Source organism: Numenius arquata, chromosome 12 (genome assembly GCF_964106895.1).
Source record: "Numenius arquata chromosome 12, bNumArq3.hap1.1, whole genome shotgun sequence".
Classification (NCBI taxonomy): Eukaryota; Metazoa; Chordata; class Aves; order Charadriiformes; family Scolopacidae; genus Numenius; species Numenius arquata.
In genome coordinates, this window is record NC_133587.1 from 36,255,177 (window position 1) to 36,399,355 (window position 144,179).

A 144,179-nucleotide genomic window follows, 5' to 3' on the forward strand; every position below is an offset into this window, starting at 1 on the left:
GGCACTCGGTATAAACAGAGCTGGCCTAAAGCTGTAACAAGGGGGTCTTTGGGGTTCTGTTGTGTTTCCCTGGGGCATTTCTAATAGGGGCACAAGGACCATATTCCTGCAGGAAACATGGTCTCACTGTCCCCACCTGGTGCCAGCCCCAGCCCAAGGGGAGCTGGGCAGCCCGCCCACCCCCCGCACCTCTTGGCACACCAGCCCCTGCCCAGACCCCTCTCCCAGCATCTCTGCACCTGGCAGGAGCAGGCAAAACTCCGGCACGACCAACACCACATTCAGCATCACTCCTCCCTGGTGGCCCAGCACCGCTTCTGCCCACCCCATTGCTCCATGTGGGTCCATGTCACTCCATCATGAAATCTTGTTGTAGAGACAGGAGGAGGAAGGGGAAGGTAATCACTTAACATACAAAATGGATTAGAGATGGGCTCAGGCTCTTCTTGGGATGGAGAGACCCCTTCCTGGGAGGGCTGCGGGTTCCCCCATCCCACTACCCTAACTGGAAGAAGCAGCACGAACAGGGCAGAGGGGAGCAGGGAGGTGCCGTCCTGGGGGCAGAATTTCTCCCTGCGCCTGTGGGAATTGCATCATGAATTGCTGGCCTGGGGATGGGAAAGGTGTGGCTGAAGGACATATACCAGACGTAATTATTTAACTTTATAAGGTTGAGGAAGAAGAAAAGCCCTTGTACCGTCATGCCCAGCATGAGTCCTTGCAACCAGGGCCAAAAATCACCTTTCTTAATACCTTCTAGAGAGTTGGCAGCAGTCATTTGCTCTGTGTCTCACACTGGCACATCCTTCCTTAAGATACACTCACCAACATAACACAACTTAAAAAAACCCTGAGGACTTTTGTGAAGCTTGGCTTTCATGTTTCTTGTCATGGGTAACTTCACACCTTCACTCAGGAAGCAAACCCGAGTATGTTGTAACTAAATATCATCTTCATGGAGAAGGTTCCCATCCCTTCTGTTACCCGCTCTACACTTTTATAAACCCAGGGAATTTGAATAGAGCATGCCGGGATTTTTTAATTTGCTTTCAGGTTTTTGATACTTCAAAATGCTTGCCTTCAAGACCTTGACCCCATGGGCAGGAACCGGTAAGGAGGTGGGTGCTGATGACATGGCTCCTGGAGATGGAGATTTACGGACACTCTGGAGTGTGGTGAGAATGGGACCTGTGTTTCTCCACTGGCTTCTTCTGCTTTGCAAAGAGATTTTCAGAAAGGACAGAAGCAGATAAGTACACAGAAAAAAGCCCAAAGGGGAATAAACCCTGAACCACTCGCTTCTTCCAGGAGAGAGGAAAACCCATTTCTTTCTGGCTGTCTCCACACCAGAGCTTTTGGTCACGTGGACCATGCTTTGGCATTGAAGATTTCTCCTCACCTTCCCTCAGGTCTCCTCCTGATTGCTGAGGTGAGGATCACCTTCATCTGACTCCTTGCCCTGCTGCCAAGCCCCCTTGGCTGGTGATCCTGGGTCTGATTCATCTCCTCAACATTTACTTTTTAGCAGACACAGGAAGCTGGGAGAGTTGCAAGGCATCCACTGGTGACCACTGGTGGTGGTTGGAATGTCAGAGTCCTTTCCTGGTAGAGTGTTATCATTTGAGGGTGGGGTTTTGGGGTTCTTTTGGGGTATTTTTAGCCTTTGGGGCATATTTGTTTATACTCTTTTGATAAGTATTTCTGTGCTCGGTAAACTGCCCTGCCTCATTTTTAACTGTTCCCACAGGAGGAGAGGGAAAAGTGAGGATGCAGCAGCTCCCAGATACATTTCTTCGTCCTTCCCTTTCCCAGCAAAGGAAAATGAGCGGCTCCTTTCCTACAAAATTGGAGAGACACCATCAGCATGGCACCACCATCAGGGAGAGGGTGCTCGGAGGATGCTGTGGCTGCTCTCCCATACACAGCACGACCCTGGATGGGCTCTTGTGCAATAATAATTGATTTAGTCATCTGTTTCGCTGTATCTGAAGTGTTTGCATCCTCATCAATGCAGTAACATAACTAATAAAGCCCGAGTAACATAGTGGCATTCAAGCCACCACAATCGTGCTTATTTCTGTGTTACATTTCATGGGTTTTGCATGCTCAAAATACTTAAGGTTTGATTGTGTTTTAAAAAAAAGGAGGATTTGCCTTCAGTACTGTCTGTGAGGACGCAGGTTACACACTGGAGCACGGCAAGACCTTTTCTTCCCAGATCTAAGCCAAGGTATTCACCCTCTCCAGCCTGCAAACAAATACACTCATCATATTTGTTCCCTGCAATTGATTAGAAAAGAAGAAAAAAAAAAAAGGTGCTTTTAAATCCTAATGTGCATCTTTGCAATAAGAGGCGCAAGGTCTCCTGCTTTGAAATAAAAAGGGCTGAGACACGCACCAGTTTTAATCAATAATGCAGGGAATATTTTGGCCCTGGGCTCATCCCTGCAAGACGAGGGATGCGTCAAGGTTCTGAACCTCCCTGGGACCAGAAAGGCAGGAGAGAGTCGCTGAGTCACTGAAGGACATCACCATATACAAGAAAAACCTTAGCGCAAGATGCTCGCGAGGGGTTTAAGCAACCAAGATGTAGGCATAGAAACTATCGGAAAGGATCCTGCCTTCTCCCGAGACGGCCCCTTCATCAGCAGCATTCACTGTGTGAGGACCCATTTCACCTCTCTGAGAGGGGGTAATTATTTCTTGTCAGTTAGACTCAATCACTGAACTCTAAACAGCTGGTGGTAGAGAACCATTTAGCCTCATTTACCACCGTGATAGCCTTTTAGCTCTTCCACATTTCACACGGTCTCTGCCATTTCGCCCATAAATTCCCCTTTAAAAAAAAAAAAATCATAAAAATTTATGAGGGGAAAAAAAAGGCATAAAATGGAGGCGGCTAAGAGAAAAGGTACTAAAATTTTCAAATGAAGATGAGGTTACGTACCCCCAGCTGTTTGAAGTGCAGTGATTGAGGGTCTCGCTGATGAGGGATGATTACATTCCTCCTGCTCCTCACCCCCATTAAAGGCGACGTGCATCCTCCCTTTGGATACGGCTGATTAACAGTAACGCAGGGAAGACCTGGATGCAACCGCATCTTCCCTGTTTTGATGTGATCCACGAATTTGCCTGACCTTAGTGAATGAAAACAAGCCCTTTCCAATAAGCCGGCATCTTTAAACAGCCTGAAAGGTTTATAGCAAAAGGAACTGTAGGTATCACTTTGAAGAGAGGCTGGTTTGTGGCAGTCTTTAAGATGGAGAACATACAAAGACATTATCTCCTCATTCAGTTAAACTGGGCTGGACTTCCCGGACTGGTTTTGTCACCCAAAAATTCAGGCTGGAAATGGAAAAGGACATATTTACAGTGCAGGGGTTCTCAAACAGTACCCTGGGCTCCATTGACCAAATCCCAGTTATTTCCCCGGGACCCAGATTTTGCATCCAGCCATTGTTTGCAGAAGCCCCATTTTCAATAATAAGGTTAATAATGCTAATAATAATAAAAGAACAGGAAATGACAGGAAGTGACAAAGAACAGACAGGTATCAGGGCCACAGAATATCTGCAGAGAAATCTTAAATCCATCCCATAGCAAATTCACAGCAGAACTCTGTTTTACTAAAGACCTATCTAAGCACAAAGCAGTAAGGATTCAGATGATGAGTGTTCAGAGCATTATTTGTAATTTTATTTCCTATCTACTTCTCCTAAAGTGTTAGATTTCTGAAAGATATTATGCCTTTTTAACAATTAGACCATGCTAGCGAACCAGTTTTTGCCTGTGTGCCGAATACTCGATGCCAGGCACCGCTACTAACATAAATATTGCCCAGAGAGCATCCTACGCCCAGGAGTACCTGACCCAGGACCATTTTGCTCTGTGCAGCACTACACAGACACTTTGGGTGCTTGAGAAGGCACCCAAACTCCCCATATCTTGTCTTGGAAAATACAGCTTGAAGACTCCAGCCTGCTCTTCGATGAGGGCTGTAGGAGCAGCCAGGTATCCCAACCCCTTGGATACCTTTTGACTGCTATCAAAAGAAATGGAACACCTTCCTTTTACCTTTTCTTTTTGAGGCTTTTAGCTATTTCCACAGCCCTCAAGCCCTGCAGAGCGGGATCCATGTTAACTAAGGCTGTGGAAGGCACGTAGCACATCATGCACCTGACTCGCTGCATAGATGCACGAAGGAAAAAAAGCTGCAAAAATCCACTCTCCCTCCATTCTTAGTAGCTTTGCTACAAGGAAAGATTGTGAGATGCTGTTCAGGAATATCTAAGTTACAGAAGACACAGCCTAATTTGTTAGTGACCCAAGAAAACAGGATTGGAAAAGGCCGCTGGGCTATTTAGTCTGCTGTTGTCTTAAAACCCTTCTCACGGAAGTAGAATCCTTTCATCAGTAATTTAACAAGAAGTGGTTGTTAACTAGCTAAACATCAGCGGAATACGGGACTAGAATCAGAAGAAATGGAAACGCTCAGCTCCCAAGTCCTCTCCAACGTATCCCCAACACCGACCGCATCCCCACAGAATGATTTTTCCTGAGTCAACACCTTTAATTTTTTGCCAGTTGAAGGCATACCTTCCCCTGGGATCTTTTCAAAACAGCACGGATGGATGAAAATATTTAATGTATATTCAGCAGTTACCAGAATTGACATTTGAAACCAAGGAGCAGTGGCACCGTGTGACCAGTCAATTCTCATTGAACCCATCTAAAGACGATTTCTGTAGCTTAAGCCCTGGTCTTTGAAAGGCTGAACGTGTAGAGCAAAAGCAGAGAAAAATCTTTGATAGCTGCACCATTCAAAAAAGCTTCCTAAAATAAATACTCACAAGGGGGCTTCTACTTAGGGCAGCCGGGAGGTGGTTGGTTGGGTTGCTATTTTGAAGTCCAGCACTAAATCTTTATACTACACATACACATGCGAATAGTTCAATTCTGGAAGTGCCTACCCCATCCATCCTAAAAAGGCGGTCGTCTTTTTTCTCATAGTTCACCACATCCGTAGATCAGCTAATCTGCAATTAATTCATTGCTCTTTCTATTTTCTCACTGACTTTTACAGCAAAAATCCTTATTTATTAATACCAGCGTGCATGCTCTTGCACTCGCCAAGATTAAATTTAATCTCACTTCTATTTTAATTCTCTAGCTCATCCAATTCCTCTAAGACGCTCCGATCCTCCTCCTCATCCGAGCACTCCCTCACGTGACTCTAACGAACACGCTTGGTGAGCACACTCCAACTCTTCCTGCTCAAATCATTACAAATTAATTAAGGTCAATCAAGACCAATTTTTGATGCACTCCACCAGGCGTCTTAAAATTTTATTTTAAAGGTTTATTTGTATCTCCCTTGGTCACTCCCCTTCCATAACTAGTTTTTAGCCCCATTGATTCCCTCCATCATTCCGCAGTTGTCAGCCTTCTAACTGTCTCATCACACAGGCATGAATCCTGCACGCAGCACCTTACAAAATTACAAGTTCATCAGCAGGACATTTTAACTCCTAAAGACCACATGGACTCATATGCCCGATCCTAACCCATCTCTCAAAACCAGACCTTGTTTTTCCCGTGTGCCGCGCGATGGTTAACCCATTCTGTTTACTGCACGAGCGGACCAAGGAGCTGATGTTCAGTAGTGCATCAGCTTCACTAAAACACAACTCCTGTCCCAAGGCTGCAGATCAACAGAGGCAGGGAAAGAAGGTACAAAGCAGGAAGATGTAACTCATCAGGTTTGGGTTTGGAAGGTTTTTGGTGGTTTGCTTGGAGCTTTCGAGAGAGGAAGAGATGTGGGAGAGGTGATGCTGCAGTTGGATGGATATTTACAGTGTGCTCCTACTGGTAATTGAAAACAAAACCCCAAGCTGATAACTAAGTCGGAATACTTTGTAAGCAAAGAAAGAAGGTTATTCTTACATTGCCCACTATAAAAATCACTGCATCAGAGGCATTTTTTTAACCTCAATGAGCTTTCTAAGGTCACTGCATTGCCGGTCGCTATGGGTAACGTCCTCTACCGGGGTACAAGCAGAAACAAACAACTTAGAGTATCATCAGTCTGCTCACAGGTAACGAACGATGTTCTCTGGGGATCTACCCCCAGCATGATGTGACACGCCAGCAATGCTTCTCTTCAAGCATACATGCTGGATCACAGGTAGCAAATTTGAGTGGTATCAGGGCTATAGTGGGATTTTTTACATTTAACTTTGTGAATAATTTTAACAAACTATTAAAGAACCCTACAAAGTGCAAGATGGCTGATTCTGACCTCTTTTCTTGATACTAAATATGCCAGCAGAATCAGCCTTCATTTATGTTGATATAATTGTGTTCGTAATGTAATTGATGGTGACCATGCTGAGCTTGCCGAGAGCTCTTCTTTACTGAATTTCACTGAATTTCACTGACTTTTTTTAGAGTTGGAAGGGACCATATAGATCATCTAGTCCAACTCCCCTGCTGAAGCAGGATTGCTTAGAGAATGCTACTCAGGACTACATCATAAATGTATGTACATTTATATGTACTTCTTTACATCATAAATTAAGAGTGGCAATGCTTGAAAGCAGAGATCTTTTATCAGACACATATCAATATGGCTGAAAAGAAGCAGAAAAGCTTCTCCACTCACGAGCTTTCCTCCTCTACCCCGTCACGAGATGCCCGTTAGCCTCCGGACCCTCTGAACACCCACACAAGCACAAGCCCCGTTACCACCACCGGTCCTCACTCACATGTTCTTTCACCCGGGGCACCTTTGCACAGCTCTGAAAGAAACCCCCGCTACGATGCTGAGGTAAAAGTAGGAGCCCAGAGATGTTACCACAATAAAAATAGTAAAATAACACAGCATGTGAAGGTTTTTTTTGACAAGTTTGAAGTTCAAGTCGAAAATCAAGCGACAACAGACGAAACGTGAAAAAGATCATGTTTTATTGACATATTTTAGGTACAATAAATATATTTACATGTTGACATTTTAAACATGGAATTACACGTAAAAAAATCTTGTACATGAGATCATCTTTGTGTTTCCATTTTTACATTCACTTAAATAGGTACGACAGAAAGATCTCTTATGCAAGTGGAGGATTTGGTTCAGTATTACATTTAAGAAATTAGTAGTAAACACCTTGTGCAGATGATGCTGTAGAAAACATGAGGCAGACGAACCCCCAGTGGAGTCAGTATGATACAGTCGGCTGCTGAATTTATATCCTGAACTGCTAATAAACAAACTCTGCAATCCAGATTAGAGCAATACATTTGAAGTGATTCTCAAAACACCCAAATATATACAGTGTTTCAGACTTTACAGGTTAGGAAGGATCACATTCAGTAATAGTAATAGGAGGTAGAACTGTCGGCAGTGTTCGTATTTCTACGTGGCAATAAAAAACAAAGTGCTATTACTATCACTGAATTCAAGAACAGAACTCCTGAAAAAGTGAAAAGGATAAGAGAGCTGTTAATCCTGTTTCGCCTGGCTTGCCACAAACGCTAGAACATGTACACAAAATGTTTTAATTCTCCAATATGGGTAAAACTGCAAAGCAAAACCGTTAAGCGATGCTTCTCCAGTGCTCTGGGATGGGCAGCATCTCCTGAGGTGTGACACCTGTAAAAGCAACCTCAGCTTCATATACCAAAGTCTGCAAAGAGAAGTACGGCACGATGTGCTTTCAGGGTGGGAGATCTAGGCTTCGGGTATCCTCAAAAAGCTGTAAGAACAGAAAATGGAGCAAAAGATGTAATGCACTCAGGAAAAGGTCTGCAGAAGTGAATAGCGAGTGAAAAGAGCAGGAACGTAACAGGGATACAACAAATATCTTTGTGGGAATGGAAAACTGGGGGCAAGTGACATGGAAATGAGTTAAAGCATATGGTTGATGAAAAGGGTACCACAGGGAAAAAAGAAAGTTGAGTTATTCTAAGGGCACTTTGTATCAATAAAAATTGCATGCAATGGTAGGGAAGATCAGCTGTGAATAAATGAGTGTTAGCGTCTCGTCTTTGCTGTATCTGTAAGTGAAAATGTGCATTAATTAGAAGTTAAACCACTGAAAGTCGTTTCGCCGCCTGCAAAAGAAATCCTGCAAAAAAATAGCTTTGTTAACATATAAATAGAAATAAAGTTAAAAGGTTCCAAAATCAGCCTGACAGACACTACGAAAAAATGCAATGCACATTAAAAAACCATTAGATGCACACAAAGAAAATCCTGAATCACTGAACGAACGTAACATTAATACAGCGGTGTTTGGTTTAAATTGCGATCTTCCAAGTGACTACACACAACATTGCAATACAGCCACATTGAACTGTACACAGGTTCTTTTACAAAAATATTCTTAATCTGTAATACTGTTTAAAATTATTTAAGTGGTAAAAGTCGCTTAACCCGAGTCCTGTTACATCAAATAAATGCAGTGTAACCTGTTAAAAAACAGTATATATGTATATATAAAGCCCATTTCCAGTTAGTTAGGAAAATCAGTGCATCCAACCAAGAAGTGAGAAAGCAACACAGGCACCTAAAGGACCCAGTGAGGTTAAACTTTCCCCTTGAGGTTTTCTTTAGTGCAATAAATACCATACTTTCCACCAAAATAAGCACAGAAGTAGGAAACGGAGGTGTTTTTTTCAATAAAAAAACCCCAACCCTGCAAAAAGCAGCGTTATAAAGAACAAAATGATCCTTCCCAACCATATTACACCAGAAGATGGTATACGTAAGGATCCAATATGAATCAGTGGTTTTGTACACAAGACTCTGTGCTCATGTGAATAACAAGTCATCTATAGCATTAAAAATCAGGTTACAAAAAAACCTTACATAAAATCCTTAGGATTTGATACTAATTAAAGATAAAATACTTCCAAGTATTATGTGTATGAATTAATTAGAGATTAAGGCACGATTTAAGGTAACATTGAAACAAAAGACCTATGTTACCCTAAATGACCTTTATAATATAGCTAACTGTCTGCTATCTGTGCAGTATTGGTTTCCTTCATATTTAATTTCTCATCCAACATGCTGCTAAAAAAAGATAAAAAGCACAAAAAATAATTTTAAAAAAAGGTTCGTGTCTGAACAAAAATGCCTTTTTCACAGTGAACAGGTGAAGCCAGATTTCTGCCTTCGAGTATCACGACCCACATAACAAACACAATACTACGCGAAGGACAAGAACACCACAATACTACGCCAGAGAACAAATCCAGGATATCTCCCGAGTTAAGACAAAAAACAGGCAAAAAAAACCACCCCAAAAATGAAAGCCCGCGCCCTCCCGCCCACCCTCTCACCCCAGCTCTAAAGGCAACGCACCCACACACACATACAGACACGCAGTTACTGCGGGCAACGATGGGGAGCGCCTACAGCAGCTTCTGGGAGAGCTGCACAATTTCAAGCTACACAGATAAAAGATAACTATGTTTAAAAAAAAATATTAAAAATTCAGCACCAAGTTTTTTTTCTTATTCCAAATAGCTAGATTACGTTAAGGAAAAATGATGAAGACCTTCAAGGTTACTCTGAAATAACCTACAGTTTTGTAAAAAAATCTCTCATCTTGCAGCGGAAACCTACCATCAAAGAACTAAAATGCACGGTCTGCTTGGCATTTTAATGGCTAGAAAGAATTTTATTTTTTTTTTTACAGAAATTTGGATATCTGAAGTAAATCATCAGAATTAAACTAAGGAATAAACTAGGTATCTGAAGGTACTTCACAGATGCGGTGCCAGAATTTACTCTTCTTTCACGAAGTCATATTGGAGATGTGTGTGGGCCCAGAACAATATCCCTGTCTGAAGTTTTTCTCTACCACTACTTAGAGTTAAGCATTTGCATGGCAGCTCCTCCTCCAGCTATGAAGATGCTACGGACCTGTCCTCCTCCTGCCTTGCACCAATGACACCGAGCTTTGCAAACACTGCACATGGTTCCATCATACAGTTTATGTGCCACACCAGTTGCTAACATTGCGATGAATCAACGTGTTACATGACCAACTTGAATTACGTGTAAAACCAAAATATCCCCAACTTTTGAGAACAATATTACACGACAGACCTAATTTGTACTTGGTACAGCACAACGGAACAAACTTAGAAACCCCATGCCTTGGTCTGACAGTGCACTGTATTTCCCCTCAAAAGTTAAAGGACAGAGATATATTTTTTTAAATAAAAAAAAAAAAAAGTAGAACATTCTAATAAAACACCACAGATCATAACGGGCAAACCAATCTTTTAGTCAAGGCAAAATACGATTAGTTATGAAGTGAATTCTCCAGTGCTACAAGAAGAAAACAAAATAATTTGAAAAAAAAAGTTGGCTCCATATAATCACCTATTGGAGTTGCCTATAGAATCATTATAAAATTATGCTAATAAAAATTGAACAAATAATACACAGATCAGGATATATGTATTGACTTACTAGCATCTTTATAAAAATTTGAAGATATACACAAAAACACATCAACATTTATGGAACTGTATCCATTAAACTTAGATAAGACAACACAAAAAACTAACAAATAGCTAAGATGTGGTTGACTGTAAGCACTTCGAGTAACATTTTAATTTTAAAAGGTCAATTATTTACATACTACATTAAATGCCTTTTTTTTTTTTTTTGCATTTTGCATTTTGCGTTGTATTTTGAATGCATGATAAAGAAAGAACAAGATAATGGTTGCAACAGATCTTCCAGGAAAGTTAACTTAAGATGCTCAGATTTAACTATATGCTGAAAGAGAACATGGCAAGAACACGTCCGTCTAGCTTTACCTCTACTTCCTTTGTGGTTTTTTGGGAGGAGACAACAAATGGATCTAGAAGAGCTGTATCGTCCAAACTGATCATTGCCAAGAGTTCCACTTTTAAGTTGGGATTTGAGAACTAACAAAACACAAAACATCTGAACAAATGACTCACCTAATCGCTATGTTTGCTACTGAGTTATTAAAGATATTAGAGAGATATGGTGACAATACAGGGTGTGAGTATGTATGTATGTGTATAATAAAATGCATATAGACATACATACATATATATATAGTATGTTTACATATAGTCAGATACCCAGGCACTGCAATGAGCAGCTAAAATCACCAGCAATCCGCCCGTCCTCTCTCTATGCACAAGCAATAATCTACTGCAACCGCCTTTAAAGAGGATGGGTCTAGTCATTAAACAGGCATTGCTTACTTTGCCTCCTATATTTAAATAGATATGAGGCGATTTCGTATCTGTATTCCAAAGCCACACATTTGTCTCAAAATAAGGTTTTTTTAAATAAAAAACACCAACTGAATAAAAATTCTTAAAACTTAGGTTGGCTGAACCTCAGCCTCTTTGGGATGGATTCAAAACCCAAAGCAGGAGCGTTTCTACAAACTTCTTTGACTTTTGAATCAAACCCATATTCTCAGGCTCCAAGAAACCCTCTAACCCCAATAACATTTGCTTCTGACAGGACAGCTGATCAACTGCAGATGTTCCTACTGCTGAACTCAGCTGCTGGCCTGTCTGCTCTCTGCATCTAACCCAGATCCCCAGACACGCACTACTGTCGCTCCTCTCCGAGATGTCTTCCCATCCTTCTCACCACAGAGGAGCTGCTCCCTAACAGTCGGATGAGTAACTGTTTAATGACTCGTTTTAAAAGATAAGCATTTATTTCTTAAAACTGAAAATGGCATAACCTGGGGAGGCAGCATAGAGGTCCTAGCGCTCGCAGTGCGAGGAGTTCACCAGCACGGGGCACATCACCTCGCACGAGCCTTCAGGGTCGGCTCCCACCAGGCACTTCCTACCTGCGGCTCATTCTCTGTCCCGGGCTTGGGCCCACCCTGAAGCACTAATAGCACTTTACATGGAGCAATTGTGCTGGATGTTATTTAAGGATTATGCATAAATAGTGAAACTACAGATGGGTGTAAAGCTCACTTCCATCCAAAAATTCTCATGTTGTTACTGCGTCTCATCACTATGTTGTAAATGGGCTTAGACTATTTCAATTTTTTCCCCAGTGCAGTATTTCTGAAGCACCACATTATTCTGCATTATTTCAGTGAACAAAGAACAGTTTTACCTATAAGACTTTTGACAGTATTTATTATTGAATCATTATTTTTAGTAACTTTTACTTAATTGAAATTCTGGACCAAAAGTGTAAGAAAGCCAATTAGGTCTTTGTGACTTGGTTACCATTAACCTTTAAAAAAATAAAAATAAAAATAAATCTATGTTACTATAAACTTGCTTAGTTCATCCTTCCACACTTGACATGCCTATTTTGGACCCCATTCACAGCTGTTTCGTTACATACCAACAGTGTTCTTCTGCGGTCAGTCAGGTAACAAACCTATAAGGTTTCTGTAAGTGTGTCCCCCCCCCTTCAAATAGTGGATGGAGTGCTTAAGAGTATTTCTAAAATAAAGGACAAAGCAAGAACTCACAGTCTAAAAACTAAGGAAATGTTCATAAAAACTGGAATCAATATAAAGATGACATTTTAATAAGTTTATTCAGAAGTAACTGAAAAAACCTGTTCCTTTGGCAACACCATCTAGATGGTTCTAACCAAAAGGAATTATTATGGATTTTACTTTGAATAAAATATAGGCTCCTTAATGTTTGCATGTAATTTTTGGGAACTGCCACGTTCACCAGCAGATTCACAATGTCTTTATAGTCCTGTATTTATTGGGAACAACAGATCAAACCAAGTCCTTTCAGTTATGGGTTTCTTATGATTCAGCATTAGTCACAAAATAAACCTCAAAGAAAAAAAACCTAATCAAAAGAAAGCATTCGGCAATCATGAAACACTAGCCCAAATGAACTATTAGGAATGCACCGCTCTTCCTGTGTAACATTTTTGAAGTGAGCCACTAAATATTTCTTTTTCCTTGTATCTGGCAACGTCATTTAAAACAACCTAGTTACAACTTGGGAGTTCACTACCCCACGATGCTACTGAAGGGCAAAGATTCTTGCTTTTAAAAACCAAGGGAAAATACAGCAATGTCATTCCTACGCAGAGTTTTATGGAATAAGTGGAGCTGGAAGGAGAAGATGGAAGTCTGTGTTGGAATAGAAAAATGCAAAGACAGACTTAACATATTTACAAAGATCGAAACTACAATTTTCCAGTGTCACCTCCAAAGCTTCCCAGCGTACTGCTATTCGGTGAAGTAGACCACGTTTAAATCTAGGCAAGAAAACCTTCTGTGCTCTCCGATATACAACGGAACTAACGTGTTTTGTTTAGAAAAGTGAGTTTCCATTCAAATACCTCGCACTGAAGATAAGAGCAACCATTATCAAATATTCTTTGCTATGAAGAAAGTTTTTAAATCTTTCGATGTATACGTTCTCTCTCAAGTCACTGTGGTCACACAGTAGGATCTTGAAGAACAGTGTCTACATGCATCGAGAGCATTTTGAAAAGAATTCTGTAGTTCCACGTGGTTACAACAGAACGTGAACAAACCGAACAGAAATTCCACCTTTGCAGATCCTCTCAAGTTCAGCTCTTCTGGAGGACATCTTGCTGCTCTCTGTAGTTCAACACAGCAATTAAAGACTAAGCTGAAAGTTCAGAACCCGATGGTTTTGCCACTGCGTCTTGTGCAGCTCCACAGTGCGCTTCTGTTAGTGTCAGGGTTTCTCTCAGCAGACATCACTCAACTATCAGTGCCACGTTTATGTGGGACAGATCTATCATGTGCCTGTTAAAAGTTAAAAGAAATATAAACCTGGTACTCAAACCGATTCTAGGGGTGGGGAACAGACAAGGAGGTTCTGTGAAGGTCACTAATAAACAGATGCTTGATTGGCTTAAGAGAAACACTGAGCAGAGGAGACTGATTTAATCTTTGCAGGGAGGCAAGGAACCGAGGCGGCAGCAGAGCTTAATTATTTACCTGTGGAATTTCTGTTGAAATGCTAAAGCATGTGCTGGCTCCTTAAATTTTGCTATGGCTTTCCGTTGCTGAGGAAGCATCTGTAAACTCTGCAGAGACAAAAAGCCAAAGTATATGTTTAGTATTCACTTAGAAGTTCCCTTTAAATTAATTTTGCATCAAACTCATTGAAATTTTGTCATATTTCTTTTCTCAGAAACACTTATTGGTGTCCAGGGAATGGAAAGACACTTCTGAGACTGCAGTCGGGGACGCAGCTGAAGGTGTTTGAGCATTAAGCAACTGTACTAACTGGAAAACCCAGACCATCACTCATTAAGCAAAGGTGACAGCTCTTCAATTCGATCCATACAGATGAACCAAACCCTGCAGCCAAACTCTCACCAACTGAAACATTCAACTGGGCAGAGCTCAACTTCACACACAAGCACCTGGAGTCATTCATCTCATGTACATTAAAGGATTTGGGACTTCCACAGGTTCAACAGGACAGAAACAGGAAAAAAGTGATAGGTTTTGGTCCCTAGACTGTATATCCTCACACTATTTTAACAAAAACAAGTGGGTAGCTTTTAACAGACACTAACAACCACATGACCCTGGATGAGATGACTTAAGTCACCACTTCCAAGTCCTCCTAGTAATGGGAAACCATGGAACACACATCTGCCCAGACAAGTCCATGGGATATGTGCTTCACATACCCCGAGAGCGGCATTTCACAATGCTATAGCTATCAAAAAAGCCCTGTGTGGTATTGTCTCCAAAACAACAGCATGTCTCAGTCAGGGCTTTGGAGAACTCATGTCCTTGCTCCCCGTTGCATCAGGAAAAGTCCAGGCAATGCCAAGATGATCCAGGAGAGCGGTCCTGTGATTCCAGTATCTCACAGCAGGTTTTGGATGTTTAATGGCCTACACTGCAGCATGGTCAAGACAGAATTCTGATTCAGACACTGTTCTGACTCAGCATCCTGTTCCCAGTTGTTCTTTTGGCTTTGAGTGCAAAATTAAAGAAATCCTAACATTTCTTCTGTGCATAAGTTCCAACATAAAGCCAATCCAGTTTTGAACTGAGCTTTACATATATATATATATATATGTACACACACACACATACACATATAGGAACCTTAAAACTTTTCTAGATTTCATTATAACCTCCTGGTGGTTACATATAAGCATAATTCTCTGCTCCTGCATCTCTCCTGGAATGCAGCAGCATCCCCTCACGTTTGGATGATTCCAGCACTCTGATGACCTAAGTTTCACCTGAAAAAACTCTGTATCATCATCTAGACTATTAAAACACATACTACATATCTTTACACTAACAACTATTCCTTGGGAAGCTATGTACAACCCCACTTATTGATACATTTTAAGGGTGACATACTTTGAGATCTCTCAGTGAATGAATTCTTAATACAACTGATGTCTTCCCTGTTCACTCAATCTAACGCAGCACTTTAAGCAAGACATCAAATGCCTAGATGAAATTTGCTATTAGAATTGCCTACTTATATCTTCTTTGAACAGGTAAGACTCTTGTTGATAAGATGCTTATTTAATAAGAGCCATGGTGCCTGATAGTCATATTGCTTTGCATTCAAGCCTGACAATTCAGCTCTAGGCTCTTTCTGTAACCTACCTATCTGGGATTTTGAAGTTATTAACTTTGGCAGTAGCTACCTTGGACCTTTCTTGTAATTGACAGGAAACTTCCCACTCGCCAGGAAAGTCACAGAAGTGACTAATACTTCCATCGCTCTTGTGATTTCTAAGTGAAAGCTGAGGAAAAGTTAAACGATTCAGCAAATCTGATGGGCTTCAGTGGGTTACCTGCACTGTATAGTTTTTGGAAAGCTGCCAGGAGGGAAAGGTTTAGCTAAGTCACTGCAACTTCTTAGTTTCTGAGCTGGTAGGAATGAGATTGATCTTTAAAAAAACAAAACGCTTGGCAGATGATTTTGGGTTGTTTTGGTTTGGTTTTTGGTGGTTTTTTTTAGTTGTGGGGTTTTTTTTGTTTGTTTGTTGTTTTTTTTTTTTAAATGAGAAAGCTCTTGACAAGGTTAATCACATTTTATCAATGAGAATACAGCCATGCTGCACAAACCACCAGTCAGTGAAAGACCTTGGACAAAGCTCAGTTCTCCTGGAGGTTATCCGCTGGAGTGGGTGAAGGAGGTGCTCAAGTATGTGTTCTCCTCTCTGCTTGATGTCACTTTATTATCATTTACAGAACTGTATCTAGTACACATTCTCTTGACACCACTTTTCTGGCTGAAAGGACTAAGTAAGTCCTACCACTAAGGACTAAGTTTTGAAGGCTAAGAATTAATCACAGCCATTAAATAAGTTTTAGAAACAAGAGATTTTTAAGAGCTGGCGGGGGGGGGGGGGAATATCTCCGAATTCCAATTTAACAAAAAAAAAAAAAAAGAGAAGCAAATCTGTTCCTTTCAAAGAGAGAAAAAACTATTTCAATCACTGAAAGGACAAATACTTCAGAGAACAGCGGGACAAAAGGTGGTGAAAAAGAACCCGGGGCTGCATCCCTTCAGCTGTACCCTGCATGTCCTGCTGTCACCTGCTGCTCTCCCCTCTCCTGAACCATCTCCAGCCCAACAACAACATCAGGTCTCACTCAACAACCACAGGAGATTCTCCCAATGCTTTATGCTTTGTGACCCCTGTTGTGATCAGCTGAAGAAGACAAGCTGCATTTAGTGACCTTTTCCACAATAATTGAGCTATTACTGTATTCATATTCTTGAGGTGCACAAAAGCAAAATGTGATTTTACAGTTTATACAGTAATAATGATGAATTATTAAGAAGCTGCTCGGTAATTAGTATATAAAAAAATTAACTAAAGGAAGACATTCTGGTATAGTGCAGACTTATTAGCAAAATTAGACAAAGTATCTAAATCTTATTATAGACAACTTGCACTTTCATGTGAATTAATAATGTTTACTGACTGACTAGTTTGGATATTATGTCACAGCCTGTTCTTACTGCCTTATTTTCCAAAGCAAAAATACGCAATCAGAACACTAAATATACTTTAATTCTAACACTCAATTGCTTTGGCAACAAGGCATTGATTCTTGACTAAGTCTATTGAAAAGCATCTTTATAAGATTTAATTTCACTTGTCAATACAGACGACTGTGGAAACAAAAAGCCAACCCATCTGATCCTTCACTGAACTGCCCAAACACCACCCCTGGCTGCCTCGCTGCTGGGCCACGTAATTTCCAGCATCAGGGTCTTCTCAACTACTGCAGTTACATGTTACAAGCTCTTCTTGCATGATTCTCTGTATAACTAAATCAACTAATCTAGTATTTGTACATTTTTAGCTACTGACCCTGTTTACTTCTGAAGTTAATAACAATTATTTGCAATTACTACATGTTCAGAGTTGAGGGTTTTTTTTTTCAGTTAATATCTAATATCATGACCAGAAACTACATGGTTTTAAAGGAAGCAATTAAGTCTAATTTTTGGCCTAGCAACCTCACTGGCTGTTAAACCTTCTGCTTGAACCATGAAATTATGGATGTTTTTCCTACACATCACCACACAAGAAGCCTTGAAGCACGAGCTAGCTATAATAGCAAGAGGCCGGTAAGATCACTGCCAAAGGAAAGTGGGAAAAAATACAGATCTGAGAGGAAAAAAAAATAAAATAAATCCTCAGTGTGTGAAAATTAGGAAGAAGCACAACAATTTTTAATCCTGAAGAAAATATTTTTGCTTGACAACGTTTAATATGGGCAAGATTTACAAAATTCTAATTTGCTCAGAAAAGGTTTTGTCCATCATTTGAACCAACAAATCCAAATGGACCAACAGAGAGTCTATGCAAAAATATCAGTCCTTTGTGAGAAGTGCTAGCCCTCCTGCAACACCACATTCCCCAAAATACCACCAGGATTGCCACAGGGTGACCTGTTCCAGGTTCAAGTCCTTAACAGCTCGTGCTACGGCTGAGACTCGAGTGCTGTAACACAATTGTTTTGCATACTATTGGTGGTAAGTTGTTTGGGGTTTTTTTTCCTTACAAAAACTAGAAGACTTCTGGTTTATACTTTAAGGCTTGAGTAATACCCTACTGTATGTTAAAGGCAGACACAACTGAATCTATATTAAATCCTTTTTTCAATAATGCTTAGGTACAGTCAGTACCACAGATTAATGACATTTTAAAAAGTAACTCAGTGTGTTGGCTTTAGACCTGAAGTAATATCACAAAGAAGCTAAGAGCATCAGACAGGTCTTCATATAGTACTAATGACAGCTGTTCTCCCCTTTTCAAAGAACACACAATACTAAAGTAATCCTTAGTCTTATGATCTCCATTATAATGATAAAAATATGAATCTCTTTCCCAAAGCATCATGCCTCATTAGGAATTTGATCTGAATTTAGTACTACTCTGTTACCAACTGATTTGCAGGATGCCAAAGGCCAGTCAGGGGATGCAGGAAACAGCCAACCACGCAGCGCTGCCTCTGGAGACGGGCTGGTTCTACTGAGCATCACTTCCGATTTAACAAGAGGACACTCACGTTTCCTCCACAGGAGATTTCCCTGTTGTCACTCTGTGCTCCACTAGAATCTCCTTCTATCATGAATTCCTAAACTGAAATATCACAATCCTTCCAAACGTCACAGCTCTCAGCAAACAACTTCATTCACATCTTCTCTTTAAGTTGACCTAGTCAGACGTTCACCAGAGGATGAAAACCCCTTCCCGGATCCACTCAGGTGTAAAGGATTGACAATACACACAATAACTTCCAAGGGATTTCAAATGACTGGTTACTTTACAGATTCAGGCATACGGATATACTGTACAGCACTTCCTGAGACAAGCCTGAGATTAGGGGTATTCTGGGCATGTTCCCATTTGACTCTGGAGAACAGAGATTACATTCTGACATATTCCCAGCATTAAAAATAAAATAAAATAAAAAACAACCCCGTTTTAGACTGAGGAGTATTTTGTATGGAAAGGATTTAGGCAGCATAGAGTTCATACTGATTTTTATTATATTTTTTTTTCTGCTTCCTTAGGCACTGCCGTGGGAAGATGCAGATCTTGTGTGCAATGGAAAATGAAACAAAACCAATAAATATTTCATGATCGCTCATGCTTTAGATTGAGAGTCTGCCTACAACTGTTTTAAAACATGCTATATAATTCAACAATCAAAAAAACCCAAACATCAGAAGCTCTAGTTTTTTCTGCAACTGAGCTATTACCAGCGACTAAAGCATGAATATCATAAAAGGACCGTCCCCTCTGCAGACATTTATTTAGGCTTGCAGACCTGCACTGCGCTCAAATTTCTCCTTTACACATGCTCTGTCATGAAATCTATACTTTTACAATATCAATGAAAATAATACTGAAATAGCCTGTATGATAACAGCAGCACAATAACGTCTAGTTAACTTTCACTGCAAAACAAAGCCTTGAGACGAGCAGTGGGACATCCATGAGCAGAAAGCAAGAGATCTCTTGCAGAAAGCATATATCTTTGACACCAAAAACTTTTTGAGGTTACACAGAGAGGAAGACATTAAAAGGGAGGTAACAGAGCACTGGGAGGTAGAAACCAAGCAGGTAGGAATGAGACTGGAGCAAGCACTCATTTCAATTACAGAAGACACACGAGAAATAAAAGTTTCCTTCTTTACTTCATTTCTTTCACTGAAGTAAATGGATTACCTAATAGACCATACATTCAGTTCATCAGTGAGTTTGGGACCAGGAGTGACAGTCCACACAAAGCTCCTAATAAAGGGTCTGTGCAAAAAGAAAGTGTAAACTTTGCCAACCAACATCATCTCCAGTGCGTGATCCAATCTGCTCTGCAACAAGTCACATACCAGCACGGCAGGTGCTTTCTAAAAAGAAAGATTGGATTCTATTATTCTTCCCTCCCATCAGTAAATGCAGACAGATTTTTATTACTGTCACAGTCTCCTGACACCTGAAGCATCTTCCCTGGGAGCAACACTTCCTAGCCATTACCAACAGGCACAGAGGCTGGAACAGAATATATTTATTTCATCCTCAGCTGTTGCAACTGATCTCTTCCACCTTCTGTCCCTCCTTCCTGCTTTTCTGCCACTTTTGACTTCCTACTCTCCGCCTTTAAAAGTGCTCAGCTTTCCATCTCCATATGCAAGATGAGACGAGAAGGAAGGATCTTCTCCTATCACGGAGATGGGCACCTCTAGCTCACATACTGCTCTACAGCAGGGCTCAACTGGACAGGCTTAATACGGAGCTGCTCTTCTTCCAAGGATGGAGCAGGACTGCCCATGTCTTCTCCCACAGTCGGTGGAGCTGGCAAAAACTCTTGGTTGAAACTGTTTATACAGGTAGGAAGACCACACAGGTCACCACGCCAGCCTTGCGCGCCTCGTGTGCTGTGTCACACAGGGAACTGCCCTGCTGATCCTGGCGGAGCACTCATGTTCTGGGCACGCTCATCATTTCCACTGACAAGCCTTTAAACTAAAAATAAAGTAATTGATTTTGAACAGTGTCAGTGCAGACAGCTGCCTTTACCCTAACTGAGCACTAGGTAGCACTGTCACTCTAAGAAAGCAAAGAAAAGCACATCAACATGGCTATTGTTTTTCCCTTCTGAGACCAGAAAAGAAAGGACTGCGTTATCAGAGTAAAACGTGTATTTGTAAAACTACTCAAAATACACCTATAATCGCAGCATTCTCGTCACCTCTAATATGCAATTGTGGAGTTTTTTGAGATTTTAATTTTCTTTTTTTTTTTTCACATCAGAATTTATGATCTTAAGCCTTCACAAAGCAATACCGCGATTTTGCGCTGATGTTATATATTTGCAACTATTTGATGTATGAAAACATGATTAAAGATGATGATGGAACAACCTCCACGGAACGATCACTCAGTATTCAAATTATCTGGAGATAACTCCCCTCTCCCTGCCATCATCCTAAAAAAAAAATAATAATCTGAAGGTGACAATAACTAGTTGAACACAAGTCTCTTTAGACAGTATAAACATTAAACCCAGACTCAAGAGCACCAAAAAAAATGCACTGGGTTTTTCATGACCTTTGCAACTTATTAGTAATCTACTTTGGCAAGTGGTTCTGGATGGATGTGTACTGAATGTCACTGCTCCAGCGCGGTGCCCAGGAGGCTCTAGTTTGGTGGTGTGCTCAGGAATCTTCTGTACTTTCCAACACTTTGGAATGCGTAATTTTATTTATAGTAGGCAATTATTTTAGATTCAGCAGATTTTACTGCGGGTACATTTTTTATATCTGGAAGCTTATCTTCTCCAGAAAGAGTTTGAAAGCAAACCATATGTTGAAAGGAAGTACTTTTCCTGCTACTTTAATAATGCCTGAGTCGTAAACTATGACAGCTATGCAGCTATGACTAAGGGGCTGTTCCTGGAGCCCCAAAGATTTTCTTGTACTCACTATCTTGAGAATCTTAATGGTATTTTTTCTCCTATGTTAATAAGAGAGCAGCTTTAATGAAGCAAGGATGAGAATTAACGAGTCTTTAGTGATTAGGCAGTAGAGGATATTTCAAAGTTCATATACAGGAAAAGATAATTTTCTCCGTTTCTAAAGTAGTGAAGGGAAAAAATGCTGAATTTACAACTTCAACTGTAAAAGTCTCCTTCATCTTCTCTTATGCATGCCCAGCTGTCCCCAAACCCTGGCTCACAGAACAATCACCTGAATGAAAGCTGATGGCAAAGCTAGAGAGTGCTGAACATCATACATTGAGGGAAGTTTTCAACTTCCCAAGATTTGTGCAAGGTATTTGTATCTTGATAATGATAGTGACATGAAAAAGCTAAAAATGAAAATCCAACCCTTTTGCGCCCAGAAAAACAAAGTAATCTCTTCCTCCCCATTCACTCAACTGGCATAGACTTTTCCCATAAATACATTAAAACTTTCTGTTATGCCAGGAAAGATCCTCTTCCTGAGACAACACATGCAGGATAAACTGCAACAAAATCAGGAGCCAGACTATGTATTTGAAAACAGGAGCTGGTGTGGAATCAATTGCTCTACAGGTACACCAGTACAGAAGGTGCAGATTAAGCAGAGGTCCTGTACCAGATGGGACAAGTGCTCGCAATCTACTCTTGTTGTCGAAGAGCTGAGAGATCACTGGGAGCATTTCTTCTCCTTCTCTGGGTGCTACTGTTCAGTGCAGCCATTCCCACGTTCATGTCCGGACTGCAGCAGAAACTGATACACAAGAGGCAATATTCAGGCGTAGGAACTGCGTTTGCATGTTGCTTTGAAGCAAGATGCTTGCGTACCATTAGAGGCGTACGTCCTATAGTTTGGGAATCTTTACCTTAAACCAGGGCTTTGGTATTGGATAACCAGCATGTGTCATTTCAAGACACCAACCAGGCAAGAAAAAAATTAAGTTCTGATTTTGATTTGAAATATCTTTTACAATTGCAAAAAACAAGCATGAGTTTGACATGTGCCCTCTACCCTCCATGAAAAATAAAATTCAAGAAACTGATGTCTCAGAGTTCAGCTCATTAAGGAAAGTTTTGCTGAATATAGTCAACAGCTATAGACAGGATATACTACATCTTAAAGACTCACCTTCCCCTCCTCTCTGTCTCTTGTACTCCCATCTGAATCAGCTAAAAACATAGGCACCTTGCTTAATTTCCAAAAAAGCAGCTAGAATTTCTCACCTGCTGTTTGCTCACAACAGCCATCTCCCCAGATCCCTTCTATTTCAGTTCATCAAGCTGCAACGCTTCATCTTAGAAGATCAGAGCTCTGCACTGTCCGAGATCTCTTTGCTCTGGTCACGGCCATGACCTGTCGTTGCCTCTCAGTTTTTGTCCTCACGCATGAAACCCCCAAAGCCCACCTGGCAAGGAACCCTTCCATTCACTACTCGGCTCTCCTTCAAGTGGCTCACTTCTGCTCTCCTCATTGGAAGTCACTGATATGAAATGTATTTTCAAGGAAGAATGAGGAAAGTACCAAGCAGAGCATTCCTCCTCTGTCACAGAATCCTCACCATTTCCAGTTGCAGGGGAATTTGTACAGCAATGAGCACAAACACTAGAAAAAACCCCATTAATTTATAGCCACAAGAAAATCCACTTTTGCATTCTGGGATTTTGACCCCTTTCAAAATGTAGCACCGTCTGTACAGAAGTGTTTACTGTGAACAGCAACACAAACGTTTTTTCAAACATTTTGTTTTCAGTTATTGTCTTACAAGGCACTTGAAATTGCTGCTGCCTCTTCCTCGTTTGCCGTCTTAACTCTTCTGTGGTACATCACAGTACGATGAAAAAAGAAAACCCCAAAAGACTTAAATATTGCATATGGTGGTCCCAGTCTCATACTCTTCATACAAAAGGGTCACTTCACCCCCACATATCTCACTATCCACACTTGTGAAACATTGTCCAGTCTAAAACAAGCCAGGAAATTTCTAGCTTTCTACAAGTCAGACTTGAAATTCAAGGGCAGAGTTCGCACAAAAGCCTTCTGCATCATTAACTAAATTCATGCATCTCTTTCAAGTACTATTTCTAGATCTCTGATGAGGTGAAAACAGATGAATATTTAGAAACCATAATTTCCAAAGATACAGCTGATGCTGCTGCAAGAATACAAGTTCTGTAGGGCACAGGGATGTATCAAATCCCACTGGAAAATTAGTTGTCGGTTTTTTTCCTGTAAGTACATCCTTCTAAATTGGTCTGTGACATTGAGTTGAGAGACCAGAGTTTGGAGTCTGCTATGAAACAGCAAGTACCGAATAAATTTTTTAGCACATTCTCAATAACTTCTCTCAATTGTGAGTATTTCCTAGCAGGTTTTCTATTAATCTCCTTCTAATATTCTCATGCAAGATTTAGCAAGTAAACACTGAATAAATGTGCTTTGGAACTGTATGAATAATTTCCTAGAGTACTACAGAACATGAAGGGACAAAGTATTTTGTGAGAATATTTTTGCTTTCACAAACAAATTAAACCTCTCTGAATTGACGACTTAAATAATTCAGCATTATTCCATTTACTGAATTGGGAAGAAGTGAGGCAGAGTGTACATCTTTAGGAGAGCAGTATATTTTGCAACAGAGAGATGATCCCACTAATAAAGAAGTCTCACAGCATAGCTCCAACCCATGCATTGCAACTATCTGAAAATGCTGATCCTGTCAAAAGGAGCACCCAAAAGTGAAAAAAAAAAAAAAAACCCAAGGAAAAAAAATTCTCATCTGTATGTTTCAATATTCATTGACTGATACTTTCAAATGTATTAACAATAAATCAGATAGGGTCTCCTAAGCTCTTCAGTGCTTTGAAAACCTCCTGTTTTCCTAAAGTGACTTGAAGCGATACATCAGTTCTGTGAGGCAGTTTACAAACAGAAGCTTCGGAGAGAGTGTGTGTGTGTGTGTGTGTGTGTGTGTTACAACGTCGCTCACAGGCCCCTCCTAAAGGGAACTTTCTTAAAAAAAAAAAAATTATAAAGAAAATCCTTCAAAGGAGACTGCATTTTCATCTGAAAAAGTAGATGGTGCTACATGGTACAAGATGACCAGTACCTAGTGGAGATTAAGTGCTCCTACCCCAGGACTGCAATGACAGGAACAGGTAAATGTTAAACAAAGAGGGCAGATGCAAGTCAACAATAAAAAAAAGGAGAGCAGCCAAAACATATTTGCTTTGATACAATCATTTGGCTTAAACAACATCATAGAACCCACATGCTTATATCGTCTAAGAAAACAACACAGATAGTACAAGAACTCCAAAATGAAGGAGACTTTTGCAGCAGGAACGTGATGGTTAGCACAATCCTACCGTACCTCCCATGCCGCAATATCATCACGTGCTTGTCTTTGCTACCAGGTGTAGCGTGGGTGGGTGGGGGTGCCTTCAAACATAAATTACCAATAAACACACATTGTATTTAGTGTCAGGGAATTAATTGAGCTTTCCGGAATGAAAGCCTTTTGGCACAAAAATGATAAAGCGAGGTTGACCTACCTGAATGGGTCCCACTGACATCAGCAGGTTTTTCAGTTGGACATCAGTAGTTGATGAAGAAAGCCCTTCAACTGACACAATACAAGGCTGAGGTTTGCACTCCACCACTCGCAGGTTCTGTTTATTTGGCATCAAGCGTCCTCGGCCCATCTGGCCTGCTACTCCTCTGCCTCTCCCGTGCATAATGACCTGCCAACAACAAAAGTAACGGTATTTTGATTTACTTACCTAGTGCTTCTGCTCGCCACATTTGACAGACGATACAAAAGTTGGCGATTTACTTAAAGACCTGATTAAAGTAAGCCTTGATTTAAAACAGCTTGTTGCTGTTTGCTAATTTGAAAGGCTACGTATTAACATATTCATCCACTGCTTATGCAAACCTTTTTTTAGAAGGTAGTGAGCTATACACTGGGGTTTTTTTTATATATATATATATATTTATTTATTTATTTTTTTTGCATTGAGGCTAAAAGTTTCAGCATTAGCACAGATCAACCAAGCACCGGAGGGTCTCAGACCAAAATATATAACCTAGTTTTCAACACTGCTCACATTAGCAGCACGCGTTCAGCTCCCATATTCTGAGTCTGGCCAAAATAAAAACCAAACACTGATTCCACTCCCTTTTCTCAACCCATGGGTAAATTTAATGTACCCACAAGACCAGCAAACTGGTCTCCAGTCTCTATTGCTACCAACTCTTGGGCTGGTATCAGGATGCAGTACTTGTATATGGCAAATAACTTTAAAACAATTTTTATCCAAGTTCCTTTCCCCCAAATCCTGTAGGATCTGGCACCACAGTATCCTCTGGAGCAGGAAACGTGGATTTAATTCTTGTAAATTAAAGATTGACCAGTCAGAGAGAGGAAAAATAACAATGAAACAGAGTAACAAACATTAAGCAGAATTAACATAATTAACGCTTAACATTAACACTCAACACGGTTTCTCGATTCCTGCTTGGAAAGCCTATGGAGGGTAAGGACACACCACACCCCTCTGCATCAGCAAGGAAACTTAATCCTTGCATGAAGCAGGAAGATTACGGCCAACAGTTCAAAACCAAGATATAACTTAAGAGCCAAAATACCAGCTATTTTCAGGGAGCGTGCCAGTTTGCAAATGCAGAGAAGGCACATGCCAGTGCCACCAGAATCCTCTCCTGCCTCCTCCTAGTGCACAACTCCAGTTACGAGGTCACCAACCATTTTGAGCCACACCAACTTTGAGGATCGACCAAAGAGCATCCTGAAACAGTTGCTGTGTGCTCCTACGTATGCAGGAAACAGCAGCAATAAAAGCTTAAGCACATCTTCAGAAAAACTCTTGGTTTTAAAACCAGAAAGTATGTTGGACACCATCTCCCACAGCAGCTATCTTGGGACGCAGGCATTTCCCCCAGGGAGAGCTGTGCTGGCCGGAAAGTCAGCAGATGAGACAACCTGCAGGCGTCTCCAGTCTGTGCTGGGTAAAAACAGACCTCTCTAAATTAAAAGCTTTATACGCAATTATGCATCTCCCGGGTCATGCAGCCCTGCGCTAACAATTGGCAAACAGAACGCTCGTTATTAATAGAGCAACACAGCTAGACAGTAAAACTTCTAGCAGCAATATGCATCTAACAAAAAAAAAATAATCACCTTTTTAGGTTGATGGATTCCCTGGATGTTTTTGACTCCTTGAGGAGCTGGTGAATGGATCTGTGCCTGCTGCTGCTGTTGGTGCTGCTGCTGCTGCATTCCCTTTGTCAATGTGACCTTCCGCACTGGCTGCTGTTTCGGCTCCGGGGGTTGTTGAGGCCGCTGGGGCTGGCCCTCTGGGTGAAAAAAGCCAGCATCCTCTCCCCCCTGCTGAAATCAACAACACAACAAGCGGCTCAGTGTCCAGGCACTGCAAACCCTCGCCCTCAGCAGCCTCCTGCCACATCCAGCTCACTCGGCACCCACAGAATGCCCAGCGGGTTTCCCTGCTGAAGCAAACCGGCGGCCGTGGATCAGCCTGGAAATCCTGCTTCAGCCTAAAATAAATCCACAGTATCTGAAGTATAGTTTACCTCATTCAGACTTTGCTATAATTACAACGTTCAATAATGCCTTTTCATATACAGAGAAGCAAGGCGTTTTCACTTCTCCTTGCAAATCGTTCTTTCTTCCAGGTTTACATGTGAACTATGATGTGCATTAATTTTTTAATTTTTTATTTTTATTTTTTAAGAGAGACATACATATTGCAGGAGCAAAGAACTGTTAAGGTTGGAAGAACTAGGCAAATACTCTGCTCATCTTTAAAACTTCAACCTCTCTCTACTTAAAAAGTGGTATTTATTTTGAAGCGCATACTTATTCCACCAACTTCTACATCAGCAGCCTTTTAAGCAATCTCCTTCCTCAAACACTGTCCATACTTGGAACTGCTCTTCCCCAAGGATTTTTTGTTTGTTTTATAAAGCTCTTATTATAGATATTTATAGTCACAAGCACAACAGAACACCACCTCAGTGCCTGTCTCATCCAATATAGCTCTTTCCAGTACACCTCTCAGTGCAATCAAACACAGTAAAAACATAAGCTGAAAGCACCTGGAGAGAAATTAATCCCTTCCAAATAGCTCAGGTTTTTTTCTACAAACAGACAGGTGATTCCTGAATTTGTGTCCCACTGTCCAGATCAGATCAATCACTGAAAAACATCCCCCGGAGCAAGAGACAGCAGAGCCTGACAAAGATCAGGTACTTTTACATCTATAAACCGCATTATACTATTGCATGGTTTCAACAGCGGTATCCATACCTTGACTGGACTCCAACTTTAGAACTCAAATACTAGTGAACGCTATATCTGCAGGGGGAAGGCTTCGTCTAAGTCCCTAATCAATCTTGAGTAACCCTGCAAAAGCTCTCAAATAGAAGGTATGTCTAAAGGAAAAAAAAAATATGATGAAAGCGTCTTTATTTACACAGGGTTTTTTCCCTTTCCTTAAATATTCACAAGACAAAACTCCTTTGGCATCTGTAACATATGTCACGAACCAGAGGGCTCCATATTAACTGGCACATTTCTTGCAGATAAGGAGAAAAAATACAAAGCTGCTGAAGGAATAGGTTTATGTCTTAAGAGTGAGATTATCTTGGTTGAGAATATAAATCGTTATCTCTCTACTGGGTTTAAACAAAAGCCAAGCAAACACCTACTAAGGACTGGTTACTAAGTCTCTTCACTATCATTTGAAGAGAAATAGTCCAGTACAGGTGACATGTAGGATAGTCTCACGTTTGTGAGTTCCTTAGTTCACAATTCACACCCCTAAAAATCAAGTCCTCTGGATTATCAAGCACATGTAGGCAACAACTTCTGAAGAACTATTTAAATCCCAGAGAAATCAGCTTCCTCACCCCCCTGCATTGTCTACACTTCAAAAGCACAATCTGTCATAGGGAAAATCTTGAAGCTCTTCCCACTTAAGGGCTTTCGTCCACAGTGTCCGAAGTGACAAAGCAAGAAAACAGCATCTAGTTTTTCGACTTCTAATCACTTATGTTTTTTCTCTGCTAAACTGGCTACAGAAAATTGTGTATATAAACCTTTGAGAGCAGTAACTAGTGAGAAATTATAAAGCTTTCCCTTCAGAGTCTCTCTCTTCAATTACTGCTCAAAAATATAACAGCAACAGCTCTCCTCCCCTCCTGAAAAACCTGAATGCATGCACATAAACAAAACCTTACCATGAAACCAGCATGAAATCCTCCTCATTTTAGCCTCAGTTCCAATACCAGCATCACCATAAACCGTATGCCCTGACCAGATAATTTCTTTTATTCAGCCATACAACCGCTGAAAGATGATGAAACTAAAAGGAAGAAAAAAATTCTAGGAGGAATTTAAACACAATAATTAGGAGTTAAAATCTACTCTCTGCTAACTGCCTGCTGTGAAAAACAACCATAAATATTTGCAACCATTTCTTTTCTAACCAAAAAGTGATCCCAGCACACAGGAAGAGCATCTGAGAGCTAAGCCCTCGGGTACAAAACACATTGAACATGCTCATTACTGAAACTTCAAAAGGAAACAATCATTTCCCATAAAAGGCTAGGATGGCCAACAACCACCCAATATTTAACTACCAAGCCCAATTATCACCAAATAAAACCGTATAAACTAAACACACAACTCTGACAGATTCAGAGGCACAAGCACACAACATTGGTTCACACTGATGAAATATATGACAGGGTATGTTCCCTGCTGGGGTCTCAAATGCCACTTTTGGGCTTCACTGCTAGAACAATGCTCCTGGAAAGGCACAAATATCTCCGGATTTTTTTAATGAATTAATACATTTCAGAAACAAGAAATCCTATATAAAACAATAAAGAAAGTCCATAGGGTAAGAAAAGGGGATGGAGCACGGTCTGCTTGTTCCTGCAACAAGAAGGAAGAAATGGCAGCTGGATCAAAGCCTTTCTTTATACATCTCTGAACATCTACTGCTTTATGAGATGACTTGAAGAGGGGAAGCAGAGATGAACCTGCAGCACCGCTTCCCAGGAGAGGTCTGTAAACAGGTGGCTAACAGTGCTCCCTGCAAGTTAGCAACACGTTGTCTCCTGTTACAGGCAGCCCTGGCTTCAACCGAATATAAAATTTGGTGGTTTTCTTAAGAAAACGAAACCCAAAGGTGACTCCTAGGTCACTATGTGCCTAGGAAGCAAAACATCACTGCCCCAGATAACAAATTTTAGCACCAATTCCTTTTTCACTGGGTAAAGATATGACAGCACAAGGACAAGCGCTGTCCGAGGCAAAACGAGCAACCTCTGCAGTAGTACTGGCGACTGCCACCAACATCCTCCTTTTAACTTCTTCTACGCAAGACAATTAGTGGCTTCTTCAGGCACACCAACGAAGAACTAAGTCAAGCAAAACACCCGTCAAGAGCTTTTAACATCTGGACTTAAAGCTGTAAAACCTCAGAACATCACTTTCAGGTCACACGCTCATTTGAGAACATTAACATTTTGGAGGAAAAGAGACTGCAAAGATGACTGCACATACATTGACTCCTGTTTTCACTCACGAGGTACACGAGCCGGCACCCAGAAGGTACATCAAAATACACAGCAAAGCAGGCAAGTGAACTGAAGTTGTACTGCAGAAGCTGCCCAAAACGACGGCTAAATCATAGAAGGTAAAACGCTAGCATCTCTCCTACTTAAAATGTCTCAGTTCTAGCTCCTTTGAAATCAACTTCTGCTTTTCCAAAAGACAATTTCTCTATTGCTAATTTTTCATTAGCTTCCATCACCTCCCTCCCCAAATTTAAACATGTAGCAAGAGAAAGAGGTATTAAAATTTTAAGTCTTCTCTTGTCAAAATACATTTTTAACTGATTTTTTTCTAAAGCATTTTGGGATGTGCAGGGCAACACTACATCTTTCAGGGATGCCTCATACAATTTGATGCACAAAGTGCTGACACCAGGTAGAATACTTCTCAGTCCACCACAGAGACCTCAGATTGATTGATACAAGCTCTGAATTTATACTGCAGATTTCCTCTAAAGTCCTCTGCAGAAAAGTGAATTTCCATTCTTTGTCTGCAAACCAATAAAGGAAGAATGTTTTTCTGTTATTGTCTACTGCTTAATTTCTATATTACAAATCATTCTGACCTTCAAGCTCTGAATTTTCAAGGTTTATAAAAGGTCTATCTTCCTAACATATAGCCAGGAAAAGAGTTCTCTTAAATGAAACTTCACCAATATTATTAGGTTAATTCTGGAGTAATGAAAATGCCTTTTTTTAAGCAGGAGTTCTGTTCAGGGGAAAGTATAAAAACTAGTTTTTAAATTTCAAGTACTGCAAGATTGTTAGTGGTGCCACAAGAAGTAAATTTCAAATACTGAGTGTAATTAAGCAAAACTCAAAAGATGAAGGCAAATGGATTTGATCTACACGGTGAATGGTTTTCAGACTTCTACTGTAAAAGAGTCTGCACAGTTTGATCTGAAACCGGACTAACAAAAATGAGAAATTACACCATTCAATGGCCATGACTTTTAGAACCGATTCCCTGATACTTATCAAGGCTGTTTTTCAATAGTGAGACTCTCACTATACATATATATATATAGGCAGTGTTGTGTTTTGAGAAACATAAAGACCATTCTGTCACAAATTCTGAAAGCAGTACTTTATGAGGGATTGCTTGAATTTAGCAAGCTGAAGCTTTCTACTCTATCATAATCATTATGACAGTTTTACAAGGAAGATGAAGTTTATTTGCCACCAACATTAGCAGGACAAATTTATTTATAACAAATGCTTTAAAATGTACTGATAAAAATGCCTATTGATACTGTCAGAGCTGCTTGCAATTTGACAGATCAAATCTTATTTTCATTCTTAAACCCCATGAAGGAATGGTATCACCAACTTGCATTCTGTAGTGAGCAAATTGATTAATCCCCCTCTATAGAAATCTCAACTCTTGATTACACCTATCAGACGCTAAGCAGCATTATTCTAGAGTGACAACACTTGACAAATTCCCAAACCATTTTTCTCAGCCTTTGTGGCCCTGCTAGCTTGTATTAACCCTGATGAAAAATTAATTTTCCTTATCTTCTGCTAAACCCCAAAATCCAAATCCGCCAAACTGGCAACTCTTTCTGTAAAGGTATTATGAAAACCTCTAAAAGATTAATTGCATGTCTTCAGGTGACATTAAATTAATTTCTGTACTCGTGACAGACACTTGATACTCCGTACTGAGAGGACAGATAACATTGTCAGGATACACAGAAGGACAGTGGTGCAGTGTCCCAGGGCAGCCTCTTATGAATTCTCCTTTCGATAAGGCCATACTTCACTGTCATTGGCGCTGTTAGTGATCTTGCAGCCCATAGACCTCACTGCACAGGTTTCTATTAACCACGACAATGCTGTGTCTATCCATGTAATCTTTATAAAGCTAATTCAAAATCACCCAAAAGTAAAGGGATGCGCATGCTGGATAAAGCACTTAAAGGAAATAAACTCTGCTTGATTTGTGTGAAAATAACAGAAAAGTAGAACGTTTTCATCTTTTCTCAGATGCACTATAACTCAAATTCTCTGTAACATGATGAAGGCTTAAGTCTTGCAGGGAAATCTCCATCAAAAATGTCTTGTAATTGATTTCCTTTAAGAGAGAAGAAACCGCCTCATCTGTTACCAGTTTAAGTCAGTATTTTTAAAAATGAGTATCTCTACAGTATCACAGTAAGAGGGGAAAGCCCCCATCCTTTAGGTTACTAAATTTGTCTTCAAGGACAAGAAAAATTACTATTCATCAGCCAGATAGGTTTTCAAACGTAAACTTGTAGTTTACTGATACTGCGACTGACTATAGTAATAAAGATTGTTACATGGGGATCACAGTTGTCTAAGAGAAAAAAGCAGTAAAGCAAAAACCATGCAGAACAAGAAAGACTATCATCTAATACTACACGAGTATTTCCTCCCCACAATGATCAGAAACGTGTATTAAAGGCAAACCCCTAATAATTAGGTATTTCTCTTTGACTGGAGCTCCAAATGCTTTACCACTTTGATACGGCCAGCTGAGAGACTGGGGACATGGGAATAGGAAGCCTAATCACTTGCCAAATATCCCACAACCAAGTGACATGACCAAGCACTGTTTCCGAACAGCTGAAGATCTGTTTTCAATCTGTCAAATGCCAATGAGAAACACCTGGAGACTTTTTTTTAAAGGCCTTCACAGACCTTTAAAAGCTTTTTTTAAAATTCAGGAAGAGCAGTACTTAAAAAACCTCTTGCTGTCCAGCCAGCCTACAATACACTACTCTATCAACAGACAACTCGTTGTTAACAACTGGTTTAAGACATAATAATGGCCTAGTTTTGACTCAGAGTAGACACAGAAATAAGCTACATCAGATTACAGAAGTGGTAGAACAACCAAAGCATTCCCCGTTCACACCAGAAAAGAGACACTTCTGGTGCTGGGCAGTGAATGATCTTTCCCAGCCTAAAACTTTTGCACGGGGTGAATTTACTCAAACAAGAGCACCGAGACTAAGCAATAAACAAATAAAATGCAGAAACAGTTCCCTTCCTGTGATAAAAAGACACTGCTAAGCTGCTTCAGCAAGCCATGAAGTGATGACTATCTTGTCTTCTGTGCTTAATGGTCTATGAAAAGTCAGAACAGCAAGAAGAAAACATCTTGTAAAAAAACCCCAGCTAATTCCATTTAATCCCATGTACTAACAGAATTCTTACCTTAAGTATCTCCTCAGCTGTCTGAGAGGAGAACTAAGGCATGGAGAAGGACTGGCCAAAGAGATGTCAGAGGATCCTAGCCATACCCGTGCTACACTGAAGTTTCACCAGGAGTGATAGAAACACAGGTGATCAGATGTCAAATCATGACATGTTTTTCTAGGACAACCACCCACCAGTTCATTATGAAAAAAAATACAAATTCTGTGTCAAAGCTACAGCAAAAATCAAGGTTCTGGACTAGATTTGTATACTACTCTCAGAAGGACCTCCATTTTTATGCTGCTGTCTGCAAAATACATACTGTAGATGTCAATAAACACATTTTTGAACAAAATCTCCTGGTTCCCTTTTCAGTTGCCAGATTCCAGGATAATTTTTTAAACAGAGAGTTTTAGTGAAGACTGGACACGCAGAGGAAATCACCAAGAGAAAAGGCTCCTGTTGGACAATATCAGCGATTCAGAACTTCTGATGGTCCAGGGCTCCTGAAGGAGCACTTCTCAGCCAGACATCAGCTATGGCACAAAGAGCCAGTACTGGGTAACAGAAACCAGTACAACTAGAGCTTCCCCTCTTGTGTCATGCCTAGTTTTCTAGTTCATGTTCCTTGAATCATAGAATGGTTTGGGTTGGAAGGGACCTTAAAGATCACCTAGTTCCAACCCTCCTGCCATGGGCAGGACACCTTCCATTAGACCAGGTTGCTCAAAGCCCCATCCAGTGTGGTCTTGAACATTTCCAGGGATGGGGCATCCATAACTTCTCTGGGCAACCTGGGCCAGTGTCTCATCACCCCCACAGGGAAATATTCTTCCTGATATCTAATCTAAATCTGCCCTCTTTCAGTTTCAAGCTTATAACTAATGGCAAGTCAAATCCCTCTGGTGTGTTGCTTAAAGCTCTTTGTAGAATCTTGGCATGGACAACCCACAGGACCTCCCCTCCCCAACCCCTCACAGTGTCAGGACTCTCCCAACGCAGAGCACACCTCTGTACTATTCCAAGTGGTCAAACCTGAAATACCACTTAACAAAGGGATTTGTGACTTCTTGAAATATTAAATTTAAATCAGATAAATCTGTATGTATCCCCCCCAAGTTAAGAGATTGTATTCTATTAGTTTTCATCCGAAAACCAGCTCTTTCTCTTTGTACTGCACTTTAGCAGTGTCACAGTTGCCTTTAGTCATTTCCTATCAGGAAACTGGGCTACTAGATACTCCATAACACCAACATCGTGTCAATATGAATTTTGCACTACAACACTTATGATGGCAGAAAAACTCTCCTTTGAGACTTAACAAGAGCGACAAGCAATATCAAACGCCTCGCTTTCAGGGTGTTCGGGAGGAAGCAGCACTCTTCAACATGCAATTTAAAAGTCTCCTGAGGAAAAGGAGAAACCTGTTTTGCAGCCTACAATAGGAAATACTTTATTGCACTTTAGTTCCAAGTTATCCACAGCAAAGTTAAATTCAATTTAGGTAGATATCTCTTCCCCCTTTCGAGGATTTTATTACAAACCCATAAAAAGTACTATCTGCATCTAGTTTGGTTGCCACCTTAAGACCTGCTAGTTCCTAAGTGTGTCCACACATGCCCTTGTATTTTATTTTTCCACTAACCAAATATGCCCCAAACAGTACAGCACAGCCTGGCGCTCTGCCCATAGCCATGAAATACTCTGTCTCACTGGAGGTCTCAGAGAAGAGGGTTCTTGCTCATTTCCAAATGTTTCATGAAAATACTATGCCTTTTTCATACCCAGAATATTACAGGGCTCCCTGACTTCCTTTTTTTGTTGTGGAATTAAGAAATTAATGTGTATTTGTGAAATATTTCCAGAGTGAAATTGAGTGCGATCTTGCAGGTTGTGGCAGGCAGAGCACTCTTCAACAGCATTTACATCAGTTCTGCTCCAAAGGTCCTGCCCATTTTGACACTCTTAAGTGACAAACATGGTATCCGGCATTCAGATATCATGGTTTCTGAAGCTCCCTCAGTCTGTTGCTGATGGAATATGGGCATTATCCATGTCTCCTTTGAATAGTGGGATACGAATAAATCTCAATGCCGCTCTCCTGCTTCTTAAAAAGTAATAGGATCGTACACGGCCAGAGTTCTGGAGTTGTTTTGCGCAGCTGGTAGTGCTGCGGAGCTGGGTGAAGGGCTCCCTCAACAAGTGGTCATGCAAATGCCAAAAATCTTAGTGTTTGCAATTCCTGACATATTTAGATGAAAGGCGCTATAGAGCTTTCAAGTCAAATATTTTTAATTAAACTTGAACATACACATGCAAGTAGAAACAAGTACAAACATTAAGCAAAGTTTGTTGATAAGGTTACATTATCAAACAAGAATCATCTCAATCAGTATGTTTTTCCATATTTAGAATTCCATATTCATATCTCACACTTCCCAGTTACTCTAAATACGAATGAAGTTGTTTATATTCCATTCCAAGTCTCTTTTTCTTTTTACAATCCAAGGACATTTTTTGTGACAGGCCTTTAAAACAAAAGAACTTGTCGACTCTTCAAGCTTTTCAGACAGAGCATTTCAGGTTTTCAGGAATTAAGATTGCGAGTAAGATATGGCTTCTAATCCAACAGGGAACACTGAGATTTGAATGTATTTTTATATATATATATGTATTTAAGAAAAAAGCTTATTGTGCAGTTCTCCACAGAGACAAAGAATGGTGTGTTCTTGGTGCAGCATAAGAACCAGCATTTTCAGGCGTTTGGGACAGACACACATCTCTTTGAGCATGGCAGGACATTTTCTGGCTAGAGAGAAATCACCCAACAACAATATAAGATGACTGAATGATACAGAGATTTTAAGATATTACCGTTTCCCCACAGAACCTCCAACTAAATGAAAAACATGTTCAGCACAGATTTCATACCATCTTAAGATATTTAAGGCTGTAGCTGGTACAAACCTGTTCTTCCAGGACTAAAGACAATTCTGATATATTAGTTGAAGTAATTCAATTGCACTTGGTACTGGAACTATTTACTGACAGACTGATCCCAGAGAGCCCAAAGGAGACCAGCACAAGCAGCCAAGGTGTTAGAAACATGCCCCATCAAGAGGGATTGAAGAACATGAGCGCTCAGGAACAGTTAAGAAATCTTTAAGGAGAGAGACAGCCAAAGAGGAATATAAATTCTTTCCCATGTCTCTTGAAATATAATACAATTAGTCATGGATTCAAAATTGCAGCAAGAAAATGTGGGTTTGTTACAAAGAAAATTCTCCTAGATGTACAGACACTGGAATAGATGGCCAAAGCAATCTCCAGTAATGAGATCTCAGAAAAAGGTTGGTTCATTCCCCCTTCAAGACAGAATAAATTATTTCCACGGTCCTTTCACTCATATTTTCCATAATTTTATTATCACATTCTTAAGCGATTTATTAGGGTGTTTCTTCCCAACAAACAACATTCTACAACCTCATTGAGTTTATTCTTATGCGTATCCTTAGGATTGACTTCAGGCTCCTCACTAAGCCAGGTAAATATCAGACGTTTTCTTAGGAAAACATACTAGTATGAATACTCAGCAGATATGCTGAACTTCTGTATCTGGAAAGGATGGCTCTGAAGACATGCCACACAATCCATAAAGCAGACCAGATCCATCAAAAGATGTTTAGGCCTCCATAGGAAAAAAAAAAAACACACAACACAAACCTCAAAATTCATCTGCTAAACACTGCCTCATTTTCCAGGCACATAAACTTTAAAGGAGTAATTAAAAGGAGCAATTAAAATTGAAAACTATTAACTGTAGTGTCATTCCTGCATAAATTACAGGAATTTTAGAAAGGGATGGGCACAGCAGCATTAGAGGGGTGGGGGTGAGGGGAGGAAGGAATTTGTTTTAAAAAGCATCAGACAAAATCATTAATGATGGTTCTTAACACTTGTCGCCTTGATACAGAATCATAGAATGGTTTAGGTTGGAAGGGACCTTAAAGGTCATCTAGTTCCAACCCCCCTGCCATGGGCAGGGACACCTCCCACTAGACCAGGTTGCTCAAAGCCCCATCCAACCTGACCTTGAACCTGGCCCCAAGGATGGGGCATCCACACCTTCTCTGGACAACCTCTTCCAATGCCTCACCACCCTCATAATGAAAAATTTCTTCCTAATATGTAAATCCACCCTCTTCCAGTTTGAAGCCATAATCCCTCATCCTATCGCTACACGCTCTTGTAAAAAAGTCCCTCCCCAGCTTTCTTGTAGGCCCCCTTCAGATACTGGAAGGACATGATAAGGTCTCCCCAGAGCCACCTCTTCTCCAGGCTGAACAATCCCAACTCTCTCAGACTGTCATATACAGACTTAGTCTGACATACAGGAAATGCTGAATCATTTTCTACTTCCCTTTTCTTTAAATATAAGAAGCCATAAATTAAGGTGTCTTATGCATCAGATGAAGTAGACAAAATATTTCTTGGAATGTAGTTAGTAATTCCTACAATTCCATAAAAATACTTAAAAAGCAAGATCCTCTCAAGACAGAATATTGTGGAAACAGATGAAAAGCCATTTTACCTTAAATAACAAGTGATACTTCTATATGGAGGTCGGAGATCCTCAGTAGTACTGCTATGCCCAGCAATACAAATAAACATAGTTAGAAGCTTAGATTGGGAAAAACATTGCCCTCAAGAGAAGAAAACCATTATCTTCTGATAGTATTTGTACACCATAAATCTCACCAATACACCAAGTACATCTCCTTAACTGTTCAACATTTACTCCTGTTCTACAGATAGGCCTACTAAATCTAAAATGGTCCTTTCTACCAGTTCCTGGTTAGGTCAATTTGCTCTGGATAGAGTTAGCGTGGGTCTGGCCTCAATCAGCTCCTTCAACTGACAGTTCTGCTACTGTGCTGGACCATGGCTGCCAGGCTGAAAGAGAAGGGACTCTCCAAGACTTTACCAATAACAATCAAGAGAGCTTAGAAAAGGAACATGCATTGTGTCTAATCGCAAGCCATCTCACTCATACATGGGTATTCAAAACACCTCTGCACAAAAAAAGCTCTAGAAAGGAAGAAGTGTAGAAGTGATTAGACAGAGAAATGGCTGGGCTGCTTAACTGCAGGATCAAGTCAGTGCCTATCGATAAGAGAATAAGAGATACCAGCCAACCCTTTGGCCAAACGCAGGGAATTAGAGGAAGCACTACTACACGGCTAGGAAAAATGAGATTTAGCTTTTGCTTTATATTTAGGGTTGAGGCAAAAGCTGTGAAAATAAATAAAGCATGTGGCAGGACTAAATATTAGAAATGGAAACTGAAACGGGATCTGTGATCTTTATAGTATTCAGAGTCCAAGCAGCTTTTAATTCTCCTTTAAAATCCTGTCAAAAAGGACAAGATCCATGTGTCCCCCCGTTCAATTTTTTCTTTTTCCTTGTGTGGTCAAAGAAACAGTCATAGATTCAGCTTGTCACTAACTGATTAAAAATTAATCAACTATCTTGATCAGTGCTAAACAGCTAATTGCAGTGCTTGCTTTTATTCTTCCACAGCTGGAAAACTTAAAATGTCTACAGCAATATGAAAAAAACGAACAAAGGCTACATGTAAAGAACCTGCGTTACCTTGCTAAAACCCTGGTATCTGAAAGTTAAGGAGGACAGAGCAAATCTCTTCCTGTATACCATGAAAGAGGGGTTACGCACACATTTAATAAAGCTAATTGCTCTTGCTTACCATGAGACTCATCTGAAACAAATAATTTACGGTTTTCTGAAACAGAGCATTATGATAAAAATTGCGAATGCTACTGTGGGCACTGATAACCATTTGTTATAAAGAGCTGTATACAGTGGTGACTGGCATTGTTTTGTTTCACCACATAATAAAAGAAGTTGTGCATGATTGCTTTATTCAATTATTCATGAATAACAAACCTGTTAACTCGTGCAGGCCACTGGGATTCCTGCAGACATATTTATATAAAAATATTTTTAGCCCAACAAAATCAATTTCTTTCAACTTCTTGTACTTTATTCTTCTCTACTTAAGTTATCACATCTGAGGAATTAGACATCCTCCAGGTTGGGCTGTTGCCAGCTCTATGTAGTCAGTAAGGCCCTTTATGTTACTATTTTGAAAGACCATGTGGTCATTATGCAGTTGACAATTTTAAGTGTATTTAAGTTTTATGCACTGTAGAAAAACATTTATAAAAATAGTTAAGACTGGCATTTTGACTTCCTCCCCATTTCTACAGAGTAAAGCCTAGCCTCCAAGGCCTTGTTCAGTTGCTGTTAACACACTGTTCACTTCATTCCAGATTACAGCAGTTCTGCAAGTTTCCCTAATTAATGCTCCAAATAATTTAAGAAGCATTCTTCCAAAATAAAAATCACCTCCAATGTATGACAGCATTAAACATTAAACCACATTTCCTTCCCTCCTCTTCAGCATAAACCTGAGGACAGATTTCACCCTGACAACATGATCTTGCTATGTCCCTTCGTGTTGGTTTCTTTACAGCCCCAACAAATTAACTTGTCTTTCATTAAGACAGAAGAAATTTGATCGAGATACTTTCTAACCAAAGCCCCAGATCTTAAATATGCACACTGCCATCTGAAGACCAGCATTGTGAGTCCTCCACAACATGGGTGGCTCAAGGGACACTTTGCAGATAATAGACCCCTCATCAAAAGATAAGGAAATCTCATTTAGATGCAGAAGTGAAATGGGTAACGTTTTAAACCCAGCCTCTAACAGAAAACATCCCCCTCCAACACACTGCTTAAATTAGTTTCACAACAGGCTTCCCAAGAAAATGAAAACAACCTTCCCTTGAGTACAGGAGCCACACTAACACCAGCATCTGCATGCAACTAAATCAGGTGGCTTCAACTACCAAGCAAGCAGAGCACAGCGTTTTAACTGGACCTTAAACAGCCAGCCAAATCCTTTTTTCTGACCAATTATCAGACCTATCAACCTTAAGCAAAAGGAGCTCAGCTGAGGAGTCTTTCAGAGTCAAGTTACAATTCAAAACTTTGAAATCATATTGAAATAATACTTCTGAGATAACTGCCTGGCAGTAAAGTGTTACAGCAAACATTAATTTCTGAATAACTGCTAATAACTCACAGTTCTGAAAATATGAAATACAGCCTGTTAGGTCTGCTAAATCTGCTACTTCCCTCGTCAGCTTTGGCCCAGTTTTTATTTTGGGATTACACAGAATGAAACACACAGAAACAAACCATGAGGACACACAGACACGAGATGAGCCTTGGAAACTTACCCCTCCTGACAACTTAATCACCCTGACTTTGCTGCCGACATGGGGCCCTTCTCCACTACCACTGTTTGTCCGCTGCATGACAGTCCTTTTCACGCCGGGTTTCAGTTCCTGGGGCCTTGCCGGTACTGAAGCCACTCGAGCAGTCTGTGTGGTGGGCACCGGTGCTGCAGCAGGTTTGGTCTGTAAGACTTTCTGCGGTGCCGGAGGCTGACTGGGAGGTACCGTCCTCGTCTGCCTCAGCTGCTTCACTGGCTTCAGCTGCTGTCCTTGATACTGCACGTTCCCCCCGACCTGTGGGAAGTCTGTGGGTTTGGGCTGGATATTTGGAACTACCATATCTTGCTTTTTAACAAGGAGTCTGTTTTTCACATTTTGCCTGGTCTGTAAGCCAGAGTGGGGGATGTAAGGGCTGCCATTGGTGGGGAACTCGGAGTCGTCGTCCTCCTGCTGCATGTAGGACTGTTGCGTAGAAGGTTGCTGCTGCTGCTGCGCCAGTCTTTCGAGCAACTCTCTCTTCCTAGCACCAGCCTGCTGCTGCCGTCTCAGCTCCTTCTGCTTCAGAATCTCTTCTCTTAGACGCTTCTGCTCTTCTATCTTCAAACGATACAGTCTAGTTTCTTCATCTTCATCTGGATACTGCAAAGGAAAATACAAATGAATTTATAAAGTTCTCAACAAATGCCCAGCTCGGTCAAAACAACATTAAATTGTTTCAGATGTTGTAAAGCTGTAACTCTCTGAAGAGGTTTTTATATTACCCGTGACACTGAACTGAGGCTATTAGTGAAGTGTATCTGCTGGTAAGGTTTATTTGCTATTCATTACAGACAAACAGTTCAAATCTGGTTTAGAACTTAGATATACTACTTCCTAGACAGGAGGGAAAAAAAAAAAGAAAAAAAGAAAAAAAGAGCTATAATACCAGTTGAGAAATCTTATCAGAATACTAAAAAAAAATACGAAGTTTTACAAATTGGAATTAATTTAGAAGTTTCTAAAACCAATTAAACTATTAATATAATTCAAGATATCAAAATATGTTTCAAATGGAAAGCAACAATACGGAGGCAACCTACTGTCACACAGGTTTTATCTTGCTCTTTTCTGACAAAGTAACAAAAGGTAGAGTGGTAAATGACCTGAAAGGCCCTGATTAGAACTATTGATTTTTCTCACAGAATTTTCAGCCTGATCTCAAACTCATTTGTCACACAATAATTGGTTATAATGAACAGCACAAGTCAATCTCTCTGACCTTGAACTCCTGCACTCTCTTCAGAATCAAAATGTTGCCAAATGCAGTGTTGGAATATTAATGGTATATAGAGAATGCCTTTAATATTCCAGCCCTGGGTCCTCCAGAAAGTATTAAACACCATCAAATAACCTTTCTAAAGATTCTTCAACTTTGGCACAAAAGCTGTATAAAAATGGACAAGAATCAAGGAAATGCAGATTCTCATCACCCTAGAAAAGAAATCAAATTGCTTTTGTGATCAGATGCATTTTTTAAAATTACAGAGCATACTTTTTCATTATATTATTTTTTATTTTCAACTGTTTGAAATATTAAGTTAGAGACTTGTAGAGACTGCTTACAGATGGTAACAAGCATAACATTCTACTGGAGATATCCTAATCACCCCTAATAAAAACAGACTCTCAAAGTAACAATACTTTGCATTTTGGTATATTATAGCAGAAAGAATGCTAAAATGTGAATCCATGATGGAATTATTCATCTCACAGTAACTGTGTGCAAGCTCTTGTCAACATAAATGTCTTTTTTTGCACATACAGGACACAAACGTACAACATTTTTTTATTATTATTTTTTTAATTCAAATGCTTTTATCCCTGGTACAACCCAGAATCCGCCCCAACCCAAGAAAAAAAAAGATCAAAATAGATACAATCATAAAGTTGGTTCACAGATATAAAAGCCCAGTGGAGTAGTATTTACACTCATAGAATCCAGATGCACAAATCCTCAACGTTTGTTTCCTTTAGATGTAACTGCTTTGTCCCTGAGCACCTACTGATAGGGACTCACAGTGGTTAAGAAATAGCTGCATATCTCACACTAAAAGTCCAGCCTAAACAACGGCTAAAATAAGACTTCAACAAAACTGGACTTTATTTTTACTTTTTTTTTTTTTTTTTTTTTTTTTTTTAATACGGGCTATAGTTCTGAGATGAGGCATAACACTGTCCTTTTCAGGGGAATGCTTCACATACTAAAGGATTCTGATCTTCCTCTATACTTTTCAGACTACAATGGCGGTGATTAATGGCTAATCACTGTAAGGACTAGATTACAGGTCTCCACTGACAGATGGTAACAGGAACATACTTCTACAAAGTAAAATGGGTAGTAGTAGTAAACTCAAATATTTCATCTTAAATTGCAAACTGGAGATGATGGATTGTAGTAAAAAAAAAAAAGATAAGGCCCTTACAAAATACAGTAAAAGGGTAAGACCCTTAAATAAAGTTTGCATAGGATGACAAAATACAGGTAAGCTCCAGACAGGAGGATGTGCTGTTACGCAGATCTTGATTCAATGAATAAAATTTTCAGTCGCTTTCAGAGACAGTAAATATCTCAGTGACTGAAACTGTCCAAACACAAAACCTTTTCCACTTAATTCACTAATGAATCAGTTTATTCACTTGCTTTGCCTTAGATTAGAATATTCTACATTTTATCTAAACAGGTTTGATGGGTGCCAGTGACCCAATGCCAAATTTACCTTTGGAGGTAGTGCTGTACTATTTTTTTTCTTTATGTTCAATTGAGGGTGTCAAAACCAGCAAGAATCTGCACAAGACCAGCTCTTCTACCAGCTGTCCTTTATTATCAGAGACCTGTCTGCTCATATCATCATCTACCAGTTCCGAAGGCCTTGGAAGATGTAGATCACGATCTAGTAAGTACAAAACACTAACTCAAAGGCTACAAATAGCAGCACAGAGATGTGTACTTTGTGGCACACTTAAATGAGTCTTGCCAGCAGACAAGGAACGAACATCCTGAGGGACTCTGACCAATACATCTGTGCAGCAGGGACAGACATACTGATTTCAACCACAATAGCATTAAACACAGAAGACAACTGATAAACTGTATTACATATGAAGTCAGATGAATGCTTAGTAGTATCTTCAGGGAACTTGATCTCAAATATAATCTGAAATTTTCCTTTCAGGAACTCACTCACTACTTAGGAAATCAGTATGGATCCTTTTAATTCTTCCAAAAGGATAAGCTTTGAAATCAAGATCCAAGAGCTCTGAGGTTGTATGACAATGGTGGATCAGCCCATTAATGGTCTGTAGAGACACCTAAATCCTTCACCTTCATGCAAGTTGCCACTACTGTTAAGTTCTCAGTAAAACAGCCTTGCAGCTAGAGTAAGACCAAACAATATAAAAAAATATTAGGAGTGAAGTTTAATTGGAATTAGTTGTGCAGTGACCCAACAGTACAGACTCAGAATGGGCAACAAACTCCACACTAGGCTGAAAAGAAGAGCAGTGAAATCCTCTCCTGCTCAGCTTGAGGAGCACCTCATATATACCCCACTATACAATAGTGTGTGTGTGTATACATGAGACCTACGCTGTACATATAAATGATCTATAGTACGTAATAAGGAGCTTCATCACACAGAACAGGCAAGACAGTACATGGGGTCAAGGTGGAAACAGTATGCAATGCCTATTTACTAACGATTTTCATCCCATTAGTTTAATAAGTCGAAACAGTATGGAATGCCTATTTACTTATGATTTTCATCCCATTAGTTTAATAAGTCCGGTACAGATTTCTCCAACAAGCAGTAGCACTACCAAAATAAAATCAAAAAAGCAACAACAACAACAAAAAAAAGAAAATAACTGGGAGAAAGTAGACATCCTTCAAAGACGTCCTGAAGTTTACAGATTGTGTTCGGAAGTTTCCTGCCAAAAGCAACATTGTCTGCAGGTGAACAAGCAGAAGAACTTGCTAGATAAGCTCTTGACACTTCACTTTTTTCTGTAGAAAATTCCACAATGTGAAGAATGTGGAGGTGGTTTTTTTTTTTTGTTGGGTTTGGGGTAGGGAGTTGTTTGTGTTTGTTTATTGTTGTTGTTGTTTAAGTTTGTTGGGTTTTTTTTTTGTGGTTTTTTGTTGTTCTTTGGTTGCTGCTGTTTTTTTAAAGCAGAGATTCTCATTCATCTTTTAACATTTCTTGAACACAACGTATTTCATTGTAGTTTGAAGGCAAGACAAAGCTGTAGCTATAGATTTTCTTCTGCCTTAAGGCCCAAAGAGGCTTTGATGGCACGTGCTAAAAGAAAATGTTACACACTGCTTTTTTGAGTCTAACTGATGAGCAACAGTAAGAGGAGCAGTAGCCCATCATCATTCTCCAGGAGAACTTAGAATGATACTAGCTTAGAATAGCTGTAGCTTGCTTCTCATACAGTTAATAGAAAAAAACCACAAACCCACCCACACCTTTTTAGAGGTCTGCAGGCTTTATTACTAGTTAATAGAATTAAATGAAGAGTCGTTAAGAACCAGATTCTGGTTTGCTATTGAGGAACAAGAAAGGAATCACGTAACCAGGCTCACTGGTGTCCCTCAGTAGAATGGGTGGGTACAAGGCAGAGCAGTCAAAACTGTTTGATCTATGACATATATACAAATCTATTCAGCAGGTTTATCTTTACTTTTTCAGTTGTAACATTAGAAGGAAGAGAGGCTAGGATAATTTGTCCAAAAATTCACAAGTCTTCATAAAAGGTAAGGTCAGATCCAAATCACATCCTTTGTCTGCTTGTGTTCAAAACCACAAGGTATCTTAAATAAAGGCACCTACATCAACATCACACATTTCACATCACTGATGACATCAAGTCCTGAACCTTAGGAAGGTATGAGCCATCCTACAACACACAGGTGCTATGGTTCTTGGACAAACAGGAAGAGAATTAAGAACAAGGTTTCTTTGAGAAACACACTGCCCTCTTGTGATCTTCCAACTGGAAAAAGACTGCGATAAGAAGAATCTTCTAAGCACAAGACAGGGAGCACCATTATAAAAATTTGGAAATCAAACCTATTTATACTGGAGAAAACTCAAATTCAGATGTACAAATTTTCAGGTAGTTAAATTCCAAACATATGAAAAGTTCATGATTTAGATAAATTAGCTCCAATAACAATGCAGCAACTATTTGCCATATTGCAAGTCTTTTTTTTAAAAGACAGCAACATAAAACCCAACAACACAACTTCAAAATTTACTGGTTTTGGAAGAATGGAATGTGAAGGTTTTCTTTCAGTACATCAGGGTCATTAACTGCAATATAAGTACAATATCAGTATAACTATGATTATGCAGTGCTCTAATTTGTCTCCTGTTCCGTGCTCCAATATCTATTTCTTCTAAAGAGATTCACATCACCTTTCTACATTCTCCCCCTTCTTTTAACTCAAAAAAGCTTAATATTGCCTTAATTCCTCTTATCCTAAATTGACCCCAATATGAGCAGAATTAGGCCCATAGTCATTACCCATACTTTCCAATTTCATTGACAAAATGATTTTTCTGACTGAGGATGTGAGAGTTACAGCTATTGTAAAAACAGACAAAGGCATTTGAAGTCAGTATTTTGCAGCCTCGCAGGAACACAAGCATGTCATTAGAGTAAAGTAGAAATACAATATTTAATCTTCTAGTTACTCAGGTTGCAAACCTTTCAAATATCTATTTTGAAAGTGAGCAAAACCTTTAAAAGCCAATCTTGCTATTTTTTTTTGGTGCTTCCTGAAAGAAGGGCATTCATAAATGCGGCCACTGACTCTTCAGGAAAAAAGATGCAAAGAAAAGTCTTAATAATTTTCCAGTTGAAGACACTTGCAAAATAACCTGCCCAATTCAGTTATGAGCAATACAGCTAGAAAAGCTGACAGAACTAAACTCTTTCTCATCTTCACAGAAAGCAAAAGAACAGGACAAAGTTAGCCAATTAGAAGAAAAACAAAAAGAAGACTGGAAAACGTTACACCTAAAGAGAGAAATGTAATAACCTACACTACAGCAATAGTGAAGAATACGATTAAATGCTCGGAAATGAACATTATTAGTACAGCAACGCTGTTTGCAGGAGTGACAATAAGTGGCATCTGCGAACAAGAGCAGCAGTGGTGCAGACAACTGCTGTTTGCAGCACAAGACTATTTCAAGTCCGCGCTGAAAGCAGGAGGGTTCTGTGCTCACACACATTTACACACTTTCCTTGTACTTGCCAGGTATATCTACAAAGGCTTTTACTCTATGGTTAATAATAGGGAACACCAGGAGACATCATTTTTTCCAAGGCAACAATTTTTTTATCCTGTTTTGCAAAAATGTACATGAAACAGGTATCAAACTGTTTTCAAAGATAGCTTTGACATTGCCAGAGATATTTCAGAACTAATGCCTTAAATTTCATGACTAAACTATGGAAGAATTATAAGGTATTTTAGATGGGGAGGCCTTTGAATAGCTCTTCAAAACTTACCTTTACTAATGGCCTGAAAGACAGAGACTTCTGTAAGAGGTACTGCATTTTCTGTGACTTGGATTATTTCAAGAGACTGAATTGAGAGAATGGGGATTACTTAAATCTTTCTTTTCCAAAAAGATCAACATTAAAAGCTGGAAAGCTGAAATAAGGATTTTTTTTTTTTAATATTCCCGTTGAAAAGCAAGTGCACAGGAGGTCAAACACTGCCAACTATGGGTTTCTTTTGTGCCTCATTTGTGAAAATTAGTTACGACCATCCCTAATTCAAGAACAAGATGAAAAGCTAATCACAAGCAGCTTAAAGGGAAGGCAATATTATCACAATTAAAGCCTTCCAACAGTTGTTGAGTTGAAGAAAACCTGGTCCTTGAGACAAGATTCATGGTCAACTAAACTACCAAGATTTACAGTTCTCAGAGTAGACTGACAGAAATTGTACAGGGTGCATTTAGCCATCATGTTCTTCTGGCACCTCCTGATGTTTAGGATTAACAGCACCATCAGCACAATCCTACCCACTCTCTCACACTAACAGTGCTCATGGAGAGCCTTCTCCAGCTTCCAGGAGGATCTGTGCAGAGAAATGCTCACCTGCTCACACTCTATGACCTAGTGGAGCCCGAAACACTGGCATCTCACTCTGATTATGCCAAGTACTAGCAGAGCAAACGCCATCTTTTTCTCTAAAATCAAAAACTTGAGAGCATCTCCTATTTTCCCTTATGCCATAAGGTTTCATAAGACAGACATTTCCTTCTTCAAGAGCAAGAAGCTCCATTGACAGTGCAGCTGCAACTTCCTACACGAGTGCTCAAGACCCTAAAGGAGACTGGGCAGCCTAAAGGAAAACAGCATGAGGAAGGTAACGCTCCAAACAGTTTTTTTTGGGGGGCGAGGAGGGGTTTGAGCCATACAGCATCATAGGAAATGGAAGAGAAGAGCCTTCCTGACTTAGAAGGATGAGATTACCTGAAAAATAAAAAAGATAATATAATCCTGGAAGATAAAAACAGGCACAATGGGAATTTCAGAGGCTTGTATCATTAATGACCTTTGCTCAACCTCTGCATTTTTACAGTAGAAATGACCCCTCCTCCTACAAAGCAGACTCACTGCAGCACTGCCAACCTTCCAGACTTCTTTTTTTGTCAATGGAGACTGGTTTTGTTATCACATTAAAGAGGAAAGTGCAACTCAGAAGGGAGGCCTCTAGTGGCACCAAAAAATATTGGGTGAATAATACATTAACCGTGCTTACAGTTTGCAAGCCAGACTAGAAAAGTTTTTAAAAGGAAGTATTTTGTTTAGGTTTTTTCCTGTTTGTTTGTTTACCAAAAAAAGAAAAAAGAAAAGCATTACCTCTGGTTCAGATTTTACTTCTGATTTTGCTTGGCCCACTGGTGTGATTGCTTTAGCTTTCATCTCTGGCCTTCCCTGTGAGTTTCCAACACCAGCTACAGACTTGGTGGCAGACATGGTGCTGGTAATGGGTTTGACCTGAGCAGCTGGGGTAGAGGGTCGCCTGTTGTTGCTCATTTCCATAGCATGTGATGGTGCTATCGGCAACTCACGCAAGTTACTATTTCTTGGAGCAGTTGACTGTAGCTGCTGATTTGGACGCTTGACAATATTTTGTGATGGTGTATTCTGAAAAGCAGAAAATTAAAAAAATGCAGACTTTCATCACAATCCAGACTAAAGTGTTTCCTGTTTCACATTTTCATGAATAAGTTGGAGAAAAAAACGCTTTTCAAAGAGTTTCAATATTTTCAACGTGCAATGAAAAACTGCAGAAATGAGAACACTGTAACAATGGTTTTATTTTTCTTTAATTAGAAGCAAAACTGAATCTCACTTAACATTGTTCTCAGAAATTGGCTTCACTGTGTGATTTATTTTCCTAATCAAAGCAGTTACTCTAAACTCCAGTCATGTTGTCAGACTGTTGTGCTACCCCAACGCACCGAGCAACAGAATCTGCTGCACTGGAGCAAACTTGCAAGACATGAGTGGCACTATCTGAACCAGAAAGCTTATTAGCATCGGTACAGAGAGGCCTTCAAATTGAAAATGAGTGTCAGAAAACTGGGCTCCCGTACAATCACAGGTTACCAGTGGTTTTAAAATCTTACTAAGCAAACTTATCCTCCAAAACCTCTCTATTGCCAGTTCTTGGGCAACTGCATAATCTCTTACTGGACCCAGATCAAGAACAACACTGAAGACTGGAGGAGAAAAGAAAAAGGGAGGGATACACATGCTATTTTTGGATGTAGGTTATAAGATGATCAAGGCAGAAAAGGAGCAAGAAAAGGTGAAAGCAGCTGACAGAGCAGGACGGAATAAACAGGACTCAAAAACCATGCTGGTGGGTTTTGAAACCTGTGCTTACATGCCTGTTACCCACACAGAACTATGTAAGGCACCACTGATGTATGTGGTACTTACATGTCTTGGCTTCATTGGACCCTGTCGCGGCTGACACTGCATCCTGTTGTTATTTGGCTGCTGCTGCGTGGCCTGCATATGAGGCCTGAACTGTGGTTGGTTCATAGGCATTAAGGGTTGTGGTGGCCCTTGGAGATGATGATGGTGTTGCTGCTGCTGCTGGTGATGATGTTGCTGCTGCTGCTGGTGATGATGCTGCTGAGGCTGAGGTTGTGGCTGAGGCTGTAATGGGGGATGCAAAGGACCCTTCACATGAAGGGAAAGATTATTCGGTTTTAGTTTCAAGGTAATAAATTCCTGAAAAGTAGCTCAAGCCTCCTAAGTCCTCAAAACTTCTATAAGCAGCTATACAGAATCATAGAATAGGTTGGAAGGGACCTTATGATATCATCGAGTCTAACCATCAACCTAACACTGACAAAACCACCACTAAACCATGTCCCTAAGCACTATGTCTGCCCGTCTTTTTAATACCTCCAGGGATGGTGCCTCAACCACTTCCCTGGGCAGCCCATTTCAATGTTTAATAACCCTCTCAGTGTAAAAACTTTTCCTAATATCCAATCTGAACCTCCCCTGCCATAACTTGAGGCCATTTCCTCTTGTCCTATTGCCTGTTACCTGGGAGAAGAGACCAACCGCCACCTCTCTACAACCTCCTTTCATGTAGTTGTAGAGAGTGATAAGGTCTCCCCTCAGCCTCCTTTTCTCTAGGCTTAACAACCCCAGTTCCCTAAGCCACTCCTTATAAGACTTGTGCTCCAAACCCTTCACCAGCTTCACTGCCCTTCTCTGGACTCGCTCCAGAATATCAATGTCTTCCTTATAGTGAGGGGCCCAAAACTGGACTGCTGAGCACAGGGGGATGATCACTCCCCTAATCCTACTCACCACACTATTTCTGATACAGGAATACAGCTACAGACCAGGCTAAACGAAAAACAGACTATCAGAAGCTGTGCATGGTAGTTCTACACGTAAACCTGTGCAAGTCAGCAGCTGATGTGGAAAAAGAAAAACGCACGGCTTCCTGCCTTCTGTCCCCTTTTCTAATGGCTTTTAAACTGTTTGGGTTTTGGTGTTGGTTTGGGTTTTTTTTTTTCCCCCTTTTGTTCTGCCCTCCCTCCCCCCCCGACTTCAGGACTTCTCCCCGTGCAAAACACCAACACCATGTAAAGATGCTGCACAAAGCCCACCGACCACGCAGTGGTCCCCACATCCCTAAAACGTTCACCCGCTTCAAGCTGCGATTCAGCTTCCTCCCCGGTTTTGCGGGAGGCCCCCGGCTCCCTGCCGGTCCCCGCAGCCGAGCGGCAGAGGGCGCTCCCGCCCCGCCGCTCACCCCTCCGGGGCCGGGGGTCAGCAGAGCCGTACCTGCATGGCGGGCTGGGTGTGGGCGGCGAGGAAGGGCTGTCCCGGAGCCTGCAGGAACTGCTGGCGGGGAGGGATGAAGGGCCGCGGACTGGCCGAACCCGGCTGGTTGAAGTGGAGAATCCCCACGGGACCTTGAGGCTGCATGTTGGGCCGCACCGGCCGCTCCCGGGGAAACACGGGTTGCTGTCCCTGCTGGTTAAACGCCGGCCCGGGCTGGCTGAACGGCATCGGGTTTTGGGTCGGTACGGGATGGGCGCTGTTAAGAAGAGGGGGAGGTGGCGGTGGGGGGGGGCTCCGCTGCTCAAACAAGTGATGGCTTGGAAACCTTGGATCTGTGGAAATCAGGGAAGCGATTAAATGACAACCTGCCTGAGACACAAAACACTTGCGAAACATAAAGCTCTATCCTGATTTGGAAAAGCAAGCTGAAATCTGTAGAGAGCAAAATTGTAAGGGGTATTTTAAGAGCTACCTACGCCTCAAGGTTACGTCCCTCTTGCTTCTGCCACTTGTGTATAAAAGGAATTGATGCTTGAAAGACCAGCACAGCTGGTAATTCACTGGAATTAGCAATACCTTTTAGAAATTCTACTTTAATGAAATCAATGAAGGATTCCAGGGATTATAGTTTATACCTCACAAGAACTCAAAAAAAGCTGGTAACATTTGCTGTCCAGATACTTAGCCAATTTTTACATATTTTGTGTAAAACGTCTGTAACATACATTATATATACACATATTAAGTATATATGATATATACATGTATCTATATATACAGACTATATATTTTGTTTGCTATGCTGTATCATTTTAGCTGATTTCTTACAGTACACAAAAAGTCCAGATGGTTTAAAGAGTTACTAGTGGAGACCAAAGCATATGGAGAGTACTCGTCATCTAGAACATAACTAATCACAACAACTTTATTGCAACAATCACTTAGATACTAATTTTATTCTGTATCTGTATAAATCAATTGTATTATTGATAGTATTCACAGTCGGAGACACAAGATTACATCAAGGAAGGAAAAAGATAACAGACTACTGTGGTTTTTGGCATATACCGGTCTGGCTACATCAAACAGATCTTGGGGGTCTTCAGGTTCTTCTGAACACTTCCATGTTATTATATGATCCGCACTTACACTGCGGAGCCGGTTTACAAAAAGTGGATTTTGTATGTTAATGGCAATGCAAACGCTTACCTGCTATGAAGAAAGGATCTCTTTCCTGAGGAGGTGGAGGAGGGAGTGGTGGTGGAGGTGGTGGTGGCCCTCTCCACTGGTCCTGGATTGGCAGCCTTGGGGCTTGGGAGAAGCTGGTAGGAACTGGTCCAGGCGTATGCTGCTGAAAGTCTGGAGGGCCCTATTTAATAAGGCAGAACTAAGATTAAGACTACCATCCAGGAATTCATCTATTGCCTGCTATAACTTTTTCCTCTTAAAAATACAATTGCTTTATGAGTTCTCTTCTATCATCAGTACAAATTGGCAGCCCTTACCGAGTCATTCTTTCACAATGGAAGAGATATTAAACCCGAGTACAGTATCTTGAAATGAATTCACGATGTTTTAATAATCACTAGCACCGCAGGAATGCCATTTCTTCTCAAGCTTATTGAAATCCGTGCAATTATTGACCTTCTTTCCCATTAATCCAAAAAAATCTGAATGTCTACTTTAGAAGACATTCCTGACATTTATCTTCTTAAACCAAGCTATTCTTCGCCATCAATTTAGTACAATGTAAGCTACAAAAGCAAAGCAGCTTTACTTAAAAAAAAAAAAAAAAAAAAAAAAAAGGGAGGGGGAGACAATTTACGGCATCCCAAAAATTAAAGAAATCATCTTTCAAAAAGAAGTAACAGGAGAGTAACACTGTCTATTCACAGCTTAGCATCTGAAAGCGTAAGGAAGAGTGCAAAATTATCTTTCCTCCAGTATTTTTTTTTTTTAAATGTAAAGTGAGCCTTTACATATTGCAGAAAGCATGATGTTAATCCAAATGCAGAACTTAATAGAAGCCACACTTAATTGAGTAATTCACACTATTACCATTTTTTCTTTTACATCAGAAGTTGGCAAAATATGTTGGCAACCTCTGGTAACTGGAAGAAGCTATGCCTCACACAAATCATTACATTAACAAACATTTCCTTAGTATGTGCAAATAAATCAAATATGTAATGCAAAATAATCTAAGAACATCCTTATTTTCCTCTTTACATGTATCCTGAAATCAGTGGTGGCATCTATTCTGCCTATGTTTGATGCTCATCTTAAAGCTTAAAACTTGCCACTGCTGAAGACAAGCTTCCCAAAACGGATTTCAGACCAAACGCTCTCTCCTAGACTGAAACATCGTCTTCAGCAAAGGACCAAACCACTGAGTTGCAGTGGCTTATCATTTACCTATTAAACTGCACGCACAGTCTCACTCTCTCCTATTTGTACCGCAAAAATACTAGCATCTTCGGAAAAGATGCAAAAAGCAAAAATGGGTATTTGCCCTGGAAGCTGAAGTCTACTCACTACTAAAGTACCACAAGACAAAGCTGCTTCACCCCCTTTTACCAGCGCAATACAACTGTGATTGGCAAGGCCCAAGCAAGTAGATGAGAGGCACTGAGGATCACAGTCATTATTAAATCTGCAGCCTTCTTGAAAACACCTCAGTGGGGGTATGTGAGATACTAAGACCTCTTACTTGGAAGCAATACTGTGACTACTTATTTTATGTCATTATACAGCCATCAGCTGTAAATACTTTATCATTCCTAGAGATTAAAGGGTCTATATCCCATTGCCAGCGCTCTGAGTCAGCCAGTCTCCTGTGAGTATTTCATTTAGTGGAAAGACATTATATTACACTCAAGCATGACAGTCATCAGAACATACACACTGTTTGTAGGAGCTGCTACACTTCTGCAAGCGAACAGTTACCAACAGAAAATATTCTTCCCACCTTGGAAGAGAGTAATGCCTTCGAATTTCACAGGCCACCTGCAAACAGCAGCAGCTGGAAGAAGAGGGAGCTACTTGGAAGGGAGAAAGCGACATTTATTTGTCCCATCAAAATCCGTTCAGGTTGAGCTGAACAAGGCTGTTCAACTACATTGCCCTTCCCTGGTGTGGAGCAGGACAGCGCTGGCCGGCTGCCAAAAGAGCAACTGAACACAAACCTTGAGGACCCTGACCCTTCACTCCCAAAACGCACCTCTACCGTCACTGCACGTAGGAGCTGCCAGAGGTGCTTTTAACTAAGGTTAAATGCATTCCCTCACCTTGGAAGCCTTGGTGATAAAAGCCTATTTCTCAAAGCCACCCTAAGGAATACACAGCGCTGCTGCAAACCACACGGCCTCAAGGGAGGCACCCAGCAAACCGACTGACATTCAGCTATTAAGTTATTAGTTTATCACTGGATAATGCACAAGGTCATTGCAACAGAGGCAGGGGAGAAACCAGTTCATCAGGACGGTTTCACACAAGATGGTTTTTATCTTGCATCTTATTTACAGCACTCAGTCGCATGAGCGTATCGTGCCTGGAGAGAGAAAGCGGTCTCAACAGACAACCTGCTTTTTCCTATTTTTGGAGAGCTTGACTTGGAAGCTCTAAAATTCTCCCCGTATTTTTCTGTAGACACAATGTATGCCTATGTATATTTTTGTTATTTCTAAAATAGCCAGCGAAAAACAAATCATGTGGAAACTTACCAAAACCTGGGCTAATAAAGCATAAGTATCACTTATTCGCACCCGAGCTGAAGAACTGGCAGCAGTAATGATCTGGCTGGGATCCCTCACAGTTAAGAATTCTGGTGGGTTTTTCCACTTACTTTTTAAGTAAGGTTCCAGTTTTACTTTAAAGCTGACAAGTTTTTGAAGGTTAACAAATATTTTCTAATCCTAAAGCCAATGCTCCCTCTACATTTTTTATTTAAAGTAACATGAAGATCCTTTTTATAACCTGACAGGAACGCGAGTTGTCCCCCACCATCCCTGCCAGAGCACCTACTCCACGCACAACGGAGCAGAGGGATGGGTTTTTAAAACCTGAAAGTTTCCAAAACGGCAAAAACTACAGAAGTACAGCTGATATAAATCATGCCACAGTAAACCTGCATGCTATGCCGATAACCGAGGAAGAAATACCTACTTATTTGATCACTGACCAGGTTTTAGCATTATGCATATGACATTTTGAAGAACTACTAAAATATGACTGATCACATTTCTTGGCTGATAACCAAAGGCCAATCATGCAAAATTAATTGCAAAGACATTTGTTATTTGCTGAAAAATGAATTACCAATATTTGCTTCTAAAAAAAAAAAAAAAAAGATAAATTAGTTTGATTCTAACATCCGTAAAAAAGACCGACCTTCACTTTTTCTCTAAACCAACTTTGTTCTGCTATCCCTAAAGAGTGAAAAAAACCTCTGGCCTAAACTCTAGTTACATGGGTAAGGAGAAGCTTGCGTTTTCAGATTTTACATTGCTGAGATTTTTCTTCTGGAAAAGCTTTCAGGACAATTCCAACAGGAATTTGATTGTGTGGTGGATTAATTTCATACACTACATGTGAAACTAAAACTCTAAGGTTCAGGGTTCAGCCAGACACAAGTGAACTTTTCTTTTAGTAAGAAAGTATGTAAACTACAGTGGGTATTTTTCTAAGTTATTAGGTACTTGTCTATCATTCTGAAATACCATTACATTTTTATTAACTTTTTTCAGTTTAACAGGAATACACTAATACTACAATTTCACTTCTACTTGTGCCAAATTCTAATTATCCTAAAAATAGTACAAATTAATATAACAGTTCTCCATCACTTAAAGTTTTTGAAGATTTTGTTTTGGGGTTTGTTGGTTGGTATTTTTTGCTTAACAGTAGTCAAACTATAATTCTAGGAGTGGATTATTTTACCATTAGTGTTAAACTCTACATGCAGCAAGTATGTGCTGCTAATAACCCTCAAGTGCCTTCTGGTATTTTGTAGAAAAGACCACGCAGAGCTATTTAACTTCAAAAATTAATGAAGAGCAGGTGCAAAAGCCAGTTTTCATAATGGTCTATTTTTGATAAAAATAAGCATACTGTAACATAGATGCATAATAAATCTTTATATGCACAGTAGTTACTCCCATTTTTCATGGTTTTGCTATCTGGACAGTTTCAAATTACAACCAACTATTCAGTACATGTATCAACTAAAACTCCCTACAAAAAAAATAATTTTAGCTATTGCTTCGCCATTATTAAATCTTTTAGGAAACTTCCCTACTTAATAAATGTCAACAGTCTTCAAAATATCTATTTTCAAGTTAACAGGTTTCAACCTAACAGAAGAGAGAATTGCAAATTCATATGATAAGCCAAGGCTGCAGGATTCTACATTTCCGTCCAACATTAGGGCCAACTCTGACATTGGGGGAAAGGACAAAATATTTGTGTGCCTTTCCAGCGAGATCCCACAAGGCTGGTCCACGTTCATACAGAAATGGTTACAAAGATTAAGCTACCAAATGTCCATATGAGAAAGACCCAGCAGAGCACATACAGTAAATTTTTGGAGGAGTCTTCTCCCCTTCTCATTGTTATTGGATTATATACTAAATTAATGATAATGATGCTATCATTAATATTGAACATTTAGTATCATTATCATATTGTTTACTCACTATAAGTGCACCAAATTGCAAAAAAAGACTACTAAAATGGAATTTTTAGCTCGATTTAAAGCTAGTTGCACAAAGAGCACAGGATCAGTAAACAGTACAAGACCTGAAGCAGACACGTACCTGGCATGTCACAGCCTGGCCTCGAAGTCCTTAACCAACCAACACATACCCCTTCATAAAACTGCAACCGCTTCAGACCTGTGGTTCCTTCTGAACCACTACCTGCAGCCCTGGTGTCAATGACTATTTCAAAGACCCAAAAGAGAAACTGTAATTTTGGAAGGCTGGAGAGCTCGAGCGGCCTCTCAGCAAGGCTCTGGGTGCTGCAAGGGGACACAGCTGTGCCAATTCTCTTTTCTTCTGTGAAAACACGTCAATGCCTCAACACCAAAAGCAACATACCGAACATCAAGATATTTCTTAAACTACCAAAGAGAGTATTTTTTGCTCTGTACTTTTTCCTGTTTTTAAGGAGTATGTTTGACTATCATTTCATTTATCCTTGTGTAATTTTACTTTGAAAATTCTTACGTATCAGCTTTTTTGGAATACAAGAACTGAGGTCTAGAAGAAGGAAATTACATTGGAAATAGGGTTCTGTGTGGATTTTTAAAGAAACCATAATCACAGACATTGAAGAAATACTTCAAAGGATGAGATAAGGGCACACTGAAGTGCTACTGACAGGTATTTTATTGTCTTAGATCTTTGATTTTGTGAAGTTTACTCTGACAAAGAAAAAAAAAATGTGCCCGCTCTTCCTCCCCCACACACTGTAATTTACAGCACCTCAGATTGACATTTTTATACAATACCACATGCCTGCAGGTTGTACAATTTCCCCTTTTGCTAACTTCCATTATTCAATATAGCTAAAGCATAACTCACACCTTATCAATCACTTTTGGAAAAAAAATGCAATGCAAACTTGTGTCTACTATTCATTATAGTTGTGAATAGCTCATTGAACATGACTTTCACACACACAGGCAATCCCACCTTCTGAAAGAACATGAGATAAGGTTACTTTAATCCTTTCAAAGAACTGCACTATTTTGCCTTCCTTTTATCCCTTTAAATATCCTTCCTCGTTAAGAAATTAACATTCTCTCTCATACAATTCTTACACAAATTGTACTTTTACTTTTCTGCATCTCTTGTTAATTACATGATGTTATCTCCAATAATCTATTCATGAAGCATAGATAACTTTGGTTACCAATAAAAGAGAAAACTTAGCATAAATTGCTTAGCACAAAGTTAATCTTATAAAGCAAGGAATAAAGAGGATCTAACAGCTATTATATGACTTATCAGCTTCTCTAAAAGGGTCACTCTACTTTTTTTCATGAGACTAATTAAATACCTTAACAATGTCATTGAAACTTCATGAATCTTTCAATAAAATACACCCTGCCTCTACAACATGTTTTCATTTATTAATCTCACTTAAAATGCAAAGAGCCAGGAGAACCCCATTGACAGTTAAGCAGGGCCACTCAGTTAATTCTTCTTATATGGTTTAAATGCAAAGAATAATGACCACTATAACCTATGACAATTAAAACTATAGCCATCTGTCACAAGATGTTAATCCTCTTATTTCAGCAGCTACTAGACTTTTTGAAAAGCTTTCCTAAAATGCCTACCTTCTGGTGCAAGGAATTGACTTTTCATCCTCTTGTGTAGGAAGCCCTGCATCATAAATCTTGGATATGGTTCAAAAATTTTCAAGTAGAAATGTGTATATCCCACAAAACATTTGTTTCATAGTATTCTCATTTACTGTGTACAGCACACAGAAAGGGAAAGATTCATTGAAATTTTTATTATAAAACTTATTTTGATATTTCCTTAAATACTGAGTCTAAATGACTCAGTAGTGTCCCTGTGATGCCTAAGATAACCATGTAATTCCATCAAGATGAACTAAAACCTAGCAAGCACCATGATTTTTCCCAGTGGATTTAGTATTATAAGATGGCCTTACATAAAACTCATGCCTTAAATACATTTCCATCAAGGACAAAAACTGAAGTTCAGAGTGATCATAAAACTAAGACAATGATTGTGTGCTACCCATACATGAGTCTTTCCACAGCTTCTGCAATATATTTTCTGAGGGGAAAATGCAAGGAGAGCGCAAGTGCTGGTTCAAATATGGACTGCACAGATCCTAGTAATACAGGAACATTGAGTCTGAGAGAATGGGTTGATATTTTCCTCAATTAAGCAGAAAGCAATTTTTAATATTAAAATGTTCCACATAACTTGGACAAGCTTTTCTTTGACATTACGCAACTCCAAGAGATAAGAAAGTATGTTGGGGGGTTCACACAAGTCTAGGTCATCTGTAAAAGAAATCACCGATGTCCGATTTCCCTGTTCCCTGCCTATAAGGTCCCAAAATAGAGTTCAGCTATCATGGAAAACCAGTAAAAGCAAGGAGAGAAAGGCATGCAATCTCTTCCTATTTAATCCAACTCGTGATCAAATAGCTAAAATAAGGACACAGGCAATACAGAAAAAGAAGGATACTCCCAGCACACTAAGACAATCCTAAACAGTTCAGGAGATTAAAGCTAAAAACTAAAAGCTAAAAGATTCATTGTCTATTAAAACTATTCCTTTTCAGCAAGTTTCAGGGCATCCCCCCTAATATATCAAGCAGGGACATACTCATATTGCAAATGGAGGCAAAAATACTCCCAATTTCAGCGTGTTCTGTAAGAGAAGCCAACAAGGGAGAATGGCCCACAAGCAACCAGTTCTGCACAGGACTTGCTTTGCAGACAGGTTTCTTGAACCTCCACCTGCGCTACCACTGAGGTACGTATGTTAGAATAGGAAAATCTGCAGGATAAGCGGTCCCATTCAAGAACAATTGTCAGAAAACACCTGAAATGCAGGTGCAGGAAATGTACTGTTAACTAAATCCCAACTCCAGCTTTAAATTCCTAACAGTGCTGATGGGCAGAAAAAACATGCTCCCATCCACCCATTTTGTACGGATGAAGGAGTGTTTCCAGCAAGCAGAGATGGGCCAGAATAAGAAAGCGTGACAGGCAAGTTGTAGCAGCCTGAATGGCCTGAAGGAAGAGTAAATCCAACACTTTCAGATCAGAGCACAAAGCTAAGTAATTTCTTAGACAAAACCTAAGTAACTTCTTAAACAAAACCTAAGTAATTTCTTAAACAGGTGTTTTAAACTAATTCATCTGGAAGATTCAGTTTCACTTTACTTTGTAATTGCTTCAGGGGTGTCGAGTAGAAGAGCATGTCATCATTTTTGTTTAGTGCCCCCTAATTTTTTAAGTACAATAGAAATAGAAATTGGAGAAAAGAGTATAAAGGGACATTAGTACCATTTAGAATGATGAACTCTCCCTTGAAAGAAGATAATTTCATAATAATTTTATTTAAAGACAATAAAATCCTTCTGCATATTTTTTGTGCTGAAAGCTAACAGCTTTAGGGAAGTGTAAAAACCTAGGGACTCAAAAGTTCTGGACCGCCTCTGCTTTCAGAACTAATGAGATAAAACATCTAACAAAATTCATACCTTATCCTTGGACTTACCAGAGACTACTCCATGGAAATGTCGTTACAGCGTTTATTGACCTAGTATATCTTGGTGACCTGCAAGTCACTAACGATTAGAAACAACTCTGAGGTCAGAACTCAACTGGATCATGAATATCAAGTTCAGGATTTCTACATTACACTCCAAGCTTGAAGGTGCAGTTACAGTTAATTTAAAAACAATCTTAGAACCTCTAAGATAAATACATGCGACTTGGGGAAGATGCTTCCCTCTTTATCAAAAAAATGCTCAGATTCCTACAGAAAAAGTCAAGAAGCAGCCAGCTTTATCAAAAACAAATATCAGAATTGCTGCTAACCTAGACTTCCATCTGTATTAGAAAATGACATTTCAGACCTAGCTATTTAGTAGTTGAATTACTTGATTCCTGTTCTTTACTTCTGTAAGGAAATCTCATTTTTGAGACATTTTACACACCTCTAACCTTGCAAACACATTGATGAGAGAACTTTACATACCCAGAGCTCCAAATGTGCCTGCAGATACTACTCATGTTATGTATGAAGGCCTCAACATATTTTCCTTTTGAGTATCCGACAGTTATCCCATAATATTCCTTTAAATTACCTCATTTTATTGTAGACAGTAGTATGATACTTTTATAATGAAGCACTTTCTCCTTTCACATTCTAAAGAATTAGCAAGAACTGAAGGTGCAGAAGGTAAATATATTTATGTATTTTTTTTTTTTAATTTTGATGACACAAATGCACTGAATTATCTTTTAAAAGGACATTTTCTCAGCTCAGTGAAAATAGCTAAAACGAACTATACTATTATCTAGGACTCTGTAATATTATAATAAATATTTTAGTTCTCCATTCAGTGTTTAAACACCAGATTACTCTTACTGCATTGTAGTAGGAAGTCAATTGTATATTTTAATTGTATTTCTTAAGTCTTGACTTCTGCAAAGTATGTCTTCAACAGTGCCTAATTAATGGCTACATAGCAATATGCATAATACTTTTTCCTCTTTGCCTTGATAAAAATTTGTGCTTCACTTACACAACTTTAAAAAACTTCAAATTTCATTCATACAATTCTATCAAAAACAATATCCATACCTATATGTATGAAAATATATCTAAATAAAAAACTTTTTTACTATGAGGGTGACTGAGCAGTGGCACAGGTTCCCAGAGTGTTTGTGGAGTCTCCATACTTGGAGATATTAAAAAGCCATCTGGACACAGTCCTGGGCAACTGGCTCTAGGTGGCCCTGTTTGAGCAGAGGCGCAGACAAGATGACCTCCAGAGGTCCCTGCCCACCTCAGCTATTCTGTAGTTCAGTATTTAGCAGGTACTAAAACTGAGGTTGAAGAAAATCTGGCATCATTAACACAGAAAAAAATAAAAATTTTACAACTCTGGTTTCCTTGGCAGTGCTAAATAGCAATCACTTAAAAATGTAAATGACAATAACTACGAAATATAAACGCACAAGTTTGATTTTACTATCTACAGAGCATGTGCACACTGGAACTAGCATGACAAGTTAAAGGGTTACTGCATTTAGAAATCATCTATTTCTCTCTTATTTAATAGCTGTTACCATCATGTTTAGCTGCTGCTGCTCCTCCTGCAGATGGGAATTCATTGATATGATTAAATTTGATGGTATGATAATGTATGGTAATCGTGATTAATCAGAAGCCCACTAGCAAATGGAGGATGTTGGGTATTATGTCACCTGCATTTTAAACTGCATTCCCTCTATGCCAGGCTGACAATATTTGACAGCTGGAGGGATCTCATGCTGCATCTGCTTGCTACTACTTATAGATCTGATAAGAGAAAGTGCCCATCATTCCGTCACTATCTTAAGTGCTGTAATTATAGGGCTTTGCAGTCAAGTTGTGAAAACAGTAAGCGTTAAAAGCAAAAGCTTTTTGCTAGCTGCTGAACAAGCTCTGTCTCACATCTGTGAAGGCTATAATCTGAAAGAAATGTAATTTGATGCAGCAGTCTCATTCAAACATGATTTGCATGAAATGCTGTATAAAGCACTATCCAAGAAATGTCAATCAACACCACCTGATACCATGTATCATGTTAAATGAAAACAAAATGCTTTCTACACTACCTGTGATCCGCCACTGCTACACAGTAATAGAGTGAAAATTTCATTTACTGTTACTCATTATAGTAAAGCCATAGCTAAAGCAGAGTAATTGTGAGGAAGTAGGAGAACCATTTTCACAAGTGGCTTTTTATTCCCATTAACAGTTTGCCTCCTACATACATACATACTGTTGCAAATGTCTATGAGGTACTAAACATCATTTCTTTCTAAATATAGTTTAAAACAACTGCCTTACTCAGACGGAGAACCGTTTAAGTTGTCCTTACTGTGAGTATGGCAGAATATGAGCCACGACCTTAGTAACAGCTGCTAAAACCCTTATTCACATGTAGCAACTCACAACTGAATTTGAAATGATGGAAAAAAATTTTACTGCCTGTTTTTTCACCTGTTTGCATTTCCTACAACACACACACACTATTGCAAGCAGTTTTGTTTTCAAAAGCACCGCAAATTTCTGCTTCTACGTACTGCAAGAAGTGTTTATATAAAGGCACACCCACAGACCGAAGTACACTGGAATATATACTGGAGAAGTAAACAGTATTCTAATGTACCCTTATAATTTGTATAGCACTAATATATTGCCTGTCTGAAAGACATGGTTTCAAGCAAGCAGCAATGAAGGACAGCAACCTCTATTTTGAGCACCTGTTTGAAATCCTCTCACAGACTGATAAAGAAGTGATTAAAAACAGTGCCTGAATTACAAACAACACTTGAAAGCTCAGAATTCATCAAACTGAAGTTTTCAGAAATGGTGAAAAAAATGAATCAAAACTAATTAATTGCCTTTCACAGCATCCATTTAAGACAACACCTGATGTCCAGTAGATCAAATGGGAGTATGTTGAGATAAGAAGTAGAACATTCACAAGGGCCTGAAGACAAGTCACTCTATTAAAGACTTATTTTTATGCTGAATAAAACATAATTTATGTTATACAATTCAACTCTTTCAGACTTGGAATTTGACAGCTATAGCAACACCCTCCTGGCATAAATGAGTTAGGCAGACACTATTGCCACTTCATTCTGTGCTTCACACCACTTCAGAATATTCCAATCTTCAGCTCTGAAACTCAAGTTGACCAGAAGTAATAAAATGTGTCCATGGGACAGACACCTGCCCAGCTCACACCACACCCAGGGTGTCAGGTTAAGGACAGGAGCTAAATGGGAATTTATCCCAATTTCCTGAAAATTCTCCTGGCAAAAGGCATACAGCTGCATTAACAGGCTCTGCTCCCTCTGCAGCGGTTTCAGAGAAGGACCGAGGGCAGAGACAGAGGGGAAATGGCTTCACATCTGAGGAATTCCTCTCTTCTGCCTCAAGCAGTGTGACACAGGTTCTCCCCAACTTCGTCTTCACTCCAAATGCCTCACTCCAGCCCTAAATTTGAATGCTAGGGGTACCTCACAATTTCGGGCTGAAGAATGGCATTTCAACATTTGTTCCACCTCTCTATCTCCTTTAAAAATGCACACAAGCCACATATGAGTATTACTTCAGTGTTCATTATGTTGAATAAATGATATTTGAAGCAAAAAGTCTTTATACGTTTTTCTTCAGGCAATAATTGAAAAATTTCAAACACAGAACATGCTGGTGGATGCACAGAAGGGATAAAAGATCTGGACCACCAACTTAGCTCATATTAAGTAATGATCTAGCCTCTATAATAGTCAGCAGCAGCCTACATGTAAAGTGTTTAGAAACACCCCTTTCATTTTCTATTTAATTTCTTTTCCCCTTGTTTTACCCCATCCTTCTTCACAGAAGGCAAGAGCTGAAAGAGAAATTAGCCCAGCTAACAAACATCAGATAGGACAGGACCCACAACGGTCCCCTTTGTGTAACAAGAAAAAACACAGGCTCCACACCTGCACTGGGGCATCTGCAAGAATTAATAATTTGGTCAGAAAACATGTAAAAAGTTCAGAAGATCCATACAACTAGTCTCTGAATGAAGGCTTCTGCCACCTTTCCTAAAATGGATCAGTCCCCAAAGTAGATTGTTATTTGTGAAATACCAACTGTGACCCTGAGACAGGAACTCGGAAAAAGACATCTTAACCACTTTAAAGCGAAGGCAGACTTCAGAAGGACTCTGCCAAAGAGGTTAGCTTAATCTGTTCTTTAAACAGTTTAAAGACAACATGCAGTTAGCACTTTCACAGCTCCAGGTCAATTCAAATATCTGGAAAAATATTAGCATCAACTATGCTTGAAGATTGGATTACTACCAACTACAGCCCCCTGCAAAGCACTGTGCAATTCAGACAGGCAGAGAAGCCTTTGCAGAACTCAGGCCTTTAACTCCCAGTTACCACAAGTTTACCACGTTTCTCAGCTGTAACATGCCTCAGATCCACCATTTATTCAGTCCTGATCAGTTGAATATAGCTCTCAAACATCATTCACACTATGTCACCTTGAATGTTTACAGAGTAAGAGATAGACAACTTCCTTGCTTGATTCAATATTATGGTTAATGTCAAAATAATACTAAGTAGGGAACACAGATTCACACCATAATGTCCCTTCTAGTACTGCCTCTCTAAATATTTCAGGAGATAAGCTTTAAGTAAGAAATAATTGAACAATGAGCCCTACCCTGAAATATTAAAACTTACATTCAAGGTTAAGTGAATTTAATCAGTCCCAACTCCAAGAAGGTTCAATCCTGATCAGCACTACCCTGATTAAGTACTACATTATTTCTTATAATTTAGAACTCGCACCAATATGCTAACATGCTCATTACAACTTTGTTCAACTCTCCAATTACATCCTTCTGTAGAAGGTTGTAAGAATTAACCATTACATGGTTACAAGTCACTTCATTAGCCCTAAATTAATAACACCTGGTTTCCAATGGATTTATGACTTGCAATTGATTAGCTCTGATTGAAGCTCTTCCCATGTTCGGAGCACACACAGGGTCTCTGTGCCGAGAGGTTTCTCTCCTAGATAAGACAGGGACTTGGAGGCAATTTTTCCTTCATTTGGGGCACCAGCCCCCTTTATTTTAGGTCTCTCCCTTGCAAGCATTTCATTACCTTTAATGTTTCCATCTCTGCCACATTCAATCAAAATAAACCATCCAGTTCAAAGTTAAAGGGGAAAGCAGGCTACAAATACTTAATTCTAACCTCACAATTTTTTGAGAAACAAGGCAATCAGAAAAAGACAGTTGACTACTGTACTTTGATCGGGCAATCCTAAAAACAAGAGCAAATTCACGTTATTACATATCCAGAGATTCTTTCTACAATGAGGAAAAAGGATGAATGAAATATGATCTGGAATACTTCTTTGATCTTTTTCAAATGGCTTGTCAAAGTTGTCTAACCATTGCTATATTGCTATAAGTCAACATTTATACATAAACAAGTGAATTATAATGGCACAAAGGCATTTGACGTGTAACAGAGCAAAAAAGGTAGTTCTGCAAGATAAAATGTTCAAGTCAAAAAGTAAATTTGTCTTCAGCTCAAGAGCTAACATACTACATTTAATAAAACAAACATGAGATATGTACACAGTGACACTTAATTCCTAATCCTAATAGGAGTGATAACCTATGCAAAATTTATAAGGGAAGTCCATATTATAATCATTTTATAACTCAGTGAGCCATGAAAATATTAAGTAACTTTCTCAGGGTCACACAGCAGGTTGCTAGCCAAAGGAAGGGAAAAAAACACCCAAACCACACAGGGCAACCAAATCACAGTACTGGATCGTCTGTTAAGCTTTCCCTCCTCCTCTTTATGAAAGAGGAATTACACTGACTCTTTGCTAGTGTATTGCTTACATAAAAAGGCAGCAGGCAGTCATTGTTCCTTCAGGCAAAAGGAGCAAGAGTCCTCCCAAAAACGTTCAAGCTATTTTATTTCCTTTTAAAAACTGTTGCATACAAGATTAGCTGGTTTGCAGTACTTCTCAACTTGCAAAACCAAAAGTGAACAGAATTAACATCTAATTTCACAGTCAATTTAAAAAAAATTAATTTCCAATTTTTCTACACTGATGTAAACACACTTCAAAGATGTCAATTACAATGCCTTTACAGATACTCCTTGTCCTCCAATTTGTTTTTCATCCCAAATTGTGTTTATTGGCAAAGCAACTTACTGTCAAAAGAAAACATATAAAAGATACTTGTTTTCATAAAAAACCAATTACAATTACTTTAAAAATGTTAATAAGGCCTCCACATAGTACTAAATGCTGCTGAAGAAAACTATTTCCTCTGAAAACTGCAGTATTTTTTAAGAGTATCTCTTGTTAAAGTGTTGATGATAAAATTATACAATGTGAATTTACTTAATGAAACTCTGGTTTTACTGCTCAACCTCTTTATACTTCACAGAAGAAACACAGCAATTTAAAAACTCAGTTACGTACAAGATATGGACGTCACAATTCCTCAACTACATGTCCTTTAAGAAAAACATTCTGCATCAAAAACAACCAGGTATGCACATGGCAATGAAAAGTCACAGCAGGTTCCTGAAATCTGCTTCTTTCAAATACATCTGATCTCTATGCAAGTAATTTACTGTGTGATACTACACAGACGTTCACAAACACGTACTTTCCTCCTTCAACAGTGCACACATTAACAGAGGGTATTTTTTGTGTTTTATACATTTGGGAAACACAATATATGGGTCTTTATTTGAAAGTATTTAAGACAATATTGCGTGAACTAATTTTTCTTTTGCTTATTTTGATACTCTGAAAACCATTTGAACTAAAAATTTAGGACAACAAAACTGTGAAACGGTGAAAAAAGGTCTAGAAGCATGCACTTTCTCCGTTCACAGAACTAAAAAAAAAATTATCAAGTGAAATTAGCCTAGTGAAGCAGCTAAGTGCCTTGTTTGTTTTAGAAGTCAGAAACATAAGAGAAAGCAAGGTCATGCAATGCCATTCCCGTTTTTTATATAAAAAACATGAAGGTATTTAAATGCCTGAAGTAATGATAAAAATCATTGCTGATTTTTACAATAAATACATATTACTGCTTTTTAAGCTTAGAGATTATTTCAAACAGCCTTTTATTATATCAAATAAAATAAGGATTCTATTTATACAGGAAGAGTCAAGTAATAAAATGAAGCCCATATTCCTTAAGACAAGATGCATTCATGCCTCTCCCACTGGAGAGACTGGTTCAACAATTTTACAGTTAAACAGAATTAATTCTACTCTCAAAAATCCATTGACCTTAAGCTTTTAACAAACATTTTCAACTGCAGAGTGTATTGTCAATATTTACAAATCCTTAAAATTATATTTCACTAGAACAGCTTTTATTTGCTATATTAATATTTCCTTGCAAATGTATGCTTATCCATATCAGAGAAGAAGAAACAGCTGCTACTCACAGGAAATCTCTGGGGTCCTACAGCAGGTCTTGGCTGGGCTGGAACTGGCAGCAAGGGCACTGAAACAAGAAGCACCTTTTAACACCATTTGTTTTACCTAACAGTTGTTGCTGTTATTTCCAAAAGCAGTTGCAGTAAGAACCCATGATTAAAATCTGCTACGTTCACCCTCAAATGTCACAGTTCCTACAATTAACTTTAAGCAACCATTCCCTCCCCTGCAACATGCAACAGGGCAATTAGGATTCTCCTAGTTAATTTACATAATTTAATTCTGCATTTTCCAGGATTAAATTGCTCCTTGTTGCAGGAAGGAAAACTAGAATACTTATTCAGCCAAAGACATCCCTTAGACAAAGCTGACAGCGACTCTAAAGATAATTTAATGTTTCAAATAGAAGGATACACGATTAATTTGCCTTTTCAACTTCACACCTCTCAAAATTTCCTAGGTATCTCCCAGTCTCACCACCAAACTCCCACAACAGGCATAAGCATGAGGCTCTACTGGTATAAATCACTGTTCATAGAAGAGTAAAACAAGATAGGCAGTGGCAATTAACAGCAAGCAAAAGATACTTAATCTGGCCTCGCCACCATAATGATATTTGCAACTGTGATCACAGTTTGTGCAATCACAGAACTGCTGAACTCAGATGAAAGACTGCTATTTCACAGAGACACCAAGAAGAATTAGGAGACCCTTTTCCTGAAAAGTAACCTCCAAAATTAGTACTTCAGGGGGATTAACTTGGATGTCTCGTCCAAACAACTGCATTTCAAAAGACAAAAAAATATTTCCCAAAACATTCACTTAGTATCATGGCGTAATGCGCAAAGCATCTACTGCTGGATCAGCTCGGGGACTGAATCTTTATCGGAGTGCCCAGTACAAAGTATAATGACAGATTTCCCATCTTCCAGTGCAGGTTTTTTCCTGAGTTGTCCAAGTGGTTAAAATTATAAATGTTTCCATGTTCAACAGAAGGCCTAGGGAAGTTAAATAAAGCATTTCAAAGAGCACTGAATTTACTAAATTTACTAAAAACTTTTAGTAAGGTTATTTTTCTTCAATTTGTTTTCAGCGTTTCTGAACGTGACAGAAAAACACTTCCCACACAGATTTAAATATTGACTTAGTAGACAACTACTGTATTACACTTCAGAGCAGGAAAGATGTTAAGAAATGTAGCTAGTTTAAGGGAGAAGTTGGGTACACCTCCCAACAAAGGAATTTGCTAAGATGCCTCAAAAATCCTTTTTTTCCCTTGGTAACCGAGACACAAGAACTGATGCATTAGTCCTTATTTTTAGTTCATGTCTATGTCTGGTTTCTATGCGCTTTTGTTAAGTACTTGTGGTTTACTAGTTCAGGGACTAACGGGGTAAACTAATCGCACCAGTCTTTCAGCACTGACGGACTGTGCGCAAACTCTGTATCAGGTTACACGAGAAAATTAGTTGAATAGTCTCATCTCAGCTTCTAATGAACATCTGTCGATATCAAACAGCTACGGCCACCTGGAAAAAACTGACAGGGTGCTCTTGACAGACCTAGAGCTAAAATAGCTCAGGTATTACAGGTCAGAGAGGCACTGAAAAAAATCGTGTTAGGTGGGAAATGTAGAGAAATGTGAACTGAACAGGGCACTTGTGTCTATTTCAGTATCCTGCCTCTGGCAGTAGTATATAGAGATATATATATATTTTAAGCAAATTAATTTAATACTCATGAAAGATAGTAGTTCAAACTCTGTGCCCTTTCAATCCTTGGACATTTGCTGAAACAGCAAAGTTTCAAATAAGCCTTCATTTTCCTGATGTCAAATCTTCCAAAGGTTTGAAAGTAAGTTTCAAAAATAATATACAGCATGTTTTTAGACACTATTTTAAGATTTAATTGCTTTTGGCTGTAAATTCCAATGCTATCCCTGAGAAGATCAAGAAGCAATTCCCATATTGATTATTTAGGAGAATTATAATGTAATTTTTCCCAGGACACCAAAACAGTTTTTAAAAGGTAAATGGCATACTAATCTAGTGAGCTGCCATGAACTGCTCACTAGTTCATATAAATTTTGGCAGGAACTCAGCATCCTTGAAATAATTATTTGTGGTATAAACATTAAGGGGGAAAAAAACCTCAATACCTGTATCACAGGCTGAATTTCATAGTATTTCATAGTGCATTTCATAGTACAACTACGTACAGTCCTCCAGTATTTGTAAATTGGTTAGACTCAAATTTGGACATGCATTCAGCCAAAATTTACTACTTACAACTCAAAACTAATTTTCAGAATAGGACATAGAGAGAGAAAACAATATGACAAGCAAGCAACTAAAAGAAATGTGATTTAGATGGCACAAGAGGCACAGCTGAACACCAAGTGAACAGTATTTGCAGCACATTTGCGCCGAGGCTCATGTAACCGTTTTAGGGGTTTTGGTAAGACCGAGTCCTTCTTAATCATTATGAAGCTTCAAAGACTAAAAATAGGAGAAATTTGTTTGAAACAACACTGACTTGAAAGTATCTATTTTTTTTGAACGAAGATTCAAGGGAGATAGTAACCACTGTAAGAGATCTGCCTTTGAGACATCAAAGGAATAAGCCAAATGATAGGATTCTTCAAGAGTGGTTCAACTCCCTTTCAGAATGAAGTATCTGGCTACTAGAGCTCTTACATGTGCTACTTTATACACATGAAAATTTCGTAACAATTTATGGGAGTTTTGAGTCTGTCTTACAAAGTACTGATATATTTGATGCATTTCAAGACTAACTCAAACCAAAAAGATCTTAAGAAAGTATATTTCTATGATTTGCAGCTAGAAAAAGTGTCCCTGGTGCTGACAATTAGAAGTACGTCAGCTTAATCCTGCCATCAAATTAGACAGGGAAAAAAAATACCAGTCTACATTAAAACATAACAGCGCACCATTAAAATTACCAGAACCTGAGTGTGAATATCATGCACTTCCAGATGTGGCATTTTTAGCTTCCTGACATTCCCGACATCACATTTTCAACAACAGAATCCCAATAAACTCTGCACATATCTGGCTGTATTCTTAAATGTGTAAAACCCTTCATGGATCTGGAAATATATTCACCCAAGAAGGAGCAGGACATCATCAAGAACATGAAGTCAGTCTGATCTTTCATACAGAAAGTTACCCCGAAATACACGATGCTGTATGTGAAATGTCCTGATATTGTCAGCTACCAGTCTCTTCCAACTGGGGCCTCACGTAGGTGTATTAAACTGAAAAGGACCTTAAGAGGAAGTTTAGCTCAGCTCTCCCTACACTGAAATTTCTGTCTACCATTTGCCTGCAGTGATTGCTTAAAAACTCACCTTAATATGCAAATGCCATTGAAGATTTTAAAATTACGCTCATCTTCCCTGAAGAAGACAACTGGTTTCCTATAGGTGTGCAAATATATACTTTCTTGTAATGTAGTTGTACTGCTGCAGACTGTGAGACTGAGATGCCCACTACTCTCAACCACACCAGAAGACTCAGCTTCCCATACATGCTCTCTAATCAGGAAGACTAAAATTCTACAGTGATTTAAGACGGCATTTAATAGTATGCTGCACATCCATTAGCAGAAATATCCAGTAGTCTTGCTGAGGATTCCTTCAGTAAAATAGATGGCACAAAGGCCATCATGTTAACATTTCTGCTGAGAGCTGCCCTAAAAAGTGTAGCCCAAAGACTGCTTGTGTTAAGTTATGGGAAGAAATTGCAGGTCGCAAGTCAAGCTATCGCGAACCTGGCACTGAAGGAGAACTGAGGGCATGCATCTTGTCAAGTAAGGAGAGCAGCTGGTACCTTTCACAGAGCAACTGCAATGCAAGGGGTGCCTCAGCCTACGCTCACCAAAATAGCTGGGTGGTCATTCTGTGAATGATTTGCTGAAGCTGGTATGATGTGGGAAATTATAAACTGCAGTACTTAACCTAGTTTCGAAAACTGACATTTGCTACTTTTTAAAAGCACATTGTCTTCTCCGTTTCCTTTTTTACTGCTCTTTACAGGCTTTACAGTAGAGTAACAAAGATGATGAAGAAGTTGAAAAGGCTTTACTATTTCAGCTGGCTGCAGTCCAACAACATTATGTCTTACTTCAGGGAAAACACTTGTCTCAAGCTTAAGGAAAAAAAAAATACCAGCCCAAAGCACATTTCCATGAAGTGATAAACAAACAAATTGTTGCTTCTCTGGCAAAGAATCAGATGTCACACTTTTATGACTAGGAAGGTGTTCGGAAAGCTCACCTTGTACGGGTGTCACTACTGTCCCCTTGAAATGTGGATTTATGTGTATGTTCTTCGGTTGCTGAGGTGTCACTGGAGGTGGAGTCATCATTATTCTAGGCGTTTCTATCTGAGGGGGCATATGTAGCCCTGGAGGAGGAGAAGAATGATGCTGATGCTGTAAAGGAAGCAGAGATTGTAACTGTTGCTGCTGCTGCTGTTGTTGTTGCTGTTGTTGCTGCTGCTGCTGTTGTTGTTGTTGTTGCTGTTGCTGCTGCTGGAACAGACTCCTAACAGGTTGCTGGTGTGTTGGAATTAACCTCTGTGAATGAGTCTAAAGTCAGACAAAAGAATAAAATCAATAGGCTTAAAGTTAAAATATCCTGACATAAACCAGCACAAACCCAAGACACCTTTGGCCAAATTAAGGCCAAATATGAACAGAAAAACTTCTTTCCCATATCATCAACTGGAACTGTTAAGAACCATCAGCACAGGAAAGCAAAGGAACAATCGAAGACATTCATGTGAAAGAGGACGGCAAAGAGCAAGGAAGCACAAAGGGAATGCAGACATTCATTTGCTTATTTTGGCAGGGAAACTGCCTAGTTTCACATGTAGGGTTCTGCACGTGTCACTGGAAACTGTCATCAACTGCAATAAGGTACATGTGATCATCACTAGAAATCCGGGTCAAAACAAACCCACTAACTTTTGTCTCACGTACAGAAGAGCCTCTCTGAGAAAACAGACCTAACAGCAGCAACAAAAGTCAACGTACAAATTAAGGTAGATTCTTAAGATAGCAGTGCAGCCCACCTATCTATATTGCTCAAAGAAAAAAAAACTACTTTAAAGATACCTTTCAAAGGTACCTTGTGTAACAAAGAAGAAAGTCTCTTGCTGCTCAACACTCTCAAACACAAATGGCCAAAATCAGTTGTAATAAGAAAAAATATTATCTTTCTCTTCAGAGACATTCTTCTGCTTCTGAACTCCCTGATACTAGATATCAGCCCTAGTCCAGTAACTTCCAGATGGTAGTGCAAGAAGAGTCCCAAACAGGCAACCTTTTGGTAACAAAGATGTGACACACCATTTTTTTTTCAGCAGCCATACACATAAAGCAAAGTGGCTACAAAATATGCACAAGAAGATATTGTGATGACCACAATGTTTACAACATTTAAGATCAAAATAACTGGCAAAGACTGCAGCGATACAGAAAAAAAATTATTCCACCTTCGCTGTTTTTTAAAGCATGAAATATGCTAACTGCAGAGCTCTCAAGCGCTGAGATATCCACCGACTCCTGCTAGTGATCAGCACCTACAGTTACTGCTGTTGGAAAAAATCCCCTTTGTTTAATACAGATGACCTTGTCCTGCAAAGACACACACAGGCTTTGTTCTACAATCTCAGCTTCCAGTACATTTTAAGACAGTTAACAAAATAAGTGCGGGCTACCTCTTGATCACACACTTCCTGGGTTTTTTTTTTTTAAGTGAAAAAAGTAACATCTTTTAGTTTGTGATAGAGGTGGCGGGCAGAGAATAACAAAGCTAAATTTCATCTGAAATCCCAAGATACTAATTTATCTAGTGGTGATAACCTTCCTAGGGTTCTATTTGCCTCCACAATGGCATGGCAGGTATACAAATAGATTTTTTTAGAAGTATCAGCAAAAATACTGGTTTGACAAAAATCAAGAAGTATTTTACAGAATCATATTTTTTAAATGGAATTACTATTAATAATGTGGGACTGAGCATGTTTCCATAATGCATGTAGAGAACTTCTCAGAGGAATTAACTTTTTCCTCCATCCTTATGCAAACCAGTAGGTAAGCCTGATTGCACTGTATGAGTCAAAATCCACTTTTCATTTGGAGGCCTCAAGACTCCTCAAGTTGAGGCTGATAACAGGACTAAGGACATACTTTCACAATGACCACGTTACGCAAAGCCTATCTCAACTAACAGTACCCTGAAAGAGCAAAAAGTGTATGTTGGAATATATATTCCATCTTCATAAAGATTTATTATTTAGAATGTGCTTTGCCACAATTTCCTGAAAGCACATTCAAAGAATACGAAGGATTAAAAGGTACCATTGTCGATGGCTGGTTTGGAAGCAGCGCAGGCCTGTGATCCTTCATTCTTCCCCTATCATTGTTGTCTCTCCTTTGTTCTCCCATTCCATGGCACATGACGGAGCCTCCTCTTCGCCCTCCTCTCCTTGAGCCGTACCGCCCCTGTTTAAGTTGCCTTTCCCTCTCTTCAAATTCTAGTAATGCTGCTTTGGCTTCTGCAGAAAGTTCTGTTGAAAGAGAGAGATAAGGGAAAATATTTTAGTTTCACGCTGAAAGATGGAAAATACAACGAAAAAAACATTGCTAGAACTACAGAAGCATCCCTGCAACTAACATAAAATTTGCAGGCACTTTGATCTCCTTTAGGTGGCATGTTAACATTTCATTAAAGACGTCTTTAGAAAGAAAAAGCACACAGATACTTTTATCTGTTGTACAGGCAAAAAGCAGCAGGTAAATGAAACAAACATGAACAAAAAGGTTTGGCTGCTTGGTGTTTTTTTTTAAAGTGCTACTGAAGTTTGCCTTATGCTCTAGGAGGACACTGTGGATTATCTTAAACAACGTAACACTTATCTGCAGAGATGCCAGGGAATGAATCCCCCAGCAAACTTTACAGTAAAGGGTATGTTGTCTTCCATGTGAACAGATTTTATCCACCAGACTCTTTTGTGCATTGGCTTGTTCCAAAGCAAAACCTTCTGGTAACTGAAGTGGTTTTCCAGTATATAACTACTTAATATTTATTCTACTGTACGTGATTTAAGAACCAGCTGTACAAGTGATAATCCCACTTAAGAGAACTTCAAAAATCAGTGCTCAGCTCAAGTCAAATACGTGGCCACTGATAACACCCACCCAACTCACACTGCAGGTAAACACCAGAGAACAGATGGTACTCAATGAAGACTGCCAAATTTTCTTGAAACCTGGGACAATGCTGATAACGCTAAGAGAAAACTACGCTGCAGCAGGCCCAGGTAATCTAATTACTTGGAAACACAGAAAGTCTACAACAAACTTCAGGAAACATATCATGACAGTATGGGCAGTGCCACCCACCAGGTTTCAGTTACTTAAAGGGGATAAACTAACCCAACCACGCAGCTGAGGATTTTGCCATGTGCCAGTCAGATCCCGTGTTACCGCTAAAATTGACTTCTGCCTCTAACAGGGCAAAATTAAACTACTCTACAAGAAACACACTCCTGGCAAATAAAAACGTATTTTGAGTTCATATAAATGGCAATTAGTACAAGAATTCCCATTTTCCATTTAAACAGTCTCCTCTTAATTTTAAAGGAGACTGAATACAGGGACCGCTTTTCAGGAGAAAGTGTTTTTACTTGCTAATACTACACATAGTGGCTATAGTATCTGAAGATCAGAATAAAAATGGTTTGCATCCAGCAGCTGAGACACTACATCTCCACAACACTACATATCCTCCATCAAGAATACATAACTAAAGCAATTAAAAAACTATTACAATTTCTTGTGAGTCTAAGAGCCAAATCTACTTAAACCACCATCTTAAACATCTTCATAAGTAATCTCAATTAGTCTTTGAAGTTGAGGATTGACAGAAGGGCAGAAGGGGGTGAGCGCCGTGCATTCCCACTGCGGCAATTGTTCTTACTTGGCTATAAAAACTACCTGCACAACTGAACTGCAAAGACTGTAAATTTGCGTGTCCCAGTTTTCAAAGTTATTCAGCATATCCAGAAAGCAGGAGCTTTTTGAATTAAAAAAAAGTTTAGAACTTGCTGACTGTTTAAGGACCCAGCAAACATAACAGATTCCTAGAAGCCCAGGATTTGCCATGTGGTTTCCCATTTCAATTCTGCACTTTGGTGATGAGACAAGTTTCTCTACCTCCTTTTCTCTCCCCTCTCTGACACCACAATTAAGTGGCATAAAGCCTTAATTTACAACCACACCAGATACTCTTATGAAATGCTACCTTTGCCCTAGACACCTGCCTCAAGAGATCAGCAGAGCCCAAGACAATCAGGCTTTATCACGAAAATCACACAGCATTCTTACAAATGGGCAAGGAATCACATTCCCTAAAGTCAATGTGCACACTATGGATTTCTGAGGAAAATTAAGACAAAATGTACTCCAGTCCAAAGCAATCAAATGCATTAGAATGCAACTAAAACAACCACCTTATCTATCCGGGATGAAAAAAGCTGGTTTAATGGGAAAAATAGAGCTCTTCTTTCAAGCCTCCTTCCTATCCACACCTGCAGCAAGTTCGGTTTCTTCACAGGCTTGCAAGTGTGAGAGGGCCACCATGGGCTTTTAATTGGTCTGCAGGAAAGAGAGATCACCAGCTCCCATATACTTCTGAAGAGAAATGGTGCCGTTACACTGCAAAGCAACAGCTCTCCTCTCTTTCACCAGAAACAAGCCAAATCCTGCAAGGCATACTGCTAGCTGGAAAGCTGTTTTTTTTTTTTTTTTTTCCAAGAGTAGGACAGGCAGGGCAATTTTTCTGCCATCTTGCACACTACAAGCCTGAACTCAGCAAGGCAGTTTGGAAAGCAAAGTTCAGTCACTGCAACGAGCACCTACCACTGATACTCATTCAAGACGGTAAGCAGCTATTTCCTATTAAACAGATTAGAAGTCACATGTGAGGAAAGCAATTCTTAATGAACCTGGGAATAGAGCTAGGCTTCCTACAAGGCCAGATTATGCCCGAGTCTCTCAGCCTCTTGAGCATACATTGAAGGACACTGAATAGAAACAACTTTAGAAGAAAAAACAGGCTGCTCCAAACCAAATGACTTTAGAGGGCTGTATGGATTAAGCTTGGGGAAGGGATGACAGCATCCAGGGCCAAGTCAGTCCTGATGATCTTTGATGTGCAGGTACTTCTCATTCGCATTAAAACAAAAACTAATAAATTGTTTTCCTACTCACTTAACACTAAAGTTCTCAAACTTTGAAGGCTGTGTCTTTAAAGGCACAGCCCACGTATTCAGTTTTTCAGCCAGAAAAGTAAAAACGTGTAACTGATCTTGAGAAAAATATCCCAACCAAAACACCCCCCATGAATTCACTGCAACAAGTATCATTACATTCACACCACATCTATGACCACAGAAGCACAATATAATGATTTATTTTTTTTTTAAAAAAGGAATATAAGATTGCATTAACATCAAGCATGCTTACCCCACAACATGGCACTGAAGGCAACAGTGTCCTACCTGTGAAGAATTTTGTTTACATACAAAACCATGGGTTCAGAGCCTTCGAGTCAGACTGCAAAAGTGAAAACTCATGCAGTGACTTAAAGTCATGAATACCCCAAGTGCTTTATATTGCTATCAATCACCATGCATCAAAATATACAGTCAGCTCAATTATTAGGTGGCCTGTTTATCAAATTTGAGAGCATTGTGCCACACACAGAGATCGAGGAGAGGAGGTTTTGCAGGGAGGGGAGCAAGGAAAATAGTCCCTATCTTCCCTGAAAGCAAGATCAGACTGCTAACTAGAAGAGGTGACAAGCAGAGGAAGAAAACATTGCCTTTCTCTCACTAAACTCTTCCATAGCACAGCCAGGTATTCCCAGGAAAAGGTCCACTGCTGCTCCTTGACTAAGAGCCTGTGTATGTTGTGACCAAAAGACACCGAGCCAGGCTGGATGCTGCCATGCTCCCTGGACAGTGCACGCAGGCTGCTGCAGCGCATGGCCACCAGCTCCTGTCTAGACCAACCCCGAACACAGGGCTCTGCAGCTACACCTGCTTTGGGTGGCTCCCTGAGAGCAACAGCACTTCAAATCCCAGGTTTGAGAACCCCAGAATTCCTATTATCCTGAATAATGCCAGGATTTTCAACATAAATCACATTCCAGAACAGCTATACATATACATTTATATACATATAAATCTAAACTGAGAGCGAGAGAAAATGTTCTCCTTGAACTTTTTTCTCCCCATCATCCAGACCTGCAACCTGATTACACCAGGTGCTTCTGCACACACTGCAACATCACAACAGTGAAACCATTCATTTTAATTTTCTCATCTTGCCCAAAGTCTCAGCCACTAGTTATCGGAGTGAACACAAGCCAACTAAGCAGGACATAACAAAAAGTACTACCACATCAAATGATCTTTGTTATCACTTTGCAAATGGCTCTGTGTAACTGTAGGGTTTTGTTTTGTTTTTGAAATTAGGTACAGAGAGAATACTTCAGTTTGGCAATGCTAAACAAAGCCACTTCTCCACACTCCTTAATGCGTAACTAAATCTGGAGCATAATGACAATTCCAACTCTGGGAAGACTTGAACTACATGCACTGAAAGAAATTACGTATTTCTCAAAGATGACAAACCCAGTACCTCTAGAAATCGACTGAATATTTGTCCTACAGTACACCCTCTTTAAACTTTTCAAAACCACTACTTACATTATCTTGGATAAAGAAATGTTTAGGAAAGCTCTCAGCTACATTCATGAGAATACATTTTTACATTATTTTTTTTTCAGCACACACTTATTCTCATCTTGACTGTACAGTTCTCACACACAGTTAATGCAGTGAATCAGCAATTATTTTTCTAGTGTCTCTAAGTGTCAAGATTAATTTCACTATCGCTGGTAATAAAATGGTTTCAAATGACATCTTTAATCAGCAAGTAAGAATGCACTCCTCCAATAGAGACAAGCTGTCACAAAAGGTCACCAAAATGTGACAGGATGGAAATTACGTTTGTAACTTCAACTGAAATGTTAATTCCTCTTTAAGTGTTTTCTCAACTAGGTTCAGATTTTAAAAGTAAGGAGATGTAGCTCTGCAATAAAGTTTCATTTTTAAACCAGTAGCATCTGTAAAAATTTGCTCTATAATCTCAAAAGCGAGCAGATACTTATATGCGAACAAGTATTTTTTGCTGTTTAACTTTCCACCACTTGGTCAATCATTTGGTCTCTTTATCAACAAATTAACAGGAAAAACTAGTATGACTAGAAAGCAATTCACAACAGTAAGATTGTATTTTTGCCAAAGATTAATTTCAAAAAAGGCTCTTTAGATTATAGAATCATCCACATTTGTATCACCTTTTCCTTCTACCTCAGAGCTACATCCCAAAACACTTAAAATTAAACTTAAGTCTAATTTGAATCACTGTTCCTTTACAGTCAAGCTCCACTACAAGTTTTCTCCTCATTGGCTGATCTTGTCTTTATATTAAACTAGAGAGTAAATCCAAAGATATAAAAAAAGCATCCAGTTGTCATTCACCTTGCAAGTATGTGCAAAGATTTAGCTATTTCAGTGCACTCTTGTTTTTAAAATATTCTGGTTCGTAAAGTTACCAGCACCTTTTGTATAAATAATATATGTTCTGTATGTGGTATGTAGAAATATGGTCTTACACTTGAAGACACATTTGGAATGCACCTCAGCTAAAATATCCCTTGCCCGTGTACACTACTCTGTGCCTCTAGAGGGTTCCCTTCAGTCTTATTCTAATCAGAATCAATTCCTGATTATTAAAACAATAATGGCCTGAATATGAATAGAGGTCCTTAATATACACTTTGCCTGAAACTGCAAGTAAGAAGAGCTATTTCCTAAATACAAACAACAGATGAGGAAAATCGTGATTCAAAATCATGCACTGATGTCTGTCTCACAGCACGAGTGGCCTACACGAATACCACTGTGAAGGTCTAGTTCAGCCTCTGCGAGTTCTTTTGGCCGTAACACCTTTGTTACAGAATTAAGGCTTCTCAATTTTTGCAGGAGTAGTGAAAGTCCAAACTCCTTGCAACTGAATTATAGAATAATTAGTAGGCTATGGAACTCAAGAGAAAAATTCTTAGCACTAACATCCTTTGCAAAGCAAGACTTTTAAGGCAAGAGGAAAATTTCATCAGGATGAGTTCTGGCAATCTAGGTATGTGCTGCTCTGGGAACATAATTCCAAAATGCCCTGTTGTCCCAAAGACACTGACTTATCTGGAAAGAAAGAAGCAGCACCCAGCTACTAAGCTCACACTGCGCGGCACCCACCTTAAAGCAATCCTGTGTAAAGAATTCATCCCGAGTCTGGCAAAAAGTTGAAGCATCATCAAAAAATACATCTTCCCCAAGTGGTATGTGACAATTAGCCAACAGTATCAGATAATTTGCCTTCATTACCAGCTCCCCTCTCTTGCACATCTTGATTCTCTTCAAAAGATCAGAGCTTTTTCTTCGTAGTTTGAATTGATAATTTGGTTCAGTAACAAAACTGTAGGAATGGCACACCTTTCTGAAAGAAAAGCTGAATTTCTGCCCTAACACCACCTTTTTAATTTGACTTATTATTTATTATCACCACCACCAACATGAAGAGGCAATCCAGGTATCCCCAGTGGGGCTGGTTCAACACCAGTGTCAGATACCCGAGTACCCAGGGCACATGAGGGGCCTGGAAGTTAACTCTCAAAACCATAAACCAATGTGATTTTATTTGTAGACTAAAACAGAATGCTGCAAGAAAGCTGCAAATCTCCTGCTTCTTCTGAACTAGCAGTGGCAAATTCCTTAGCTACATAGAGCAGTGTTACTAGAAACAAACACATTTGTGTTATGCTACTCAAATACAAAGAAAATATACCCTTTTAGACGCTGCCTAAAGAATCAAGGTAGTGTAAGAGATCCAGATTGTTCCATGTTAGAAAAGCTGAACCCCCAAAACAGGGGTTTCCATATCTTTCTAACACACTCCCCAGCAAGTTACAATTTCTCTAGGCCAATCCAAGAGTAGGAACAAAACAGGTTGACAGCACGCTTATGTTCCTGGGGGAAAACAGCAAACATGCAGGTATTTCACAGCAGAATACAAGTAACAAGAGTTTTGTTATCAAGTGAAAATCTTCCAAGGATGTAAGTCCAAAGGAATTCCTTAAGATATATTCCACCACAATAGGTAGTGAAGCACAGATCAAATAACTGCTGCTTGAAAACAGGAAAGCTTTTAAAGACACCACCAAAAGTCTCAAGGAACAAACATTGCACTGGTTTTCAAAACACGGTATGCTTAAACATTCTTCCCATGGAGAAAGACACCACACATACTACAACAAACTACAAATGGATTTGGACAACTAGATATAGGCCAGTCAAGCTGGAGGGCAACTGTTCTATTTTTTGCCATTGAAGTCTTCTAGAAAAGTTCTGGCAAGCCTGTCTTTCACTATCTTTTATTATAGCTCTTCAAAATAATCTATTGCTACAAAACCTCACCCAAAGTTTCTGGAATGTTTCTCCTTTCTCTTGTCACATCTGAGAGCCTAATTATAGTTCCTTCTTTCCGTTCAGTTTTGAAACGTAATCGTCCAGACTCTTCATCGTCATCCTCCTCTTCATCAGATTCTTCTTTTGTTTCTTCTTGAAGTTCCAGAGATTCAATAGCTGCCTGAATTGCAAAACACAAAAGACACACAAACTGAAAAAAATCTACTTTCTTGAGGTCTTTGAGTGTTAAGAGACAAAGCTTTCTTTAAAGGTCCCTTTGAGTAAGTTTTGCTGGCATTATACATTATTAACACACATAACTCAGTGAACATTTAAGAGCTTGATCAACTTTTTACAAATACAAAGATCTGAAGTATGTAATAAATTATACAGTAAAATCTACTGAGAAAACCCATTTTACTACAAAATTTAAGGGAATACGGAAACTCCAGATAGAACCACTATCTGATTAGTAGCTACTTTTGCACACAGAATGACATTTTATCACTGAATTGACTAAGATGCAAACCTGGGATATGATCAGATTCAAGTAATACAAACATTAAAAGGTTTTTTTCATTTGTTAACAACTGTCAGTAGCATACTTTAAAAAAAAAAAAAAAACAAAACCAGATAACCTTACATCCCGATTTTATTCCTCTAGGTATGTATAACTATTGTCTTTACTTTTTCTACTCCTTGAGTATTTCCCGTTTTTAATTCAGCAAATGATAAAGAGAATGGAGAACAGAACTGGATAAAATTTCAATATGCTAAATTTGTATATTGGAATGCTACTCTCTTGTCCTCATTTGCCTTCCAGTTCTCTCTATAACAGAGAACATTTATTTAGATGAAACAATGTCCCAAATGAAAATGGATCTCTCACCTTCGAATTTAAAAAAAAAAGGGAAAAAAATCAATTTCATTTTCCTGTGCTGGTATGATAAAATTAATGTTCAGAATGTTACACAAGTTATATTTGATTTCTAGAGTTGAAAATTAGAAGTATTCTAATTAGTATGATTTTCCATGAACTATTTGGTTACTGTGTATTTGCTTACTTCTTGTGCAAGCCTTGCTCATTTCTGCACATGCATGTTAATTTTCTGCAAAGCTACTAAATGCATCATAACTTTTTGTTGCTTGAGGACAGTTAAAAAAGTGAGTGAAATATAACATGCAAAAAATGGTTTAATCTCCTAATTAACCAGATTGGTGCAATAATTTACATATGAAAATGGCACAGCAAGTGTGTCAGTCAGGTGGACAGATACCAAGTCACAAATGAAGAATTAATAGCAGAATGGTCCAAGAAATTGTAAATTTCCTTATCCAGGAGCTCAACTTCATCCAAAACCAAAAAGAAACATGGAAAGGAAGATTAGAGACAGGATCTGGAAAGACAGCTTCTACTTTAAAATAGAGCACATGATAAGAACTCAAGCTCAAAGGTACCCCAACTTTGGTCTGGTGAATAAAAGATCTGTATAATTAGTTACTGGGCTTTAATGAGCTACGGATCCCAAGTTATTTTCATTTTGTCATCTCCTTATCTCAGAACATGTTTTATCCCTTCCAGGCAAACATTAAAGCGCTGTATTCCTGATCTCACAAAAATGCTCTAAGATTTAGCTAAGAGAATAGCTGAAGTTTATAAAAAGCTTTAAGGCTTATATTTTAAAAAGACATTTACTTTTCTGTAACAACTGTATCATGTCAAAAAAATGCAGCTAAAAACAGCAGTCAGGATAGCAGTCAAAAAAAAACAACCAACACCAAACCTCAAGATTGAAAAAAATCCAAACCTCAAAAGCAAACCCAAATTGAGCACAACTGGTCTGATTAACATATCCATGTACAATCAAAGCACCTCTGAAGACAGCCAGTTGAGACTCACGGAACAGAGGAAGGATGTTAGCAAGGAAAGAGATGCTAACGTGTTTTAATAAAAACAACCAAAAACAAGGGAGAAAAACAGAGTTAGCATTTTACTTTAAAAAGAGGGACTCCCAAAAGAGAAAGGAGTAGCAACATATCTATCAAATCTATCTTTTAAAATATTGTAAACCCCATAATTTTACTGTGTTAATGCTTGTCTTTAAAAATCTTCCATCAGGATTTGGAAGTCAGAACTGGGGCGGCTGTTTTGCAAAATGTGCTCTCTCACTACACCGAGCCTCTCGCTTCACTTCAGAGCATAAACCCCAGACACATCCACTCTCTATGTCCGTGCCCCTTAAAAGCTACACTGGAATTCCAGATTTTATTCATCAAATACTGGTCTCAGTCATGTAATCTTATCTGTGAGTGCAAAACTTAATGATTCAAGGCTCTGTGTGTGGCTCAGACTGCAGAATTAGGAGTGGAATGGTTAATGCAGTGTGTATTGTCCTGAAAAATTTTGCAATGCTTTAATTAAATGCTACAGAAAAAACCTGTGGAAACTCTATTGGCTTTTGATAATTATTCAGGAAAAAAAAATTGCATTAAAAAAATGGAACTTGTAACATACTACAACACAAATACTTTCCTATGCAACAATGAAAAATATTTCTCAAACTTTTCTAGACCAGCACTATTTTATTCTTAGCCACTTATACCAATTCTGTAGTCTTCTGCGTCTAACTCACTTTATTCATCAGTATCATGCTCATGCCACCTATTAACAAACAACAGCCTTAGAAGCGTTAAATATCAAAGACACACACAAAAAAAATAATCAAAGGAGCTAATGAAAAAGCAGGCACCAAGGAAAGGCAGTGCTTAAGAACGCTAACTGACCCATGTCCAAGTCTGATTACACGTATTATTGAGGGATTTATATTAGTTGCGATGGAGACACAAATGTGTTTGACAGCCAACCATATGTTCCCTACATATAGCTCCAGGAAAGGTTGCCTGAGCTCTGTAGGAGCATACACCCTTCCCCCGCAATTTGTTCAACAGTTGTAGCATGCAAGACTACTTTAGATCATCTTTTCCAACTTTCAGCCTAACAGGATGAGTTGTTTTGCCAAAATTACAGTCTATTAATGGATTCTATGTTTCAAAAAGAAATTTGTACAGGAAAAGACAAGTGCAGACAGAATTAATACATACTGGGACTTACAGGATTCTATTTAATACTTGCTAATCGTGAATATCTCTGCATATACATGAACAGCCCTTGAACAGCCACTTGAGGTCACTTGACTGGACTATCCAGCCAAGGCTTCTTAGCAGCTCTCCTCAAAGGGAGCTTAACATTTCCCATTATGGCACCTTGCACAAAGCTACCAAAGAGCTTTGCTGACTCTTCCTTATGAAGAAAAATAACAACCTTTCTTCTGTCACAAGGTCAGAGTTTTCTGCCATCCTCATCAAATTATTATGCCATAAATCCCAGTCACTAACCGGAACTCCCCGTGCTGGGTTATGATCTGCTATGCAGCAAGAGTGAGAGCTCTGGCTGCAAAGAGCTTGCCATGCAGTTGCAGGACTGGTAACAGACATAGCCCAAGGAAAGCATGAGAAAACACAAGTCAGCCCAATAAATCTTGATCTTAGCACTGGATCCTCTAAAGATGGGACTGTCAAGAGTCCTTCAGAGCTTTGTGCCAGAGAGTGCTAAGATGTACAGAAGAGGTAAGCATTGTAAAAGCTAAACCGGATCCCTTCCGGGTGAAACATTATGAAGGTGAAAGAAAGAACTTTTATTAACTGGCTAGAAAATAAGCAGTGGAGGCTTCTACCAGAGACTAAATTCCAAGGGCACCTCCACAGATGAAAAATGGGAATAAAAACAAACCCAATAGCTTCTAAATATGTTTAAAACTCGGTTGATTTGGACTCTTTTCATCATTTTCCTCCAGGCTGACAGGCAGCATCTTCAAACTTGAACAAAAGGACTAAAATGCAGAAGTTCTGACTAAAAACAGATGAACAATCTCTCAGACACATTGGCCTTTCTTTCCAAGTCCGCATTCTATCAAAATAAAACCAGTATGCAGCACTTCTTCATGCAATGTTCTCTGGATTAAAGTCCTCGTCATTTCTTATCAGCATAACCCAAAACATGGTTTAAATTTATGCAATGAAAAACCCCCTATCACGTATTTCACAGGAGACTAGTTTCAATATAGAACAAAGAAATTATGAATTCTAATTTCAGGAGGTTACATGTTTATGAACATTTCACAGAAATAATGAGTGATGTTATTCTTCTAAAAATATTTAGGACATAACTCATGTATTTGACAGTTTTACCACACCTACTTGCTGCTGAAACTGTTGGATATTGGGTTTTGCTTTGAAACTTCGGAAGGCAAAAATATTTTCTCAAGCATTGCTAAATTTTTCAAGGAAGCTCCACAGAGAATGTTATTTATTCAAAAACCAGGTTCTAGAGCAACGTTTCAAATTAAATATCAAGTGAAAAAGCATGCCTTGAACCTGATCTGGCCAAGGACACAAGCTTTTCCTGCCTCTTCCTCACACCTCCCACCTGAGCACTACTCTTAACACGTCTGTCACACTCCTTATTCACCAGTTTCCCTTCATCATGCTCCACTTCCCCAGCCAGTGAGCTTTTCTCTTGCCTTACAAAATTTCTCCATGCAATATAATAAGAGGCTTTATTTGGTTTTAATGTGGAAACTGCTTAAAATACAACACTACCAAACACTTTTCTCTACCAGCTCGCTCTCAGTTACTCAGGTGCCAAATTTCAATCAAGAAATAATAATGCTATTTATTTGTACTGCATCTATTACATTACATAATTGTACACACGCCTATTAACATCTACTACATACTCAGCTCCATTCTTGTATTTTCTACAGAAGAATGCCAACAATAACCCTTCTTTACAAGCAGCAAATGTTACGGGATTTAAGGAGGAGTGCTGTTATATAGCACTGGAATAAAGAACAAAACTATCCAGAGCTGGAGGCACCATCTAACCATGGAAGAAAGAGAAGCGCATACTATACAAAGGTTCTCTCTCTTGATGGCATTCTCATTTGGAAAGTGCAAAGCCTACAGACAAACATAAATGAACTACATATGAAATAATAAAGGAATAAAAATGGTACTGTTCTGGAAACAAGAAACCTGTGGCAATCTGCAAGTCGTGACAATAAAGCCAGGATGTAGGTTATCTGAATAAAGATGTGGCCAAAATGTTCACATTACATTACGAGCAAATTCTCTAAAAGATTTATCAACAAAATCAATTAAAAACTTACACTGATGTTATCTTTTGAATGAAATAAATTTAATCACAATTTAGACAAATGTAGACATGATTATTACAGAATTCTCACTAGTCTGTACTCTAAAAATTAGGCTGTGATTTTTTAAAGCAGTAAGTTTGCCAGTGAATCCCAGCTATGTACTTAATTTTACACGATGTGTAATCATCATCTCATACAGACTGTGACTGCAGATAGCACAGGTGCATCAGGTTGCTTTTAAAACACAACAAGGAAAGTGAATGAACAAAAAGTGTTGAAGTGTTTCACTGTTCTTTGGAAGGGTAGATTTAATACTTCAGAAGTAGGAACTTAACTATGTTTAACGTATATTTCGTGTAAGATGTCATGCTTGCAACAGCAAAGACTGAACAATGCAGGTGGCCCCTTTCAACGCATCTCTCTTCTACCAAAGAAAGTTGTTTTATTATAATGTTTGATATAACTAGAGGGTATCACAGCACACCCCTTTGTTAGAACTTCATAGAATGCTGCTGTGTCTTTGAGGAATTAATTTCCTGATGAGTTAAAGCTCCAAAGAGGGAACACACTCTGACTACATTTCTCAGCAGGTAATCCACTCAATCCTATTTAATTAAGAACTGGAATAAAAGTAATATTAAAGCAGATTCCTGGTGGGGAAAGGAAAAAAAAAAAATCCCACATCAAAAACTTGCTATAAATTAATAACAACATTCATACCACTGTTCCAGGCTATAACCAGTGAACATACACTTGACAGTTTTTGCCATAAGCTTTCTTACACAAATGAAGGAACTCATCCTTTTTTCTAATCAAAGAACTAAGATAAACTTCACAGAAACTTCAGTCCCAACACAACTTCTTTCAAAACAATAAACAATCTGAACTTTTCCTTTCTGACATACAGACCCTTCCATGCTCGTGCTCCTCCTCCAAGTGGAATACCCGAGAACTGTATCTACACTCCCGACAGCAGTGAATAATGCATACGGAAAGCGAGGTACCACAGCTATTAGAGACTTAACATATAGCTTGCAGTATCACTACCATTCTCATACCCAAAAGAGTCCCTGAAGTTTCTAATGCTGAAGCTAAGTTTAAACATGAACATTTTGAGCTCTCCCTTATGATTCTCATCCCAAGGGAGAGAGGGGATCTGATGGATCTGACAACATAGGTGCTATCACAACTCCTCTTATACAGAGAATAGTAACACCATTAATTGAACATCAGCAAAGTTGCATCAGTTCTTACCCAGCAATGTGGACAATTCTACAAATTCAAATTCTGAAACAAATTAGTTATTTTAAGGTTTTTTCATTTACTAATTCACAACATACCTCTTCTGATTCATTTGTTATTGTCTGAGATTCCTCCAGCTCTTCATCAGCTGTATATTCTTCTTGTTCTTCCATTCCTTGCTCATTATATGATTGCATGTAATCTTCATCCTAAGGCAATAACACAAGAAGGTGAAGAGACATGGGCTAACTTTACAGAATGACAAACTCATTAAGAGATGGGGTCTGTATGGACTGTTACTGTTTCCAGTACTAGAAGAGAACTGTATCTATCAGAACTGTCAATTATAAGTGACATATTATATAAGATATAATTAGCAGGGCTTTTAACTAGACAGGAATTTCAGTATTATCAGAAATGTAACCAAAACAGTTTTCATTCAGATCCCAGCAATGTCATCATAAAGATCCAACTTACTACTGTTTGGCCCATCTACTTCTGTTACTTCTACATCCTTTGATTACAAATCATGAAGGAAACACTGCAGTACTTTCTTACCAAAGGAAACATGCATCTATAATCTACATGCATATACATTAACATCAGATTTTACCCCATCAAAAAAATGAAACATTCTTAAAACATTCTGCAAGTGCTTACATATGAATGGGTTGAAATCTGAACATAAAATGAGAGCAAAACCTTTCTTAAGTAAGTTGCTTGTATTTTAGAACACCTCACTGATCACATACAGTTTTAATTAAGATTAAATCATTTCACTAACAATTAAAGCCAGTGCATGTTCTCTAATACACTGCTTAAATTATATTGAATTATGCAGGTGACATTTTCTGAACTAACCTCCAATCTCTTTATTCAGGTTTAGACAGTTCTCAGTTACAAAAAGGATGAACAAGCAGGACATCAATCACTTTGGGATATTAGCACCTTAAAGATGTCTTTAGCAGGTCAATAATCTTTTCACCTTCGAAGGACTTTATCAGATCTTGTCTAAAGCCTGGATAAAAGCTTTTGCATTAAGTACTTCTAACAATTGGCAGTGTATCTCCACCACACAAAGCTGTTTTCTTCCTTAAGGATACAATCCTCAAGGTCATGATTCTCAACTGCCTTCCAGCATGACAAAGGAGCATTACCTACCGCCAAACAAGCTGTCAACACAAACTTTGTCACAGCCTAGATAAAGAAACTGGCAGACAGTGATAATAGGTCTAATTTCCCCTCCTCCCTTGGGAGGTAAACAGATTTCAAATCAGTCTAAAACCCTATGCACATGAAGCAATGTTATCTTCGAAGATACAATAGAAAGAAACTCACTGGAAATTCATCTAGGGGTTCATTGATTTCAAGGTCTAGCACTTCATCTTCTTCTCCAGGCTCTTCCCCATATTCTATCTGGTCTTCTGTCAGTTCAGGATCATTGCCTTCATAATGTCCTTCCTCTGCATATTCTGAAGCATATACTTCAGGTGCTTCAGATTTGTCATAAACAATTTCATCTTCCCCTTGGTCATATTCAGACTCATGTTCTATTGATCGATCGTTGATGGTCTCAGAGAGTTCGTATGACGCATGAAGCATGCTAGATGTAGCATTGAGGCTAACTGTAACACCTTGAGAACTATGGTATAAGGGGAAAAAAATAAAAATCAAGAGCTTGAAGTGTAACAGTCAACTACTCACAAAGATTTAGCAAAGCAAAGCCAACAAATACAAATTCTCTAAGTTGGTGGACAAAATTATACCTCACACACTATTTGACTCTATGCCATATTCTCATAATGCATACTGTACTGCGGCTTATCACCAGCTGCAGGCTATTTGACCAGGGGAATCAAACCAACCAGATGGTTTAGCAGGTCAAACTGGCAGAAGTCCTGCTTGGTAACCAAAGCAGACTGGATTCAATTTTAATTCCAAGACTAACAAAAAATACACAAAATTACTATAACTGCATCTGTTTTTCCATCTTTCAAAATAAGCCAGTAAATTATTTTTATTAAATGCATTAACATTGTTCTTTCTTGAGTATCTTGAATTCAAACTTACACTTTTATGACAGATTTAATATTCTACTCAAAATAACATAAAATACATGGTCAAGAACTGCCATTTAAATGCCTAAGACATTCTAAACTGGCAACGTTATTGACACAGACACTGAAAAAAAGCAATCAATATAAAAACTGGAAAGATTATAATCTGGAGGAAAAGCAAAACTCAGAATGTACTGTTTACAACAATTCATGCCATTGACACAAGAGTGACCAACCAACTGCAGACCAGTTATAAAAGCGGGGGTGTGTGTGTGCATGTCATTGATTTGAAGGGTCTGGGTACAAGGAAAACAAAGGCTGGGGTTTTAAGTTACATTCTTAATATTCACTATTTTCATAAGTTTGGGGGAACAAGATACAGGCAGCTTTGAGCTATTTGCATCTATCAGACAGGGGAGATTTAACACGAAACCCAAGACATTATGCAGGATTATCATTATCCTCCCAACTATAGAAGCATAAATGAGTTTCAATGGAAATAGAGAGAGAGGGGAAAGGATTGGAGCAAGGCTCTCACTATCCAGCAATAAAACTACTAAAAATGCAAGACCTGTCTACAGAAACCTGCTTCCACTGAGCACTATTATCACACTTCAGATACTTTCTCATCACTTGTGCAGTCACACAGCCATCCTTGCTGCCCAGAGCTCAAAAGGAGGAAATCCAGAGCAGAAACAAGCAAGGCCTGTAACAGGGATTTCCTATTTCGAAGGGAACACTCCAACCCTCATTCCCACAGGGAGTAAAACATCAGCAGTAAAACTCTCAAAAAAAATGGAGAGACTAATGGTCTGAGGTATCTCACCACACCCTCATCAATCCAACACAGGCACAGGACGACTCATCCTAATTCCAGCCAAAGATACAAAGGAGATCTCAGAGCAACATATATATATACACATATACTTTATACATACATAAATGTGTATCTATTCATACTCCTTCAGACGACATGCATACAGAGCATGCAACAAGTAAAGGAAAAGCTGGCAAAACACAGAGGCCATTACAAGCAGCAGTGGTGCTGCATCACTCCTGCATCACAAGCATCTTTCCCTCTTCAGTCCAGCTTGAAAAGTGGAAGTGTCAGGACACTCATTTTGACTTGTAACGCCCATAATTCAGTTGTGGAGCTGTATCACCACAGAGTATTCACAGGACAGAATCCTCAGTAAACTCCCAGAGAAATACCTGCTCAAGCCTATAAACTCTGTACTAAATTTTCTGCTGTGTAATTGTTCACAAATATTTAAGCCACAAATCAAGCCTTACAAACTACGAAGCTCCCCTCCTCACAGTCTCTGGAGGTAAGATCTATTTTTAAAAGAAAGATGGGGAAAAAAGGACTTCACAGGACAAGGAAGCCTACAACAATACCAAGAAGGCACAGAACAAGAGTAAATATTTATAAATAATTCTATATGCACAGGAGATGACACAGTTTCTTCTTTATAAGCTTTTTTTTTTTTTAATAGATTTGAGTTAAACTTATTAGATTCAAATAAACAAAAAAATCATTTTACGGAAATGCTAACAATGCTACTGAACACATTATATATACATCATTAAGTAGCTGGCTAGGTAAAAAGCGAAACTATTTTAAGTATATACCAGTAACTTCAGTTTAGTAGTTATTAGTTATCAGTAGGAGTAGTCATTAATAGCTTTGAGTTATCCAAAACGCAAGATTTAGTAAAGAGATACCGAAATTCTTGTTCCTCTTCATTGTCACTTTGCAGAAGATCATCATTCAGCTCTTCATCTGACAAGTCTGACTGATTCTAGGTTTCAGAAAAAGTCAATCATGAACATAAGAAAGGATATAAACTTTTAACTAAGCACTGAAACTACTGAAATTTCTGAACACTATGTATTTTTTATTAAGAACACATCCCAGACTAAGACCATACCTTCAATGGAATTACCTAATTCAATGAGAAAAAATACGCTACAAAAGAAAACATTGACGGTCTTAGGAAAATTTACAAAGCTCTAATTTGCCTGGCTATCAATACTTTTCACTGATACAATCCTAAATATAGCCAAATCTGACAACCCACTTGAGAAGTACCAGAAAGAAAGAAGAGGTAGCTTTAGCGCTCTTATTTAACTGTCTCGTGACCTTGACGCATCAGGCAAGTCAAGAAAAACCACTAAGTTACTGCAAATTCTAGACAGCAGAGATGTTTAGGAGACTGGAGGAAAAGATATGATGATATGAAAAAAAAAATTAAAAACCATAATTAGTTTGTAAGTGAAGAAAAAAATTAGAAGAAAATATTGTTCCTTTTCTGAACTCCTAATTTGTCTATCATACTTTTAGTTGTTTTTTTTTTTTTTTTTTTTTTAAGTAATTACCCACTAGGATAGAGATAACCGAAGTTTTGCTCAGCAACATCATTTCCATCCCCTAAAGTAATAGGGGCAGAAAGGTTATACAAGGGTAGATTTATCTAGAAGTACTGGGATGAGATTAAGGAGAAGCAAGTTCAGCCTAAATAGCTCAGGGAAAAAGTCCTGAGAAATCTATTATTACTCTTCCATATGAGTCCATATCCACAGATACTGCTCAGAGCCCTGTAACATGGAAAACTGAAAACAAGAATAAAAAAAGCACAAGAACACAAAATACATTGGAGAAATTTAGTATTGGTTAGTACTCATATGGATTTTTTTTTTTTTTTAAGATAAGTAAGTAGCTTTATCAACTCATGTTTCAACTACAGAGATGTATGCAGTATTAACTGCTTATATTTTTGATAATCGCCTACCACACATCTGCAATACCTATCCTCCTGGAATCTTATTTTTTAAATCAGTACATGAGACAAATGAACTTCCCACCTTGTTAAAGGTGGATATAGATGGGATACTTGGTGGGATTAATTACAGAATAATTTACAGATGCTAACTTTCAACATTTTGAGTGTGATTATAAAAAGCTACATCAATTATAACTCAACTTTTTTAGATCCAGGTTTCTTAACAAAACTATTCATCTCCAACTAAAACTTCAAAAGCTATTTTCTAAATTAATTCATCTAGCAGATAAAGAGGTAACTAGTCAGTTTTGATTTCCCAAACAGAAGCCCTGTTTTCTCCTGCAGATATCTGGCAAATTCAAAGATACAGTTATTCTTTTCATAGAGTTCAATTTTGGAAATAGGTATCAGAGTGACAAGTCTACGGCAGACATGGGGGTACTCGTATCTGTTCTCCAATGCTGCTTTCATATTCTTCCCTCACTGTAGAAGGGCAAATCCTCTGCCTACTCGTTAGACAAAGAAGTGGATCTTCAACAGACACCACTGATGGCTTTTTTATTTACTGACTGGTAAATACTGCTGGTATTTTGATGAGTAACTTTTAATAGCCAGGAAACTGGCAGCTGAAGTGAATTCTCCAGAATGCTAATCAGCACTTAGGAGGCAGAACTGGGTTTTTGGTTGTTTTTTTTAATTGTTAAGTGAATACAAGCTACAGAGAAACTGATTTTGAGAATCATCTCCTTTTTGAACTGTATGTTATGAGAAGAAATACTATCTCAGAAAAAAATATTTTTTCTGGAAATTTTCTTTTAAAAAGCCACACCTGGAGGGACTTCACAAAAGGAAACAGAGCTCTGGGTGCAGAATGTTCTGGCAACAGGGCAAACCTCGTGTACCTGTAGCTGTCAGGCTTTGGGGAGGTGACCATAAAAACGCGTAAAATGCCATACTAAACAACAGAAGTGAGTAAATTGAGCAACATTCACATTTTAATATCTGTAATAATTCACTTCAATGTCTATCTCTTACCTTTTTGCCAGTTAGCAAATCCTCTCCAAGCAAGTCATCATCAAGTTCACTGGAAAATATTAACAAATTTAAGAAGTGGAATATTAGAAAACAGAAACAAACACCATACAGGGTAAATGCCTTCAAAAAACTAACTTGAGGAGAACTGTTGTCGAGGATGCACAAAGTTTTCCTATTAGTAAAGCATTCAGCAAGTTGAAAGAGGAGATGATATAGATATATCTAAAATGCAACAATAGACTATACATATTAAATAAGACCATTGTTTCATTTCCATATGCTTTCCTTTCCCTGTCCCTTCAACTATAAAACAGTATACAGATCTCAACAAAGCGTAGGCATTTAAAACACAGTCCCCCACTCTAGGCTGGGGGAGTTTGGGTTTTCAAGGCTGTTTGGACATATTGTCCAAACTGATGTTTCCCACTTCTCAAGAGAAGAAGTGAGACATACAGCTACTGATCTCAAACAGTTTCAGGAATGAACACTAACAAATAGAAATTGTTCTTTCACCACTGCAATATTAAACACAAATTGGGACATAAGACATATCATACATCCCAAAGAGCAAACTGACTAGAATTTAAGCACTTTCTTTCAGACAGAAAACTCTACGAACAGAAATGGTTTCAGAAGAATTTAGACCCAAAATTGAAGTAGGAAAAAGTCACTAATCTCTTCAGCTGTCAGTAATCTGACAAATGTACTAAAAGGTTTGAAAATATTTCCCAGCACTATGGTCCACCACTGACAGCTTTCAATAAAACTGCAGTAGAGAATTCCAAAAAACAGCAAGGGCATGTTTTATAGCAGCATTCAAAGACAAAAAGCAAGTTCAGGAAGTAAGAAATTCAGATCAAAAAGGAATAGAGGAGGAAGCAAAAGATTAAATTAATTATCTAACATAGTTAGGACTATTCAACACATTAAAAATTCACACCAAGGAGGTTTTTTAGTAAAAAAAAAAGATTAAACATTTGGTCTATGGAAATAATTCCATATGTACTCTAGATTTTTAAAAGCGTTGGCTTATTACTTGATAGTCAAAAAAGTTACCACTAACACATAAGTGAAGCTCGTAGCAGAAACAAAAGCATTTCACAGAATTCCTCTCAAAGCCTATTAAAATATTCAATATCATTCAATATTTTCATTGATAAATTAAAAGAAGAAAAATCATCATTGGTAAGTTTTTGAATAAACACAGTAACAGTGATAAACCTGTACAATAAAGCAGGCCTATCTCAAGGTTCTTTTAAAATAGCCAAATCTGAAGACTCCCCCAGAAAGAGGGAACAGAATTACCAGATTTGACTACTAAAAACAACAACAAAAAAAACTCCACCCATAACAACAACAAAAAAATCCCGAACCAAACCAAACCGAAATAAAGAAAAAAAGATACTAAAATATTCTAGGTTAGTTGAGAAACAGACAAAACCAAATGGTTGCAATGTGATACCACATAAAAGCACACAAAATAAATTAAACTGGAATAAAAGTAGTCCCAAAGGCGACTCACTATCATCAAGCCACAAAGGTCTTCCAAAACCACAATTCTAGGAAATTAAGGTTAAGAGTTCACTGCTCTCAGAAAGACCATTTTCCTCCCCTTCCTCAACTCCCAATACTTAACATTCCTCTCACTGAAATTCAGCTCAACAAACGGAGAAAGAGAAAATAATAATAAAAAAGACAGACAACAAAAAGTGGAAAGTTTTCTGCCAGTGTAGAGAAATGAATAATCTCAGAGAAGGGTCAGAACAAGCAAATTTCAGCAGAAGTCAACTACTAAATCAGCCCTGTCATTTCACAGGATAGCACCAGAACTGCATATTTTTCCCAAACCCAAGGTTTGGGCTCCTTATAGAGATAAATGTATACATTAACAGCCCGTGATAAAGATGTCCGACTGGCCGTTTCTGGCCTCCAATTTCATGAGCATACCTCATTAAACATGAGCAGTAGCAAGGACAAGTGTTTCAGAAAAAGAATTTGTAAAAAAATGTAATGGGAAAAATTCTCCAAGAACAATGTTACATTTGTATTCCCAAATAACAGGGGCCTTCCAACTCTCAGTTATCACCCTCCAGTGTTTGAGAACGGAAAGTGATCTAGAAATTCAAAATTATTTGAATGACTGGGGGATGAGACTCAGTTAAGTAGAAACACAGTAAGAGTTGATGCTTGATCAAAGATGTATGACTAACAGCATAACCGGTTCACGCTCCTCCACAAAAAAAGTGATTTAGGTTGCAAGACAAAGCATGAAGGATTTAAAAAAAAAAAAAAAGCCAAAACAAGTCTACTGTGTCCATCCAGCCTTTTTCCATCTTCAAAAAACTGTCCTATACTGAATTAGGCCAGTAGTTAAAAAAATTCAATTACATCACACAACAACATATCCACATACAGCATTTGAAATTGCCCAGGCAACCATAGAACTTAACACTTCTGAAGATAGCTTGGTGATCTAAAAAGAATTAATAATAATAAAAATTCCAAAGCATGCAAATTTAATAATATTCTGATACAGTAGTAAAAAAAAATTCTGAAGTGATCAGCAAGATGAAACTCTAGAATATTCAGTGCTGCACCTGAAACCACTTCCCTTACAATTTCACTACAAAAATGTGATTTTTTTTATCACCTATCTTAAATTAAATGCAGCTAATAGTGCTTCAAAGTCTCAGCTTAGTGAAAATACTCTATAAACTTTCTCAAGTCCTATAAAAATAACTTTGTCACAGGGAGTTTACAACTTCCGATACAACAGCTGTTTGACTCTTCCAAATTTTCTAAAGCATTATGAGTGGGACAGCTAAAACCAAATGTGACCAGCCAGCATCTGAAAGCCTGCTTATTCACACCATGAAGTCAGCAAAAGCAAAAAGTTCAGAAAATATTCTAATACAAAGTATTTTGCCTGTCATATTGGCTTCAGTATTTCTGAATACCCAGAGCTGGGGCTGGGAGGCAGCACGGTACAGTGACCCAGCCTGAACACATTATTTTAATTACACTCTCAAACCAGCTCAGTTCCTTGATGCAGTTCACCATCCAACCCTCAAACAGCTGTGCTGGTATGACAGAGAGCAGACACCCTCACCAGCACACAGCAGAACACCCTGTATACTGAACCTATTGTCCAAATTCCTTAATTCGCTCTTACCTCCCAGAGCAATGAAAACCACCCACTTAACCTAGCAGAAAAGCACGGAAGAGGAAACTAATCCCTCTGGAATGACGATAAAGGTAGAGCGGTGATTCACTCCAAGGGCTCAGCTCAGTGGAAAACTACTTAGGGTAAAATTTGTTTACAACAGTCACTTGAATGATTATTAGAAAAGACAAAAATCTACTTGGAATGGGGTTTTCCCCTTTTTACAGTGAAAACCAAGTCTGAACAAGTCTCTCTGTTATTAAAAGCAATAATAAAAAAAAGCAACTCCACAAAACAAAATGAAAAGTTTCTTCCCAGGAAGGATAGACAAGTCTAGCCAGCAGCTTGATTCAAGTCTTCCCCAGCTACAGGGCTTTCATATAAAAGAACATGCTCTTACTCTCCCCCAAAATAACCAAGTTCATACATACTTCTAAATCTTTACAATTCATATTTTTCAAGAGAAACATATCTACGCTCCATTACTCTCCTGAAATGTAAAACTGAAGTAGGACTTTGAGGATAAGAACTTAAACATCGATTTAAAAAAAAAAAAAAAAAAAAGTTAAGTTGGGCAAATTCAAGTACTAGCAAAAATCTATTTAAGCCACTGAGATCTACTAAATATTTAAAAGGAAAACAAGGATGTTAATTACACACCACAAATACCATTTCAAATTGGATAAATACAAAGTATCTCTTCATAGTGCTCTCTATATTCCTTAAGGCAAGTATATGTTTGGCACAATCTAGCATCAGCTGACACATGCATAACAGCCAACATCTTCATTAGTATCTAAATGTGCACTACTCCAAATGTTAGAATACAAAGTGCCAGAATGAGAAAACAGAACAATGTAAGTCAGCATAGAGAAATTGAAGATGAAAATATTCTACCTACCTGTCCCAGTCGTCATCTCCAGCTCTTCTTCTCCAAGATCTTTCTGCACCGGGCTTATCAAACTGATCAAAGTCATCATCTGTAAAGAAAGTGACTACATTAAGTAATTCTTACTGAAATGAAAGGTTTCTGAAGCAACCACTTAGGTGGGGTGTTGTTTTTTAGATTATGCAAAAATACCTTTTTCTACTTCCCATTTTAACATGAGAAAAACAGATAAATACCATCACGCTTCAATAATAGAAAAACATAATGTACTATGTAGCTTCTTCCCCCCTTCTCACTACCGAGGTGAGGATGACCCAAGGAAAGCAGGTAGACCATGAGATACATCACTGGAAAAATACTGCAACCAAAGGTCATCCCTGAGACAGGAGCCCCCCAGAAACGCATGAAACTGAGGTGCAGGGAAGGTGGTGAAGGGAACCCCATCTACCACATCTCTGCTTGCCTTGGGGGGCCACAAGCTCATCTACCCACACCAAGGCTGCAAAGGTACTTTGAAAATAGGAGTAAACCTCAGGTCAGCAGAAGGCAGGATGATACCAGCAACCCAGAACAGAAGAGAGAAGTCACATTCCCTCTGCCAGTTACCTCAACTGAGGCATTAAAAACACTGGAAGTCACTGAAACAGGTTCCACTGGGTACCAAAGCCCACATGTGCCTTCCAAGATAAAACTGGTGCTCCATGTATTTCTCTCAACAAGTACCCTCACATTGGCCTATCAAATCACAAATTACTCTTGCATAGCTTAGTTCGTAAATGACAATTTTGGTACTTAAAAATATTACATCTTCTATTTATCTGCAAAAGAAATGCAAAGCTCATCTGCTCTGTTCAGACATCCAGATGTCAGCTGTAAACAGGAAGCACATACCTTCAGAAACATTCAGCACTCACTCTCCCATCCCGTGGCTACAGCCTAACAGAGAATGCACACCTGGGATTAAGAGTCTTATCACAGATTTTAAAAACTCCTATAAGAGTCAAACAAGTGGGAGAATAAGTTATGCTCAACAGACGGGGAAACTGGCTGCAGTTAAATGGTCTTCAAACTACAGGCGGATGAGCAATCCAGTCCTTGCAGCCTGGCAGTCTGAACTGGTGAACACTGAGATGCCATGTATCCAGTCATTCTCCTATTTGCACTCAACTCTTTGACCAACTACAATGTGAAGGATCAGCTAGGGGTTTTTTTGTGTGCTTTTTTTTTCAGTGACACTTCAAAACCAAGTCTGGTTAAACTCAACCCAGTATCCTTTAGTGAATATTCCCCACATGCAGTGACAAACCTATTTACTTCTTACTTCATAAAATCAAAATACAGCTGTTAGTGGCCAGTAGAAGTTTAAAAGGAGGTAAAAACATTAAAAAGAGAACATTCAGTTCTTGCGATGTCACTACATTGAATTTTTTGGTTTGAAAGCTCTTAATCATAAATAGCTATGAAAGTAAGGCTGCTCAGTGTGAATTATGATGCAACACAAGTCAAGTGTGGCAACTCTTTTGTTCTGAAACAGTAGGTAAAAACAATTCCCTTTGATCAGGTTCCCCCTTTTACTCCCTACAGACACTTTTATATTTGAACTAATCTTCTATATTTAAACTAATTTACATGGGCTAACACCATTGAAACAAGCAGGTTTTTTGCATTTCTCTGCTCAAACATCTATATATCACAACCTCCTTCAATTCCAGTCCCTGTTTCACCCACGGGGGAAAGCCAGACAGATATCCAAGCATTTACTATCTTCCTCTAAAGCACCCAATTTTGTGGTCTCTGAAGAAAACTGCCACCTTGCTCTCCTTCTGGTCATTCAAAACCACACTGCAATGATTATCTTAGTGCACTGCCATTTTAAGAGCACAAATATCCTGCAAGATCATTGTTCTTACAGCTGGATTGCAGTAATCCACTGACTTGATGTAACCACCTCCAAAGATTCATTTAAGGTAATGCGACTGGTTTTGCAGCAACCCAAATTACAAGTGTCCACGTATTGACTAACACAGCTCAAGACAACCACCACCATCAGGAAGACAATAATTTCTTTTCAAGCTATGCCTCCTTGCTTGCAAGGTATTGTATTTTTTCATTCCAGGCACCACCTTTAGAACTCGAGACCTGTATTACAAACAAACACTATTTGAAGACAAGATCTTAGCTCTTCAGCACACAACTCTTGAGACTTTAAGACAGATGGACCTTCATGTCAGCCAGGTTCAAATCTAGAAAACGAAGTTACATGCCAAACCCTTTTTCTCTGTTTCTCTACAGCAAAAAGGAACAGTCCTCGGTATATTTCATAGTACTTTTCCAGGCCAGATAGTTAAGCTTCATGGCCATAAAAGCGCTTCAACCCAGTATTACTGCTAGTGAAGAAACAATACCGAAAGACTTCCCGTCAAGTTTCTAGTATAGACCTGGAGCCCACCCAGTCAATGTCACAAACTTCCACCCTCCAGCTCTTCCAACCCCCCCAAATTTCCCACATCCTATTCCTTATTTATGAGCAACTCCTACCAAAATCTAAAGCTGAATTACATCCATGCAAAGGCCTTTTCACAAGTCCCTTCTAGCAGGACGCATACAAAAGCCTCAAAAAGGACTGGCCAATCTGTGTGTGGTGACCACAGCTTTTGAGAACTGCTCCACATATGTCCCCACCACCTCCCTGTTCTCATTTTTTCTCTCCCTGTCTCATAACACACTTATGATATAAAGATCTTTGGGACAGAGGGAAACAGCTTTTCTTTTTTATGCTTATATGTTTTTTGACAGCTGACATTGATAATGAGCGTTACAAATTATGTCATTTTGACATTAAGTGTTGTCAGAGCCCAAAGCAGGTTGTAGCTCTCCTTTAGAAAAGGAGGTCACAAAAGTCACGCATCTACAAATTGCATTCATTGCCAGCTTCCTCATTTGTGAGATCGCAAGCACTGGAATGCACACAAGCCTTACACCTGCAGTGCGATGTGACACCTAGCAAACATCAGGGAGGCATCTTTTTTTTCCATTTCATTCTAGTAGTAACGAAAAGCCACCCGTATTTTCATTTTTCTTTTACCTGTCTAGGCAATAACACTGGGAAATACCAGTAAACAACAATCAGTATAACATGTAGGGATGTTTCTCCTTGAGAAAATCTTACAAATCAATGTTTGTGTCAAGTATGGTCAAGCACCTGTAAAACATTGACTTGTACAGAAAGAGGAACATTCAGCACCAGCAGAGCACAAAACCTCTGAAAGCAACAGCCAAGGAATTTTTTTTTATAATTCTCAGTACTACTGTGTGGGAGGTGAGGAGAGAAAGGAAAAAAAGAAACGGAAAGGAGGGAAATCCATGAACATAAACTCTTTAAGCAGGAAAATGTCCATTGTAGGAGTTGGAAGAGGTTTTGTGTTTCTTCCAGCAGTACCAGTGCAGCCTAGAAAGGTAGCTGTACATAGCGACTGTTGCTAAGACATGCAATGCAATGGCCACGGCTCCTTGTTTCAATTCAAGGCTCTCATAGCAAAGCTCACCAAGATACATGTGCGTTAGCTGGGTATCAACTGGAAGATCCTGACAGGCAATCACTAAACACACTAAGCCCCCTCTCTAACTTCCAGGCAGCACTAGAAGGGAAAAAAAAAAGAAACAAACAAGACCTACCAAACACCAAAAAAGCACTAACTGAATAAATAAGAAGGACAGACCAGTTACACAGGAAAACAAAAGAAATAACCCACCACTTGGCCCTTCCTACAGCAGCTCTAAGAAAATCACCATTATCAAAGTGACAGAGAAGTTGCAGGATGCTGCAGAGACTAACACTGGCTACTTTATTAGACCAGCCTGTCTCCCAAGGACCTGGGCAGCTGTAAACCAGAATAAGCACAAAGGCAGCAAAACACACTTGGTTCCCCACACTAGAAGGTTCCTATTTGCTTTATTCTTACCCTGGTGTAGCACCAGCAGTGCCATACGCTGTTCTATACAGCTTCTTTTTTTGGTTTTAGGATATATGCCCACAACTGTTATCTTTTTTCCTGCTTAATAAGAACAGAGCATCCACACTAGGAATCCACAAAAATAAAAGCTTCATTTCCTCTTTGGCCATGCTGATGGTAGTTTCTAAGTCTGTGGGCACCCTTTCAATAAAATCTTCACTGATCATTTTTCTATGTAAAATGGAAGTTCTAAGCTACACAGTCAAGTCTCACAAGCGTAGGAGGTGAATCAGCAGGAACACTGCAGAGCTCTTAGCATCTTAAAATGGTACCAATATAGCCTAAAAAGGTAGTCCTACATAGCAACTGTTGCTAAGATGGAGTATTTTACTGCAATGAGATGGCCAAGGCTTCTAGATTAAGAAAAACAACTGATGACTCTATTGTTTGTCTTCCTAGAAATACACCTGCATGCTTTCTGGAACACTAACCACATTCTACCTCATAAACCTTAACAGTTCAAAATTTTGTATTTTGCTTAGCTTCAATATTACACTGTCACAAGCATAAAACATACTATTTGGTTTAGGCATTGAAAAAGCATCAAAGATTTCTCCCTACCCAAAACAAGATGGAGATGCCACAATGATCCAATAGTTCAATGGATAAAAAAGTATTATGCACTGTCTATCCAACAAGTATTTATTAAAAGACAAGTGACTAAGTAACTAAGCTGCACTGCTTTTGGACAGAGCAGGTAAGGGAGCTATTAAAAAAAAAAAAAGGAAAAAACAGAGGAAAAAAGTCATTTACCACATAAAACCCCACTTCTCTATGCTTAGATTTCATGTTGAACATAACAAGTCCATCTTGATCTTTCCCATTCCCTCGTATCATATTTAAAACACTCAACATGACAACTTGACAGCATTTCAAGCACAGGTCTCCAGATTAAAAACAGCTTACCAGCTTATCTTTATGTAATAGTTTATTTCTACAGAATATTTTTCTTCATATTTCATTGCAAAAGGTCACACAACACACAGGTATTGTAAAGCCTCAATTTTCAGGAACTGAGTATACCATTTAAAAACAGACCTATGTTTCTGCCTGATAGTGAACTGAATTTCGGTATCTCTTGCTATGCAATACAGAAGAGTAACAGGTTCCATGAGGAACAACCGTTTCTAAAACATAGGCTGGCAACACAACCCTACTATTAACAACTGCTGAACTTCTGGTAACAAATCACAACAGCATCTAGCAGTAAAAACAGCAGGTCAACAGGAACTCCTGAATCCGAGTCTGTGACATAAACATAACACATCATGAAGCACACCAGAAAGATAATGAAGCTCTCTACCCCATCATAACAATCACATTCACTCCTGCTACTGCATTACACACAAGAACACGTGCACAAATATACCACACTCAAACACCAACAGTTTATTTTATCTTTTCAGTGATATCCATCATGGAGTCTTTATACTGGTAAACAATTAATCATATGAGCCTTAAGTATCCAGTGACTAAGTATTTATAAGGATGTAACAATTGCACAACATGTCCCTTAACTACAGTATTTCATGTTTTCTTTCCAAATTACTCCTATAGCATAGCATTTAGCTTCCTCAAAGAAATAAATTAGAAAAATTAATTTCTACAGAAGGTAAGTTCATTTTAGAGTTTGTCATGTTGCAAAGTTAAGTCACTAGAAATAATCAAGAACAGAAGTAATTATGATATGCTGCCAGGAACTAAAATTCTTTTTCTAATCACTGCTTGAAAACAAAGTATCTTTGTTTATTTATTTTATACTAAAAAACAAACAAAAAAACCAAACAACAAGCCAACAAAACACTACGTCTAAATCCCAAACCACCAAGCCACAAAAAAATATCTCCAAAGTCTGCTTGGATTTGAAAATACATTTGTTTTGGAAAAACATTTTGGAAGTGTCATAGTCCTTGCCTCACAAACATGCTGAACAGTGCATGAAGACCAACAGTTTAAATGAAATCCACATGATCTCAGTTCTCAAATGGCTTTGGCCACCCATGAAAAACTGCAACTCTCCAGAAACTCTCCAGCAGCTTTCACAGCCACCAAAAGTTATAGTTAAAACTGAGGCTGCATTACAGCAGAATATAACACGATGACCAATCACATTACTTTAGAGGTTTTTTGGTCAAGTCATTGACAACCATCATCTTAAATTATTCTGCACAAGAAGTTCTGTGACCTAAAAACTGAGGTTTAGTTAATTTAATGCAATAAAGCATGGCTTGGCTTCTGTAAAAACAAATGATACTGAGGCTACGTTTAATTTAGACAACCTGAAAGGAGAGAATGATCGGAAGAATGCGACTTTCAGTGAAAGCTTGTCAAGGAAGCATAAAGAGATTAAAAATTGCTATGCCTGAAAGCAAATCTGCCTGCCACAAGCTCATTCAAGCAGTAATGCTTTTTGGCACTAGTCCTTAGCTGGTACAATAGCCCATGATCATATATTTGTATTTCATCAATTGTAAACTCTATAGGCCTTTGACACAGGCGAGTTTTAGTGTGTGCATATTCCAATATAACCAGTTGCATCAGTCCACCTAATAAAGCAGGATGCAGTACCCACAGAGACCAAAACAGAGCCACCACTCCAGCGACTTTCATTTAGGCACAAATGCAGAATATATTTCCAATCCCTGTGTGCTGCTGGCAAATAGCCTGAAGTACAACAAATTCAACTGAATTTGTTAGACTGGAGAATTTTTACTACATCTTTGAATTGGATAGTGACCCACAACACAGAGAAAGGTGTTTGCTGTGCTAGAAGTATAAGCTTTTTTCCCAATTTTTATCAACAGCTTCACAAGAGGTTTTTTAAAGCCACTACATTGCTGAGAGCACAATAGCAGCCATCAGATTAGTTAAAATGAAATTAAACTGATGACAGCTTAGGTTCAAGCTCGAGGAATGACATTATAGGCTCAAAGGCAAGAAACACCCATTCAGCTACTCTTGGTACAGGACTTCCAGCAGAAATACGTGGCAGACCTATATAGATGGGGCCCTCTTCAGCTCCTCCTCTGCCCCGTTCCTTGTCATGATTCAAACCTCAAGAATATCTACACTCAAAGTCTTCTAGACCACTGAAGTTCATCAGAAGTGAATTAATCTGAAAAGAATAAAACTTGTAATAGTTTCCCCTTAATTCAGTATGGCAGACTATTGAGATAACAAGTGCTCCTTGCTTTGTTTTGTTGTTTTCCCTGTAATTGTATCTCCCTAAATGAGATTACAGTGATCAATTTACAGCTAGATTTTAAATACCAAGAAAAAAAAATAAGCATCTATACAATACAGTTGTTACATTACACAAGCAGATAATCACTAAATCATAGAACAGCCCAGGTTGGAAGGGACCTCAAAACAGCAAAGGAATTTGTGAAGTAAAATGAAGCTGTGAATCATTCCCAGAGACCTCACAGATCATCACTTGAAAACTTTCCAGTTTATGTTTGTGAAACCTGCCACCAAAAGAGCCTTTACCTTCACCCTTAGAAAGCTTAGCTTCACCAACACAACTATCTGTGACCAGTAAGTCCACACATGCTGTCCAACAGACAAATCGCCTTCCTTTCATCCCATCGAATATATTCAAATGTTCAGCTGACATAGCCATTTCACATTTCATTTTCAGCCCTGCATTATATCTTTAAACTTCAATCTGCATCTTCAAAGCCAAAACTATCTCACTTTGTCAACCTGCAAAGTCATCAAATTAACACTTCCTCCCCCCCCCCCCCGACCTATTTCATACTACTTTACCACTCATTAGAGCTTTTTTTTTTTTCTTTTTTGGCAAAGAGAACACTGGGATGCTGTCATCTCCATATCTTAAAGTTTCCTCTACCACCATCCCAAAGAAAATCCAAAACCTAAATCCAAAACATCAGTTCTTGTAGTTAAAACTTTAACTGACCAAAAACATATAAGCCAAATAACCCTTAGTCCTGGGCTTTTCACCCTCTATGCCTTCTTTCCCATTTGTTACCACTATTGACTTTAGGTAGTGGCCCCTTTCCAAAGAGATATACCACTGCTGCAAGTGCTAAGCTTTTTTAGCAGGTTTTGAAAGTGTATTTAACACTTGAAAAATGTATTCAACCACGAATTTTCCTTGACTTGGATATGTCCTTGATATGGACATAGAAGTGCAACACCTCCAGGTTTCTTCATTCAGGCAAGTGCTGCACAGTGATCATCAAGACTAAACAAACACTGTTTATCTGTGGCAAGGATTATATTTAGTTGGCCACCATTTATTGATGAGCACAGTGTTAACGCTGAACAAACAACTGCTGGTGCCCACTTAGTACAAAAGGGATCCTAATTCATGATTAGACACAAACAGTACTCAACAACAAAAAAACCTTGCCTTGAAACAGCAGTTTCACCACTTATTTGAAGGCTGTCTATTGCATAGACATTTGTACATGAAAGCATGCTCATTCAACTTGCAGCAGTTTTAAACAAAAGAACTAAAATGCTCCAAGTGACACTTTCTTTAAACTACTCTGTCCTTTTAATACTAGAAAAAAAACTTCCAGAGATAGAACATGCACGCAAAGTTTAGTTCCACATCACAAATCACTGATCTGAATCACAGAAACTAGCACAGAGATTTTTGCAAAATAATGTAAACGTTGTAATATATTTAATACCATTAAAACAATGTCCAAAATATTCAAATATTTACTGTTTTACCAATCAGTGCTTTCCTTCTTAGCCTTTTCCCCAAACCCCTTAACTCCTAAATTTGGGAATTTCTTTGTAACATTTACCTTCAGTAGGAAACTTAATTGTGTTTTTGTACTTTATTACCAGTTACAGCTAACAATGGCGAACAGTCTGACCACTTAGGTCAGTGGTCACGAGGATGAGCCACACTCTTCTCCATGACACCTACTTACAGAAAAAACCCTGACTAAAATCATCACAAACTTTTGTACAGACAAGGACAAGTAGATCAACTGACAACTCTGACCAGCCTTTATTAAAACTGTTATTCCTCGTGAAAGCAAGGCCCACAGCACCAGAAAGAAACATGTTCTCTTAACTGCATCTCTCTTGAACAGCCCAGTGTGACCCCTGCAAGTCCTTCTTTCAATAACTCAACCAAATGTTCTCATTTTAAAATTTGTTTAATATACCAATCGGAACCACACAGGGTTTTGAGCTGTCATTTAAAATGCTGGGAGAAGTAGTGTCCTTAGTCAAGAACAGGAGCAGTGGCACACCTGAAAGCCCTGGGACCAAGCACTGACTTTACATTTTACCCTCTCTAAGTGAGACCTTGTGCTTCTGAGCAGCCTGTAAAATACGTTATAACTACTCTCCATATGACTTGTTCAAACAGATCCCATACTGTAGCCTGTAGCTTTAAAAATATGGGAATTAACGTATCTAAATAAACACATCCATCTCACCCTGAGGTCCCGCACCTGCGGTAAGCGATGAAGCTGTTGCCCCTTCCCGGCCCTGCCCCAGCCAAGAGGAGACAGCAGCTCCCATCACCGCACGACGCCCGCTCCCGTCAGCGAGAGGAGCCCCTGGGGCCCTGCGGTGCCAGAGGAGCTCCCGCCTGCGCCCCAAGTACGCAAAGCTCGCCGCCCGAGAGGCGGTGGGAGGTGGCGGCGCCACCGCCCCAGGAAGGCCCCGCGGCCCACGGCTCCCTCGGCCCCGACGGTCGCTCCGCCGCCAGCCAGGCCCCGCGCCGCGCCTGCAGCCGGCCCCGCTCCCCCAGGCCAGACCCGGGAACCCCGATCCCCCCCGTCTGCCCTCAGGCGAAGCCTTTCGGGGCCGCGGCACCCACCTGCGCCTCCTCCCAGCGCGGCAGCCATGGCTCTTCGCCTCGTCCACGCGGCGGCGGCTGCCGGCAGCGGCCCCGTGCCGCCCCCAGGAGCGGCGGGGAGTCGGGGGGAGACGGGGAAGGACTTGGATTCAACGCCCGGAGGCTCCCCCTCCCGCCGCCCCTCCGCACGCACCCACCGCCAGAGAACAACAAACTACCACAACATGGCGGCCACCGCCGTCACTGTCGTCGCCGCCCCCGCGCTGCATCATGGGACAGCGGAGGACCGGACCCTCCCTCGCGGGGAGGGTGGGCAGCGGGCGCCGCTGGTTGGCTGGCCGGGGCACTCTGCACATGCGCTGGCCCACCCCCAGGGGCGGGGCGGGGCGGGCGTGAGTGCGCATGTGCGTCGGAGGAGGGGCGGGGCTGCGCTTGCGCGCGGGGCGCTGAGGGAGTGGTGTCGCGGCGGCGGAATGGCGGCCTGGGTGGCGTAGAGTTGCGGCTTCCTCCGGCCTTGAGTCAGCAACGGCTCTGGGGAAGGGCTGTGGAGCCTTGCCCGAGCGGTTCCGCGCCCTGCTCGGGATTCCTGCGGGCAGCCCGTAGTTCTTGGGCCTAACCGCCTCCTCACAGGGGAGCAGGCCCGCCGGCCTCCGACTCACTGCTGTCCGCGGCCTGGCTGCGTGCGGGGGCGGCCGAACCGGCTGCGGTGGTTGTACCTGCCCGGAACAAATAGTGGGGAGTGGGAACGGGAGAAAGAGGCGCTGCTTTTTGACTCTCCCATGCCTCCTCGTCGAGGATCTCTTTGCTGAAGTGAGAGGCTGCTCTCAACACCTCTGAAGTGCCCAGCGCACGTTGGGCTGCATGGAGGCTTCAGTAGGTTGTAGGTCCAGCTTGAACCCCGAAGTTCAGCTGCCTCTTGTGTGGAAAAATGGCCCGATGAGTTAATGGGATTAAAATACACCATGAAAAGGACGGTTTGAGCCCTGTTTGGTAGATCTGTGGTCCTCCCGTCTTTCAAGGCTTGCATATGCAGGGGAGTTAACACTTGCTTAAACTATAAAATAGTTCAGGCTGTGTAGTTCTTACTTCTCCACTCAAACCTCACCTGGGTACATACTTTACAGGTTCGGCATCATAACATGCTAAGTAGGTCCTAGTGACCTAGGACAAGGGATAATAGTTTTAAACTGAGAGAGGATAGACTTAGATTAGATACGAGGAAGAAATTCTTTCCTATGAGGGTGGTGAGGCACTGGAACAGGTTGCCCAGAGAAGCTGTGGATGCCCCATCCCTGGAGGAGTTTAAGGCCAGGCTGGATGGGGCTTTGAGCAATCAGGTCTAGTGGGAAGTGTCCCTGCCTGTGGCAGCACGGTTGGAACTCGATGATCTTCAAGGTCCCTTCCAACTGTAACCATTCTATGATTTTAAATCCAGTTTTACTGCAAGCTAGAAGTCCTTTTCTGCTAGCCCTTTAAGCGCTTCCTTGCTGGGTGCTTAGTTATGTGCTCTCCCTCTCCTTTTCAAAGGACCTAGTGATTGCATGGCTGCAGAGTAGATCAGTTTGGATCACGGATCCCACAGAAAAATAATTCACGAAAAAGAATTGTCCTTTTGAGTTTCCTTCCTGCCTTTTCCTAGTTTTCCTTTAAATGGGGATATCAGGGCTTACGCTGTTCTGCACAGACCAGGTTAAACACAGTATGAAATTGTGCTTTGATACAAAGCAAGCTTCTCGGTTACACTACCTGTGAAGAAGCCCAATCTGATCTTCTTTAGATCAGAAGCCCAATCTGATCTAAAACTGTTTAATGGAGCCTACTGTAACAACACTAGTTCAAGTAAATGGCAAAACTTTCCCAGGTGGACAGGTCCTCATGGAAATAATTAACAATGTTAGTATTTAAATTATCGGCATTATCTGATTAAACTGTCGCTATGAGAATAGGGAAGTTCTCATGTCACTTTTTTCTGAGCTCCCTGCAGACTTATCTCTGCATTGCATTTGGTCTCATTTTTTAGGTTTTCTTCACAACTGTACAGCTAGAGATTTATTCTCTACGTATTCTTACAAACTCACAGCCAAATTCTGACTTTAATTTAGGAAACAGATTAAATCAGTAATTGAGGCTTGCTGATAATTTAATAGGTAGTCCATCAGTCCAGCTCTGATTGCCTGCCATGGAGGTGGTAAGTTAAGTGAACACTACTACTGTCAATGGTAAAAAACCATGGTGAGTTCAGTGGGGCCAGTGTTTCAGCCATCACTCCTTGGTATCTTCTTTTGGGTAGCTGGTTTGCAACACAAAGGGATTTCCTGGCAAGGGAGGGAGTTTGCTGGACCCTTTAAGGGCTGGCTGGAGAAGTGTGTGGGGCGAGAGTCAGCCAGTCTTGGCAGCAGCCTGTTACAATTCACAGCTCTCTTGACATAATTCTCTGTGTCCCATCTGTTTGAGGCTGGGAAAGGAAGTGTTAAGCGTAAGGAGTGTTCACAACGAGTATCTTTGTGGCATTCAGATGTGTAGAGGAGTGCATTTGATGGGTATTTTATGCTCTATATTTTTGCTCATTTTGCTTATGGATTTGATTTCCATAACTGACAGTCCAAACAGAAATCAGGTTACCATTTGCTTAACACACCAATCCAATATTAAAGAGGAATAACAGGATAGTTCACTATTGCTCTGTTTGTTAATATAGAGACCTGATAGCTCTGGCACAAAAAAGTGGCCGTTCCCAGATGTCTGAACTTCAGCAGGTGTGGAACAGGGACCTAAACTATGATGATAGAGACAGGTTTGGTGACTACTCACCTTCACTCAGGACTTTCCTTGAGTTTTCAAATCCCAGGAACTATAGTTGCTCTGGATTCTGTATAAAAAACTCACAACTTTTTCTCAATACTACCTGACCTGTGTTATAAAATGCAAATGTGCTCCTTTCTTTTCTGTAAATGGGGATTAACATACTTGCCACCTCTGGAATCTATGAATTTAAATGACTTTATGTGAACTAATCATCATCAATTTATTTAAATATTTTGGGAAGTTCTGCATAAATAATATATTTGCCTGTGTGTCTCCCAAAGCAAATCCAGCTGCAATTGTGAATGCAATAGATTGTCTTGCAAGGAGATTAAGTAAATAACTGAGCCAGAACTCAAGAAACCTGTAATCCTGGTTTTGCACTTGCTTGCTGCATTACTGGGTCAGGTTGCCTTGCATCTGCTGCCTCAGATTTCCCTCTTTAAGCTGGGAAGAATAATGCTAAACTTCTTTTTTTCTGATAGTTAGAAACCTTTTGGTAAAGATTATTGTGTTGCGACTTCTCTACATTAAGCCGTTTCCACTGCAGGAGCCACTGTCAGTTTTATTTTCACTAGCTTTGGATTTAAACTTTTTTTTTTTTTTTTCAAAATACTTCATGGTTTATTTTTTGAGCAAACACATTTTTTTTAATTTTTTTTAATTATTTAAATTATTAAATTTTTTTGCACGCATACTCAAATGGTTAAAAATCATTGGTCAGAATCCAGTAAAGCAGACTTCCAAGTTTAATTCCATTAAACACTTAAAATTAATACGAGGGTAGCAAGAACAGTGTTATCAACATCAAATGGCTCCTAGTTCCATAGAAAAAATATTCTTCTGGCTTATTTTTTTAACCACAGTTACCTCTTTTTGAGCTTTTATTCTAGTCCCACTCAGGCAAAACCAGAGTGAGGTTTTGTAGCATGCAGGCTGGCCAAGATGGGTGGTCCGGTCGTGGGTTTGGCTCGCAACCTTCTTGTGATGAACCTCTCAAAGTGGCATCTAACTCTGAGGCACTGTCTTCCGTTCGAAGTTAGGCCTGTCTTCAGACGAGTTCCTCCAAATCGGATACTAAACAGGTCTTGGGTTGTTTCAGCAACGTCCTGTGAGGCAGCAAATGTTCTGTCACACCTGACAGGAAATTCTGGATTTAAAGTACACAAATGAGGGGTGCGAAAGCAAATTCACTCTCTTGTAGGTGCCACTGACCCTGGTCTATGACCTGTCGGGAATGGCAGCAGTCTTAGGAGGCAGCAGTACCTCTTAAAAGGTACAGGCAAGCGAAAGATGCTTTCTCTTTGGGTGTATTCCTCAAAGGGCAAAGGTAGAGTAGGAGATGAAAAAAAAAGACTTTATTAAGGAAAGAGAACAGTATGAGGATTAAAACAATTACAATATATGAAAAGCACTATTGTGATAAACTGTGAACAGAAAACATTCTGAGTGTGTTACGGTCTCCGGTCTAGCCGTAGTTTCAGAGCTGGGGGCAGTGTTAAGGTGTATCAGCTTTTATTTTTCTGTAATTTTTCTTTCTGTTTCCTCCCTCATTCTTGTTACTTATTTATCCCTCTTGTTATTATTTATTCCTCCCCCATTCTTGTTACTTATTTTTCCACTTGTTGCAGTTTATCTGCCTTGTAGTTTACAATCCGCTTGGTGCATCTTATTTCAGCTGTAATTTCTTCAGAGCAGCGTGACCTAAGGACCCCTGAAACAGCTGCTGGGGTGGAGAACAGGAGAGCTTAAGTGCTGAGAAATGGTCTAAACAAGCAATGTGCCTGTCAAGTGTGTTATTAATGTGTCACCTGTGGAGTCCCTAGAAAGCTGGTCACCCACCAAAGATCAAAATCTCAACAGAACACATATAGTGTTCAAGTGTAGTGTAAAATATATAAATTATTACCAGCTGCAACTGGCTGCGGGGAGGTTTGGGCTGTAGCTTTGGGTTCTGAACTGGGAGCAGCACACAGAAGCCTGGGTATTGCCCTGAACCCCAGTGTTCGCAATATATTTTGGTTATCCACAGAAAAGAAATCAAGAAACACCAGAGGAATCCAAGTCTTAAACATATTACAGCATTTTATTTGTAATTATATTCTTTTTCAATCTGGATGCTGGAAGTCTTACTGACCCAGCTTTGCTTTGTTTCACCAGGAAGCCCATGTGGTGTCAGGGGCAGTAGGGGAATCGGGGTGAAGCTGACAAATGTAAGGCAGTCCTTCCTTTCAAGAGTGACTCAGAATAAAGTGGATAATGTCTAAAATGGCTTATTCTTAGGCAAAGGGAGTGGTACCCCATGATAAACAGAAGATATCAGAATATCAGAAGAATAACAGATATCAGAAGAAGTAACGGTTGAGTGTTTACAAGGTTTCCTGACAAGGAGCCAATGTGTGGCATCATCGGCCTTGCCCAAATGCTGAGTTTTTGGGAAGGGCTTGCTTCCTTTGGACTCAGGCCAGGCTGGCCCCTTCCACTCTGTAAAGAACAGAAGGACACGTGAAGGCTCTAGGCAAACCTCAGAGCGCCACAAGCAACTTCTGTGGCCCGGATTCTTGTGGCTCATGCCCATGAGCAAAGCCCTGTGCTCTGGGGAGCCCCACTGAACGTAGAGACATTGTGCACAGGTACCAAATGTCAGCTATCAAACACGAACTTCCAGATCCAAGCTTATGTTCCTAAGAACTACTCATACCAGAAGGCTATAATCCTGTTAAAAGCCTCTGGGAACTACTGCAATGCAAATAATAGTAGCAATAATTAGCTCTGCTTTAATTGATACTGTGTATTCCTCAAATGTCAGTGAAAATTTACTTTGCTAAGCCAACAGCTTCTCCCCTGGAACTCTGCTGGCTTTACCAGAATTACACGAGGGGTGAATTTGGATCATTGTAGGTTCCTGGCATAAATTATCAGCTGCTGATTTCTTGCCCTTTAAAACTTGGCAAGCATACAGGAAGAGTTTGCCAGACATGCGAGAACTAGGTCTATGCATTTATGGGGAAATCCTTCGGGACTATGCATAGAAAGGAGTACAATTTGCTAGAAGTACCCAGCTGTGAAATCCAAGAACTCCTGCACACAGCTCTAGCAACTTAGAGCCTATTTAGCCTGGCCTCGATACCAGTGGTTCCTGGAAGCAGTTTTTGTGCCCTCGGCTTTATGAAAGCCTGAATGTGATTGTAACAAACCCTGTAAATGTGTGGAGATGCTGAGTTTACAGAATAGCCCCAACAGGGATGATTTTGGTTGGTATAATCTAGAGTCATTTTATGGTTACTCCTGTTTATCCTGGTAGCCAGGACTTGTCTCTGCTTAGCATTGACAGTGTAGTTCTGAGCATATCATTGGCATAAATAAATAAAGATAACACACTTCAAAGCAGTCACCGTCTTCAGTACGAACCAGATCCACATCTGGACCTTTTGTCTTACTGAGCACCCAGGAATTTTGATACCCCATCCTTCATGGACAGACATCTGTGTCATATCACTGCTACTGCTACGTGCTCAGACACTCCTCAGGGATTCTTTCTAAGGGAAGAATAAATATTGTCTAGCTCTAGTTGGCTAAAAGTTAGATGCCTAATCTAAGACCATGGTGTGAACCTCCTCCGTTTGGTTGCTTTAGGTGGTCTGAATGGCAGCTCTTAGCTATGGGAGACCTGTCTTGATAAAAATGAAGGGAAATTAATCCCAGCCATAAAGTCTCTATTTTGACAGTGCTGAGCAATATTAGAGCCAGCAGCAGATCTCTAAAATTTTCCACATTTACCAGGAAAAGACTCCTGGCTTGTAGAGCTCCAGTGCATATTGCAGGATCAAGCCATTTCTGTGCTTCCTGGGCCTAATGGGTGGCTGCTTTAGGTTTTAATGGAGTCCTTCAGAGACTCGGAGATACAATGCACGTGATTTTATGGATTATCCATATATACAAAAGTGTTGTTGCCAAACAAACACAGGAACAGATCGCTCTAGCACATTATCAATAACCAAATTAGTGAAATGAAGCATTGCAATTATTAGACTTCTTTATGCAAATGTGTTTGTCTGTGGAAAAGTGAATAATTTGGGCTGGGTTTAGTATTCAGGAAGACCTTGGCAGTATATCTGGTGATAGTTGCTATAGTTATTATTGACCAGTTTCTTTTTTCACCCTGATACGTGTGGATGTAAATGCACTGGGTGAGTAAAATGGCCAGGATTTAGACCTTATCATGTGTTTTTTCAGTAGCTGTGTTTGTTCCATGGGTTTCATGACATCCTGTAATATTAACTTTGGTTGTACTATTTTTCCATTACAGTGATCGACAGCATCAGTATTTTATTTGGGCCAAAATCCACACATCTTTCACTAATTTACTTACAAGGAAGACTGACAGAATTAGACCCTACATATCAAATCAGTTTCATCCGGGGACCTTAGTTTATCTAGTTGATCCGGCAGATTTATTTATCACAGCCTGTCCACATTAAGCTGGACACCTTTTCTATAATGAGTTCCTGGCAGCCCAGAAGCAGGTTATGGAATATGACCCATTACAGCGGGCTGTGGTACAGGGAACCGATAGAGATGCATTATCCAATGCAGCCCCAGTTTGAAGTGCTATCTTGTATAACAAATTATTGACTTCATTGTACATAGTACTAGGATTTAATTAAGCGATAAGGCCCATCATAGTGGTCCTTTATCTAGCAGATAAGGATTTACTAAGCTTACCCAAGAGGTCTTTATCTGAAAGATAAGAAAAAGGTACATAAGGTGCCTTCCCCTGTTTTTAAATCGTTAATTGAAAAGACCTTATTTCTTAAGTTCTAGGTTGTTGTCTTTTTCATCATGGCTTAGTATTAAAGATTCAGATGGACTTCTATAAGGGAGGTTGTAGCAGGGAAGAATATTACCAGTGGCCTTCACTGGGTGAAATTAATAGGATTTATATAGTTTTTATTCACAATGCACCAGCTCTCAGCTCAAGTGGTAATTTAGCCTCTGATCTGCAGGAGATTTGACAGTGACTCCATGATGCCATGGCCATAAAAGAGGTTAATTCAGTTTAGAAAATATTGTGATTACATTGTAGAAGAAAATGGGAGATACAAATAATTTCAAGACAGTTCTTCTAATGACTGTGTTGTCAGCTAAACTAAATGATGCCAAAATCTCTTGTCCTTTACCTGTGTGATGTAAAGACATACAAACAGAAAACATATGAAGAAATTAAGGTTAATACAAAGAACTGGAACTGAAAAAAAGGTGAACACACTGGAAAACACAAAACAACACTACTGTTAATGCTCAGTGGAGGACAACACAGAGGAAATCCCAGAGAAAGGAGAGAAGATCATATGTTTTTCATGGGAAAGGCACATGAGGGCTTCCGTATTGTTGAAAACAGGACAGGATCTTCGGATTTAGCAGATTTAATCTCTAATGTTACAGACAGTTTTTAAATATAACCCTTCATAAAGGTTCAAGCTTTTTTTAGAATTAGCTAGGCTGTTGTTGCCTTCCCATCCCTTAGAGGAGGGCTGTTGTGCAACACCCTTATGCTAATAGTTACCTGAGATCTTCCAGTTTAGTCCGACTGTATCCCTGGCCAGTCCATTCTTGTTTGTTCTTATGTGCTGGTATTATCTTCTAGCATGTGACATTTTTTCCTTGCCAGCATTTTTCCTTCCCATCCCCATGTAAGCCCAGACAGCAGTCAGCCTTTACTACGCTACATAAATCAAGCCCCCCTTGGACCGTTCTGCCCTTGCAGGTCCAGATGTGACAACCACAAATTGACTCTGTACCCCTTCAGGGACCAGGGACGTATCAGACTCGCTGTTCGTTCCACCTCAAGTTGCTTTGTGTGGGCTCTGTGAAATTCTCCTGAATTTCCAGGCATCCAGGAACCTAAGCTGCCAGATACTGGAAATCCAGTAGGTTACTGCCCAAAGCAGTTGTCTACCACATAAATTGATAGCATTGGCAGCTCTGCTTGTGAAAGACTCCCTGTTCCCCAGATTGTATTAATCATCCTGCCCTGCACCTGTTCCAGCTTGAATTCTTCATGCTTGAACAGGGGCAGTAAAGCAGGGTCTGAAGGGATCAGATTGTATTAGAAGTGCTTGGAGCAATTCAAGCCAGGGCCGAGTAGCAGTTATAATGAGAGATACCCTCCAGGTTACACGAGAGGCAAATTGCCTCGGCGGTGAGAGGAAGTTTGTAGTGCAGCTCCGAGCCTGTTTGTTCAGTAACCAGGGGATTTCGTTTCCATTGTTGACAACCTGACACCTTTTATGGGCAATTGATTCGCTTTTTTAAAAAGTATCTGGCACGGAAGCAATAAGTGAGTGGAAAGGTGTGAATTAAAATGTGTACAGAGCTGAAGACGATTACTCGGATATTTGCTTAGACCTGAAATCCCAGCTGCGAAGCTGGGATTATTCTCTCTTGCTCCAACTACCCTTCAGTAATTGCCTCGTGAGCAATTTTTCTGCTGTGTCTCTTTACTTATTTATTTGCAACTTTGAAAACTGATTGACCTTTCTGCCTTAGAGAAAGCTGTAAGCACGTTCCCTCACCTTTATACCCCATATAGAGTTCCCTCACCTTGGTGTAGCCTCTCATGCCTGTAAACCTTTGAAACGGGTCTCTGATGGCTCACACTCCAGAGAAGCCAACAGAGCTCTCTCCACTGGCTTCAGCAGAATAACTTTCCCACCACATACTTCATGCTTACTTCACTCAGAAATAGATTTTATCTGAGTGCTGCTCCCAGGCACTCTGCTGTCCTTTTCTTCCCCAACAACCAGGGAACAAAATCAACCCCCTTCGCTTACATGTATTTCAACATGTAATTATTTTGCTTCATAGATCTGAATGGTATCTTATAAAAAGGGATTTTTCTCCCTTCAAATCACACTCCGGTGGGAGCTGCCCCAATCAGCAATGTTTGCTCTCTCGCTCTCTCTGTGTAGTTGTTCCATTAAAGTAGTGTGAAAGCTACAACTGTGTGTCCACTGTCATTCTGCATTAGAAGTCAGGGGTAAGGTAATGATATGCAGGCTTGATCCTTCTGTAATACTTTCCTTGGAAGTACAGTTCTGCCGTTTCTGCTGTCAGCCTGCATTTAGAGTGTAGAGAGGGCTGCATGACTTGAAAGCAGCAGTAGGCAATTCCCAGTCTAAGCCTTAGACATTTACATATTTATGCTCACTTCAGCGGAGTAAATATGCTATGAATAAATCCTATTATGCTTGAGACTGTACTTACAGTATAATAAAACCACACAGTACAGTGGTGCAATATCAGGTTTTCTTTCAGTGTCAATCTGGGCATATATTTACTAAATTATGTATTGTTAACATGATATTCAGCTTCTAGCAGCTGTTAGAATACCTTGTATAATATGAGAAAATAATGAGGGAAAAGTCCTTTAGTCTTTAAACAAGAATTGAAGAAAAGACACCGGCTACAGGTAAAACAGTTCTGTGGGAAATGGTCAGTCCGTAAGGGATGACTCTAGAGCTGTTACTTTTATTATTCTTATTATTGCTTTTGAAGTTGTGTGCACCTGCATGTGCCATCTAATGCAAGTGAATTTTTCAAAGGACATTGCCAGGTATTGCTGATACAGTGCCACAATATTGCACGTCACAACCTTGGAGTTACAGAGCCCCCTCAGCGGTTACTTCAGCATTATGCTAAGATCAGGGATCCCTGTGAGAAGAGAAATGGTGTTTTCTTGTTACAAAAGCGGCAGCCAGGACACCTGGTTTCTGTTCTAAGTCTTGACACTGACCTTTTCTGTGACTTTCCTCAAGATACAATGCCTTTCTCTGCTTCCATTTCCTTCCCATCCTTGCCCGTGTGTATGTTGTGAACTCTTAATGATATTATTATCCACAGGAATTGTAAATGCTTTCATTATTTCAAAGCAATGATTTTTTTTTTGTGTACAAACCTTTTGTGCCAGCCATACAGCATGTCACCCAGAGAAGTCCCAGAGAAACCAGTGGGCTGTTCACCACAGGAGGCTCTGTAGCAGGCTCCTCATCGCTGTGGTTATCTCTTTGCTTTTACAGCTTGACCCTAAATCTGCTGAAGTAGAAAAGAATTTTGCAATACCTCAGCAAAGACAAGCCCCTGATATCTGCAAAGAGCCTTTCAGTAAAAACAAAGGTCAAGTGTTGCTCCTTCTGCTAGGTGGTATATGAAGACTACCCATCTTAATTGCATAGTCGTAGGATTTTCCGTGGAGTGTTTTAGAGCATCCATCTAGGCTCAAGCCTTCCCTTTTTCAGAGATGAGCTGTATTGCAGAGGGAACTTCCATGCTGGCAGACTCAGAGGAGCTGAAAGTGTAACAGTTCTGTGTATGTTGTCTCATATATTCGAGGAGTGTCTTATGGAGAAAATAAAGAAAGGGAAATACGCTTACAAGACTTGTGGAGTGAGGAAAGTTGAGGGGAAAAAAAGGTAAAGAACTATAAAAACTGTAAAAAGAAGAAGACGGAGCTCCAGCAAAACACAACAGAACTCAAACCGTAGATAATCACGTCAGGTTGTTGATGATAATTCAGGCTTCGCTGGACACAGCAATTTGAGCTGAATCCAGTAATGTACACTTGACAAAGAGAAGATAAGAATACCAATTAAATGCTTTGCTATTTGCCATTGAGACCAAAAAGTTCTTCTTAACTTTGAGGAAAGAATGAAAAAAAAAAAAAACCAACCAAACTCCAAAGGGTGTTTGTTGCTCATTTTTCAGACAAAATATTATCTGTGAAATTTCCAGATGGAGTACTTTATAAGAATGAATTTTAATAAGCAGTTGCAGGGAGAAGTGTGTGCTAGTGCAGTCTTGCAGTCTGGCTGAACATGCCCAGGACCATGTGTTGAGTGCATGATGGATAGAAGAAACGTTGCTGGCTGTGACCTGTGCTTACTTCAGGACATAAAGAAGAACCTCTTCATGATGCTGGGGTGGCTGTGCTTACTTTAGGACACAAAACACAAAGCTTGCTTCACGTGGAGTTGAAATGCCGTGACAGTGGCCATTTCACTTCTCGTAACTGCCCCTATGCTCTTTTATGATCCTGAGGACTGTTTTTAGAATATATTGGTTGTCTTGCTTTGTATATTTACTTTGTGAGGTCTTTGAGGTAGGGACAGTTACAAAAGCTCCAGTTCTCGATAGGAGTCTCCAGGTGCAGTGAAACACAAAGGCCTCATAAGAGCATCACTTTGGTCAAAGCCTGAAGAAGTTTAAGAATCAGTATGTGGTTCTACTCAGAGCAGCTATTGGAAAAAGTAGCTCAAGAAACAGAAGAAATATCTTGTTTACTGCCTTTCATTGAAGTCTAGATCAAATTTGCTTATATTACAAATAGATCTCTTCTGGATCGTTGCAGTTTTGGTTTAAGGAAAATAGAGATTTCTGTAACAGGCATCAGTGCTGTCAAAAAGTGTTGAGGTTGTGACACATTCACAGGCATTTAGTCGATTAGCACAAAATAATTTCACCCCATCTACGATAGGACCATTATTGAAAAATAAATGAATTTTTGAATGAGCAGAGTAGCTACCAGAATCAGTAAAGAGAAGAGATCAGAGATTACCCTCTGGCCCTGGGGATGAGTGGCTCACTTAACTCTGTTACCCTCAAAACAGGGTGGCCAGGCTCAGGCCCCCTCGTGAGAGTGGTCCTCGGTGCGTGCTAACTCCCAGCTGGTGCCTGGGCAGTGTTTGGGTGAGGACTGGTTAGCAGGGACCATATTAAGAATTAAATTAGAGGGACAGGCTCAAACCCATGTGTTGGCCCCGTTCATTTTGCGAGTGTAGATACAACTGGTGATTCTGTGGTAAGTCTGTTTTAAAGGGGCAGTTCTTTCTCACTCAAGAAACAAAAAACACCCTTTTCATCCAAACATTTTGAAGCTGATTACATGGGCAAGCTATTGTGTCTAGTCAATGGACAAGGAAACTGAGACATGTAAAAGGGAGGCTGAAAATCTGTGTTTCAAAATGCACTTTTCCTTGACTCCATCTGTACATACACGTGTGTATAACTTCACCTGGAGCTCTCAGTACTTGATAGCACTGTGAGGAAAGTCCTAGCTAAGAGGAAATGTGCACAAGAGGTCACTTGTAATGTTTTGGATCTGCTTTACATTGCCCTGTTGCCTGACACATTTCAGAGTACATATTCTCACCTCACCAGTCTGTACTACCATCCCCATTTCAAAATGAAGAATAAAATGATACAGGAGGACTAATGGTATATAGAGATATTGGAGCTTCCTCAGCTATTGCCAGCGGTCCAGTGTCACAGGACTCAATGTAAGCTGATTTTCCAATTTCTCAGGTCTAGGACTATAGATATAACTTCAGGGTCACAATGCAGATCAGTGCAAATGTACCCGCATGAACTCGTTTGAGGCTGGCTCAGGACCCAGAATGAGCCCAGCCACAACAGCATGAGGCTCCAGATCCACCAGTTCATCCCAGTCAGACTGCTTCCCAGACTAAGCTGGGTGTTCCTGCACAACGCTCTGCAGTGGAGACAGAACAAGTGTTTTGTCCAAGGTGATACAAAAGGCTTGACCTTATGGCAGAATTTAATTCCTCTCCCCTAAATCTCAGCCTTTTACAGCACTGGTGAAGCATTCTTCCTCTCTTTAGATTAGGTTTCATTTCTGTGGCAAATCAAATGCGAGTCTCCTGAAGAACCCTGTTCCACAGAACATGGGCTGTTAGCAGTTGTTCCCAGACTTTAAGGCCCCTAAATTGAATTATGTGATTATCTATTGGAGGGACAGTATGATACTTTTAAATCTGTATCAAATATACTTTGGGATTTAGTCTGCTCAAATTATATTTGGTAGGAATTTTGCCATTGTTTTCAGTGAATATAGCCCTCTTTAAAAGTGCAAAGACCTCGAGTGAGTTTTCATTTTAGAAAACATGAGAATTGGTATGCAGAGAAAACTTTTTTACAAACTATAATAACTTGACAGATCTTCTGCTGAGGATAGAGCGCACCAGAGCAAACCAATGTCTTAATTAATAATCCTGTATATTCAGTACAACTGCAGTAATACTAATCATTTCCTGAGATGAGTCTTAGATGAATACAAAGTCTTTTTAGACTTCTGTTTGATTTGCTCCTTCAGAACTGTAGTGTTTTGAAGATAAATAAAAACTGCTAATGAATATGTATATGTTTCCTGATGTAGAGTATGTCAGTGAATATTCTAGGACGGTTTTGTAGTCTGCAGTGAACATGCTCCTTTGAAGTTTTTACTGATTTAAAAACGCAGTCATTAAGTTTGGGTCACACATCAGTTTACTGATTTAGTTAGACAAAGAAACTAAGCTTAGACAAAATATTTCAAGACAAGAACAATTTTCAACCTCAAATGGCAAAATGCCTTGAAAGCTCTTTTAAATAGCTGCCAGAGAGTTAAAAACTCTTTTAGCAATATGGAACAAGCTTGATTTTTACCTGTAAGGAAAAAAAAACCCAAAACATTTTCTTATCTGCTTAAACATGAAAAGTGAATGAGTTAAGAGACACCAGGGGACTAGAGATGTCCATATGAAGGTCATATGGAGACTATACTGTGCGGCGCCTGCTTTGCGGTGTGCTGACTTCATGCCCTGCCATCCAGGGAGAGCGGTGGCAGCTGGGGTCTAGGGGGCCACCACCCATGACCTGCACCCCTGGGCAATCCCAGGTACAAGATCAGGACTGGCTGCATGGCCGTTTGCTTGGTGGTTGTTTGTGTGGTCTCATTTCAGAATTGCAGCTGCAGGAACATCTTTTGACTTGACTTTGATAGAAGCCAAGGTGGGTGAAAAGAAGTCTTCAGTTTTACTTCGAAAGTAGGGGGAAAACGAAGCACTCAGTACTTAAAATTATATTTTCATTTTATCTTTGTGATTTTCAACATCCCCGTGTCAATCAAAAGACTTTAGTGAGAACATCATCCTTTACATAAGTTACTGCACAAACTCAGGACAAGGTAGTTCCTGACCCAACAAAATGAGAGTCCAAAAGATAAAACAGAGAAGATGGGAAAAGGAATAAGAGCTTGAAGAGGCAAAGTTGCTTACACCAGATTGTAAGAAGTGAAGAATGTGATGTCCCTTCCAGTCTAATTTCTGTCTCGCAACAGATGTGTGGGCAGCAGCCTCACAGAATCACAGAATGGTTTTGAGGTTGGCAGCGACCACCAGAGAGGTCACCTAGTCCAATCCCTCTGCTCAAGCAGGGCCACCCAGACCCAGTTACCCTGGACCATGTCCGGATGGCTTTTGAATGTCTCCAAGGATGGAGACTTCACAATGTGCCTGGGCAACCTGTGCCAGCACTCAGTTACCCTCACAGTAGAAAAAGTGTTTCCTGATGATGATGGAGCCTCCCGTGTTCTAGATTGTGCCTGTTGCCTCTGGCCCTGTCACTGGGCACCACTGGAAATAGCCCAGCTCTGTCCTCTTTGCACCCTCCCTGTAGTACATTGACAAGATCCCCTCTGAGACTTCTCTCCTCCAGGACAAGAATCCCAGCTCTATCAGACTTCCCTTACAGGAGAGATGCTCCAGTCCCTTCATTCTCTTCATGGCCCTTCACTGGACTCTCTCCAGTACGTCCATGTCTCTCTTGAACTAGGGAGCCGGAACTGAACACAGTACTCCAGGTGTGGCCTCAGTGGTGCTGCGGAGTCTCCTAGATATTAAATGTGAAACACTCAGAGAACAAGCAATTAGGGCTACCTAATGCTAGCATCTATGACAAAATGAGAGCCAGATTTATCCAGCGATCTCCTTGCATTTCACTGTGTGGAACATCTGAATGTGGTTTGTTCTGAGCCAGGAGGGCTCTTCCATTTTGTACCAAACTGACACCTAAAATGGGATGACAGAGGAGGCATCTTACAGCCTGAAATCAACATTCACCTGGTGTTGAAAGGGGAAGGTCATGGAAGGGGCATCATTCAGCCACCAAGCATCTTGGTGCAGCTGTTGGTACAATAGCAAAAATCCCAACCTTAGCTACACCTTGAGGTGCATCAATGAATCTTGGAGGCAGAGATTTCCAGTATTTGTCTATGTCAGGATGTGCCATATACATCCCTTCACACACACACACACATCCCACTTTCCAAAACTGCTGTCCTAGCAGACCAGCTGTGTCCAACCATTTGGGTTGCATTTACGTTTATTTTGGAAGCAGCATTTGCCTCTGCCGTGGGATGAGGGAATGCTGCTTAATATTAGACTGTTTATAAGACTTAAAGTGCAGAGAATTGACTTCAGCCACCAATGCTGAAACCACTGCAAGGTGCAACCCAAACATCCTTACAGCCCTGAAATCCTACCTCTGGATCTCTCTGGAGCAGACGCTGCTCTGTGTGTGTGCATGTGACACTCCTGTGATGCATCCAACTGGGGATTGGTGAAACCCTATCTTTATTGATGACTTAAAGCAAGATTCCCAGTCCCTGAGGGAGAGGGAACTGCTCCTGCAACCAGCAATGCTCAGCATCTGACATAAGCACAGCACTGCAGTCCTGTAAGAAAATTAGCATTACAATCAGCTTTACTGCATCCCCAGAAATCCTGTAAGGAGGAAGTCTCCAGTGAGGTCATTTCATGCTGGTTGGTTTGCCATGGTAACTCCAATTCCAGTTTCGCCCTGGTGTTACCCGGTTGAAGCTTCATGCAGGCAAGGCAGGAGGCTCTGCCACTGAGGCTTCCCAGTTCTCCATTTATTTAGGTCCCTGGTGATACCTCCCAGGGTGGTGGCAGTAGCAGAGAGCCCTTGGAGCAGACCTGTGATGTGCCAGCAAGTGCTGTTTCTCTCCAACATAGGCACCAGATTGCAGATGCCAATGGGAGGAAAGACACTTATCGATTGGCGTCGGGCTCTGAATGAGCCCAGACTGAGCTCGGGTTGGGCTGCCTGCTCCCAGCCGGAGCCGGAGGGTTTGGGGAAGGTTTCAGTTCCAGCTGATGGAGGTGACAGGTGTCAGGCTGCGGCTGCGGGGCGAAGGCTGCTCTTTGATGGGAGCTGCTGACCTTCTTGTTAATCTGGGGGAGAGCCGGGGCCGAGCGCTTCCTGCTGTTAGAGATTTGCAGGGAAAACTGCAGCATCTTTTGCCTGCTTGCTGTTTTGTCTACATCAGATTTGGCAACCACTTAGAGAAAAGATTAATTTTGTTGGTTTTTTTTTTTCTTGTCAAGAGTTTTGTGTTTAGTTATTCAGACGCCAGGTTTAACAGTCTCATTCCTCTCTTTCCAACAGGCGCTGGATTTTTTGCCTGCAGTCAGGAATTTGCACACTTGCTTGCAGTCAGGAACCAGCGCTGCCTGCTCCGGGACCGATGGCACTGACTTTGCATTGTACCTCCCAGAACCTGCTCAATTTACATTGTCAATGTGAATCAACCCAAGAACAAATGTCTTGGTCAGTGATTGCACAAGTACCAGCTTGTGTTCAGTCCTTACATTTACACAGCAACTGTAGAGTTGTGTTAAACAGACTATTTCAAAAAGTGCTTTCAGACCATGCCAGGTGTCCCGTAAACAGAAGAGGTCAGCAGCGCTGGTCAGTGCCTGAATTCAACAAAAGAGGTCTTCTGCAGCAAGCTAAGGGAGGGCTGTTATGGAACATTTCTGGCTTGAAATCCAGGCTTTGTTGGACTAAACATCCCGCCTACCAATTTGATCTTGTTCCAGCAGTTATTCCAAAGAGCTGGTGTATGTCTAGTTTGTTATCATTCTGACTGTAAGAAAAGCGTGATGTCTGAAAAACATTGGACCAATTCTGCAAATGCATATAGGGTGGATGGCTCCGTGAGTTTTGGATGTGGAAGCTTTGGCTGATAGAGGTCAAGAAGAACGTCAGCACCAGGTTTTGTCTTGTGCCTCCCAGGAGGCTCAACACAAGACAAGGGAGGAAAACGGCTTCATGATGTCTTTGCGTTTCTGGGCCTCAGGACTGATCCAAGGGCTGGCACAGCTGCCAGCCGTCACCCCAAGCGTTGCTATAGCTTATAGATGCTGCCCACAGTTGCCCACCAGCTGCTATGCAACCCAAAATAGCCTCGGCACAAAGCACTCCAGGAAGCCCCCTCTTCCCTCTGTGTCCCCTTCATCCGGCGCTCTGATGTGGAGGGGTTGCACTGAAATGAAGAGGTTACTTCATGAATGAACTGATTTAATTCATTTTTAATGACTTAAAAAAATAGCAGGTTTTCTTTTGCAGATTTGAAATGAAACAGCATTATGTTTTGCTGATCATTCTTAGCATTTATTTTCATTTCTTAAGATAATTTTAATCCTCACTTCATCTCTTTTTACCTTGTGGGAAATAAAATGAGCTATTAGGGATTTTTCTTTTCCTTTTCCCTCTGCTTTTCCTCTTGACATTCTGTAACTATTTAATGCTTTCCTGGTTATTACAAATAATGCAGGGAAGAATTGTTAAAAAAAAAAAAAAAATTAAAATGCTACTAGATTGATGTTATTTCTTTTTCTTTTCCATTTTTCCCGTTGAGACACTTCCAGACCTGGGAAATTTTGAAAATCTAGGTCTTGATCCTACAGCCATGGAAGAAGTTGTGTACCAGGTCAGAAAAAAAGTCCATATGGCACAGTATTTATCTCCAAGAATGACCAGTAAGAGGTAGGTAGAGCCAAGACCAAAAAAGGGAGCAACAATAGTTATATGTACTCAAAATATTTTCCAGACATTTGTGGCTGGGGGACTAGAAATGATACCTTGGCATGTGATAGGCTTTCACTCTTGTCATTGCCATCATCCTTTTCACTTGGTATGGGACCAAGGTTCAAAGCCCTTGCTCCTGCTACAAAATTTAAATCATGAACAACCACAAGTGACCATTGAATTTGGGGGGGGGTCCCCGAAATTTCAGGTCATGTACAGTGAAATATTTATAGACATTCTTGGCTTTTAAATGTGTTGTGGCCATTCAGCACAGACTGGCTGCGAAAGACCTGAGTACAGCCATGGAGGGGGACTGAAATATTTGTTAAATAGGCAATGCCAGTAAAGGAAGTTGCTGGAATGCTTGGATGGGAAATTAATTTTATCAGAGCCAGTAGATAATGGAGAGGATATCTCTTGAGAAAAATTGGTAATTTACCAAAAAATACATGTAGAAATTTTCACTTAAGCCTCTGGAAAAATAGTGGAGAAAAGCAAGAGCCATTTGTTCACTTGTTCTTTTTGTATTCCCCTTCCTTTGATGTTATACTTCTTCCTGAATAAAGTAATTTCTTTCTAAAAGGTTTTACACGATTTTCTGCTTTATACAGCATTGCTGTATGTTACGGCATAGCTTAAACTTCCCATCTCAACATCGCCTGCGTTTCACTGTGGAGGAGGTAGTCTCTAATCACCCGCACACCGATATCTCATGAGGGTACCCGATGGATGCTGTTCGGGGGCTTTGTTAGGAGAAACCATTACCATTCAACTGATCAACGTGAAAAATCCTACCAGGGTGCTGATGAGTGTGCTGAGAGATCAAAAAGGTCCCCTGGCCTCCCAGCCTTGATTGCATTAAGTAGATCACGGAGGTGCTCTGCTCATGGGGAGGGCTTTTCGCTGTCCTTTGCCTGTTCAGCTTTTGACAGTTTCTCTCTCATTGAAGAAGTCATCCTGCATCCTTCAAAAGAGATGATTTTAATGACGTCTTTGAGGTTTGCAAATTATAAGTGGGATTTTCTGCTTTGAGTTGGTATTTCATTCCCTGCCATGAAGACATGGAGGGGCTGGCTCCTCAGGGTGACCTTCCATGCCTGCTGCTAACACACATTTGCCACAGCTTTAAACTTACCTCTGAGATAGGTGATAAGCTGTCAGAGAGCCTGGATTTTTTTCTTCTCCTCATCCCTCAGGTGCATTGCTCTCATTTTGTCATCCTCACCAGGACATTTATAGCTTTGCCACGAACCAAAGGTTTTGCCATTGACCCTGTGAAGCCACATGAGGTTTTCACCCCTTGCTTCGGAGCAGAGCTGGGAAATGCAACATCATGGTTCTACTCTCCTAGTGAAAGAGGCTGTCAGGGAGAAGATGGGGAGGAAGAATGATCCGAGGGAGCTTTCCAAGGGTATCTGGTCAGCTTTAAGGGCAAACAAAGCTGCCTTAACACTTGGGTTCGTTGCTGACTTTTAGGCTTGGAAAATTGCCCATTTGGCTGCTGAGGCAGCAGCCTGAATTGTTGTGCAACTTGGCTGTGAAGGGAATGCAAAGGGATTTCTTCCCCTTCAGGTTCACGCATCACTAACCATGCCAGGCGTGTTGCTCCATACTGTACACCCGGAATGAATAAACTGCTTCTAATAAAGAACCAATGTTGCTAATATCTTCGTGTAATTTAAACCAAGGCTTTTTGAATTTAGCTCATTTGGGGAAGAAAAAAAAAAAACCACTGATGTTGCAAACGCTTATGCATCTGATTAACTTCGCTGCTTAGCTTAATTTGCAGGATCAGGGCCTTAGCTATCAAGAGGCTACATGGCATTACAGCCCTTCTATACATCTTCATTAGAGTATCTTTCTTACGAATTTGCTTTCATGCGTGTTTTTACAACCTCAGTCATAAACTGGATTGTATCTGCCAGCAGCAGTGTTTAACTATGTCAGCTCCTTGGTGCCTGAGCTAATCCCTTGTCCTTCTTGACAGGAGTCGGGGGGAGTGCTCTTTCCTAAGGATCGATGCACAAAAGTTGCCACGCTACTGGTCATTTGCCTAAAAAATTGAGGAGATCATGAGTTTTTATTAGGGCCAGCATTTTTCTGCATTCACATGTTTTTGTTGGGGCTTTTTTGCAAATTTTTGTAAGAGCAAAATTATTATTTTTCTCAAAACTTACTAATTTTCAGGACTGAAAGTGTTGTTTGTTTTTCTTTTTTTTTTTTTTTTTTCCTGTTTTCTGTTACTTCTATTCCTCTCCTTTCCACCCTGGCCTCCCTGCAGTTTCTACTCTTCCTTTTCTATTTTTTTTCTATTTCTATTCCATCTTCTCTTCCATTTCCAATTTTTTTTTTTTGTATCATTGACATGATGGAAAAATAGTTCCTCACAGCTTCCTCCAGCTGCTGCGGCTGCTGCATCTCGTATTTTCAGATTTTAAATCTGGCAACCCCAGTGGGTGTCCATCTGGGGAATTATACAGGTGCAGAAAGGAGCAAGTGTTTCTCCTCTTGAAGGTCTGTGTTGTTGCTGCCCTTCCTGGCGTCGAAGGACGTGCTCCCTCAACCGGCACCTCCCTCCGAGGTGCCATGACTCTTGGCTGCCCCCCACCCAAAGCACTGTGTGAAAAGCTTGACAGAGGTTGAGATATGAATGCGGATATTAAAACACAAAGACTTCATTTTTTTTAAGGGTTGTGCTTAATCCTCTCTCTCCTGGGGCCCTATTTTTTGGAGTCCAAATATTTGTTACAGGATTCATAACTTGTAAAGGCAGATGTAGCACTGGCAGACTCCCAGTTGTAAGAGACATGGAGGAAAATTTCGGCTACATGGAGCTTCACATAGGTGCTGATGAACTTGGTCCATGGCTGAAGCATCCTCAAGCTGGGGGATCCTGCCAGCTGTCTCCTTGCCGTGCCATCGGAGACGCAGGTGCAATATGCGGGCACTGGAAATAAATGCGTGCGGGCAGTCCCTGCTGAGAGTTCATGGCAGGCAGAGCTCTGCTGGAGGTTGCTTTGGATACAGGGTTTCACATGCCTCAAAGATGTATAAGCATAATATATCTGTTTATCTGAAAATTATTTTATGAGTTGCTGGGGTTTTTACCATGGGCATGTGCAAACTTAAATTATGGCAGAAATAAATTATGGCAGAAATAGAAAAGATATCTGCAAATTAATAGACTCTTTTCATTAGTCAAAGAATTCTATTAAAGTGCTTTCATTTTTTGCTTTGGTTAGTCAATTGGTAAATTAATCCCCAACCCTGTAATGTGAGACAGGAGGAAGGAGCCTGAAGTCCACAGAGCACCAGTGAAATCTTTGCGTAGAGCATCTGCCTTCTTACTGCATGAACTGGACATCAGTCAAAACTTGCATTTGGTTATAAAAATCCAGGGTGGGCAAGTGTTGGTCATTTGGTGCCTCAGAACTACTTAGTGGCACCTCCAGGTCCCCCACTGTCTCCAGTGGTTTCTGGGGCTGCTGCCTGGTCCCTCTGGATCTGGGACCACTTTGCCTGCCTCTGCTGGTCTGTGGGGCTTGGCCAAAGTGGGCATGGGGAGCGGGAGCCTGTGGAGCTTTGCAGAAGTGAGGGACTCGATTGTGTTTGGTGAGGCCAACTGGGCTTTTAGAAGAAGTGATGGGCACAAATGTCTGCTTACCAGCTGACTCCCAAGGCAGCACCCCAGGTCTGAGCTTTGAAAGCATGTTTGCAGAAGGGCTGAGCATCACCTGCAGCTGGGGTGGAAGGGGAAGACCTTTCTAACAGTGGTGGAAAAAATTGTATTTTTTTTTGGTTCAGTTTTCAGACAGACTTTCTGGCATGCCAACCAGCCTCAGAAGTGCTTCCTCATCCCCAGGGAGCTGCTTTGCTGCTCCTGCTGCTGACTTAGGTCTTCCTGGAGGACAGCAGCACTGCTTGGACTGGGAAATCCAGCCAGATGCTGCCACCCGTGTGATGGGAGCAGTGCCATGAGCGCAGGGCGACCATTTGCTTTCCAGTGAAAATAAATCTGCCACTGGTTTCTATTCTGCTTGGATGAATTACCTGTCCCAATGAGACCAGCGAGAGGAGGGTGATCAGAACAGGCTGGCTTTGCAGTCCCCTTTCTGTAAAACTTTCCTTCCTAATGGAATCCCCTTTCTGTTAAACTTCCCTTCCTATCCAATGTCCCCTTTCTGTAAAACTTCCAGTTTTCAATAAAACTTCCAGTTACAGTCCCCTTTCTGTAAAACCTCCCTTCAAAACTTCCACCCCGCAGGCTCAGGAACAGACCCAGTCATGCTGGAAAAGTGTCAGCTCAATATTAAAAGGTGCGATAATCACCCCTGAAAAAAAAAAAAGGAGCGTTATTGACGCTTGAGTCAATAGCTGCTTGTAGCCGTTGGGGGACTTGCTGCTCGCTTTGTGTTTGCTTTTTCCCCGGCAGGACTCGGCCGGTCAGTCAGCAGAGCACCGTTTCCTTCACAGTCTGGAGCGCTGGAGACGCGGTGTTTAGTTAAGCGCACACCAAGCCTTCATTGAGAGCTGTGGCATCTCCACAGAGGCAGCCGTTGAGGCTTCGGATTTTTTTCTGCCTCTGAGATTCCCAGTGCTGTTGCCAGATGGTGATTTGGGGCAAGCACCATCCACAGCCAGCCAACAGGAGGGTCAAATCTGGGGCCGCACGCCATGTTGCACGAAGATGCACGACCTCCTCCTTGAGCTCCGCTGCATTGCTCAGTGCCCTGCAAGCCAGAGGGATTTTGGGGACCTGACCTCGCTGGCTTTGTTCGTTAAGCTCGTCTGCGCGCCGTGAGCCAGGGTGCTCTGGAAGACCCGTGCAGCACCCTTCTTCCCAGGCGCGCTCGTCGTGGTGGTGATTCCACCTGGCTCCAGCTAAGAAGGCTTTGGCATGTATTGACAGTAACACACACAGGGGGAAAAAATCCCCATCTGTGGTCGTGTAGCGGCGAGACGAGTGGCTGCATTTCTTAACAGATGGCATAACAAACTACACGAAACGCGCATCCCCCTGAGACATATAACCTGACATCAGATAGTTTCAACAACATATTGAAATAAGTCCTCCCCGATGAACGCCGTGGCTTCAGACGCAGCCGTACCTCTCTCCCCGAATCCCTTGACAAAGCCGTGGGTGACGGAGGCACAGCAGTTTTGAGGGGTCCCACCCTGCTGCCTCCGCCGGCAGCAGGATTTGGGGCGGCAGGCTGAGCAGTGACTGAGACGGCCCCCAGATGCCGGGGACTGGAGAAGCGCAGAGCTGAGGCGTTAGCACTTCTCCGTAGGTAGTAAGTCTTTTCAAGCTGAATAAGCTCTTTGTTCTGAGAAATGCTTACTTTAAACAGCTGCAGTAGGAGTTTTAGCATTTTTACTTTTGGGATAATAGACTTGGGCTTGTGTAAATGGAAGGGGAGCAGAACAGGCACATTCAGAAGTTGCTTCTGCTGTTGGGAAGTTCTACGTAGTGGAGCACTGCCCTAAAGCTGGGCAGTGGGCAGGTCATCCTGGCCTTCACAATACTCTGGACATGTGAAACAATGCTCAAATATGACCAAATTTGAGAGTTTGGAAGCTGGAAATCATAGTGCTCAGCAGTCCCGATGGACCCATCAGCACCACAGGTGCCTGGTGTGGCTGTAGGGGCCAGGACAGGTCTCCTGTTCGATGTCTGCCCAGGACTGGGGATGCTCTGTACTGGTAGGGCAGCAATCCACGCCTCAACAGTGTCCTTAGTGATTGCAGCGAACGAGGAAGAGATAGAAACAGCCTGCCTGACATGCAAATAGCATCAGCATCAGATGGAGCGGGAGCTGGTGGGGAAACAAACATTAAATTAATTTAGTTCACAACTCTCCTGTAGGGTATGGGATCTCCCTGTTTTCCCAGGAAGAAGTCTAGAGAGATTAATGTCAAAAAGATCCACTAATTTTGATGACCCAATTTGCATGCCTAATGACCTGATTTTTCTGAACACTTCACGTTCTCTAGCACTTTATGCGCTAGAAGGACAGTGCCCTTGTTTTCTTTCACAGCAACGAGTGCTCAGCAGTTTTGTGAATCAGAACTTGGGACATTAATTTATGCATTCAAAAAACAAAACCCCACACAATTACCAAGACAAAGCTTTCGAGGTATGGTTTGGGTGACTTGGCAGTATCTCAGAGAAACTCTTCGGCAGGGACAGAGATAGCAGCCAGTTCCCCAGGACACCATTCAGCTGCCTCCACCATGTCTCCTTCCTCCTCTTCAAATTTCCTGCCTCGTTCACTGGGCAGCCTCCAATTTCAGCAGCAAGTGAGAGGGGAATTCAGTGGACACAGGGCTCTTTCCCAACCGACGCTAATGCAGGCATTTGCAGACCGCTAGGATCCTGATTTGCAACCTTAATGTATTTGTGTAATTACTTCCGTATAGCACAGCATCTTTTTTTAGCTCTTTTATGGTTTGGTACATCAGATCCTGTCTCTGAAGAACTTATACTCTGTTTTAGCATGTGGAGCATCTCTACAAGTTCCTTCTTGGTCTCTGCAGTTATGCATGTGGTTTGGAACACAGGGAGGTCCCCAAAGGCCACCACTGTGGTCCCACAAGGAGCACTGTCATCAAAAAGGGAAGCTCTGCCCTTCCTACCTCCACCAGGGTGCCACCATTGCTGGGACATGCTGCAGTCACATGGGGAGCCAGACCTGGCGACCGACCCAGGCTGAGACCAAGGCTGAGACTTCATCTGTGAAGCTGAAATATAAAATACATTGCAACATGGACACGCTGCTGAAAAGGAGCAGTATTACTTCGCTTCAGCCTCCCAATGTTGGCTGCACCCATTGGGTGCTGGTCTGGCCCTACCAGGAACCAGTGCAGGGGGACAAGCTGGCCAATACCTCTTCCCTGGCACCTGTGGGCTATTTGCTGCGTTGCTTATCCCAGCGTAACTTGTTCCTCCATGTAAGAAAAACCTACCTTGTGTCAGCAGGTTGACGTTCCCTGCAGGTACGTAGGTGCCGAATGCATGCTGTGCTACCCGTACAGCGCCCTGCTGCGCTGTATAGAAAAAACAGTCTTTGGTGGGAAATGTTTAAGTGGCTGATCCGTACCTCAGCTGGTCTGTATGACCCACAGAGAAGCTAAAATATAGCAGCCTTCAGGAGGAGCGGGAGAGGCCTTTTGGCTGTGACATGTTACACACGGATTCGAGACAGACGGTGAAGGAGAAACACTGGCGGTTCTCTTGAAATCAAATGTCAAATAAAATCAACACGATTTAATTAAAAGGAAAAAAAATCTTTCAAAAAAATCTTTTTTTGAGTTAGATTGAAGACTCTATCTCTTAAGAACATACTGCAAGCTTAATTTTTTATGTTACAGTTAAATAAAGACATACTTATCTGATTAGCTGTAATCCTCTCATGTTTATTCCTTGAGTCAGAGGCCTTATAAAAATGTATCTGAGATTTAGAAGTGGGACCCAAGGACAGGCTGCACCTGGTCTCTGCATCTGATTGTGAGGAGATAGCTCTGCAGCATTACCAACAGAAAATTACTCAGCTGTTTTTATAATCTTCGTGGTGCTCAACACTGACACAAAAAACAAACGTATTTGTCGATCTTCCACAGTTACTAATTCTCACCTGAGCTTTTTGGACGTTTTCCCCCTTGTAACTGAACTGGAGCATAGACTCAATCAAAACCTAAAGACTACATATGAAGGGGGTTGAAGCTCTCCTCAGCCATAAACAAGAACCTTCATCCCATGGCACTCATCCCCCAATTCACGCTCCCGAAAATCCTACAAAACATCATCGCTTCAACCACCATCATCCTCACCGGCTGAGCATAAGGGCTTTGTTTTCTGGGTGGTGTCTCCTCGCAGTCATGCTGAGGCAATCTCCACCACACGTCTGAAACGGTCGCTCCAGCTCCACATACAGGCAGGGCAGAAGTCGACAGCGAAATCGATATCATGATTCATCCCATGCCTGAAATAGGTCAGACTGTCAATGGGAATCGCACCCTGGATCTCACTCCCCTGGCTGTAATGGGGACGTAGCTCTAGAAGTCTATGTTGCAGATGCCTGAAGGGGAGACAAAACCCATCCAAAGAGGCTGATGCTCAGATTATTTTCTGTTAAACTCATATTCTGACTGTGGAAAAGGTTCAGGACAATCTGGTTGGTAACTGTATTTTTAGACATTTAAAAACTAAACATCAAAAAAGGGGTGAAGATAATTTTGAAGAGATTCTTTCTGCTCCCTCTGCTCTGTTGGGAGTGCCCGAGCTTTCCCTTGCTGCCGTTAGTGGGAGCCATAGCACAGGGCAGGGCAGGACTCTGCCCTGCTTGGGTTCTCCTTCCACTTCTGCACTGGTTGGGATTTCTGTTGTAAGAATTACAGAAGCCAAAGTCTCAGGGAATGTTTCAGGTGACTTTTTTCTATCAATTACCTTATTTGTTTGGGAAAAAGTGCTGTTTCTGAGGACCAAAATTTCCAAAAATTTTTTTATAAAGAGTTTCACTGATCCTCTGCCCACCTCCCAGGAATTTTCTTATGACTTTCGAATAAAATAGTTTGGGTCTTCATTGTAAAATGGCCTTTTCAGACAGAAAATTGTCAATGTCTGCCATTGACCATTATTTCCCTTTACACCTGTGTGCTCACAGTTCCTTTGCCTGCAAGTGAATGCTATGTACTACTACTGAAAAATTATTAGGTTTATAAATCATAAGAAATGACATGCTGAATGGCTCTTCTCTGGACTTCAGTCTTTCCATCAGCTAGCCATTTTCTCAAGTTTTATATTTCTCTCATGGTAAAAATCCCATCATATATTACGTACATCAGCCATCACACTCTCGCAGGGTTGGATTGATAACAATGCTGTTTCTGAAGCACCCATGGTAGGCGTGGAAACTGAGTTTGTAGGCCACTGGAAAAATGCTTAAAGAACACAGAGGCAGAGGTCTTTCAATAATCTTTCCCATTTGCTATATAATGGCACATACAAAGAAATCACTCTTCTCCATGGGGAAATGGGTCTGGTTGTGTTTCTTGCCCCTGCAAGCTCCTCTACTGTGATGCAGAGATGCTGCTCCTCCTTGGAAAGACCTTTCCTTTCCCAGGGACATGAGGAAGGGTCTGACTTCCACTGAAACCAGCGACAGTGCCGTTGCTTTCGGAGTGGTAGGATCAGGTCCTCCTTGCTTAGCAGAACTTCATTAGGAGATCTCTGCCTGTCCTTTGTAAGCCATGTACATAAACAATCAAAAAAAAGCTTTTCTAACTGATTTGAGAGCACAGCTGTGATAAAGGTGTGATAAAAGGACCGGCTCCAAAACCGGTCTGATCATGGTGGTCCTAGTGTGAGTTACAGCAACATTTCAGATATTTTGTTTATTTTAGTTAAAGAAGAAAAGTTTCAGTTACTGTAGACTTAACAGATTTTTATCTCGTATGAAATATGTTTAGCGGAGGACACGCTTCAGTATGGTTTCATTGTTAGCAGACCTTCGGCAGTTTGTGTCAAATATCAGTATAATGGACTTACACACGCTATTGATTTAATGACAACTATCACTGCGAGGAATTGATCTAATGTTTTCATTAGACTTAAAAAATGTTTTAACAACAAGTTCATTCAGAACTGGATAATTGCAAAGCCCTACATGGCCAAAGATCACATTCCCTACAGAAGTGTAGTTTAGATGATCTTTTTAGAAGATAAGTAGATTAATAATAATAAAGGCACAGTTGAGGGAAATTAAAGCTAGTCGTCATGCCTTAAAAACATAAATAAATTGAATTATCACCCATTATATTACTGGAGGGAATTTTCTGAACTTTTGAACAAATCTTAATGAATATGCAATGGTATTTTGCTTGCTCTGATAGGCACAACATAACGGTTTTGTTAGCCCTCTGTCTTTTTGTCTGTCCTTTTTGCTTCTCAACCAGTGGACATTAGCAGAGATGGGTCCCTTCTGCTTGGGTTAAATATAAAATATTGTTTATTTTTAGCAGCAGTAGCATTTTTTGCTCTTGTATGTAAACACGCCAGGAAAGGGCATTTTATAGGAGATTTCAGGAGATGCTGTCCTCATGGGTACGTCAATGATGTTGGTCTGTGCTCCAAGGAAAGCTCCACGTTGCTGGCTGTGATTGAAGCTATGCTGGATTGATCAGTGGCTCTGCACGAGGGCATTGCTTAAATACAGGTGGAGAAAGAGGTCTCCCATTCCGACATTTCCCCTGTGACTCCAGGTGACAGTGGTTTTCTTGCCAAACCATCTTCAGCTTCTGCTCTGCTTTATACAAAGGCTCCTCCCTTTCAAGTACTGGGGTCAATATTTCAGGTTTTTTTCCGATTCTGGACACAAAGGCAATGTTCCCTGTGCTCACTGCAATGGGTCACAGCTTGCACATGCCATTGGATATTCCTTGGCGTTGTGGGTTGCTTGCTGCTCCTTGTAAGGGACTGCAGCTTTCAGGATGTTTCTTGAGAGCCCACCCTGAGCTCAGTCAAATAGGCATTTTTAGTGTCTCTGTGCGCCTTGTGTTCTGATTGCCTGCAAAGTCTGTGGTGCTCAGATCTTTAAGCCAGATCTCCGATATCTTACAGTGGATGTTTGAAAATAAGAGTAGACAATAATAGGGTCCCTTTGAACATGATGGTCTCAGCCCTAACTGGAGTAAATCCTGGGTCTTCTCTCTTCCCTTCCACCTATGGAAAGACTTACTTGTCCCTGAATTACAGATGTCTTTTCCTACCAGCTTTACTTTAGACCAGATTCTGGTAGGTGTAATAATCCAGGTAAGTCTAGAATAAAGAGTATGCTGGGTTATCTTGACTGGCAATCAAACGACATGCCTGTGTATGACCTCAGAAAAGTCTGAAGCTCCTCTTCCAAGGAAAATTTTGCCCTTTTATACATGTCGTGGAGCTTTACTGAACTCAGGGCTCTGGGTGGTTGAACACATTTCCAGTATTGGAAGCAAACATTGGACCTACATGGAGTCCTACCACAGGACAAATCTGAGAAGTAATGTAGATCCACAAAAATACCCTAGCCTCACCCAAGCTACCAAACTATGAGATATATTATTAGGTGTAGCATTATATTTTGTAAGAATTGCAATAGTGGATTATTCTGATGCCCAGAAGATGCTCGAAGTGAATAACAATGGAATTAATTCACCCGATCTCTTGCAGCACAAGTACAACCTACAGCTGCCACTCTATTTCTGCCATCAAAAAGCTGCTTGCAGGTAAACAGATTCACTGGTTAAACTACTGAGGAGCTCTGGCATCCCAGCACAGCCACAGAACTAAAATCTTTTGGCTGCAGAGCTGCAGTGTGTGCCACTGTGGCAGGAGGGGAAGAGAAGTCCCTTCCCGAAAGCACGGTGATCTGCAGTGCGGCAGACAAACCTCACATGCCGTGTGGAGCAGTGAGACCAGAGAGACATCGTGGGTGTCCACAGGATCACCCTGGAACAAGGCTTGGGCTTCTGAACAACATGACATTTGCTTTAAATAACTTCCACAGAAATTCAGCCACTGTGGGAACTAAATGTCTCCACGTGTCCTTTGGGGCCGAGATTTTTGTATGCTTCAAGGTATAATGAAGATTAAAGGCAATATTCTTAAATGAACAGGGAGATGCTTATGCCAAAATATACATGAGTAATCTAGAGCATGATACAAAAATGCAAATGCAAGAATAGAAGGAAATCAGGACACTGTAATGCATATTGCTTTAATTTGAGGAGCAAAGGGATTTGAGTGGATTTCTAGGGTATAATGCAATACAGAATAATACAGTGTTTACGTCAGATATAGCTGATGAAAGCTCCCAACAGATCAATGCAGGAAAAGGGTATAAATCAGTAGTATTGGAAGATGTCACTTGAGAGCAAATCTATTCTCAAGCTAAGGTATTATTTTCTGATACTCCCTGTAGTTGAATACAGTTAATGTGAAACAACATGGGAGAGAGAAAAAATAAATCCAAATGGCACTTGAAGGAAAAATGGAAGTTTAAAATATCATTTCCAGGATCCATCTTCTGTGCAGAGGTGAGAGAGAGCACCCATCCCCTTAGCAATCCCGAGGATAAGGCTGCAATGGCCAACTTTACTGCTGGGACAGAGAACTTCTGTTATTCTCCCATTCAGGGGAGCAGCACCCTTGGCTGAAGCACTGCCTCGAGGTGTTGCCCAGCTCTTGGCTCTGTGGACGAGCCTTTCCTCTAACAGGGAGGCAGACACAGCCCAGCAGAAATGGCAGGGCTCCCTGCAAGCCTGTAGGCAGGTGTTGCTCATGAATGGAGCAAAAGATGTTGCCCCACATTTCCTTCGCATTACATTATCTCATCCCCTTCATTTTGACTGTGTTAGATCACTTCAGGTTAATGTGCCGTACACTAGTGTATGATGGGGTAAAACACCACTTAACAGAGGTATGTGAAACAATCAGCTTTCCATTGAGCGTATACTTTATTGAGCAAAAAGAAAATGAATAAATGTAACTAAGAGAAGAATTATTCTGGCCTCCAGTAATTGCTTCTCCTTCATAATCTGTTGAGTTTTAATATGTAAATGAATGGAGAGAGCCTTCTGGCTTTGCAGTCTCTGTGAGTGAAGGTTCTTGATGACAAATACGATTTTGGAAAAAAAAGGGAATTCAGTGTACAGTGAGACCAAGCTAGGACTCATTTATACTGGTTTTAAATTGCTGGACTTATTTCCGATCATCGCTGGCATGAAATCAGACCAAGGGAGCACTGACAGAGCACCTGGTCTTCTGCTTGGGCTGGGTTCCTCCTGTCCATGCTGCAAGCCTTCCTGCCCTGTTTTTCCCCGGGGTTGTTGTAATAGTCTTCCTACAGTAAAAGAAAGAAAGATGAGTAGGTCGTCGCGGGTGGAACAAGAGCTGGCTGCATTGGAGACGTGTGCCACCCCAGTCCCCTGGGACACCCTTGACTATCTCAGCTGAGCGCATCACTTCACTCCCGAGATCATGTATGTGAGGGCAGGAGGCAGTGGCTGGGTAATTGCCACTTTTCTCTCCAAAACTCAGTTTAGCAGTACTTGTGAGGACATTCTCTTCATTTCTGCCTGCAGAAATCATTTTACATGTGTCCACCTGCTTTAGCTTCTGCTTGATTTCTCTATCTACCTAGAGCTCAGAGTTGTATAGATAGATAGATAAGTTTGAAGTTATCCTCTTGTGCATGAATGCCTGTTTTTTTCAGATAAAATTCTCTGACATCTCAAACTTTTATCTTGAGCATATATTGGACAAGTTGCTTCGTGTATATATATATATATATGTATATATTTGCAGAGCTCACAAAGTGATAGCTCCATTGAAGTTTCTGTAAGAAAATGCTTTTTTCCTGCACAGGCTGGAGGTGAGGGGAGGGGACAGATTTGTAAACCAGTCACATAAGCTCGCTCTGACCTGGAATTCAGTTCACTCTGGAGTGAATTCTTGAACACAGAGAGATAGAGAAGATGGTCTTGTTCTTGGGCCACCAACCTGGATTTGGGGTGCATGGTTTCCACTGCCTCACCACGTGCCTGAGACCTCCTGTGCCACCAATGTTCATTTTTCTGTGGGGAGAAAGAAGAAGCTGTCCCTCCACCTACCCCATGCCACGATTCCTTGTCTTGTTGTGGAGCTTCTCAGAGCCTCTCCTGCTCCATCACCTGATGGTAGCACTGGGTTCCTCTCCTGGAGGGAATTTCACAGTAGGGACTGTAGCAAGCCCAAGGTGGAGATGATGTGACCTCCTTCCCTCAGTTTGCCACTTGAGGTTTTCCCCAGGTTTTGCATTAGCCGTTTTGCATTAGCCATTTTGCATGCTGGCTTTCCACTGGTCCCACTGCATCCTGTGTGGAAGCTCATACAGCATTACTCATTTGCTGAGGAATCACTTTGTGACTGACTGCACCGATCACTCACGTGCAGCTCACCGGGTGATGCAGATCACCCCACGTCCATGATCCATCCTTTCGCTATTAATCACACATCCAAAGTCTGTGCCTTCTGATGGTGATCTTACTTTTTTCCTCAAATGGTGCATAATAAGAAAGACTGAGGATTTAGAACTGTGACTGTTTTAGAATTATGTTCATCTAATGATCATTTTCTTTCATAGTTACCTTTAAAGGCATGTTGTTTAAACATTTGTCTTTCACCTATGAAGTGCCAGATTAATTCTGGTTTGAGTTCAATGCCTAAGCTGTCACAGCGTATGGAGTAAATTATTTCATGGAAGTCTGTTACGCATTAGAGTATGATACCAAGTTAACAAACATTTACCTTCATGAGCTCACACTGCATTGCACTTAGCACATTATTTTTCTATATCTATTATGAACTGAACTCTGAACCAGCACATCATCTTTCCTGGGAGCTGGGCCAGCCTAGGGCTTGGCCAGGTCATTTTACTTTTGTAAATCAGTATTAAGTTGACAGTTGTCCAGCCCTCTGCAACTTCCAAAACTTACTGAAAATTCATATTAACTTTCCAGGCTTCTGCGTAGGTTCTTTCACTGAGGCTAGCTCTGAGGTGGGAAGGAAGCAAAGCATGAGCAACGTAGATGGAACTGCTTGGTGCTTGGTGGGAATCACTAACCAAGAGCCTTGTGGTGGCCTTGAGAAGGCATCAAGTGCTCGGGTTTGGGGTAAAATTGCTGGTAAAAGTAGAAGGAAGACTAACTTGGGAACTTTGCTCCTCTGTCTCTTCCATCAGTGCAAACTGGGAAGAGACATGCTGAAGGAAACCCTGAAGGAAACCCCAGGAAAGGAAATGGGAGTCAGATGTGAGGACCGTGTCATGGTCTGACTGGGGAGCTCAGAAAGCCACGTGCCAACTCCCAGCCCTCAGACAGGGGCTGCAGCTCCGTGTTCCTCTGTTGGGGGGGTTGGATCGTATGTGCACAAGCCCCTGGGGAATTTCAAGATTAAATGTCGCCCTCAGGAATGCAGTAACTTCGCTCCTTTTAAATACATTTTCAGCCCTGTGCCGGTGATTAAAGTTAAAGGTTGAGATGCATCTTTCCTTGTGGACATTTGCTTTGATTCCTGATGTGCTTTACTGAAAAAATCTCAAACGTACAGCGAAGGGGGTGACAGCATGTCAGAGAACTACATATTTAGTTCTACCAGCGAGTCAATCATACATCTATGCAATTACCCTCTGCTCAGGATGACAACCGAGAGATGTGTTTATTCTGTCTCCAGGAATCTCTGTTATTTTAGGATCCTTTCCAGAGTGCAACCAGTGCTAACTCGTCAGTATGTGGAGACTCTTGTTTATGCTTTGGTTTCCTATCTGGGTGGGATTATTCAGTTATTGACTTGCTGGCCCCCACTCAACCTTTTAAATTCATTTCTACCTTCCACACAATTTCTTGGCAGGAGCTACAGGCTGTCTAAGCCCAAGCCCTCATATCTTCATCTGTGTTGATGAATCTTTTATCTGCTTTTCAAAGGTTATTAGCTCTTCCATGAGCTGCTAAGCGGCACCTCGCTATCGTTGCTATCACTCTGGCGTTTGGCTGCGGTTTGGCATCTCTCACAGCCTGACACAGCAGTTTGCTGGTCCTTCCCAGAGCTTCTCGCCATGATGGCCCTTGCAGAGACGGGACTCGCTCTGCTTGCGCGGTGGGATCCCCATGCAAAACCCTGCTCTTCTTAACACCCCTGTAAAGTCATTGACCTCAGAGACATCGCTGCAGGTTGGTACCGGGGTAACTGAAAGCCGGCTATCACCCATCCTCTCTAGATATACTGCAGACACACTGCAGACCACAGCAGTCACAATTCCTGCCTGAATCTGATTAGCGAGCTAAATATTTTCTGCTCCATGGGAGCACCCGGTGCCATATAAGCTGGAGGCTTCCCTCAGGCAATGAACAGATGAGTTTAGCTGGAACAGACTTTGTTATCTTTTGACACTTTGTTGGGGAATCGGTTACTTCTGTGAGAGAAAAGGTGTTTCTGACGGCATTCCTCTTTCTGAGCCATGCAAAGCCTCTGACAAGCTACAGAAGTGAGCCCTGCTGCTCAGCTCAAGGGCGGGCCACCATTCCCCCCCAGATATCCCCGGCTGGGGCAGGAGTTATAAGCAGCCTACATAGAGTGAACTCCAGCTCCCCCTTTTCATTGGAAGAGGATTCAATATAGTAACCTGTATTGCCCCGACCAAGCAAGCCTCGGGGCCCCCAGCTCCTGCCAAGACCCCCCCTAACACGATCCGGAGCCAGATGCTGCAGCATCACAGGTGGGATGGCACCTGAACCCTGCAGAGAGACACCCCTCTCCTACCCCACTCAAACCTTCCCCTTCTAAAACTCTCCCATAACGCATCTGCTTCTCCCTCTGCGAGGCTGGAGGACAAAGAGGGGTTTTGCAGGTTCAGGAGGCCTTTCTTTATTTCTCTTCCTGGAATCCTGGTTATTACAGCAGTAGCCTCTAGCTACATCTATGAAGAGGAGCACCTCCACCAGGCATCTCCTGTAATAATGACTTCTTTTTTCTTTGAACTTGTGAGGCACTATTGTATGACATTAAGAAGGTGAATCCAAAGAGGACCATAGAAGTAGGGTCATTCCAAGTAAACCCTGACGGGACACAAGAGAGGAGTAAGGTAACAGAAAAATGATATGACAGCACATAATTGCTGATATGTGCAATTACCAACCACTTATCCAAACAGCAGTTGGTCTTAATCTTACAACCTTTTTTCTTGCTAAGGGTATCAGCCACTAAATTGCTTCTGCTTCCTCTGGGACCCAAAGTAATCTTTAGGCTTGAAATTGAGGTATTTTCCTTCCTTTTCAGTACCTACATTTCTTTGCCTTTTTAATATTTGAAGCAGTATTGTTCCATTGTTAATCTTGATAAAAAATAAATCAGAGCTACACACATTATTAAGACAGAGAAAGAAAAGGGGAGAATGAGAGGGAGAGAATATATATTCTACCTATAGACAGACTGGTATCTTATCAGGAATTGCACTGGAGGTCCAAATAGTGTCCATTGCCTTCCATGGGTTTCTTGTGGGTGCTGAATACCTTCAACTTCCATTGCCCATAGTGGGAACTGAGGGTGATCAACATTTTGCTGGACAAAGTCCTCACATTGCCAACTTCCAACAGCGGAGATTGGCTTACTCTATGTGTTTTGCAGTGTGGAAAATAGAGACCATACTAGATACACATAAATAGAAAAGGCTCTGGAAATATTTCGTGAGCTGGGTCATTCAGCAAATATTTCAGAAGAGGATTGTTGTTGACTCAGATAATGGACTTTTCCATCATCGCTGTCTGTAAATTAAAAGGCTTAAGAGACTATTTAACGCATAATGAAGATGAAAGCTGCTTCTTTGTAAATAGCAGCAGCTGCCTTAAGATGATGCTTCACAGGCTTGGCTTTACATGTCATTCCCATCCTATCACTGAGAAGGACTGAGGACCAAGCTGTTCAAGGATATGTCTGGAAAGAGGCCACACCTTTCCAAAGCAGCAGGAGGTGAGATGAATCAGAAACTGTCCAAGACATCTGAGTCTTCTGAAGTCCGACTCCAAGAAGTTTATCTTTACTGTCAGTGAGAAATTCACTTTCAGGGTACGATTGTGGCCAACAGCAAGAACTCATCTTATGGTCAAATAAGATTAACAACTAAGAGAAAGTGAGAGGAGGGCACAGTGACTTGCCTGGCATTGCATGGTTAGTCTAGAGCAGAAGAAGTGATAGCTCTTGGGGTGCTCTTGGGGTGGTCCCAGGTCAGCACCCTGACCTTTGGGCCTCGCTGCCTCTAACAGCGTGGGTTGACATCAGACTTCAGTAGTGGGCTGCTACGTGTGTGTCTTCCTCACTTTGAGCAAGAAAGTAATTTCAGTGCACAAATGATGTCTCAGTGTGGGCAAGAGTATGAATGGGTGCCCACACCCTCCAGTGGGCACACAGACACATAGGACTCGCCTGCAGTAGGTCTTGGTA

General features: G+C 40.4%; 1 protein-coding gene across 1 annotated transcript; it reads right to left on the minus strand.

The window, feature by feature from the left end:
* Positions 1 to 12,729: 12,729 nt before the first annotated feature.
* RBM33 (RNA binding motif protein 33) lies at positions 12,730 to 107,898 on the minus strand. The gene is made up of 18 exons (XM_074157636.1): positions 107,660 to 107,898; positions 97,844 to 97,922; positions 93,780 to 93,828; positions 91,687 to 91,763; positions 89,243 to 89,546; positions 81,456 to 81,627; positions 74,212 to 74,420; positions 72,123 to 72,375; positions 67,834 to 67,892; positions 52,260 to 52,419; positions 51,051 to 51,415; positions 49,677 to 49,748; positions 48,588 to 48,875; positions 40,665 to 41,300; positions 26,711 to 26,917; positions 25,065 to 25,253; positions 13,980 to 14,068; positions 12,730 to 13,784 (listed from the first exon to the last, which is right to left on the minus strand). The coding sequence occupies exons 1-18, from the start codon at positions 107,685 to 107,687 to the stop codon at positions 13,736 to 13,738; spliced, it is 3,285 nt and encodes a 1,094-aa protein (XP_074013737.1). The 5' UTR covers positions 107,688 to 107,898; the 3' UTR covers positions 12,730 to 13,735.
* Positions 107,899 to 144,179: the final 36,281 nt, after the last annotated feature.

What these genes read in the sequence shown, in the direction of transcription:
- RBM33 (XM_074157636.1), bottom strand. Translation starts at nt 107,687, where the DNA reads ATGGCTGCCGCGCTGGGAGGAGGCGCAG. An exon ending in AGTAGTGACACCCGTACAAG is followed by an intron (nt 67,893 to 72,122) that starts GTGAGCTTTCCG and finishes TTCTTGTTTCAG; the next exon opens with TGCCCTTGCTGCCAGTTCCA. An exon ending in TAGGACCCCAGAGATTTCCT is followed by an intron (nt 52,420 to 67,833) that starts GTGAGTAGCAGC and finishes CTTATTAAATAG; the next exon opens with GGCCCTCCAGACTTTCAGCA.